This window comes from Puma concolor, chromosome C2 (assembly GCF_028749965.1).
Source record: "Puma concolor isolate L17-30 chromosome C2, mPumCon1.1.hap2, whole genome shotgun sequence".
NCBI lineage: Eukaryota > Metazoa > Chordata > Mammalia > Carnivora > Felidae > Puma > Puma concolor.
Window position 1 is genome coordinate 61,245,467 of NC_141675.1, and position 144,179 is coordinate 61,389,645.

General features: G+C 37.6%; 2 protein-coding genes and 2 pseudogenes across 6 annotated transcripts; 1 reads left to right on the forward strand and 3 right to left on the reverse strand.

Moving 5' to 3' along the window:
• Nucleotides 1-323: 323 nt before the first annotated feature.
• PDCD10 (programmed cell death 10) lies at nt 324-47,276 on the reverse strand. Its single transcript, XM_025913594.2, has 8 exons — nt 47,126-47,276; nt 27,077-27,284; nt 17,595-17,648; nt 11,988-12,105; nt 11,216-11,342; nt 3,793-3,871; nt 3,405-3,487; nt 324-805 (listed from the first exon to the last, which is right to left on the reverse strand). Exons 2-8 carry the CDS (start codon nt 27,170-27,172, stop codon nt 724-726), a joined length of 639 nt encoding a protein of 212 aa, XP_025769379.2. The 5' UTR covers nt 27,173-27,284; nt 47,126-47,276; the 3' UTR covers nt 324-723.
• Nucleotides 47,277-47,708: 432 nt separating this feature from the next.
• SERPINI1 (serpin family I member 1) lies at nt 47,709-120,089 on the forward strand. Of its 5 annotated transcripts, XM_025914036.2 has the most exons (11): nt 47,710-48,150; nt 91,281-91,348; nt 92,862-92,967; nt 93,950-94,216; nt 95,250-95,480; nt 97,695-97,889; nt 99,572-99,776; nt 105,310-105,407; nt 117,973-118,059; nt 119,446-119,535; nt 119,771-120,089. In XM_025914036.2, exons 4-11 carry the CDS (start codon nt 93,967-93,969, stop codon nt 119,845-119,847), a joined length of 1,233 nt encoding a protein of 410 aa, XP_025769821.2. In that variant the 5' UTR covers nt 47,710-48,150; nt 91,281-91,348; nt 92,862-92,967; nt 93,950-93,966; the 3' UTR covers nt 119,848-120,089. The 5 variants fall into 5 exon arrangements, with proteins under 5 accessions (XP_086530793.1, XP_025769821.2, XP_025769822.2 ...); XM_025914037.2 differs by lacking the exons at nt 91,281-91,348; nt 92,862-92,967 and adding an exon at nt 64,826-65,034; XM_025914035.2 differs by lacking the exon at nt 92,862-92,967.
• Nucleotides 85,448-85,599, reverse strand: LOC112850629 (U2 spliceosomal RNA; annotated as a pseudogene).
• Nucleotides 120,090-137,763: 17,674 nt separating the features above from the next.
• On the reverse strand, nt 137,764-138,006 carry LOC112850459 (protein CEBPZOS pseudogene; annotated as a pseudogene).
• Nucleotides 138,007-144,179: the final 6,173 nt, after the last annotated feature.

Genomic DNA, 144,179 nt, shown 5'->3' on the forward strand with positions numbered 1-144,179 from the left:
AAGAAGTGACATTACAGTGTGAAGACACTATAAACTGCCATTTCTTTCTCATAAGTTTCTTAAAACAGGTTGCAAAAATATTCAGTACCTCATATATAATAACTAACAAAAATATTTCCATTGGCTACCGTTTGCCCAGAGTGACTAAGGACCAAAAAATAGAATTCTTGTTGCTTTATTATCTGATAAACTGCTAGTAAGCTCCCGTTAGAAGTTCTTTAGACATTACACCAAGTTGTCTTGGTCTTCTGATCATATATATATATATTCATATATATATATATACACATATATATATATGTATTTTTTCAAGTAAAGAAATGTTTAACAGATGTAAACTATTTATTGAATATTTGCCACCAAATATTGTTAAATACATTATCTTGCAGCATATCGCTTTCAAGTTAAAATGTCAAACAAACACCAATATTTACAATTCTTTTAAGGAATGTTATATAATGACACATTAAGGCGTAAATTCTTTTGGCTTATAATTCTTAAAAGAATGATAATAGCAAAAGTGATGCAAAATCTTCAGTGTGAGATTATGATTAAGCTACATTTTACAAAAATATGGTGTAAGATGGCAATAATCCCATTCAACATCCTGGATTAAATCCCTTCAGGAGGGACTGATAATTTATACAGTCAAACTTTAAAATTTACAGATAAAGGCAGTTCAATACTGCCACTGAGAAGTACATCTCTTAACATATACAACTTTCAGGCCACAGTTTTGAAGGTCTGAAGTATCAAGTTGGTTTGATGAATTAGTCGGTTGGCACTTATGAACACATTTATTGCCCTGTTTAAAAAAAAAAAAAAAAAGCATTAATTTTACCAAAAAAAAAAAAAATCATCCTTTAAAAATATTTATACTTGACACCATCTGCTAACAGTAGCACTGAAATCAATTTAGGGGGGAAAAAAAGAAAGGCAAGTTAGTACTGAGGATCTTATCCTTCATACCAGTTGGTACTGAATGCTCCTGCATCATTTGAAACTATCCTAGGAATTACTGCCCCCTAGTGGTTCTGGCTGGCAATAAGGTGTTGGGCTGCTAATGATAGGTGGCACCTCAAAACCCAGATCTCATGGCTAGGTTGAACAAACTGGCCAAACAGGATTCAATGTAGTTTCCAGCTCCGATTTCACGTAAGTTACCAAAATAGAATCTTCTCCTCAAAATCTCTGTATCAATGGACATGATACTTAAGAAAAAAAGTTAATTACTCGAAATCTGAATTATCCCAATCTCTCTTACCTTCTTTCAAAAACAAAAAACAAAACAAAAAACCAGGAGAATTCTAAACTACTTTTGGAATAAATCTACTTTTAAAATAATCATGTGGCTTCAATATTGAAAGCTGATGATATATAAATATATGTTCTTAGAAATTACTTTGTGCTACACACATTTCTTCTATCAGCCCATCTTTGGGACAAAGAACTGATGCCCTAGTCCCATAGTGTGGTCTTATCAGTTTCTAAGTATCATAGCTAAAACTTGTATCTTTATCCTAGACATTTCTCAAAAAAGATGGACCAGAAAGAATTAGTGGAATTAATGCAAATACATCCCTCTATTGAAAGATGGCTCAAAGATCAGGTTCTGGTAACAGTTTCCAATTTTGAGAAAGAAGGTACAAAACTCGTGGCACGTTATTCATACGCAAATAATTATAATTTAAAGAAGCTACTGAATGGAGAAAAAGTAGTGGCAGGGAGACTGAATAATCCATATGCAGAGTACGTATCTTCAGATTAATGAAAATTAGGCTCTAAAGGAATTTCAACCTTTCAATGTGTTTATTTCATGATAGTTCTTAATTAGAATCAGAAATAATGATCCCATCAAGTAAATTATTCTTTTAATGTGTTTTGGTTATTTGGGCTTAGCAGTGGAGACCAAGGAAAAACAGATGTAAGGTTATTTTCAGAACACACCTGCAAGCTTATTAAGCTAAGTCGTCAAGGAACATTTCCCCTAGACTATCTGAACAGTAGTAGGGAATAACACAAAACCATTAATAAAATGTAGCTCAGTATCTTTAATTTATAATATAAGTGTAAATATTTCAACTTACTTGAACTGTTAAAAAATAACTGAAAATTAACAGACCATTCTAATGTATTTTATTTTTTTAAATATTATTATAATACTGTAATGGTTTGACATGGATTTAAGGATCTTTAAATTTCAAATGGTAGGATAAAATGTTAGAGGCCCCTGCCAGTTATAAATGCAATAATCACTATTTAGATGATTTTTCTGACTTTAAAAACAACGCCCAATTTACCTTTTTAGTATACTACTCGTAGAAGGACCCTGAAAGCTTCCCTCCTTCCACAAGTTAGTCACAACCTTTGCAGCACTTTTAAATCACCTGGAATACTTTTTTTTTTTTTTAAGTTTAATTATTTTGAGAGCAAGAGAGAATGGGGTAGGGGTACAGAGAGAGAGGGAGAAAGAGAGAATCCCAAGTAGGCTCCATGCTGTCAGCACGGAGTCCGACACGGGGCTCGATCTCACAAACTGTGAGATGGCAACCTGAGCTGAAATACAGGCGGAATGCCTGACTGAGCCACGCAGGCACCCCCTGGAATACTTTTTAAAAAGACTTAAACCCTAATTCCAAGCTAACTGAATCAGAACCTCCGAAATTGAGACCACGGCACTGGAATTTTTAAAAACTGAACCCAAGTGATTCTAATATGCAAAGTGCATTAAGAACCACTGCTTTAACTTTAGTTCTCAACAGACCTGGCAGCATCAGTATCATCTGGAAACTTCTTAGAAATGCAGATTCTTGGGTGCACTCTAGACCTACAGAATGGACAATTTGTTCTTTAATAAGCCCTCCCGGTGATTCTGAGGCTACTAAAATTTAAGAACCACAGCCTCAGGGGCTGGTAAAGTAGGGTAGTAAGCCAATCTCACTCCCCATGTTTCTGCATGGCTTGCAAGCTAAGAATGCTTTTGTATTTTTAAATGGTTAAAAAAGAAGAAGAAAAATATTATGTTACAGGTGCAAATTATACAAAATTCAAATCTCAGTGTCTGTAAATAAAGTGTTGTTAGGACATGGCCATAATGCCACTTGCTCCCATACTATGACTGCTTTTGTACCACAACAGTGGAGGTAAAGTACATAGTTCTGACAAGCCCAAGTCAAAATACTTGCCACGTGGCCTATTTCAGAAAAAGTCTGTCACCTTCTGCTCTCAACTAGTTATGGCTGGATTATCAACCACATGCTATTTTTATAAACAGTCTATCTTTGTTACTAGTTAACTCGAGTATTAACAATATAGTAAAAGGGCGTAATTTACATGGTTTTAGTATTATATAAAACTACATAATTTAACTTTAAAAGACAAGGATGATAAATGACACTACTTACTTGCCATCTTTAAAATAGGTTTTCAAAGTATCACTGAAACTTTTGGAGTATTTTACAAATTCTTTCTTTTGGTGTTCAAGTGCCTATAGGCATTAAACATAGTAAGAAAAAAAATATTAAATAAGAAAAGAGAAATAACACAAAAGCCAAAATCAAAGACGGGAAGATTACACAGAATACAGAATGGACTTTATATTACGGATTAGAATTTTCAGAAGTATTTACTTAAATATATGTAACAGCATATTTTAATTCAATGACAAAACCAGTGGTTAACGATACAAAACTATTTCCCATAATCAAACCATCTTAGTATTTAATTCAATAAAGCAACTAAGTGTAAAGCAATGTCTAAGGTGGTAGCTTATAAAGCTTCTACTAAACTTACCCTGCGGTTCTGGTATTGGTACTTCTTGAAGACATTATTCACTGTATCAAGAAGTTCTTTTATTGCACTAGCTATATCCCTGTTGGGTAAGGAAAAAAGAATCTCCTTTAAATCAGTTACATTTGGAAGAGGTTTGTCTGTGTGCATGTTTATTGTATATAATATATATAAATATACGCACATATTTTAAGGATTACTAATCACGCAGTTAATGACCACACTAATCCCGCATCATGTGCAAACATCTGACTAGTAGTTTGAGTGGAGCTTTTAGCCCATACCCTTCTGTGACCCTGACCTCTCTTGCACTGCTGACAGTTTGGTCTAGGTTTATTCTGCAACTTCAACCTTCCCAAATCAGTAACATTTTATTCAGCATTACTTACTCAAATTTTTAAGAATTATCTCTGCTTCTCATCTTTTCCAGTTATGATTTTTCCTTTCTCTGGCTAACGTAGCTAAATTCAAGCTACTATCTTCTTCACTTTTGCTATCTCATGAACAATTATATAAAATTTTTACGCTACATGCAACTCCCTCCTATATTTACCAGCACTTCAAGTTACATATACCTCATACTCTGAATGTTTAAAATGAAATATTTCCTTCTCAGACTCTTTTTTAATTTTTTTTAATGTTTATTTATTTTTAAGAGACAGAGACAGAGTGTGAGCAGGGGAGGGGTAGAGAGAGGGGGAGACACAGAATCCGAAGCAGGCTCCAGGCTCTGAGCTGTCAGCACAGCTGAGAGGGCTCGAACTCACGAATGTGAGATCATGACCTGAGCAGAAGTCGGACGCTTAACCGACTGAGCCACCCAGGTGCCCCATACATCTCTTAAGATATATTTACCTTCTAACAACTGCCTATCCTCCTCTTCCAAACCTTTGTTGTAATTATTTCCCTTGGAAAATACATTTAAATTTCTGAGAAGGGCAGTATCAGAATATTTTTTCTACTTTAACCCTTTTCAGCTATCATCCCTGGACTATATATGCATCAACACCTTCCTCTCCTTTTAAGGAGATAAAGAAATCAGTAATTCTCATGAGTTGAATGTTATTCTTATCCGTAAACCACTTTTTTTTCTAAACTCTGGTCTTTTATATCTATGCCCTTTTCAATTTTCATCTTCTAACTTCATAGCAATATTTTTGGTCAAACTGAACTTAAACTTCTGCTATGCAAATGTAAGTGTGAAGATATGAATTAGTAAGACATGAATCTAGACCATCCCAAAGATAATCTTTTATTACTGACTTTTTAATCACAACTGTCAGATTTCAGGTATTTCACACCTAAGACATTTCAGCTTTACTAAAGAAAAAAACCAAAAAAGCTCTGTGTCCAGATTTCTGTATGTGTTTCATAGATTTCCCATAAATAAGCAAGTGGGAAGACTAAGAATTACAAGTATGCAGGATTTTGGTATAAAGGAAGTATTTTAGCCTACTCTGAAATAGTAAAATATTTTAATAAATATTTACTTATTACCTCCTGTATGTCAAACATTGATATCAGGCTGATACATTAGAATATGAAATATGCAAGTAGGACAATGAATTTTACATAGAAATGGTATCTATCCACTCATTTTCTCCTCCTCTTTGCCTCTAGTTTAGGAACAGCAGTTTTAACTCATACAACAGTTCCTTTCATCTATGGTTTCAAGTAAGTTGACTCCTTCTGTATTGCTATGATGTGCATAAATTCATTACTGCTTAATAAAGTGATGTCACGTGACTATGACATGAGAAAAATTATGATTTCAGAAAATAAATATTTGGAATGTACTTCAAATCCATAATGAGCCCATTTAAAACAGAACATAATGGAGCAAATTAGAGTGATCAAACAGGTGTTTATACAGAAGAACTTTGTAAATACTTTAATATTCTACTTTAAAGAAAGGATTAGGGGTGCCTGGGTGGCTCAGTCGGTTAAGTGACTTTGGCTCAGGTCATGATCTCAAGGTTTGTGAGTTCAAGCCCCGTGTTGGACTCTGTGCTGAGCATGAAGCCTGCCTGGGATTTTCTCTCTCCTTCTCTCTCTGCCCCTCCCCTGTCATGTGATTTCTCTCTCTCTCTCAAAATAAATAAAAAATTTTAAAAATAAAAATAAAAAAGGACAATAAGAATGTGCTTTCTGGGCTAATCAACAAGATGAATATATGCTCCATATATTATGACAATGGCTGGATTCTATAGGTCAAAAGAGCAGTGAGTTCTCACCCACTCACCTCTTAGATAAAGCAAGGGTTTATTGAATAGTAGTGCCCCAGGCTCACTAATGAATATTGGGAAGCTATGTATATTTTAAAAGAAAACTTAGAAAATAAGCCCCCAGGTGATTTTGCTGATGAACCAAATTTGGAATCCAGTGTTTGGGAACCTTAGAGCCTAGAACTAGGCCATAGAGTTTCATAAAGAATTCTATGGAATGATCAAGGCTGTTTATCCCTAGGCCTGCCCTCCTCTACAAACAACCTGTGGTTGGGGCACCTGGGTGGCTCAGTCAGTTAAGCATCTGACTTCGGCTCAAGTCATGGTCTCACGGTTCATGGGTTCAACCTCTGTGAGCCCAGAGCCTGCTTTGGATTCTGTGTCTCCCTCTCTCTCTCTCTTCCTCCTCCACTCACACTGTCTCATTCTCAAAAATAATAAACATTAAAAAAATTTAAAAACAATCTGGGCAATTTATGTCAAATATTACATCATCTGTATGTACACAGAAGAGTTTTTTCAGTTAAGGCACTAAGGTTTGCACCAGGGAAGCTAAACTGTATTAGTAGTTAAGGGTCCATTTCCAACAAGAGAAAATAATCAGCCCTAAAAAATACTTCAGACAATGTAACAGATCAAGAAATGGAGAAAACCTGAGGATAAAATAACTCCAGTGTAATTACAAACAGTCTGGAGTTAAGTGATTCTGTGAAAAGGGACATATAATACAGTTATAATAGGAAGGAATTTTAGCAATTTGTAGCTTTTAGTAGGGCAATTTTGGGGAAACATACACTTGAAAGAGAGGACAACAAGCATCAGACGAAATGTAAACAAACACCTTATCCAAAACTTGCATGGAATAGTAGAGCTTTTAATCATGTCACCCAAATTTATATAACATATGTTTATGTGAACACTTTAAAGGAAGGAAATTCCTATGCTGTATGTTTAGTTTGGTCTAGACTGGACAACTCTGGAAAAGCTATTCTGAAGCCATCTGGAAAACCAAACTCGTGAATTTTAGCATATAATTATGCAAATGAAGATTATAAAGAGTGAATAGATCAACGCATGGCTTTCTGCTTTATTAAGGTACAAGTCTCTACTAGTCATTCATTAGAATGTATCAGACTTTAAAAAACCCCTATTAATTACTTTTATTAAATATTTGTATAAGCTTAACTGTAGTCAAACAGAAACATTCATTAATCAAAAGAACTTTTAACGTATTTGTTTGCCGGATCATTTTCCTAATCATCTCCATAGAGAAAAGGGGGAAAAAAGCCCTATAATACAATGCAACATGTGTTGTAAGCATATGCGCAGTTCTGTGTGAAGCACTTTGTGTATGTCATTTCTTTCAACTCTTGCAACTGTCACCCTCATCTTCAGACAGAAGCTAGAAAGACAGAAGCTAATAAGCAATTTAACTGAGGCCACACTGCTAAATACTGGAATAGAAATTCAAACCCAGGTCTGCTAACATACACAAAAATACCTGGATATTTGTTAGTGGACAGGAGTCTTATTTCTACTTTAATATAACCCATGAAATCACATGTAGTACTTGGTAAAGCATTTGATACAGATTTATTGAAAAATATTGTTAAAATAAATGAGGATAAAACTACCTTAAATATACAAAAGTAAAATATTTTAAAGAAAAAAACAGTAACTACATAATATGTTGTACCTGAAGGATAAGACTTAATTTTGGTGTGATTTTATCCACTAATTTGTTAAACAATTAACCATGGGGACAATATGTACCAAAATGTATCAATCTATATCAGTGATACAAATAATTACACCTTACCTATCTATATTAATTCATACATGGTTGAATTTTAGTCTCAGAAATAATACATATTATCAACACAAACTTTCCATGGCCAATTATACCTCCTCAAACGGTTAAGAAATAAATGTGAATTGCCAATATTCTTAATTCAGTCATGCTGGGCACACTCCAGAAAACAGAACTGAAATATTAATACTGCCCGATAAATGAAAGACAAGCCCCTGATTCGGCCTCTGTCAAGGATCATGGACAAGACTCTTAGGCTCCTGACCTCGATTTCCTTACAATTAAAATGTGGTTGTTTATAAAGTGTTTTTCAAACCTCTCTCTCCACAGCCACAATGGGTTTAGCAGGGATGCTTTGGGGACTCCACAGAGGGGAAAGATGGTGTCAAAGTAGCAGGATGAGGGTTCTGGGCCTATCATATCTACCCCAGTTTCAACCACAACACTGTTCTCTCTCTTACCTACCGCAATTCTATATTAAGATGTCCTTTATCACACCTCTTCCAAATGGTAGAAACTTTTTTTTCAATCACCAGATTAGATTAGCATTATGCATCTCGGATTGGGAAGCAGCAGAGAAGACCATGGAGCGAGTTTGTCTGGGTTCAAAGCCAGATCTACCAACTTACCAGCTCTGTGACCTTGGAAAAATTACTTAATTTCTTCACTTGTTATGGCAGTGTTATAATAAGTTAATACACACAAAGCACTTAAGAAAGCACTGAATACATTATTCTAAGTGACTGCTATTACTATGAAGATGACATTGATTCTATAAACTTCTCCTTCAATGACCTGAGGCAAAATCTGCCAAAAATATTATTTTTAAAATGTCATATTATCATAGAAACGTAGCAGAGATTATAAGCAAATATATGATCAAAACACATTAAAATCTTATAAATTTTTTTGAAAATGCCAAAATAAGTTGTTTAAACAACTGTGCTTCAGATCACTGGCAATTTACCCTTTTATGAGATAAAACATGTTTACTTTTTATTAGACTAAAAATAAAATTTCATGCACAGTTGACTGTCTTCCTTTTTTACATATTAAAAATAGTTAAAGGAAGTTGAGGCTTTCCTATAAGGGTAAAATATCTACCTTGGTATTTGTTCCTGTGACATGAAATTTGGCTACCCAATGAAAAATCTTTCTCACACTTTCAGGTTCTCAATTAGAAGACCTACAAGAGGGGCACCTGGGTGGCTCAGTCCACTGAGCATCTGACTTAGGCTCAGGTCATGATCTCACAGTTGGTGGGTTTAAGCCCTGTGTGAAGCTCTATGCTGACAGCTCAGAGCTTGGAGCCTGCTTCCAGATTCTGTCTCCCTCTCTCTCTGTCCCTCCCCATTTGTGTTCTAGATCTCAGTCTCTCAAAAATAAAAAAAAAAACATTTAAAAAAAAAGGGGGAGGGGGAAAGAAGACCTAAAAGAGGAGGGGTGCTCCTTGATAGCTGGGTTGGGTGCCCAACATGAACCATTATTTTCTAAAATGGGATATTCCTCGCCCCATACCACTCAATAGGTGCCCAAACCAGCTAAAATAGCATTTTGTAATGTGAATTACAAAGAATACTATTTCTAAGAGATGAATGTTATTATTTACTTCCAGTGAACCTCTTTATATTCTTCAACGATACGATGTATGTGAACAGACACCTTTCCAAAGAAGATACCCAGATGGCCGACACATGAAAAAATGCTCAACATCACTCATCATCAGGGAATTACAAATCAAAACCACAATGAGATACCACCTCACACCTGTCAGAATGGCTAACGTTAACAACTGAGGCAACGACAGATGTTAGCAAGGATGAGGAGAAAGAGGATCTCTTTGCGTTGTTGGTGGGAATGCAAGCTGGTGCAGCCACTCTGGAAAACAGTATGGAGGTTCCTCAAAAAACTAAAAATAGAACTACCCTATGACCCAGCAATTGCACTACTAGGCATTTATCCAAGGGATACAGGTGTGCTGTTTCAAAGGGGCACATCATGCACCCCCATATTTAGAGCAGCACTATCAACAATAGCCAAAGTATGGAAAGAGCCCAAATGTCCATCGATGGATGAATGGATGAAGAAGATGTGGTGTGTGTGTGTGTGTGTGTGTGTGTGTGTGTATATATGTGTGTGTGTGTGTGTATATATATATATATATATATATATATATATATATATATATATATATATATATTGGAGTATTACTCGGCAATCAAAAAGAATGAAATCTTGCCACTTGCAACTATGTGGATGGAACTGGAGGGTATTATGCTAAGTGAAATTGGTCAGTCAGATAAGACAAAAATCATATGACTTCACTCATATGAGGACTTTAAGAGACAAAACAGATGAACATAAGAGAAGGGAAGCAAAAAGAATATAAAAACAGGGAGGGGGACAAAACATAAGAGACTCTTAAATATGGAGAACAAACAGAGTTACTGGAGGGGTTGTAGGAGCGGGGATGGGCTAAGTGGGTAAGGGGCATTAAGGAATCCACTACTGAAATCACTGTTGCACTACATGCTAACTTGGGTGTAAATTAAAAAAAATAAATTAAATAAAGATAGGATGTATGATGATGCAGCCTCTTCCAGAAAAACAAAAAAACAAAAAACAAAAACCTGAAAATCTTTCCTTGTCAGCATTTTCTACTTGTGGTTTCACTAAAAGGTTGCACTAATAATGCCATTCTAGTTATTCCCAATTTTCTTCATTTTATATCCAGTCAGGCTGAAGAAAATTATGAGACTCTTTACTCATCCGGAAATCATGTTTGGAGTTTCCCCCTCATTCTCCCACCCTTTCACCCCTGAGGAGAGTGCCCTTGGTTTGAGAACCACTACTCAAGGATGATCCTTCTTGCTGCTGCTCACCAGTCAGCCTCCTGGCCCCACGCATATTCTCAGTCTAATTTAACCTGTATCCCAAAGGTAAGGATTTGGAGGTTTACGATTTGGCAAATATTAAAAAATGCTATTCAAGCCTAAGAGTACATTACTTATCTTAATGACTTATGCCATTTCTGAAACAAAAATAATACTGGTATCCTCTGTTACCGATAGTATAATTTATCCAACTTCTCTATTCACTTTAATCTGACATTTACATTTTTCAATTATTTTTTATAGTTCAAACTGCATTCCAGTTTATGTACATTTCATTCACTTTTTATATTAACATTCTAAAAAACATTACATTCTAATGCCAAATACCACAGCTTAAAAGTTAATAATCAAAAATACAGCATTTAAAAATTTCAAGTTTGATTTCAAATTAGCATTTCAATTTAGTATTAATGTCATACCAAAATAAAACACCTAGAATTAGTGGTTCTTTTGAAGTATTTTCAAGAAAAGAAGAACCAAAGCCAAAAGTTGCTTACTTGATTGTCTGCAGAAACCTCACTCGGTCATTGATCTCATCTGGGATCTTACTGAGAATTTGTTTAAGTGCTCGTGCCTTTTCGTTTAGGTCCTGGAATTCTGGCTCTGGTCGTTCAATCATATACTCTGACAAAATACATAATAAAAAGCATCATGCAATTCCCTGCCAAATTCAAGTACAAGAATTCCCAGTATTGGTTAAAGAGGTGTAGCAGAGTGGGGAGAGAAAGGCCAGATGATTAGGAAAGACAAGGCTGCAAAAGCAAAATTCATTAAAATTCAACTTAGTTCGGAAATAGTATTAGGGCCTTCACTCTACAAGTGAAGTATCAGAAGATGAAAGACCAAACATTTTCCATTTTGGGATAAACGGAAATCCTGTGAATCTTAAATAACTAAACAAACGTCTCAGTCAAGTTTATCAGGCCTCTGAAGCTATACTTGACACAGAAACCTTAAACCTTATGACATTCATAACAAATATAATGGCAACAGATATCTGTCAATGGGGTAGATGAGTTTAATAAAAACCTTTATATTTAATATATCAAAACCCAAACAACCTACTAATATCTTCAGCACATTCTTGAAATCTCACTTAAAACACAAACATAATTTACATTGATTTTTTTCCCCACTATCATCACAATAATAATAATAGTAAGGAAGGGAAGGAGAAGGGAAGGGGCGGGAGGCCCTTTTGTCAAATAAAGATCTGGAGGAAATGCTTTTCAACAAATGTAGGAAAAGTAAACAAGACTCTCTGACTACCTTCTACATCATCAGCTGCCATTCGAAGAAGGGACTCTGTGAAGTTAACTTCTACACTTTTTTTCTCTAAAATTTTCATAATGATGTCTTGCGTGAGTCCTGGATTTTCTTTTTCAGCCTATAAAGAAGAGAAAGCTAGTTTTAAAATACAGAAGCTCAGTCAGCATTTTAAAGCCAAAACTTAATCGTTTAGAACCTGCTGAGAATTTCTTTCAGTGATCAACTTATGAGGGCAGAAACCTTTGTAAAGTAGGTGTCCTGATGGCATTCACTTATGTTTCCTCAGAGCTTATGCACGAGGCTTCTTGTTACAGCCAGGGTCTCTTATGCCATTTGAACGTAAAGTACTTAACACTTCCTACTTCTCCTCTACACTCACTTGCAATCAAACTAGTAACAAAAATAGAAATAAAGGTTATATATATTTTGATAATCCATCAATTACTCTTTTCAGTAGCTTAAATATACTAAGGATATTTAGATTTTTTTCTCATTAGCTAATATTCCAACTTGAGAATCAAGTAATACTTATGTTACCAGTACTTTGCAGATCCTTGGCATTTAAATGAACAGTAAGTCAAGAAAAACAAAAATGAAACAAAAAAGCAGGGTTCCCTTTGCAGGTTTTATTTAAGCTATATAATCCCTTAACTACTTTCCCACATAATGATTTTCATTTCCTATTTTATTTTTGTAGCAAGAATATTTCCTTTTGTAGCAAGAATATTTGTAGCAAGGATAATTTACAGAACATCATTTCATTTCATCCTTTTGCTATCTCCTGAGCTTGTCTCACTAATGAGTGTATTGGTTCTATGTTACTTACATTCACCAGGGCACTAAAATCTTCCAGCCATTTCAGGACTGAACATAGGAGTTCTGAGCTTATCAAAGTTAACTTTCTGATTTGGGTCTTTCCCAGTGATTTTTGTCCCATTTTACTATTTTTAAAAATTTTGTAATGACATTCTAAGTTTGTTTTAAGATGCCTGTCAATTTGAATCATTGTGCTGATGATTTATCATTTTTGCCCAATATTAAATGGCAAATAGAAACACCATTTATGATCATAATCGGACAGCGATCTATTTACTTCCTTGTGTGTCAAGCACATTTAACCTCTGCCTTTACAATTCCTTTCTGGTATCACTGCAGATCTAGCTTTCTTCTGTTCCTATGCTCTTTCCATTATAACATCTTGTTTTTCAAGTACCAAACACTGAAAGGTTTTCGGATGGAATGAGAAAAGAAAATATGCACATTTATCTCAATCCTGGGACCATTTTAACTGCTGTCGTATGCTACTTAAGGAAGTCATTTTCATAGATGATTAATAACAATAAAGTGTATCCTATGAATTCATTCCCTTTATAACCTGTTTTGGTTTTTCCTTCCATGAGTATATGTAAGATAGAATCTATTTTTAAAATACAAGGCTACCTTTTGAAGAAAAAATGTATAAATATGGGTTAAGATGGAATCAACATTAATTTGGTGAATTGTCACAAAATCATATATACTATGTAAATAAACCAGTATTTGATAACAGTGGTTTATCTTCCTTCTCTGAGTAGCATTAAATTGCCTATATAATGCATTGTTTTAGGAGGCAGGAGCGCATTCCCCATCTGCTCACAAAAAGTTTCAGCAGGAAGACAATCTCTGATTAAGTTATAATACGGTGCCAAAAGAACTAAATGCTGACAGTCTGAGAATAAAGTTTCCAACATCAAGTTGGTCTGGAAACTGCCCAAACTGGAGCATTACAGAAATCTTGCAGAAGTATCGAGCATTCTCAGTTCACAAGTGTTCTTAGTGCTAAGAAATATACTTTAATAGTGCTATGTATTAAGTAGTTAGGTTCAAACAACTTAATAAGTACTTGCGTTCTTCTAACAATGTAGTTGTCTTTAAGAAATACATAAATTGAAAGAAGAATATTTTCTTTAATTCTTAAATAACCAAGATTACTTGCTACTGAGATATATGCACCTGTTGGGCACTGCACAATTCTCAAATGTTGGAATCAGATTGGACCCTGCCCTCATTTCCTGTTGTATATTGATTTTCTTGTGGTACCTGCTTTTTCTCACAGCAATGGCCAAAATTGCAACCTCATAAAGATATGACATCATTGAAAGGAATAGGGCTTAATCTAGTGTGTTGGAATTGCAAACTACTTCAAGCTAGCATAGTTCACAGGGTCTAACAGATGTTTAGCATCACTATGTTCCTTTAGATGTTTAACATAACTCATGGCACCCATCTGAGTTTGCTGTGGGGACGCAGGGTGCCTAGGCACATAGCTTAGGAATTACAGTCTTAGTATCTTCTGGCTGAAATCCTAATTAAGCTACTTACTTTTAATTTTAAATGCCTTAAATCTACCCAATTCTTCTGACTGACAAAATAAACAGATCTATGCTTAAACTGGTGACTTTATCTATCTATATCTTCAGGTCTGCCACAGAATACAACCTTGCATTCTATGGTTGTCCAATTTTTATAAAGAACCCAACTATGACAGGAAACTATCCTCAAAGGCAGTAACATCCACTCCTGTGATTCAGTGATTCTCAACAGCAAAACCTATCAGAACTTTCCAAGAGGAAAAAGAACCAAGGAGAACAGGTATCTTAAAAGATAGTATTTATTAGTATTTCATCTTGGGAGAAACTATTTTAATCCTTTTTCTTGTGATAATAATAAAAATAAATATTAAACCTTGATAGATGACACTGTGTTGTGGTCAAAGAACTGGAAACATAGGCATATATATTATGGATATTAATAGGGATATATGGGTGAGTGAGGCTTTTAAAATCTTTTTCAGGGGCGCCTGGGTGGCTCAGTCGGTTAAGCATCCGACTCTTGATTTGGGCTCAGGTTGTAATCTTGCAGTTTGTAAGTATGAGCTCTGCATGGGGCTCTGCACTGTCAGTGTGGAGCTTGCTCGGGATTCTCTCTCCCTCTCTCTCTCTGCCTCTCTCGCTCTCTCAAAATTAATAAACTTAAAAAAAATTGTCAAATAAGTTCTAGTTTTAAAAACACAAAATCTTCATCTTTTTAATGCATGCCCTTTTAATTCCATTTGAAATTTAACAAATTAAATTTGCTCAGTTGATTAAGCATCTGACTTTGACTCAGGTCATGATCTCAAAGTTCTTGAGTTCAAGCCCCTCCTCGGGCTCTGTGCTGACAGCTCAGAGCGTGGAGCCTGCTTTGGATTCTTTGTCTCCCTCTCTCTGCTCCTTCCCCCACCCCTCCCCACTCACAATGATGGTCTTTCTCTCTCTCTCAAAAATAAATAAACATTTAAAAAATTAACAAATTAAATATATAATGATAAAATCAAGGCAAACTAATTTGTTTTCCTCTCAAAATAACTTCCACTTTCCCCAATTAAGAATCAGTGCCAAGGCTAATAAAATTTATCCATATGGTAAACCAGATCTATCATAACCACATACTTTAAACACAGTTTAAATTGTACTTTAGTGTTAAAACATCAGATTATATAGAAGTATATTAAAAGAAAAAGCTTAACGAAATTATTTTGTCTCTTTTAGAAATAACATTGAGGACATCATCTACTACTTCAGACAGAGTCCTCTTTATGATGAGCAGGAGAAATTTCTCTCTGTTCTTGCTATCAGAAAAGCTGAAAAACGGACTTTTGCCTTATCAATACTATATTGGTTTTTTTTTTAATTTTTTTTTTTACATTTATTTATTTTTGAGAGATAGAGTGAGACAAAGTGAGAGTGGGGGAGGGGTAGAGAGAGGGGGAGACACAGAATCTGAAGCGGGCTCCAGGCTCTGAGCTGTCAGCACAGACCCCGAGGAGGGGCTCGAACCCACAGACTGTGAGATCATGACCTGAGCTGAAGTCAGACACTCAACCGACTGAGCCACCCAGGCGCCCCTCAATACTAAATTGTGAAATAAGTTGCCTTTCCTTCCCTTCTTTGGCCACATTGAAAATAGTTAGAAAGTCAGCTTAAAACAGTTTCCATCATGCCTCCCTAATGACTAAATATGCCATTCCAAAACCACACCAAACTCAAAGAAAAAAAGAAACACAACACTGATGGTGTTACTTGATTCATTTTCTTCATTAACCCAATGATTTGTCAGAACATATTTTAATTAAGCTACTACGTATACATATACAGGCAGTGCATTTTAGAGTATTAATCACATCAAAATAGCTCTAATCTAATACATACAATGTAAATTCTTATGGTGAGGTAGGAGAGATGTCTAGTGACATAGTCTATGCTACCAGTTAAGAGTGGTATCGATAAACTAATCTTTGCCATGAAAAGAAATCAAGCTGGATGGCATTATGGTTTTATTCAAATAAAACTTAACTATACATTTTTTTCTAGATTTAAACATTAAAATACTTTACCTGAAATATAAGTTATCTTAGCTACAGACAGAAACAAATACACACAAAGTAAATAAAAATGAAAGATTTGGGCACCCTGATATATACCGGGAAAGGAAGGGGGATGAATAAAGTTTTATATGAAAGACTGCACCCAATATGTAGAATAGGGATGTCCAACAGAAATATAACTCAAGCAACAAATGTCATTCATTGTAATTTTAAATTTCCTAGTGGCCACATTAGAAAAGTAAAAAGAAATACATGAAATCATTTTAGGAGTACAACCAAAATGTTACCATTTCAGTATGTAATTACTATAAAATACTTATTGCTGAGTTATTTTACATTCTTTTTCTTGTACTAAGTCTTCAAAATCTGGTGTATATTTTATACTTGGAGTACAACTCAATTTGAACCAACCATATTTTAAGTATTCAACAGCAACACGTGGCTAGTAATTATTAAATAGTACGTGGCTAGTAATTATTTGTCTCCAAATCTGGAGACAATGAAAAAGTTGACTCTAAGTGACTCGACCGTATAAGGAAAAGGTATCCTTAATCTGACCTACACACAGTTCTTATTTTCCCATCAAAAATACTGTTTTATACTTAGGTTCTGTAAGTAAGCAATATGAAAAACATATTTTCAAATTATAATTTTACAAAAAGCTTTTTTTTTTTTTTTTTATATTTTTGAGAGAGAGAGAGAGAGAGAGGGAGAGAGAGAGGGAGAGAAAGGGAGAGAACACGACCGAGCAGGGGAGGGGCAGAGAGTGAGGGAGACCGAGAAACTGAAGCAGGCTCCGGGTTCCAAGTTGTCAGTGCAGAGCCCGATGCAGGGCTTGAACCCGCGAACTGTGAGATCATGACCTGAGCCAGTCTGTCGCCCAACTAACTGAGTCACCAAAAGATTTTTATCAAGTCAAATAACAGGAAAAGAAATTGAAAATATACTCTAAAGCTAAAGAGAAGAGACTCCAAAGAACTTAGTTTCAAAAGCATAAAAGTGATAAAAAGATGAATGCTAAGGAAACAGCATTTGTGTCAATTCACTTTTTGGAAGTGTTTTAAGCTTTAAAGAGTACACTAAAACAGACCTGAGATAGCCTAGAGGTTTTCAGTAGAAGGAAATAAAGTGGCAATTATCACATGATATTCAGATTTATACGTAACATACATTTTAATCATAATAAATTATGTGCACCTCACCTTAATGAAAGCTGCTCTCAGTGTCTGAGCTGCAGACAGGTTTACTCGTTCTAGCTGTAATAAAAATTTTAAATCACTGTTAATATCAATTTTCTTAGAAAAGCACATTTCTGATATTCCACTCTATAGTAATCACACTGATACATCCATCATTTGATTAACAAAAACACTTGCTAATTATTCTAAATCACCATAATTCTTCAAATACACAGGCTATCTAAAATTTTCATTAGAGACCATGAGAAATTAAGGAATATATAGGAGTTTTTCACTGAGAAGAGAAGAGAAGAGAAGAGAAGAGAAGAGAAGAGAAGAGAAGAGAAGAGAAGAGAAGAAAAACACACTGGGGGCACCTGAGTGGCTCAGTTGGTTGAACTTCTGACTCTTGATTTTGAGTCAGGTCATGAACTCAGGGTCGTGAGATCAAGTCCAGCATAGGGCTCCCTGCTGGGCATGGAGCCTGCTTAGGATTCTTTCTCCCTCTCCCTGCTCTCTCTCAAAATAACAAAAAAAAAAAACGAAAAAAACGAAGACAAGCTCTACTTTAAGAGTAGATTTAAAATAAGCATAGAATGGGGCGCCTGGGTGGCGCAGTGGGTTAAGCGTCCGACTTCAGCCAGGTCACGATCTCGCGGTCCGTGAGTTCGAGCCCCGCGTCAGGCTCTGGGCTGATGGCTCAGAGCCTGGAGCCTGTTTCCGATTCTGTGTCTCCCTCTCTCTCTGCCCCTCCCCCGTTCATGCTCTGTCTCTCTCTGTCCCAAAAATAAATAAATGTTGAAAAAAAAAATTAAAAAAAAAAATAAAATAAAATAAGCATAGAATACAAAATAATATTAAGTCTCTACAGAAAGAATAAACATATTTACTTCAATTATTGAAAATGGGATTCAAGATCAATTCTCAATAGTCTATTGCAAGTACATGGTAAGTTGGGTGTGCACCGAACATAAAATGATCAATACCAAGAAAACATTTATTTAAGATTCTTTGCATTTTACTCCTTTTTAATTATTTTACAATTCCTCAGCCAGGAATTAAGCTGACGTTAGTATATTTTATTAATTAGAAAATAGCACTGATAAAAGGTTTCATACTAAATAAAGACTGTGGATCATCTGTCTTCTATGTTACCGGGATTAAAAAAAAAGTTACCTAAAATACTGTCTCAAAAGTTGAATTCCAAAGCTTTTTAGTATCAAAATGTGAGGTTTACAATTATGGAAAATAAGTGTCCTTATTATATACTTTATAGAATTCATTTTTCAGTGAGCCAAAAATAAATAAATAAATAAAATTTCATTAAAAACAAAACAAAACAAAAAAAAAATGCCATTTGCTGGGGCACCTGGGTGGCTCAGTCGGTTAAGCATCTGACTTTGGCTCAGGTCATGATCTTGTAGTCTGTCAGTTCAAGCCCCGCATCGAGCTCTGTGCTGACAGCTCAGAGCCTGGAGCCTGCTTCGGATTCTGTGTCTCCTCTCTCTCTGCCCCTTCCATGCTCATGCTCTCTCAATAATAAATAAATGTTAAAAAAAAAAAAAAAAAAAAAAAGCCATTTGTTGAAGAGTTAGCTGCTAGGCTTAAAGTAACTACCTTCGGTTAAATTCATATTCCTTTGGTCTCTAAGGATTGGGCCAATTAACTCAGTAAAACTCAATGTGTGTATATATGTGTGTGTGTGTATATTTTTAAGCTTTATATTAAAAAAAATTATTAATGTCCATATCTGAGAGAGAGTACAAGTGGGGGAGGGGCAGAGAGAGGGGGACAGAGGAACTAAAGCAGCTTCGCCCCACAGCAAGCAGCCCAATATGCAGCTCGAACTCACTAACTAAGACCATGACTTGAGCTGAAGTTGGACACTCAACTGACCAAGCCACCTAAGTATCCTAAAGTATATATTTTTTTACTGGGGACAATATTAAATGTTCAAAAACAATGTAACTTTTATAGATTTTTATGCAAGTGGGATATTTTTACAAAAACCTTATGAACATAGCATATTTTGCAGTAAACATTCCTTTCAATCCTTGGAGGCAATAAAATGTAACTTTGCCTTTATAAACAATATAAACATACATACATGTATTTAAGGAATGGCCTACACTTTATTTTCTAAACAAGACAGAAATGCCAAGAACCTTATCTCCCTACAAGTTATGCACCTGAAACATAAGGCAAAAACAACAAAATCTGCCAAGATAAATACTTTATCTCCAAAAATAAATAACAGACCATTTAATTCAGTATTTAGCTTGGCTTCTACAAATCCTGTAAAACTAACATCGCCGGGAAGATACAAGGGAACCACATAGGCAAATACAACAAAGAAACAACTTTGTAAGTTTATAAAATTAAAGAAAGTATGCTTCCAAAAATGAAAACTTCTTCCATGGAATTCATTTAATTATAATGAATACTACTTAAGATTAAAATAACAATACAGCTCTTCTCATCTCAAGTTCTTGTGCAAGGGAGGGAGAGGCAGGCAGACAGGATGAATGTTTTCCACTCTGATAGGAACCATTTCCTTATTTGGGTTTACACCACACTCTGACCTCTTTCAGCAAGTCAAAGGTCTGAGTCAGATGTGTACCTTCAAGTGTCAGCATTATTATCTCTTTCTGTACTGGTTGTTATGTGAAAGGGTCAAGGCAAGTAAAAGAGGCCCAGAAAATTCTGTGAAGAAGTAATAAAAGTACCAAGATAGACATCAGCATCTCTGGATTTCTAGATTAAGTTTACATAAGTGTATCTTAGAAAAGAAAAGGAAAAGTCAGGTATATACTAAATCAAATCTGTGAGCTGTGAAGCACCTCACCAGAACTCTGCTGGGAGTCATTTTGGGATACATTATATACCCACACAACTTATAATAAATCCACTAGGCTTTATTACTCATATGATATCCACATTGCCCAGGGAATAGCAGGCATGCAGGCACATATATATTTTTTGAATTGAACTTAATCTCTCATCCATAAATTTATCTAAATTGTTCTTGAATCTATTTATAATTTCAGCCTGTAATACTCAGGCAGCAAGATATGTTTTTATCTTCCCAAATAAAAAGTGCTTCCTTTTTAGATCTTTCACTTGTGATAGATGATTTGATTATAAAATCATGTTCATCCTACCTTTCATGACAATGTAAGGTTCTGTTGTATCCTAATGACAATTATCATTTACTTAGCACCTGTAATGAACTTTGTTATATACAGTATTTTTATAGAGTATCTCATCCTCACAATCTGTAACTAGCGATCATCATCTCTATTTTAAAAGGCAGAAATTCAGTTGGCATAAATTTACCCAATGTTCAGTAGCTGTAAGTACAGAGGCAGAATTCATAACAGTTCTGTCTGGTTCCAAAACCTATGCACAAGCCACTAATGCCACCCAGCCTCCCTGAATTCACCCTTTGCAGACTGGCAGTCCCCCTATCATTGAACCTCTTCAACTACTTAAGAACTAACAAATTCCTGAGTTTCTACCATGTGTAAGGAGGTCAGTGTAACAGATACAAAGAAATAGATTATAGTCCTGGAACCCCAGAAGATCAATTTAAGTAAGCCACTACACGGACAGTGATGGGATCACTCACTATCAGTTGAAGTAGGAAAAAAGTCTTTATGAAAGAGAGATCTGAATGGTCCTAAAGAGGGTATCCTCTTCAAATCTTCTTCCTTGGCTATTCTCCCACTTATGTATTTCTTCAGGTTGGTAACACATGGGGGTGTAAACACTGTATGTAAGTTCAGAACAGAAAAGAATTTCCATTTTGTTTCCAATGCTTTCATTAATTAGCCCAGTTGCTTTTTCTAGCTTTTGAGATAACAGTTGTTGGCTAGGGTATCTTTAATGAGCCAACATCCATCATTTCTTAGCTGTAATTGATAGTGCACACACCACATTTTGAATTCTAAGGAGGAGGAAAATATGATTACACCTTGATTAATGGATATCTATCTGGACAAGGAGGGACTTTCCTTGGGGCTCAGCCATCTAGGATTTCCATGTCACCAGTAAAAGGGTAAAGGAAAAAAAAGAGCACGAGAGAAAGGGGCACATAATATCTCATTTCACCAAAAACATAAGGACAAGTGCCTCAAGTCCTACCTAGAGGGTTATGATAGGCTGGGTGAAGCTAACAGCAAGGCTCACCTCACATCCTGCCTACTCTCAGTTTTGTGAGCTCCTCCTGGAACTTATTTTTGATAGCTTCTGAGAGCACTTAGTACTAACTGCAAACTTTGCTTTAGAATGTTCATGAAAATACTTCAAAAGGTTACACATAATTTTGATTCCATAGAGAGCTCATTTATTACATTGGTCCCTCCAAAAGTTATTAGTTCTTTCCTATACTTCCTTTTCTACATATCAACCCAGTCTCTTACACCCATAATTAAAAAAAAAAAAAGAAAAAAATCCATTTAACCCTTTGGTTGCTCAAGTTTTACAGGTCTTGCATAAGACTTTTTTTCTGTTTTTAAATTTTGCTTCCTCAAAATCAAGCATGATTTCCCCCATGCTGACATCTTTCTCCCTTCCCCACAAAGACTACTGATCCTATTCTTTAAGGAACCAAACAGGGCCAGGACACCAGTATAAAAGGTACACTTCTTATGACTCAAATGAAAATGAGGTGAACCAGGTCAAAAAAAGAAAACAAACAAACAAACAAACAAAAAAACCAAACCCTAGGACAAAAGTAGATAGAATCAAGAGGCCACCTACTAACTTCTGTGCTGCCACACAGAAGACAAATGCAGTCATGTGTTTTACACATAATAAATGCAGTTAACTGTTTCTAAATTGATCCATTCCTGGGGTTGCCAAATTGTCCAGCAAAAAAGGTAAGCAAAGCCACCTAACTTTTACAAAAATGTCTCCTTAAGAATGGTCTACAGAAAATTACATGAAAGATTCCTGAATAACAGCTAATACTTCACTACATGCTTGGTACTATTCTTAGCACTACAATGTTTGAGGTCATTTACTTCACAGAGTTATGAAAAATAAACATGTTACTGGTTATCATTATCTTATAAATAATAAAAGAAGATAAGATTATACAGCCTAAGTAAGAGGCAGAACGGTAATTCTTATGCACGATATCAAGTATGGTCACCTCTGGATGGTGGGATTTCAGGTAAAACCCAGGTCTTCACTGTCAAGATGTTTACCATGTTCAAATTTTGGAGTTTGATTTTTTTCTTCCAATTAAAAAAAATTATACTTCACGTTAAAACAATTCCTCTACAAAGTCATATGAAGGGGTGCCTAGGTGGCTCAATCGGTTAAGCAACCAACTTAATGCTCAGGTCATCATCTCGCGGTTCGTGAGTTCGAGCCCCATGTCGGGCTCTGTGCTGACAGCTCGGAGCCTGGGGATTGCTTCAGATTCTGTGTCTCCCTCTCTCTCTGTCCCTCCCCTGCTAGCACTTTGACTCTCTGTCTCTCTGTCTCTCAAAAATAAATAAACATTAAAAAAATTAAAAAAAAAATAATAAAAAGTCAAAGGAAAAAATGATACATGGTGTATCTTTTCCTGGAATGAAAAACTGAACTATACCTCTCGCCTCCTCCATACACAAAAATCAGTAGACAGTGATACAGTACCTGAGAATCCGATCTAAGACTTGTCATGAGGCTTCTATAAACTCATTATTTCATAATGCAACCAGGAGACCGATTACACAGTACATTTACAACACATGCAATATACTTGGGACTCTGAACTCTGCAGCAGCTGATTAAATAAGAAGCCTACTCCTTTCTCAGCGATCTTGGCATAGCTTCATTAAGTTTAGCAAGCATCAAACTCCCAGAATACCATAAATAACTTTGCTTTGTGAGCTGGAGTAACAGTATTAAAATTTCCCAGGTGTAAGGATGTCCTACTATCTAAAACTCTGTTCTACAAGATGACTTCCAGATTACCACTGTCACTACTACGGATGTAATGTCAAGGTGAGAATGCATCAGCTTTTAAACTTACAATACACTGTGGACAAAATTAAGTGCAGCTTTTAGCTTCAGAGGAAAACATTCATCTCTACTCTGATACTATTTTCTATAAGATTAACTCGACAACCATTTTATCTTTAAATCCTCATAGCACAGAAAACAGAGCCAAACTAGATTCTAATTTTCCCATTAGTAGACTTGTGGAAAAATCTATGTTTGAACTATAGTTAAATATTAATGTTTAACTGATTAGGTATCTTATTTAGGATGTTACGTTAATATACTGGAATGTCAGAGAACAATGCCAGTATTGTATTCTTTCCAACCAAACACTGCACATTTAAAGGCACAATTATTTTATGCCATTCCTAAATCAAGCCCCAGATTTCATTCATATCTCTATCAGAGAGGAGACCTACTACCACTATTTCTAAAAGACTTTATTTCTGAATACGTGTTTATTTTTTAATTTTTTAATGTTTATTTTTGAGAGAGACAGAGATGGAGTGTGAGCAGGGGAGGGGCAGAGAGAAAGGGAGACAGAATCCGGAACAGGCTCCAGGCTCCGAGCTGTCAGCACAGAGCCCGACGCGGGGATCGAACTCACAAACCGTAAGATCATGACCCGAGTTGCAGTCGGACGCTCAACCGACTGAGCCACCCAGGTGCCCCTCTGAATACTTGTGTTTAAATAACATGACAAATAATTTTTATACAAAGCTTGATACCATAGTGTTAGATCATAAATTCGAGAACTAGACCCTGACAATTTGATATAGTATCTCTCAGTCGGCTACCTCTTGCCATTTCATTTTCAAATTCAGTTCTAACAACTAATTCTTGAACCAACTATGAATCATTTGGCAACATGTTCTAATCCTGGGCCCATTAACCCACATATTTTTTCAGATATCATCTGGCAAGAATCATTGCCTTTATTTCTGGAAAAGATTTACCAGTCCATTCATAGCCATTTCTTTTTCTTTCAAATTAATTTTTCTTACACATGAATAAATTAGAAAAGATGGATCAGTATCAATCCCAATAGTGCATTTTACCAGAATCTCATATCCTATGTAACTATTTTCCAAAGTGAAGATTCAAATAAAATCCATTTTCCATATGTAGGAAAAGATCACTCTAATTGTTAGAAAAAAAAAGCTTCTCGAATTCCTCTTCACTAACTAGAGAGTCAAACAGAAGCTCTACAATACACATTGCCCTTCCTTCAAGTAAAGACTCAAAATACTGGATGAATATAGAAATGCCCCAAAACAACTTGGGCCAAAAGCCAACAGGGGTAGCTATATAGACCAGGAAAGAGAGAGCACCTCTGGGTAGAACTGCCATACTGCTTCTCGAAGTACCTGAGAAATTAAACACTAATCATCAACAAAGGTTACTCAACAGCTCTCAGTGACTATCTTCTTACCTCCTACATGGTACAAGGATAATTAAATGATGTATCTGCTTAAACATCTGTGCTCCCCACAATTCCTGAGGACAGGTATATTGCCTTTTTCTTCTCTACATCTCTAGGCCCTAGCAGGCTACTCAGCAAATAAATGGTTGACATTTAGTAAATATGTACTAAACAGAACTGAAGCATTTGCTTCTAACAATAACTGTAGTCTTGTAATAAATGGTAGGTATTAGAACAAATTGGTGGACTTACTGGAGTGTCGGTTATACTTGCAGAGATGGGTATATAACCAGACCTAAAAGAGTACCTCCATTGCTACCATGGTACCAGTGTAATAGGGACACGTTTTTCAAAAGATGCCTCCTATTGCTTCCTCTTTAGTAACAAAACTTCTAAATTTCCCAACATCCTTTGCAGGTAGGTGTGGCCATAAGACTAAGTCCTTGCCAATGAGATGTAAATGGAAGTCTTGTACAGGAATTCCAAAAAGGTTACTTCAAGGAAGCTGAATCAGCTAGAAAAAACACCTCACCCCCTGCTCCATTTTTTTTGTACCTTCCAGACAACTTAGAACACGATGAATGGAGAATCAGCAGCCCAAACACTATGATACTGAGTCATAATAATACTAGCACTGGACCACTTATTGCCACAGTTTTTTCTGCAAGAGAAATAACTTGTATCCAAGCCACTGTTTTTGAGTTTTCTTTTATCCTCACTGAACATAACACTATTTGACAAATGGCATTTGGAATTCCAAAGTGTGTGTCTGAAATGGCAACTATGTCTGTGGTTTCCATGTTGAAGAGGATGAATCGTTCTCTATTGTCCCTAAGACTTAAGACCATAAATGCATCAAATACATGATCAATAAAACTAATAATATGGGAGACATGGCTTTGAAACCCAGAATCTTACTCTAATATAAATACTTTACAAAAAGGAATAAAAAGTCCATGGAAATGGTGAGGGTTTCCAGGTTACAGTAGCAACAATAAGGTTAATGCTGTTGACAGCTTTATAATTAATTAAGTGCAAAAAACCCCACAACAACCCAAAACAAACAACAACAAAAAAACGCCTTAATTAAATGGACAGAAAGGCTGAAGCCACTAAATTTAGAGTCCTAGCTCTTAGTCCTAAGTAATTTCAGGAACGTAATTTTATGTAATAGGAACTTGGCTCACGATTAAAAGGAAGGGTGATTAAATTATCTGTAAGGAACTTCCAGCTCTGTAATTCTCTACAAATCTTAGCATATTAATATTAAATTAAAAGAAAAAGTGCAAATGTACTATTATTAACTCCTAGAAAATTCCTCAAATAAAAAAGCAACTACATCTGCTTTAGATACTAAAGCAATGATATCTTCCCTTTATCAGTAGAAATGTTTTAACACTACTAACTAGAATTCATCAGGATATTTTTGTGCCTGTTCTTCTGCTACCTAAAATGTGCTTATCCCCAACTCTTCAACTGTCTAACCCTTTTATTTATCTCTTTTCTATCATAGTGTATAGGTCTCATCTTCACTGAGGCTGGTCCTGACCCCTAAAGCAGGTCCCACCTGCTAGGTAACAACAGGGTTTTTTTTTGTTGTTTACCACAACTTCCATTTATATAATTACTTGCATTGTTTTGTTCACTATTTGTCTTTCCCTCTATAGTGAAACTTCCAGATGGGAAGCAATATGTCTAGGTTTTTTCTTCCCCCACTTTTTTTTTTTTTTTTTTAATTTCTTTTAAACGTTTATTTCTGAGAGAGACAGAGCATGAGCAAGGGAGGGGCAGAGAGAGAGGGGGAGACACAGAATCTGAAGCAGGCTCCAGGCTCCGAGCTGTCAGCACAGAGCCCTATGCGGGGCCCGAACTCACAGATCGTGAGATCATGACCTAAGCCAAAGTCGGATGCTTAACCAACTGAGCTATCCAGGTGCCCCATTCCCTCTATTTTATGTCCAGTCCTGGTACAATGTCTAACACATAGATGAAACTAATTTATGCACTTGTTACATGAAGGAATAAATGAATAAATGAAGCAGGCATCAAGAATTGCAGAGACCATATGAGGAAATGTTGACCGACTTACCTCATTAAACACAGGATACATGACTGCATAGAGGGGCATAGAAACCATGGAAGTGGTCTCAGCTTCATTCTTCATCTCTTCCATTGTCATCCTCATTCAAAAGCCAACTACAGTAGAAAAGGCAGTGCTAAAATGCAGAGGAATCTTCATTCACTGCAGTATTTCTTCTCTTTTTTGTGATAAAATAGGGCACAAAACATATACTGACCTGTTTAAAAGGGAAGAATGAACACAGATTTACTATACAAACACCAGTAACTTTCTTTCCCAGTCCCTATCTTATGAACAACTGATTTGTTAATATATCTTACTTATGAAGGTATCCCAGATCTGTGAGACATCTCTTCCTCCTCAGACTCAAGAATTTGCCCTTTCTTACAACAAATTTCCCTTATTAGGTACTAATTCACAAAGCTGTGATTCAGGAACCCACTCATCTTCAACTGAGACAGTGCTTTCTGAAGCACCATGGAATAATCATGCATCTAATTCCACTACATACAATCAAAAAATACAAGGAAGTACCAACAAAATACATAATTGTAACATTTATATGTAATATAAAGCTGTAACTATAGAGAACCACATTAACGGACTAAGAACAAGGAATTAAGGTGTTTAGATTAAAATATTTTTTTGCTAGTAGTTCATTGATTTTGTCACCTAAACACAGCCAAGCACCAGAGATTTAAGACAAATCTTAAAACTGGGAAAATTCTATCAAATGTGGTCTATTTGGGGGGAAAATGTTTATTTAATTTTGCTAGTGGTACTTTTCATATCTTGGTCCCCAAATCTGGCACAAAAACTTAAGTACAGAGATCCACAGACCCTGATAGCTTGGAATTAAAATACTGAGGAGCACCTGGGTGGCTCAGGTGGTTAAGCATCTGAATTCAGCTCAGGTCCTGATCTCACAGCTTATGAGTTTGAGCCCAGAGACAGGCCTTGTGCTGACAGCTCAGAGCCTGGAGCTTGCTTCAGATTCTCTGTCTCCCTCTCTCTCTGCCCCTCCCCTGCTCACACTCTGTCTCTGTCTCTCAAAAATGGATAAACATTGAAAAAATAAAAAATAAACAAAATAAAATACTGAGAATTTGGGGTGCCTGGGTAGCTCAGTTGGTTGGGCATCCAACTCTTGGTTTCGGTCATGATCCCATGGTTTCATGAGCGCAAGCCCTGCATTGATCTCCATGCTGACAGTGCGGAGCCTGCTTGGGATTCTCTGTCTCTCTCAAAATAAATAAAAACTTTAAGAATTTAACAATCTAAGAGGGAAATTTTGCCTTGAAGAGCTGAGGAAATATATTGGTTTTTAAGAGAAAGCAACTGTATTTATTTTCTTTGCTAGGCTAAAAAATGAGCCTAAGTGTAAAGTGAAAGAGTAATATTAGTGACATATTTTAAACAATATATATTAATATATATTTAAAAGCCATCAGTTTTGAATAATTTCTACCATTTACAAAGCATTTTCAGATTAGAAAACATTTTTCACATGCTTTTAGTCTTCACAATGTAACTATCTTACCTGACAGCAACTGCCATTCTAATTTTACAGATGGAAAATTAGCTTCTGAGATGGTAAATGACTTGACCAAGAACACACATGCAGGGGCACAAGACTTAATCATAATACTTTCAATCCAGATCTGATAATTCCACATAAAAGAACTAAGTTTGAGCAGGAAACAAAGAACCTCAGCTCATCTACCCAGGAAAATACCCAGAAGTTATTCATTCACTGAAAAATGTATGTTTAGCACCTACTGTGTATAAGATGCAGTAGGGAGTGATCAGGATGTGACCCTAATCATTAAAAACTCATCTGGGCCAGCCTGTGGAAGACCTAAGCAGTTTGGAAAATAAAATCAAAGGCCCGGAGTATGTATAGCTTCAAAAAGCTCTAATAACTTGTCCAATTTGAGAAATGCTTACTATCTATCCTTCCATATCCCTACAAGTGAAGCAGAACGCAACCCCTACTGAAACAGTTTAGTCCCATTTCTGGTAGTTCTAAACACAGGAAGTTTTTCGTTTTTGAGCTAAAAGCTGCTCCCTGACTTCACAGAACCAAATAACTAAATAAAAATAAAAAGGCTAATTCCTAAGTTTTATCTCCTAGGGTAACAGAAAAACATTACCTGATGAGATCATTTATTTAAGCAGACTGCTTTGGTCATACCATTAAAGATAGAACAGAGGAACACAAACTGAAGGGAAAACTTAAAACATCTAGTATATTTATATAAAAGACCAACCAGATCTGAGCAAGTAACAAGAGGAAGTAGGTAAATATCAACTGTGGCCCTGTTGTTTCTATTTAACTACATAAATTTGGTATTCTACTTTTCCACTTTAGAAGTAAATTGTGGGGGCACCTGGGTGGCTCAGTCAGTTACGCATCCAACTCTTGATGTTGACTCAGGTCATGATCTCACAGTTCTTGAGTTCGAACCCTGCAGTTGGGCTCTGCGCTGACAGTGTGGAGCCTGCTTGGGATTCTCTCTCTTTCCGTCTCTCCCTGCCCCTCCCCCACTTTCAGGCAGGCTCTCTCAAAATAAATAACATTATAAAAATAAATTGTGAATACTATTTCATATTAAACTTGGAACAAAAAAAGAGGGGCTGAAATGCAAGGATAGTCAAAATGAAAATGATGGACAGTGGATGCACTGTATAAACAGTAATTGAAGGCATCAGTATCAATGAAAAAACAAGTGAGAAATAGCAGAACAGGGCCAACACTTGAAGAGTTATCTCATTACCTATACAGTATTAGACCTGGGACTAAATACAGAGCAGTGAACAAGACAAGACAGTCTCTGACCTCATGGAGCTTATCCAGTGAAAGGAAAGCCAGAAAACAAACAATTAGTATTACAAGGGAGAAGTCAGGATACTATATTGCAATGGGAGAATTGGGAGAGAGAACCAGTATCACAGAAACAAGGTGTTTCAAAGAGAAGGTGGTCAAAAGTTTTAAATGTCCTGAGCATGGACAATAACTTAAAAAAAAAATTCTTTGATTTCTTAAAAAAAATTTAATGTTTATCTTTGAGAGAGAAAGCCAGAGTGCAAGTGGGGAGGGGCAGAGAGAGAGGGAGACACAGAATCTGAAGCAGGCTCTAGGCTCTGAGCTGTCTCGGGACTCACAAGCTGTGAGACCATGACCTGAGCCGAACTCAGTAGCTTAACTGACTGAGCCACCCAGACTCCCCAAAATCATTCGATTTCTTGATGAGCTCACGAGTAACAAAGAGTAGTGTCACTTGTATACTTGGGGGGGGGGGGGACTACCTGTAGGAGCTGACAGCTGGTAAGTCTAATGATCTCAGTAAAAAGGAAGTGAAAAATTAAAGTAGGCTCAATTGGATCATTTTTGTATTTTTCTCTTTTGAACATATGTGTATCCCTGCATATATAAAGGCAGATGGAAGTGATCAGTAAAAGTGGCTAGAGTCACTTTCAGGATTCTTGCTGGCATCCACCCATCTACCCCAATAAATCTGTTCAAACACTTAATTTTTTACCTTTTGTAAACAGCTGTATTGGATTTTTTTCCATTGTGTTTCATCAGTAGTATTGTCCCATGTCAGGAAATTTTCACTTGAGATATTTATGATTCAAACTGAAGAAAACACATGTATGTATTTCTCACCTCTAAAACTAACTATGCGGTACGATAGCTACTATTTATCATCACAAAGAAAGTATTATAGCAATATTATGAGTTAAAGAGGTGGCTAAAGAGGAGGCACACATTCACAAACTGGGGCCACTCATGGTTTCATCAGTGTTTACATGAGATTAAAAATCAACAATTTCAGGGGCGCCTGGGTGGCGCAGTCGGTTGGGCGTCCGACTTCAGCCAGGTCACGATCTCGCGGTCCGTGAGTTCGAGCCCCGCGTCGGGCTCTGGGCTGATGGCTCAGAGCCTGGAGCCTGTTTCCGATTCTGTGTCTCCCTCTCTCTCTGCCCCTCCCCCGTTCATGCTCTGTCTCTCTCTGTCCCAAAAATAAATAAACGTTGAAAAAAAAAATTTAAAAAATAAAAATCAACAATTTCAATTAGGTTTCTTAAATATTAAATTGTTCTGTCATTTTTAGTACAAGTTAAAAAATGCTGTCATTCCTTCTACAGGCTTATTTGAAAAGGTTCAATGAACAACCTGCAATTACTCCCATCAACAAAGAGCCTGTTACCCAAAGAGCAAAGGTACTAAGCTGATCAAGGGCTGAGGGCTGAGACCCTGCCCCTTTGAGAAGGATGTTCCTTTCACAGTGGGTGTGGTCAGGCCCTGAGCAGATGGGCAGCACCTTAACAGTTTCAGTTCTCTAGTGGCTACTGGTTTCTGAGGTGAGTGCGGATCATGTATGCATAGCCAACTGAAGATTAATAACTCCAAATCCCAAACCTGGAAAAGTCTTAAGAAGGCACCACATCCACCATCTAGTACAGTAGAAACCACAGTTCAAAAAAATGACTTGCCATGGTAGTAACTGCTAACTAACAATAAATAAAAATTTATTGTGGGTATGGTGGCAACATAACAACTACTTTGTTTCCCATTTCAAATGTGTTACACTGGGGGAAAAGTTTTGATTTCAAAGTAAGCTTTGTTTCACAAGGAATTAGTCACACACACACACACACACACACACACAAAACAAAAAACAAACAAAAAAACCAAGAACCAGAACTACAAGACCAGTAACACAAAGGTATATTTTTTTAAAAAGTATATTTATTTATTTTTAGAGAGAGGGAAGAAAACGCATAGGCGGGGGGCAGAGAGAGAGGAAGAGAGAGATCCGAAGCAGACTCCATGCTGTCAGCACCGAGCCCAACTGGGGGCCTGATAATAACGAACAGGAGATTATGACCTGAGCTGAGATCAAGAGTGGGACACTTAACTGAGCCACCCAGGAGCCCCAAAAAGGTATAACTTCTAAGCAAATTCTTCAAAAACACCCTCTGTGATATGGGGCTACGAATACAAATAGAATATAAGCAACCTATTCATTTATATTTTCTCATTTCCTTGAGTGATCAAAATAGCACTGCTAATCTCTAACACACAATGAATAAGTATTAAATATCTCTCTGCACTTAAGACCATTATTTGTTTAGAGTGAGGAGAAAACAAAAATAGGTTCTTGTCCATTCCACTGCAAAACGATTAGTCTTAGAGGATTTCTGCCCTGCCCTGCCCAAAGAACCAACAGGAGTCTGTTCATTTAAAGAACTACACTCAGAAAGATCTCAAGGTTCAGAATCAGCAGTTCCTGAAAGAGTCTCATTTTAATCCATCTGGGCATGAGATAACTCTAGAGCTAAAGTTATTTACTCACAAATATAAGGAGTGGATAAATGGAAGTCCCTGGAACTGAAATACAAAGTTCTTAGGGAGAAAAAGAAAGCTCCTAAATAAATTCTACACTTAAAAACATTTGTGAGCAGGGGGTGACTGGGTGACTCAGTCAGTTGAGCATCTGACTCTGAATTGATTTTGGTTCAGGTCATGATCCCAGGGTCGTGGGATCGATCAAGCCCCACATCCGGCTCTGTGCTAAGTGTGGAGCCTGCTTGAGATTCTCTCTCTCTGCCCCCTCTCCCTGGCTTGCACTCCTCTAAAACAAAACAAAACAAACAAACAAACAAACAAACAAAAACATTTGTAGGCAGGTCTATTTGCCTTGTTTTTCTCTATAGGCAATTCCAGAACTTAGTCCCCTCACCTGGTCTTAAATTCTTATAATTCCTTTCATTTCCTTTCTTAAAGAGGAAAGTTTTATTTATTTATTTTGCTTGGGTCTCCAGTCTCCTCACGAACACTTAGCTAAAAGAAATTTATTCATTCTAGCAAGAAGCAGATTCATGTTTATGTTACCACTTATAAATATATTTCTTTTTACCAATACAGACCTTAGTGCAGCAGATACATAGTAGACACTAATAAATGTTGAATGAACAAATTAATAAGAGATGGTCAATTTGTAAGTTAAACCAGCCTTGCTAATAGTTTTGAAATATCAAGCCTACCAAAACAAAACATACAAAGAAATCTAATTAATTCTATTAACAAAGATTTTAATTTACCGGTCACATTTACCAGTTTTCACTACTTCTCGCTATCCCAAGCTCTTCCTAGTATAGTAAGCTAAGAGAATATTAGCATCAGATGATTGCAACTAAAATCAGAATTCCAAAAGAAATTTACATGAAAACCAAATCAAACTAGAGAAACAAAACAGTTGCAGATTATAAATTCTAATGTCTCATTTTTATTAAGGGTGAGAGGATGTATTTTAGATCATAGGACTTAATTGGCATATAACTTAATAGTTCACAAAATTCTCAAAGTGCAAGAATTTCCAACATAGATTAGCCTTGCTTTACATAGGAGCAAGATCCAAAAAGTATCAGCTTTTAGCAGAAAGCAAAACTTTCTCTAAGGGCAAGGGTGCATAAGTGGTGCAGTTCCTAAATGTTGGACAACCTAAGCCATCACAGTCACTTCAGTGCTTATTAAAAACATTCCCAAGATGACTCAATCAGAATCTCCAAGAAAGGATCCAGGAAGCTGTGTTTTGAGTAGACAACCCAGATGATTTTCGTGAACAGGACAGGCTGAAAAGCACTGGTATGGAAAGAACAGTGCCTAGAGAGTCAGAAAAACTAGTTGCCAAGGCGAGACTCAGGGAAGGGGCACAGGTAAAACTAAGTACCTGAGACAGGGCTTCTTTTTGGTTCTGACTTTGTGTAAGTTTCACTTAATCACTGGTTTGTTTTCCCAGCAGAAACAAAGAGGGGATAAAACTACATAATTTTAAATGCTTTGAAACTCCAAATTTCAGTGATAATAAAATTTTATTACTGCGATCTACCAGAGGTTCAAAAGTAATATCATGGGAAGCTAAAATTCTTTTTATTTATTTTTTTTTAAATTTACATCCAAATTAGTTAGCATATAGTGCAACAATGATTTCAGGAGTAGATTTCCTTAGTGCCCCTTACCCATTTAGCCCATCCCCCCCTCCCACAATCCCTCCCATAACCCTCAGTTTGTTCTCCATATTTATGAGTCTCTTCTGTTTTGTCCCCCTCCCTGTTTGTATATTATTTTTGTTTCCCTTCTCTTATGTTCATCTGTTTTGTCTCTTGAAGTCCTCATATGAGTGAAGTCATATGATTTTTGTCTTTCTCTGCCTAATTTCACAACATAATACCCTCCAGGAAACTAATTTTTTTTTTATCAGATCATAAAAACTATTTACAAATTCTAGTAAAGAGATCCTCCCCAATAGCTGGTTGATTCAAGGTTTCAAATACCTGACAACTCTTTGCTTTCTCTTAAGCACCTGGCATCATGAATCATATCCATCAGGCTCCTGGAGAAACTCGGTTTATTTTAAGGCTGTGTAGCTCAGTCTGGCCATTTTGCACAGCTGAAAAGGTGAGTCTTTGATATCGCAACCTATCGTTTAGGGCCTTCTCATCTCAAAATGTAACCACTTTTAAATGAGAGACTAAAGGTTTAGAGAAGAAAGCTAGGAAAAGGGGAGGCAGAGGAATAGGGTTAAGTAGAAGATTCTACTTAGACCAAAATAACCTTGAAGCCTTCAAGATAAAGCTACATCTCTCTCCTTCCTTTGCAAATTATATTGTCTAGGATTCACTCTCTTCCATATATAGTTTGCTTTTTTAGTAAGGTTATGTGGAACTCAACCTCCCTGAACATGTACTACGATCAGTTCAGGTTTTTGCTGAATTTTGCAGTTAGGGACATCTATAAACAATCTCTTTTGGTTTGGTTTTTAGTGTTTACTTTGAGAGAGAGAATGTACACGTACGCGTGCACACACACGCAGGGGGAGAGGCAGAGAGAGAATCCCAAGCAGGCTCTATGTGGATAGTACACTACTAGTGCAGAGCCTGATGTGGGGCTCAATCTCATGAACCACTGTGAGATCATGACCTGAGTTGAAATTAAGAGTCGTATGCTTAGGACTCAAGTCGTACACCTGACCCACCCTAAAGCCCCCAAACAATCTCTTGTTAATGGTAAAAGTAACATATGACACTTTGCCACCATATTTGTTTACATATATCAATATTTTTTCTGGACATCTTCAAAATATCAATGGAGAATTTGTTCAGAGCTATGGAAAAAAAGACCATTAGGTATTAAGATCTGAAAACAAGGGCTCCAATTCTGGTACTATCATCATAAGTCATCTTAGCTCTGAGCAAGTCACTTTACCTCTCCATGCTTTAGTTTCTTTAAAAAGCTGAGCTGTGGGGCGCCTGGGTGGCTTAGTCGGTTAAGTGTCCGACTTGGGCTCAGGTCAGATTCTCGCGGTTTGTGAGTTCGAGCCCCGCGTGGGACTCTGTGCTGACAGCTCAGAGCCTGGAGCCTACTTCGGATTCTGTGTCTCCCTCGCTCTCTGCCCCTCCCCCACTCACGGTCTGTCTGTCTCTCAAAAATAAATGAACATTAAAAAATTAAAAAAAAAAAAGCTGAGCTGCACACTTGAAAGAGATATAGTTAGAATAAAAGATGAAGTAATTTCTAAATCAAACCATAAAGTCTCTATAATAAATACCTGTAATTTACTAAATATTATATCTTTGCACTTTTAAATAACTATTCAAAGAAAGTACGCATTCCACAATGAATTATCACTTCAATCAAATTTTTAAAGGCACCCTCTCTATCATAACACAATTTCCAGGTATCTAGTTGATACCACTATCTAGTTGAAGGACTCCAGCTACAGTTTTCTTAAAAATAAGATCAAAAAGGTAAGTGTTCATATCTCTGTAAACATGACTGACCAAACAAGCGTTTGATGAGCTATTAATTGAGAAGAGAGGTTCCCACTAAAACATCATCTGAAAGCTAAGATGTCTTTGAAAACAGGTAACACTGGCAAATTAGAATACAATCACCCATGAAGGAAAAATGCAAAATGTAAAAGTGCTCTAAATTTAACTCTATTACCTTTATCATTCTTTGTTAATTCTTATATGTCTGTCATACAGAGGTGTTCCATAACTAATAAGCAGACTTGGTTCTAAACATACACTTAAAAATCAGTCCCTTAAAGCTTACAATTTATTTTTCTATAGAGGATTGGCATTCTAAGAAACACTTCAAAATCCACAATGCTACCTAAAGGAAAACAGGATTAGGACTGTTTCCATTATTCTTAGGTAACATTAATAGCACTGTCATTAGAGAGGTGGGTAATAAGCTTAGTGACTCTAGAACCAGACTTGCTTAGATTCATTCCTGGATCTACCACTTACTAGATGGAGCGACCTGGGGCAAGTTATCTAACTAGTCTGAGCTACAGTTTTCTCATCTATGATAGGGGAATAATAGAACAGTCTCCCTCTGTTAAGGCTGATGTGAAGATTCAACAAGTTATTAGATACAGTGTTTAGAACAGTGCATGGCACATAGCAATTATTCAATATTAGCTATTACTATTACATTTTTATCTCAGATGAAATAACAGATCTCTTTCTAGAAATCAGGTCTCCTGCACAATCATCTAGCCAGGAGAATCAAGGACTCCTGAAAGCCAGATAAATAGTGAAGGATAAGTGATTCTAAGCCTCTTTAAAACGGTAGAACTGTTATTTGTTTTTCAAATAAAATATTTTATCAAGAGAGGTAAAACACACTAAACTGTTCATTCATCCAATAAACATATGAAGTAACTAGCTTCCTACCCCTCAGCCTCTCCCTCTCAGAGGAGCTCTTTAACAACTCTCCACAGTTGGAAAACCACTGCTCTAGACTATCAGGACACAAGCACGGTAAACAAGGCATTATGAAGAACCAAGGGGAATGGTCCCAGAAGTAAGGGTTAGGTGTTGGCAAAAGCCTTTCTAAGCCCACATTTTTCCATAATTCAGTTCTCAGTCTCTCACCAGTAAATTTACTCTTACTCTTGTCATATGCTTATGCATTTAAGAAACTTAAATATTAAGACCCTCAAATTTTAAAGCTATACCAGCCATTATATATTATCTAGTCCAATTTTTATATTTTACAACTTAGAAAGAAATGCCCTTAGAAATTAACATTAAGAAACAAAACAGTGACAGACATTTTAAACAAATATGCTACTGAGCTACTCCAGCTTATCATACAGGTTATGTTAGTCTGCCAAATGAACTACTTCTAGACTAACCTGCTCTGCTCCATATGTCATCCATGGGTCAATGTGCTTACAGCCAAGACCCCCAGACTCCACGCTGAGTGAAGACTGAAGCCAGCAGGAATGGGGCTCTGATTCAAAGTCGCTCCAAGTGGTACAAAGCAGCAGAAGTTTGAGATCTTCAATTTGGTGCTGCTGAGACTTCTGACTCACCTTACAAGTTAAACCGTTTCGTGTCAGTGAAAGCACTCGTAGATTTTGGAGAGTATCGTCTCTTTTGTGTGGGAAGTATTGTTTAATATAGAAATCTATATGGACAAGAATTAAGTATTTCTACACACAGATGGACAGTACAGAGCAGTAGGTAAAGCTCTCAAATTCAAAACAAAGATCTGAGTGTTATTATTTACTAATCTCTCTATATTCAGTGAGAAATTAATGAAAATATTGACTGAAGTACTCAGCTTCCTGGTTATTAAGAGTACTGAATGCATATGAAGCACTTAATACAGCAGCTGACACACAATATGCATTCAATTCATATTGTGATTGGAATCTTAGATAAAATTCACACACCTGACATGTCCTGTGGACTGGAACTAAGGTGAGGCAAACTCACACCTAAGAGCACAAAATTTACTTCTGACTTGCATGACAGAGTAAGTGCCTCAAATTTTGTACCCTAGGCCCCTCATTTACCTCAGCCTAGTCCACACCTGCATAGCACACACAATGACAACCTCATATTGATATCACAATGTTATACAGCCCACTTTACATAGCATATTTTTAAAACTTTTTCTCCCTCATTTGCCAAAATGGAGACATAAATAAATTACTTGGGCCACCAGAAAAAAAGGTTACACGTCATCCAAAGCAAGTTACAGTATTAGAACACTTAAGAGAATTTGGTCAATAAATAAATTTTAACATTACTTGTCAAGCCTACATTAAAATTACTTTTCATTCTCTTAATGTAAATAGATCAACTTAATAAAAGATAACTGTGGCCCAGAAGCGGACTGGGTAATGGAGTAAAATTAAGACGCAAAGACTTCAGGATAATTCATAAAAGGGCATACATAACCTATATGGGATAATGAATAGCTGACAACAAAATCAAAGGGCTAGTTACCTTTGAGTTACCTAATGGGAAATGGGAACAACAATACAAGTAGCAACAACTGGCTTCTAAGATATTTCTACGAAATTAATTTAGGGGGAAAAATACACATTTCTTTAGTTGTGACAATGCTCAATTTTTTTCCTATCCCAATGCCTAAGTTTCCGTTAAATCCTGGTCTGAATATAAATGAAACATTTGTCGTAGGGCAGGAAACAAAGTTGTCCCCTTGAATATGTTCATCTTTTGCTTATAAAGCTCTTAATCTAGTGGCTCATGAATCAAATAATCCCAGAGTAGCCATCAAGTGTCTGAGGGACAGCTTTCTATTTTCCTTTTTATCAGTATTTGTGATCTCCTATTTTAATTTCTTCAATATGCATTTAAAATACCTTAGAAATTCAACTAAACTCAAATGTTCATACTGTTCCTATGTTCTCTATGCTTGAAGGTATAATTTAAGGAGTCTGTACCACAGGGGCTAGGCCTATCTGCTCTGTATCACTTATAATCTTAGTTATCTAAGATTTATCTTACAGACTTAATTGCCTATGGGGCTCTACCAAATACATTGTGTATTTTCTTTACCTTACCTTACCAAATTTCTTTCCACCAAAACACTGCCACAAGGCACTCACATGTTGATAAAATTGTTAGCTGCAGATAACAAACTGAGTAGGTCATGTGCTTAAAACTAGGAGCTAATAAAGACAAGGTTCTATCTTTATAACAGTTAACTTCACTTTTAGCTCCTAACTGATCTCCAATACAAATGCTAGGAGTCACAAAAAGAAACGAAGATATCTGCTTGTATATATACTTCCTCTTGTACCCTTCCTTTGCCAAATTAATTAATTTTTTAAGGAGGGACACCAAAATTAAGGTAGGACGTCAGAAATCTGGTGTTTTGACAACACTGCCAAAATGCCAATTTTATTATGGATAAAGACATCCAGAAAGCATATATATTTCTGAACAAAAAGATCACAGCAAAATTCAAAGTGCTTTGGAATTAAATTAATTAAACCTTGCAACACTATGAACTAGTATAGGGAGCAGTTGCAGCCTAGAGGTCAGGTCTGACTCATTTATCCCTCCCAACTGGCTTTTGTTGTAGCAACCTTATATAAGTCTAAGGAGGCAGCAGGGGTGTGACATCTTAGGGTTTGGTCATTCCTTAACTCCCATCGCCTCTGGAGTTCCGGTTCATCCTGAACACAGGGTGGTTGAATAAGGTAGTAAGGCATGTTTCAGTACCAGGGACCACATGGCTAAGTTAGAGAAGGTGTAATTGTTTCTCCTTTGTATCAGCTCTGGCCCAAAATTACCAAACGAATTAATGCATGCAAAAAGTACATAAGAAAAGGGGTAAGAAAGGGTGAAAGATAAAAAGGAAAAATTAGAAAAAATATATATATTAGAAAGGCTAAATGCCCACGTAACAGTTTTTCCATCCCTTTCCCCTAAAGAGAAGATTTATTACTTTCTCTATCTCCTAGCAGCTAGTACAGTACTTTGGCATAGTCAGGCTAAGTCAGCAAGTGCTAGTTGGAGATGTGGTGATGAAGTCAGAAAAAGTCTGTGCCCTTGAGGGTGGTGTCTGGCAGGGAAGAGGAACAATAAAGAAATACGTCATGTAGAGATGCCGCTCTGCAAACCTCCGTGAGTATACCTGCCTCATGTTATACACATACTCACCGAGCAAGTTCAACACCACGTGCATGCTTAACATTTTTTGAAGAAGACAATAGAGAAAAACAACTATTGAAATACATAGATGTTCATAATTCCATTCCATACACATAAGCCCCAGAATGAAAGACAGAAAAGACATGGATCTGCTATTCCCCCTGCCAGACTCCCAGCTGCAGTACCTCTCACAATGAGCAGCTCACCACACTGTGATGCCCATATTATACATACTACTTTTCCAACATGGCTCTGAATAACTAGTCAAATACTTCACCTACTACTCAAAGGAAAAAGTAAATCTATTCCATGGCTAAAGAAAACTGGCTCCGTTAAAGTTATGTTAGTCTCCAAGGTGTAACTCCCTAAGAGATTTTTTTTAGAGTAAGTTTGAATATAAGTAATTTTTGCCTGCCATACTGACCTTACCATGTAATATAAAAATTCTCTGTAACTGCAACTCTAAATCTAACTGCCTTCCAAAAGAGCTCAATCATTGACATAATTTTTATGGCAATGATTTAAAATATGGTCTCTTGAGTGAGGCAGCTTGGATTCAAATCCTAATTCTAAGCAGTTACTGATTATATAACCTTGGGCAAGTTGCTTAACCTCTCTGTACTTTAGTTTTCCCATTTATATTGGGGATAATAGTGCATCTACTTCTACTGTTGCAAGGATTATATGATATCATGTGAAATGCTTAGTCTGATGCCTGGCACTGAGTTACTGCTCAATAAATGCTGCTATCAGATTATATTCCATCTTATTCTAAACACTTAGAGCAATTTCACATGCAATATATACTCAATAAATATTTGATCAATGAATGAACCAAAGTATTATTATGTAATCCATACTTACTTCTGGTAAACTTATTTCCAAGGCACTGGCCTCAGCAAACAATAGTGACTACCATTCAATATGTTCTAGTGTTGTTTCCCAATAATTCATAAGCTTGCTGATAAAATCACCCTTTTTCCTTTTAAATAGTAACACTTGATTCTAAACAACTATAGTAAAGAATGAGATTGAGACTGAATAGATTCAACTCGCTCTTTGGGTAGTAAAGTTACTCAAACCAAAAATATGAATGATCTTGTAAGATTGTAATGCTATATTACATTGAAGATGAAATTAATTTTGTAGCTAAAATTATAAAACTAAATTTTCCCATCTTCCCACAAAAAAAATGGACCATCAACTACATTGTTTACCTTTCTGCAAATAAATTATTTCTACTTGCTGCAATAAAAGTGCTTTCATTGGTTACACTGTGATGTGCCCTAAAAATTCAGTACCTAAGCCTGTAACTTTCTATTAACATTTCAAATGCAGTCATATACACTAACAATTGCACTCTTTAACTTCTAAATCCCGTTTACAGCTTATTTACTGTGAAATTAGCTTAATATTCTTTGTTTTTAAAATTTTTCATTTATTTTGAGAGAAACAGAGACAATAGGAGTGGGAGAAGGGCAGAGAGAGGGAGAGAGAATCCCAAGCAGGCTCTATGCTGCCAGTGCAGAGACCGACATGGCCCCTGAACTCACCAAACTGAGCCAGAACCAAGAGGCGAATGCTTAACCAGCTGAGTCACCCAAGTACCCCTAGCTTAATATTCTTCATAACATTACCTATTATCATGACCTTAACAATCTAAAAACATGTAAGAAGCAGTACTTCAGATTTATCCTCCACATATTGGTTATGCTAGGTAAATATGATTTAAAAAAATTTTTTTTTAATGTTATTTATTTTTGAGACAATGCAAGAGACAGAGTGCAAGCAGTGGAGGGGCAGACAGAGGGAAACACAGAATCTGAAGTGGGCTCCAGGCTCTGAGCTGTCAGCCCAGAGCCTGATGTGGGGCTCAAACTCCCCAACCATGAGATCATGACCTGAGCCGAAGTGGGACGCTTAACTAACTGAGCCACTCAGGCACCCCATTATGATTGTTTTTAAATCCAAGATTCAAATAACATAAAAACTGACTTTTTTAAAAAAGTCAGTTCAGGACTTATCAAAGACTTATATTTATTAATAAAAACTGAGAGCATCATCAAATTTTAAAGCCAAATACCAGCAATCATTTTTTTTTTTTTTTAATTTTTTTTTTTCAACGTTTATTTATTTTTGGGACAGAGAGAGACAGAGCATGAACGGGGGAGGGGCAGAGAGAGAGGGAGACACAGAATCGGAAACAGGCTCCAGGCTCTGAGCCATCAGCCCAGAGCCTGACGCGGGGCTCGAACTCATGGACCGCGAGATCGTGACCTGGCTGAAGTCGGACGCTTAACCGACTGCGCCACCCAGGCGCCCCCCAGCAATCATTTTTTGACAATATCTTGTGGGACAGGGAATTGGCAAATTCATAAAAGCATATAAGGTTACAGCAACTCAGAGCTGTTTAATTTATTCTGAGATTATTATAGTATTGAAAGGATTAGGAAATTTGTTTTCATGACCAAAACCTAACACAAATTTATCCCTGAAATTTAGTTTGCATGTTTTTAAAATAATGATCTTTTTACTCTCATAAGTATATAGGTTTAAAGTAAATAAGGTATTACCTTAAGACCCAGGGAAATATGAAAATTTTCAAGAAGCCCAAAATATATAAACTTCTTTGAAACAAGCACTACTCAGTTTTACAAAGTCACCATGTCTAAAGCAGGTGGTATTAAAAGTAAAATTCAAAAGAAAATGCCATGGTTAAAAAACAAAATGAAACAACAAAGGAAAAAGCAGCATGGATTCTGCTGAGGACAAAATGAGATCACATTAGGGAAGCATAGAATCCATTAAAAGTCAGTTAGTTTCCTCCACGTCTGTATTTTGTTATAATGAATGTTGCCTGCAAAAAGCAGGACAGTGATAAGGTCTCCAAAATGCTCTGTTGTACAGAAAGTTTGCTGTAACAGAATATGACTCCTTTGTCATTTTGCTATAGAAAACGATCTATTCTGATTTTAGAGATCTCCAAAAAAACCAAACATCTTTCTACAATTTATTTTTTTAATGTTTATTTTTGAGAGAGAAAGACACAGAGCATGAGTGGGGGTGGGGCAGAAAGAGAGGGAGTCACAGAATCTGAAGCAGGCTCCAGGTTCTGAGCTGTGAGCACAGAGCCTGACGCGGGGCTCAGCTCAAACTCACGAACCGAACCGGGAGACATGACCTGAGCAGAAGTCTGACACTTAACTGACTGAGCCATCCAGGTGCCCCTTTCTATAATTTGTATTATAAAACTTCTGTCATAAGTCCTTTCATCTAAAGGTAGAAAGCAAGTCTGTTTTACTTATTTCTGTATTTTTGTCCCCAGCAGAGTGCTGGAGGCACTGTCCATGGATGCACTCGTTCATTCAATCATTTATGCATTCATTCAGTGAGTATTTACTGAGAACTTACTTTGTGCCAGATACTGTGTAAGTAGTGAGGTAAGGCACGTGACAAATGACAGGACCCTACCCAGGTAGCTTATAGTCTAATGAGGGAGACAGACATGTATCACATGAATTACAGAAATGATGGGAGTTCCTACTGTGATGATGCTACAAAGGGGAAGTATGGAGTATGATGAAGATACAGTGGGAACTTACTATAGTTAAGTTCTAATTTTAGGAAGGAGGAGTCAAAGAAGGTTGGGAAAGGTTCCCCAGAGAAATGACATTTAAACTGAGATCTGCAAATGAACTAGGAGTTGGCCAGATCTGGGAAGGGGAGGAAGAGCAGTCCAGCAGGGAGATGGCATATGTATAAAGGCTCCCAAGTCAGGAAAGAACTTACATATGTAAAAACTGAAAGGTGCAATAAGTAAGAAAGGCTGGATACAAGGATGGAGAGTTAGGAAGGAGGCAAAGGATAAACTGCAGCATTAAACAGAGTAAGAGAATAAGGGTATTTGAATATTTAAGTAATTTTAAGTCCCTTTATCACGTAAAATAAATAATTTCAGGCACTGAGTCTTTATTCTATAATATAAAGGACTACAATCAGAAGACCTGGATTATGCCTAGTCCCACCAGTCACTAGTTAAATGACCTTACACGTAACCAATCTGAAACTCTTCATTCTCTGTATAAACAGGTACTTAATTATTTTACCTACTGGGGATAGAATAATACAGAGTCCTGTTCTCATGACTTTCTATACTTAAAAATAGATGCATATGGAGACATCCTAAGTCCTGTAAGAGATGATGTCCAAAAGCTGACACCAAGGCTCCTGAAAACAAAAATAAGAACAAATGTGGACACTGGTGAACTACAAACTACGATAAAAACATAAGTGAACGCATAACTCTGTGAACCCTAACTACTTCAATGTGCAGAGATCCAAAAGGACCACAGTACTTTAGCATGTGACTGAAAGAGGATAAATGCAATAAAAACATTATTCCATCACTGCAATATAGATGAAATATCAAAACTGTAATGGACGTCAGAGACGACGAGTAATGACAGAACTGAAACAAGGAGAAAAATTAACACATACTGAACAAGTGCATTAAATTAATTTTACTTATTTCCAAATTTTTCTGACTTTTGGGTCAAAAGCTCATTCCACAACCTCATAGCTGCATGCCAAAAGTTAGAGAACTCACTTCACACTTCCCCCAACAAAAAACAAACATCTACACTGCCATCTAGAAAATATATTAACACTCTTGCTTTACTATCACTAACTCATGTTCAGTTTACAGTCTATGTAAACTACCACCATATCCTTCCAATATAGCATAGTTATCCCCACATAAATTTTCTACTTGTTTAGTTGATCTTCCTTTCCTTGTGTCCTGCATTACTCACGTTATTCCTATACTTCCAACTTCATTCTATAGTATCAAACCTCCACTTTATTTTAAATGTTAACTTCTAGACCATCTTAACTTCAGTCATACGGGGAACAATATACCTCTAATCCTATAAAATGTTTCTGCATTCAAAAGTCAAACACTGTTGATAATATTTTCAGAGTACATTAAAAAATCAGCAGTTTCAATGGTTAACATATACAGTAGTAAACCATGATTAACTATTAGCTAGATACCTAAGTATTGTATATAAACTTATCACAAAGAAATTCTGATGTCAAAAAACATACACCTAAAAGTCCATTAAGGAACTATCCAATAGGAACATTCATACATGGTCACACTAACAATTATAAAGAAGACTGTTAACAAGCATACTGCTTTCTGCTTAATACAAAATATAAACGTCCGATTTTCCCATTCTTTAACATAAAATAGAATGAATTAAAAGTCGTAAGTAATGCTAAGAAAAATAAAATAAGTGCCTGACGTTTTTACACACATGCACGTGCACATACACACACCAGGGTCAAGAAAATCAAGGGGAAAGTAGAGATCAACAAAAATGTGATGTTACTTCCAAAAAAATGCAACGTATATTCTTTTCTAATAATGTGCACACTATACTCTCTTGTTGCTGTTATTATTTGAAAAAAAGTGTAAAATAAGTTTTTTGAAAGAATTCCTACACTACTGTTGTCAGTTTTACAAAATGAGAGTAAAAACAGTCGGTCCTACAGTAGGAAGGGAAAGGAATGCCTTGTAACTATAAGGATGGGATATATATTTTCGACATTCTCCTATCTCATTATCTGTTTAAAATGGTGGTACTTGGGGCGCCTGGGTGGCGCAGTCGGTCAAGCGTCCGACTTCAGCCAGGTCATGATCTCGCGGTCCGTGAGTTCGAGCCCCGCGTCAGGCTGCCTGCGCTGATGGCTCAGAACCTGGAGCCTGTTTCCGATTCTGTGTCTCCCTCTCTCTCTGCCCCTCCCCCGTTCATGCTCTGTCTCTCTCTGTCCCAAAAATAAATTAAAAACGTTGAAAAAAAAAATTAAAAAAAAAATGGTGGTACAGGGGCACCTGGGTGGCTCAGTGGGTTAAGTGACAGACTCTTGGTTTCAGCTAAGGTCATGATCTCAGGGTTCGTAGGTTCAAGCCTCCAGTTGGGCTCTGTGTTCACAGCTCAGAGCTTGCTTGGGATTCTGTCCCCCTCTCTCTGCACCTCCCCCACTCGCTCTCTCTTAAAAATAAGTAAACATTAAAAAAATAAAATGGCGGTACAGTCCATCACTTAATATACTTCTAATAAGTAAGTTGAAACTCAACATTATTTTTCCAAAAAGTTAGAATGTGTCCTTCTTTTATTGAGGAATTTCTCCAACTCAAAAAACTCTTCACTTCACAAAGGGCTTCTTAAAAATGCACAAAATGCATTACTTTGCGATTTTCCCCACTCACTTCAAAAGACCACCAACCTCTCTACCCCTTTTCTTTCTGGTGCGGCAGCTCTATTCAGAAGCGGGATTACAACTGGATTAGATCAGATCTGTCCCTACGTGTGTGACCTTGGGCACGTCATTTATCCCTTCAGTTTCTCATTTGCATCTTTGAAACGGTATCTTTGAAAACAGAACGGGTGTAAAGATACCTTGGGACTTATATCTAGGAGGGTTAAGGTTTTCTGCTCAGAGGCAAAACTGCCTCCTTAGAGGGGCCACATCATGAAACTAGAACTGAATCCGTAGGTCTCTGTCAACATTTGACTCTTCCTTCTACAGTTCTCTTCTTTCAAAGGGCATAACCTGAGTCACCTCAAGAGCAGACTCCCAAGCGCCCCTTCCCTCCTCCACTCCTTCCCTATCCTACTTCTAAAGCAGGGGGAAAACAGCAGCCACATCTCCCCGCCCCAAGCCACACCTTCAGAGGACCCCACCCCAGACACATCCGCCTTCTCCCTTCTCCGGGGGCACCAAAGGCCAACCTCGCCCTTCCCCTCCCGCCCCCACCTAGAGGAGACTTCCTGGAGGCGTTCAAGGCCCGAGCAGGGCAGGCAGCATTTACAAACCCGCTTTACGCCACTCGCGTAGGGTAACCTCGCTTACGCCCATAGGGCCCCGTTCCCAGCCCCGTCCGCTCCGCCTGCCAGAACCAAGCCCAAGTGCCTCAGCCACGGCCCCTGTGTGACCCCAGACCTCTTCTGCTCCGCTCGGGGCTACAGAGACTGGGAAAGAACAGCCACACCTTACCGGCAACTGAGGCACTGACTTCACTTCCCACCTTTGGAGCCCTCTTCAACTCCCGGATCAATTCACTCCGGCGACGCCGGAAGGACCCGAGAGGAACCAGGCGTTGTCCGGAATCCTGCCCAGCCGGAGTCGCGCAGGGGCCTATGGGGATTCGTAGTCCCACTCGCCGGCGTCGCTTGCAATTCCTGCACAAGCAAGACTACAACTCCCGGCAGGCCGTGCGGTAGAGCCTAAGGCGATGGGTGGGGACACTTCTACCCAATAAAAGGACAGTTCCCTGCTTTTGCGGGAGGAGGTGAGACGGCTAGAGAGGGTGCTTGAAAAGCGGGGGGAAGGGAGGGGTCAGCTCTCACCTGCGCCAATCAGGGTGCTGGGTCGGCCCTGCCAGCGACTCACCCATTGTGGGGGCGGGCTAGCGGAGCAGAGGAAGGAAGGGGGTTGGGGAGAGAGCTTGAGGTGGGGAACGAGGGGTGGCTGAGCTGTGGGCGCTGCATCGGGGGGAGAGGAAGCAACGCGGGAATCGCCGGCAGAGAGGGAGGGAGCTCTGTGGGGATGCGCTCAGGCCGGAGGGGCAGCTTCCCCGAAAGCGGTAGAGCCCCAAAGACACCAGGCGGCCAGACCTGCGGGTCGCGGAGGGGTAGAGTGAGCCTGGGCTCCTCGAGGAGGCTTCCGGGCCAGGGAGGCAGCTCCAGGTGTGAGGCCACTGACTGAGGAGAGAGGGGTCCCCAGGGAAAGGGAAGGGGCAGAACAGCTGCAGAAGTGCAGGGAGCGGGAAGGTACTAGGGCAGCAGCTTCCCGCCGCCACCAGCCGGGGCAGCAGCAGGAACAGCAGGGGGAGGAGCAACAGCTGCCGAATTCACCAACTAGAGGAGGGGGAGGCGGAGCTTAGTTCACTGTAGCAGCCGGAGGCGCAGTCTGGACGGTAGTTTCCCGGGAGAGACGAGAGCAGGAACACGAGCAGAGCGGAGCGCAGTCCTCCGAGCATCAGCTCCAGCATCCCACCAGGGGTTGCAGGTGTGTGGGAGGTAAGCGTGGGTGCCTCTTCTGGGCGTCCTCATACTGCCCAGGAGAAAGCGTCTTCCAATAGGAATTCTGTCAAGGCACAGGTAGTCTCTGACTCGGGTTAGGGAAGGGGTGCGAACCCTTTTAGAAGAAATACGTACATTTTGGACTTTGAAGGGGGGAAAAAGCAAAAGGTGGCTTGATTGTGGGTATAAAGGGCGTGGTTAAGTGTTTTTGGCGTGAGTTACACCATTAAAACTGTTTTGGGAGATCTTAGGATTTAGGGAAACCCGGATAATTGAAGATGAGGTTGATGGTATCTGGGTAGGTGCGTAGCTGGTTAAAAAAAAAAATGTCATTGATACAGAATTACTTCAGAACTCTTTCACCAGGAAAATAACTTTGCATTCTTCTTCAGTGTCTACCCCTTACGTTTTATCAGATTGTCCTACTACCGACCTGTTTTCCAGGGTGGTTTACTGCAGGTTCCTAAAATTGAGAGAGATCTGTATTAAGGAAGCAAATGCAGGCAGAATAATCAAGATGACTAAACCTATCAGAAGTATAACTTTGCCAGCGATAATGTAAAAATGTTTTAATGGATGGATACTTAGCTTTCCTTCCAGTGGCTCTAGAATATTGGAACAAAGACCAGGACTCAGCCTACAGTGGGAACATATGGTGTATTTCGTTGCTGCTTCTTATTCTCTCATTTGGGTCTGGTAATATTTATGCATTTGAAAAAAAAAAAACTACAAGAAAAGCTGTGCGAGGATCTTTTCTGTTAAGGGGGTATGTGCTAAATGGTTACCCTTAGTGTGTGTCGTGATGGGTTCAGGCTTAAAACACATGTAATAGTATCATAAAAAAAATAGTTTATTCTTGGTATTAAACCATGTACAATTTCTCTGATTGTTATTAAATACCTGTGGATGAAAATATGTTTTAATACTAGGTAAAGGTGAAAGTCATACCTACCTTTGTGCAACTATGATAAAATTGCAGGCTTTCTTTTTAGAAAGTATGTAAATAGCTATTTTCCTAGTCATTTTCTTTTTGTTTCCAAGGTTCTCCAGATTACACGGCTTTTAATCATAGTAGCATATTGCAGCACGTTTTCCTTTGAAATGCTTTCATTGTGACAGTTGTGTATTCCAGGGTCTGGGTGAATAATTTGGATTTTTTTTTTTTTTTAACTAGGGCCAATACAGTGGGGTAATTATCTTCTGTTTTCTGGTTTTGATGCTTTCCTCATTTACTTAGTATTTCAGGATTTTATTTTTGTAAAGCACACACAGTTCCTTTTTCAAAAAAAAAAAAAAAAAAAAAAATGGCCAGAAGGAATTCTCTTTATAGATTAAAGTTCTATCCTACTGAGTGCTACTACTGATAAGCCTAAATGACTTATCAGTATATTTACTCCTCACCTCCAGCACCCCCTGCCACATTCTTATACACCAGAGAAATATATACACGGACAGATCTTAGAAAAACAGCCGCTTTTAGATTGTCCCCAAGCAAATCAGGTATTAGAAGCAGCAGAGAGCTTAGAAAAAAGAAAAAGCAACAGTAGCCACTAAACTTAGCAGTCGTGGTTAAGGATCTGAGTTTATCTTTGCTATATATCACAGGCGAGTTTATTAATCCACGTAGCTGAAAAGACACTACGTAACTGATTTTAGGAGAAAAAAATGAGTACTAGAATATAGTGAGGCTTTGAAAAGATTGTTTTTACCCTTGTTATTTGTCATTCTGTGGATTGTTCTGAATTAGTCTTAGAATCTTTCTTAGTCTCTGCTACCAATTGATTTTGTGAAACTGAACACCCGCTGTCACTGATTTATTTACTCCATGTAATAATAACAATTAATAGTAATATTGGCAATGAAGTTCTTTCAAAGCCTATGTTAAAAGATCTTTTGAAAGAGTTTGGTTGGGAATCAGTTAATAATCAAGTAAATGGGATAGAAAAAAAAATATCAAAACAGTTGGAATTCAGATATACTCTGAATCCCAACTATTTCTAGGTCTTCTGCTGTGAGGTATCATAAAGGATAGAGTCTCATTAGGAATGACTGAGTTTGTAGTATTAAAGTACTGGATTTTTCTCCTGCTTCCAAGATTTGGATCCTTTTTATTATGTCAGTGAAAGAGATTGGGTTCCTGTATCATTTGGGAGTAAGACCATGTTTTTATAAGGGAGAAATCTTTAGCAATATATAGTACTTAGGTATTTGTTACCTTGAACTTGTGTCAAGAGATTTTAAATTGGTGTTCACATTAAATCTCATATAATATGAAGTCTTCTTGACTGTATGTTACTGGTGTTGAGATGATTGTTCATGTCACAGTTTATAATTTTATGTAAAGTACTACCTAGGTAAAAAGCATATTATTTGTTCTGCTCTTGATTTTTACTATTTGTATATGGCTATTAGTGAGCATATGATGAGAAAGAAAAACCAACAGAGTGCAGAATGTCTCTCTGGAATGGATAGTGCTCTGGAAATCACTATTTGTTTTTTAGCCAAAAGACTTGATTAATTTAGAATTGCAATATATTTTGAACTGTTTTTAAATACAGGATTCTGACTCTAAGTTTATTGAGTGAAAATAATTGAGTAGCATAGATTTCTGTAACAGGAGGATTCACTGATGCATGCAGCACAAAAGAGCGAGACTTAAAGGTTCAAGATCAAATGGTTTTGGTGTGTTGGGAGGCTGATTTATAGAAGGAGGTAGATATGAAAAATGCTGTTTGATAAACAGCTTGAGAAACTGCCCTTAGCAAGAGAGAAAAGAGATTTGATCTGTATTGTTAAATGCCTAGAAGTGATTTCATGGCCTTTTCTCCCCCCAATCATTGCTGGAAGCCTATACCCATTGTGGGAGACAATACTTTCCTATACTGCATTTTACAAGACCAGTGCTCTAACCCCTGAGATACGGAGCCTTGTTTCCTATATTGCATTTTAAACTGGAGTCAGACTGGCAATAATTCATTAGATAGTGAGTGATCGTGGGTTATTAACGCAGAGCAAAAAAAGATCCACTGTGTATATATTCACTTCAAAGTGAATGAATTATTTGGACATAAAAAGAAGTAAAAACCCAAAAGGTGTTTTTCCCCTTAGTAACAGAGATACTTGAACCAGATACTAAAGGTGAGCAAGAGCATCCCCCTCCCCCTTCTTCCATCAAACTTCAAAGGTTAATTACTGCTTTGGGGGATCAGGATTAATTATACAATGGTAACAATTTGTTTTTGTTTTGTTTTCAATCTAACGTCTTCAAAATTTAGTCCTTAAATTTTGGTAAGTGTGTTTGAACCAAGTAGGTTATTAGCTTCTAGAGACCACATACTTCTTTTCTATCTCCTGCTCATTCTGAGCATCTTGTGTCATGCTCAACATAAAGTAGTGGCCCTATAATCGCTTACTGAATTAGAACTACTGGCTAAGACTTTTTAATGTACACATTGAGACATTTTGCGTTTTGATAGACAAGGGTTAAGTTGACCTCGCAGAGTAATTACTATACATTAGCCTTTCTAAGAATGTCTTTGTGCTGGTTGGCCTTTGCAGAAGTGTCCATTGAGCCCAATTTCATTCAGACAGTGTGGGCTGCAAAGACTGATGTACAACTTTGTGTGGTACCATTTCTAAATTCATCCCAGAGATAGGGAATGTGGATGAGGGGAAAGGGCTCTCCCACTGGTGACAACCAAGTTTGCATTTCCAGCCGGGTCAGTCTATGGATCAACACAATTTGACCTAAGTAAAATGCCTTTGCTGAAGCTTACCCATGAAACACACATTTCATTCCATAAAACCTGAATTTATTCTTCCATTTTTATAATCACTTGTTAAAAAACAAGAAAAGGAGCAAGAAGAAAGGAAGTCAGACTGTGTTTAAGTACATGTGGAATTGGGCATTTATTGTCTTTTGCATTTAAGCTTCCAGAAACAGATTAATCTGATTAGTGTAAGAATGAAGAATTCAAATGTGATTTTTCTTCTATTACTCCAAAACCTGGAGAATTTGAGTTAGTTGTCAATAGTTCTTTAGTAGTAAATTTAATAGTAACATATTTAACTGCCTTTTCTTTGCTTTTTAAAATTTTTTTTTTCAACGTTTATTTATTTTTTGGGACAGAGAGAGACAGAGCATGAACGGGGGAGGGGCAGAGAGAGAGGGAGACACAGAATCGGAAACAGGCTCCAGGCTCTGAGCCATCAGCCCAGAGCCCGACGCGGGGCTCGAACTCACGGACCGCGAGATCGTGACCTGGCTGAAGTCGGACGCCCAACCGACTGCGCCACCCAGGCGCCCCTCTTTGCTTTTTAACATAGCTTTGCTAGCATGCAAATAGATACAAATTGCTTAGAACTGATGATTGATTAACCTTCCTTCTTCATGTTCCTTTGGCATGACTCTTCATGCTTAGCATTGTGCCTTGTGTAGAATTAGCTGAGTTCGTAACTGTCTTCCTCACCAGATGCTGAGTAACTTCAGAACTGTTTCATTTACCTTTCTATTTAAGAGCCTTATATAAAGTCTATCCTTGGTAACAATTTATTTAAATGTTTGATTACCTATAGAGAAACATAATTTTACATTTTTCACAAACAAATACAACTAAAAAAGGGATTGTTTCTTGGACCTCTCTTTTAGCTCCAAATGCAGCCCTTTGCCCACAACTGTTGCTTATATAGAGTTAAATATAAATACTGATGTCTATTGTGACGTTGTGAATGAACAGAGCAAACATTGCTATTAATTGCAACATTGCATAGGCGTGTACTTCAAATATAAATTTATTAATTGGATGCCTTTTGGCATTGTCTCTCTTTGCCTCTAAAATTTTGCTGACTTAGGGGCACCTGGGTGGCGCAGTCGGTTGGGCGTCCGACTTCAGCCAGGTCACGATCTTGCGGTCCGTGGGTTCAAGCCCCGCGTCGGGCTCTGGGCTGATGGCTCAGAGCCTGGAGCCTGTTTCTGATTCTGTGTCTCCCTCTCTCTCTGCCCCTCCCCCGTTCATGCTCTGTCTCTCTCTGTCCCAAAAATAAATAAACGTTGAAAAAAAAATTAAAAAAAAAATAAAATTTTGCTGACTTAAAGATGTACTTTTAAGTAACATTCCCCACACATTCATACACACACGGTCTATGGCTTTTCTTCTTGATACATAAAAACAGAGACTTAGAGAAAAACAGATAAATGTTACATGAAGCTTTGTCGTAACAAATTTAACTGGTCTTGAATGTTCAATTTTTAGTGAAATGGTTGCATTGGGAGGCCTAATTTATATAGATATTTGTCATTTTGAGCCAGCAAGGGGAAGGGTTGAATTTGGCATTCACAGGGCTCTGTGCTAACCTTCTGTACATCATAGCTACTGAAATGTGCATGGTACCTCCAACTCCAGCCACTGCTTCAAGACCCCCTTCTGGTTCAGCCTAGGAAAGGAGCCTTCTGAGCTCCTCCCAGCTTCTAATTTAGTGTGGGAAGGAAGGCAGTTAGAATTTACTTTGATTTAATAATCTCATTTTCCTAAGTGTACTGTTTTTCCCCGATAAATCTCATACCAGAGTTCTCAATAACAGTAACTGAAGGGTCACAAAGTGATTTCTATAGCACAATCTAGCAATTCAGTGAGTACCTAACAACTTGAAGTCCATTTCCCTCCCACCGTCTTGGCTTCTTTTGAGTGGGCCCACAACAGTTCACTGGAATAGTTTTGATATGTTACCCACATTGGATTGCTTCTGTCATTTTCTTGATAAATTTGCTTTGAAAAACTAACTAGTATGGAAACCAATTTGACAATAAATTTCATATATTGAAAAAAAAGAAAAACTAACTAGTTTTATTTGAGGTCTTTAACCCTATGTAACTTGAAGTGTTAGTTAACTTTACTTTTTCCATCTTTTAATAGTGTGCTGTAAACACTTTATTATAATGCATAATTTTAATTGTTGGGTACTTCAAAAAGCCATCAAAAATCATTGAAGCAATCAATGTTTTTTTTTTTTTTATTTTTTTTCAACGTTTTTTATTTATTTTTGGGACAGAGAGAGACAGAGCATGAACGGGGGAGGGGCAGAGAGAGAGGGAGACACAGAATTGGAAACAGGCTCCAGGCTCCAAGCCATCAGCCCAGAGCCCGACGCGGGGCTCGAACTCACGGACCGCGAGATCGTGACCTGGCTGAAGTCGGACGCTTAACCGACTGCGCCACCCAGGCGCCCCGCAATCAGTGTTTTTTAAGATACAGTCAGCCTTCCAGTTAAACCTGTACAAAGCATCTTAAGTTGCTTACAGATATCAAATCACTTTTTCTATGGTCAAACTAAGTTAAACTGTATTTTATAAGTCACTTGACATCTAATACTGGATAAAATTTTAATAATACCAGTATCCTGACAGCCACATAACAATGGTATAATTTTTGTTTTTGCTAAGTCAAGGCACTTTTTACAAATTGTATTAAAAATAAAATGCTGGAGAGCCTGGGTGGCTCAGTTGGTTAAGCGTCTGACTTCAGCTCAAGTCATGATCTCGCGGTTTGTGGGTTCGAGCCCCACATAGGGCTCTGTGCTGACAGCTCAGAGCCTTGGAGCCTGCTTTGGATTCTGTGTCTCCCTGTCTCTCTGCCCCTCCCCCACTCATGCTCTGTCTCTCTCTCTCTCTCTCTCTCTCAAAAATAAACATTAAATAATAAAATAAAATGCCAATAATCCAAAATTATAAAAGCCTAATCATAATTATTTGTTTTTTAATTATAAGAACAGATTTAGTTAATAATTACTAATATAAAGTTAAGTATTTTGAAGGAGAAAGAAATCTTGTCAAGATTATTAAAAAGCAAATTCTTACTCATATGGCCCAAAAGTAATTGATAATTTAAAAAATAGTTTTACAGTACGTATCAACTAGAAATGCTTTCAGCTTCAAGTTTTATGTACAATTAATATAAAACAATAGGGATTTATTATTCTAGAACAAGAGGTCTAGAAGTAGTTGTTCACTTTTTTGTTTAGAAACTCGGTGTCGTCAAAATTTTGTGCTCATGCTTTTTCTCGTACTTGCTGCACGTAGGGTGTTCCTCCTCATCCAGATGTCATCTTCTACTTCAAGGCAGGAAGAATAAGGAATGGCTGTACCTATCGAGTGTTTCTCTTTTAGTCAGGAAATAAAAGCTTTCCCAACAACCTGTTCCTGCAAATGTCCAATGTGGACCTACTGGCATATGGCATGTGGATGCCTCTAGCTTTTTTTTTTTTTAAGTTTATTTATTTTTGAGACAGAGAGAGACAGACCATGAACAGGGGAGGGGCAGAGAGAGGGAGACACAGAATCCGAAGCAGGCTCCAGGCTCTGAGCTGTCAGCACAGAGCCCGACGCGGGGCTCCATCTCACGGACCGTGAAATCATGACCTGAGCCAAAGTCGGATGCCTAACCGACCGAGCCACTCAGGAGCCCCTGGATGCCTCTAGCTTTAAGAGAAGCTTGGGTATCAAGGACTTTTGGCCTTTGCGGTGGATAAAGCAGGGAAACAGTAGCTTGAGAATAATTTGGGGGTAATGAGTCAATAGTTTCAGCTGTAGCCTCATAATTAAGACCATGTTAACTTTAAATTGTATTTCTTCTCATTCTAACTCTGACGACTGTTTATTTGTTGTTTCACCCGGGTTAGAAAAAGCTAACCATCTTATACCACGTTTTCACTTCTGTAGCTACCAAACTTCACGTCTCTGGGCCAAGGCATTCCTCACAGACTGATGGTATCTCTGGTTAAAAGGTCATCTGGCCCATACAACATTTAATACTTGTCCTATACTTGTTATCACAGATGTAATAACACCTGAAAGGATGATTCTCTTATAAATCTACTTTAAATTTCAAGGTAACAATGAACCTCCATATAGACTGTATTTGAGAATATAGATATAATACAAATGAAAGAACAATTAAATATTAGATTATTTTTTAAGATTTGTTTAGCTGCCTGAAAAAGTAAAATAAGCCAGTTTCATAGAGAGGAACTCATTCTAAAAGATTTTAATCCTGGAGGCATCTGGGTGGCTCAGTTGGTTAAGCGTTCAACTATGGCCTAGGTCATGATCTTGCCGTTCCCGAGTTCGAGGCCCGCATCAGGCTCTGTGCTGACAGCTCAGAGCCTGCAGCCTGTTTCAGATTCTGTCTCCCTCTCTCTCTGCCCCTCATGGGCTTGCGCACTCTCTCTCTCTCTTTCTCAAAAAAATAAACATTAAAAAAAATAGATTTTAATCCTGGGAATGATGTTATTGCTAAAATGTGAAACATATCATCAACATCCATACAGTAATTATTATCTAAATTTTGACTAATTCTTACAGTGACGCATCTTTGATTTATGGTTTTCATAAACTGTGATTCCTTGAGGTTAGGAAAGTCTGAGGAAAGAACTGAAACTGAGAAAATGGAAACAAATATATAGTTTTTCTACATTAAAAAAACTCATAAGGAAAGATGTTAACTGTAGAGTTTTATATAGCAGTTGTCTGAATTTCTCTATCAATATCTTTATTTTTCAATTTTTACATTTCTGTCATTTGATTTCAGGTGAGTGGCTTTATTGTGTCAAAATTCTCCACATAGGGGCACCTGGTGGCTGTGTCGGTTAAGCATCTGATTCTTGATTTTGGCTCAGGTCATGATCTCACGGTTCGGTTCGTGGGATTGAGCCCTGCACATCAGGCTCTGCTCTGAGGCGGAACCAACTTGGGATTCTCCCTCCCTTTCTCTCTGCCCTTCCCCACTACTCGTGCTCACTCTTTCTCTCAAAATAAATAAATAAACATTAAAAAAAATCTCTTCAGATACAGTCATATGTAAATTTCTAAGCTACTTTCACAATCTGTGGCATGGGGTTGGTGCCTCACAGAGCTAAAACAAAATGTATAAAGTCACTTTTTCCTTGGCATGATCTTTTGTCAATAAAGTTAACAAAAGAAGACATGTGAGACACATTTACATAAAAACAAAGATATGGGACTTAGGGCTGATACTACAACAGCTACTATGGTAGAAGTCCAGAAGAAGAGGAAATTGAGCTAATGTGGCAGTCAAGGAAGGCTTTGAGAAAGACGTAGGGTAGTGTGGTGTGTTGGTTAAGAGCACAGTGTGGCACACTACGGCCTATAGGCACACTACCTTTTTGGTAAATGAAATTTTGGTAAATGAAACACAGCTATGCCCATCATTTACATATTATGAAGATTGCTTTCTTGCTACACCAGCAGAGTTGAGTCATTGTGATAAAGACCATATGGCCCAAAGCCTAAACTATATCCTATCAGGCCCTTTTTAAAAAAAAAAAAAAAAAAAAAGTCTGTCAACCACTGGTTAAGAATGTGGGCTCTGCAGGGGCACCTGGGTAGCTTAGTCTGAGTGTCTGACTCCTGATTTCAGCTCAGGTCATGGTCCCAGGATTGTGGGATTGAGCCACACATCTGGCTCCACACTAAGTGTAAAGCCTGCTTAAGATTCTCTCTCTCCCTCTGCCCTTCTCCCCTGCTCTCTCTTTCTAAAATTAAAAAAAAAAAAAAAAAGAATGTGGACTCTGCAGTCAAAACTGAGTTCAAATTTGGTTTTGTAATCTGTAACTTGACTCAAGTGCTGTTTATGTTGCTATAATGAGATTTCACACAAAGTGCATCGCAGAATACCTGGCATGCTCATAAATGTTATTTTATTAAATGTTAGATTTATATTGTTATGATTTATTAAGTGAACAATAACTTGTAATTCAAATAGGAACTTTAAACTCTAAGTACTCCTTAATGCTAAAACAAATATTCAGGAAACTGGGGAGGATGTCATCTAATTGTAAACAAATTTTCAAGTGTTGCACAAAATATTGTATAGGGATAATAAGATTGATATAGAACTGAAACAACCTCAATGTATGGAAAAGTAAAGCCCAGACTTCAAAATACAATTAAGACTGAACAGCATATTGGATATTGTAGGAAGCCATGCCAGTCAATTAAGAAAGAAATTAAGATACTTAATTGAAATTTAGAAGAAAATGAGATTTAAAAGGGAATATACTACAGAAGAGACATCACTACCAATCTTATAGAAATAAAAGATTATTAAGGAATACTATGAACAATTATATGGTACAATTAGATGAAATGGGCAAATTGCTACCAAAAGACAAACTATCAAAGCAGAAGAAATAGAGAATGTGAATATATACTCAGAAATCCCCCCAACAAAATACTAGCAAATCAAATCTGGCAACAAATAAAAATTATACACCATGATCAAGTGGGATTTATTCTAGGAATTCATTCTAGGTTAGTTTAACATGAAAATCAACCAGTATAATACACCATATCAATAGAATAAAAGGGACATGATCATCCCAATAGACACAGAAAAACATTTCACAAAATCCAACACATTTTCATGTTGAAAACATTCAACAAATGAGGAATAGAAAAGAATCTCCTGGGGTGCCTGGGTGGCTCAGTCGGTTAGGCGTCTGACTTTGGCTCAAGTCATGATCTCACGGTTTGTGAGTTCAAGCCCCACGTCAGGCTCTGTGCTGAGGGCTTGGAGCCTGGAGCCTGCTTCAGGTTCTGTGTCTCCTCCTTTCTCTGCCCCTCCCCCACTTGTGCTCTGTCTCTCTCTGTCTCTCAAAAATAAATAAATGTAAAAAAAGAAAAGAATCTCCTAACCTGATAAAAGACATACAAAAACCCAACAGCTAACATCATTCTTAATGGCGAAAGACTCAATATTACTTCAAGATCAGGAATAATAAGGATGTTTGCCCTCACCTTCTATTCAACATTGTGTAGAGGTTCTAGCTTGGGTAGTTAGGCAAGAAAGAGAAATAAAAATTAAAAAAAAAAACCCAGATTGGAAAGGAAGAAGTCAATCTATCTATTCACAGATGAAATGATCTTGTATATAGACAACCCTAAGAAATACATACACACACACACACATACACACACACACAAAACTATTAGAACTAAAAAATAAGTTCAGCAAGGTTGCATGATATAAGACCAAGATAAATTGTATGTTTGTATACTAGCAATGAACATCCAAAAACAAAATTAAGAAAAATAATACAATTAAAATAGCACCAAAAAAATTTAATACTTAGGAAGTACAAGACTTGTACACCAAGAACATAAAATGATGTACAAAATATCCCTAAAAGAGAGTAAAGAAGACCTAAATAAATTGAAAGATATCTCATGTTTATGGATTGAAACATTCATTGTTAAGATGGTGCTTATTTCCTAAATTTATCTGCCAATCCAGTGCATCAAAATAGATCTTTCTTGGAAAAATTGACAAGGTGATCTTAAAACTTAATGTGAAAATGCAGTGTACCTAAACATACATTTATTAGTGGAGTAGCATTGAGAGTTCAGAAACAAACCTTACATATATGGCCGATTGATTTTTAGCAAGAGAAAGGACAGGCTTCAACAAATGGTACTGAAACAAGTGGATATCCATATGCAAAAGAATGAAATTGGACCCTACCTCACACCATATACAAAATGTGACACAAAATGGATCACAGACCTAAACAAATGAGCTAAAATTATAAAATGCTTACAAGAAAATATAGAAGTAAATTGTCACCACCTTGTATTAGTTTTCTTAGATATGACACCAACAGTACAAGTGACAAAAGAAAATATAGACTTCATTAAATTTAAAACTTTTGTGTTTCAAAGGACACAGTCAAGAAAATGAGAACACAAATCATAGAAGGGGATTAAATATTTGCAAATCAAATACTTGGGAAGAGACATCTAGCCAAAGGGCATAAAGTGCTTTTTTATAATTCAAAAATAAAACACAACCCAAATAAAATAAGCAAAGGAATTGAGTAGACATTTCTTTCTCCAAACAAGATATACAAATGCCCAATAAGCACAGGAAAAGATACAGAATAGTGGTCACTAGAAAAAGGCAAATCAAAACCACAATGAGATATCACTTCACATCCATTAGACAGCTAAAATAAAAAAGACACAATAACAAGTATTAGGGTGTGGAGAAAATTGAACCTTTATAATGTTGGCATTATAAAATAGTGCAGCCACATTGGAAAACAATTTGGCTAGTACTCAAAATGTTAACCATATAGCTAGCCTATGACCTAGCAATTCTACTCTAGGCATATGCCTAATAAAATTGAACAACAAAAAAAAATATATCCACACAAAAACTTGTACACAAATGTTCATAGCAGTGTTATTAATAGTCAAAAAGCAGGGGCAGCTGGCTGGCTTAATAGAGCATGGGGACTCTTTATCTCAGGGTCATAAGTTCAAGCCCCACATTGGGTGTGGAGCCTACTTTAGAAAAAAAAAAATGTCAAAAAGCAGAAACAGCCCACTCACTGTCCCTCAATGAATGGATAAACAAAATGTATAGCCATACATAGAATATTATTTGACCATAAAACAAACAAATGCTACAACATGAATGTCTCTTAAAAACAGTAGGCTATACAGAAAAAGCAAGACAAAACAAGGTATGTTTTGTATAAAACATTCAGAATAGGCAAATCGATAAAGACAGAGAATAGGTTAGTGCCAAGAGACATGGGAAATGTAGAGTGACTTCTAATGGTTATGGGGTTTCTTCCTGGGATAATGAAATGTTCTAAAATTAAATAGTGGTGATGGTACAGCTTAATGAATACATTAAAAACCACTAAATTGTATACTTTAAAAGCGTACATATAAAAGTGTACGTGAATACAGTTGAGCCTTGAACAACACAGGTTTGAACTGCATAGGTCCACTTATGTGCCAATTTTTTGGTATAGTACCATAAATCTATTTTCCTTATGATTTTCTTAATAGTTTCTCTAGCTTACTTTATGGAAAGAATATAGTGTAATACACACACACACACACACACACACACACAGTATGTATTAATTGACCTTACTTCCCTCTGTGTTTTTGAGTATTTGATGCAGAATATTATTAACTTTTTTCTACCATAGGTAGAATCTTAGAAAAATTTTAACATCTGGTTTTAAGACAATAGCAGCAACTATATACATGCCATTTATTCCATGATTTCATAGTCCTGGTCTTGAAATCTTGATTCTCATTATGTTGCAAGGAAATATGCACTTTTTTGTTGTTGGAGGTGATGGTGGTGGTGGTACGTATGACTGAGAAGGTTGCTGTTTTTTCTTCTGCACGCTGAATCGTACCTTAGCTGGATAAGCAGTTTTGAGTCATGAACATATACAATTCTGTATACATTCATCTATTACCTTCTATTATTAATTATGAAGTGCTGCAAAAAAGCAGCAAGGCTTTATCAGTAAGGCTTTCAGTCAACAGTGGACTATTAGTAGGTGAGTTTTGGAGGAATCAAAAGTTATACACAGATTTTCAACTGCACCAAGGTCAGAGCCCCTAACTCTCGATTTTTCAAAGGTGAACTGTATATTATAAAATTGAAAAAAAAAAATAGGGAAGAGTTACAGAAGATTGAACTGTAAGGAACCCAGACTAGCAGATGAAATCGAAGGAAATATCCTCATTTTATATAATTTCGTCTCAGAACACCAGGTGAAATTAATGAACAGAGACCAAGATCTGGCCACACTTTGTTCAAGTTGTTTGTTTTTATTTTAAAATGAAGGGGAGAGGGAACCTAAGGAACAACAAACAAAAACGAAGGGAGTGGCAGTCAGCTTGTCGTCAGACTTTTCTGCAACACTTAGTAATGGAAGGTAATAGACTTCTACAGAATTATATATAAATTTATGACTCAAAACTGCTTATCCAGCTACAGTACGATTCAGCATGCAGAAGAAAAAAACAGCAACCTTCTCAGTCATACGTACCACCACCACCATCACCTCCAACAACAAAAAAGTGCATATTTCCTTGCAACATAATGAGAATCAAGATTTCAAGACCAGGACTATGAAATCATGGAATAAATGACATGTATATAGTTGCTGCTATTGTCTTAAAACCAGATGTTAAAATTTTTCTAAGATTCTACCTATGGTAGAAAAAAGTTAATAATATTCTGCATCAAATACTCAAATCAAAAACACAGAGGAAGCTGTATAAGAAAGCATAGGTAAATGTTTTATTCTTCACACTCCTAGAAAATATATATTTCAGAACATAGGAAAGAAATGTGATCAATGCAAAAAAAAAAAAAAAAAGATAAGCATGACAAAATGTTAAACAAATATATTACAATTACCAATAGATTTAGACTTTTGTTGAAAGGTAGAAATTACCATGCTGGGTGAAAAACAAAATCAAACCATTTAGTTTTTTAAAAAGACAAAGCTAAACAAAATGATACCAGTTTAAAGTAAAAATATGGTAAAGCAATAATAAACAAAAATTAGTTTAAAAATATAGGGTGGCCATATTTTTAAAACAAGACCAAATTCAAGGCAAAGGCTTTAATCTGGTGAAAAAGGGTAATTTATATTGCTAAAGGTGCAATCCGCCCTGAACATTTAACAGCCATGAGCCTATTTGTATTGATTGTGTAGAATTAAATTACATAAAACAATCTGGAAAAGAAAATATGGCCTTGGTATCAAATGTGGATTCAAGGGAAACAAGTAAATAAACATACAAAGTGAAGAATAAGGAAAGAAAAATGGACTTGGGAAGAGGCAGAGGCGGAGGCAATATGCTGGCTCAGAGTGGCAGTAATGATGATCTACATCAAATTTTCAGGGAAAATTTGGGGTACACCATCAACAGTTTTTGTCCCTGTGTTAGCTAAGGTGCAGAGTTGATGAAACAAGTCAGAGGTCAGCCCACAGGTAAGTTGTGTGTGTGTCTGTTTACTGTATTTGAACACCAGTTTTCCACAATCCCCACCATCTCTTTTGTCTTCTGTGGAGCTACTTGGGGTCCTTTACATTGTGCCCCTGGCCTCTGTAGACATTTCAATTTGTGACCCTGGCATGAGGTTAGGGAAATGGCTAAGGTTAGGGAAATGAGGTTAAGGAAGAGTGACTGTGAAGGTTGTGAGTCCAAGCAATAAGAGAATAATTGTAGTTCAAAAAGTAATAATTGTATATACTTAAAAAAGGTTACAACGGAAAATTCTTAATATGTTTTTTTACCACGTTAAAATATGAGTTTAGAAACCTAAAAGAAAGAGTAACAACTGGGGCGCCTGGGTGGCTTATTCAGTTGAGCGACCGACTTTGGCTCCAGTCGTGATCTCGCTGTGGGTTCGAGCCCCGTGTCGGGCTTTGTGCTGACAGCTTGGAGCCTGGAGCCTGCTTCGGATTCTGTGTCTCCCTGTCTCTCTGCCCCTCCCCCACTCATGCTGTGTCTCTCTCTGCCTCAGAAATAAATAAACATTAAAAAAAATTTAAAAAAGGAAATAGCAACAATTATGAATCTATGGAAGCATTTAAATGTGTTTGTCTTAAAGGGATTGTATTTATTCGTCTGCGTTCAGGTTGGTTCATATTATAAGTAATGGCTTACTGAGACATTGATACATCACTATGTAAAAATTTCCTTTAGTTTTTAGAGTGAGGAAGTCAACTTTAATTAAAATACTGTCTCATTTCCTCTCTTTTCGGTCTTGAAATTTTTGTTGTTGCTCTAGTTTATGCTCATATCACCTTCATTTTGTCACCCTAATTGGAAAATTTTAGTTTTTGGTTTGCTATCTGATTCTTAAGTGCCACAAAACATAATAATTACGTATTTTACCCTCATAGAAACATAACGTTCAGCTAGCTAACTAGCATGAATAATCCATCGCTGAGAATCAGTAACCATATTTGACAAACCAGAGTAATTGCTGTCTTGACACAAGTGAAGACAAGCACTTGATTGTAAGGCTGACAGCTTAAAACCACAAGTTTATTTCACTGTATGTATTGTTTAATAGTACACCAGCTGATATTTTAAGAAACGTTTTCTTCTCTTTCCCCTTTAGAATAACTTGAAAATGAAAACCTTTAACAGGAAGATCTCATTTATCAAATGGATCCAGAATTCCTACCAAAACAGCAAACCTTAGAACCCAGGAAGTAAGCTTCACAACTCAGCCAAATTTGTTGCTCTGAAAGTCACTTTATTTGTTAGGCCCTTATGCCCTACTCAGAGCCTGTTTACTTTTAATAAACTGTTTAATTGTTGACTATTTAATTTGTATGTATAGACAAATTAAAAAGAATTCAATGACGTAAGCCGTCTCAGTGATACAAATGGGAGGAAAAATATAAAACTAAAAAAAAAAAAAAAGCGTCGTTGTGAGAAGGGCACATGTCTTGACAACTCAGTGAAGAGATTTTGCTTAAGCCAGACAGAAAATTGGAGATGTGTGAAATTGCAAGTGCTTTTCCTGCTGAATGTGCTTACCAGGAAATGGTATTACTGGGGTTATCAACAGTCAGAATATGGTGATAGGTTGTCAATGGCATTTTCAGGCTGTCAGCTTGATTGTCAGGGTAGAACTAATTGGTAAAGGGTATGTAGCATTAGTGTGTGTGATTTATTTTAATACCTTTAGCATATATAAGGTAATAGAGGAGCCTCTAATGTTAACAAAAGATTACTTTTCATATGTGAAAGGGCAACATTTTAGTACCGTATACTGTCCCATGATTTAAATTTTGTTCTAAATTGTGTTTGTACTAGGCTGAACTTCATGAAATTGCCAAGATTTGACTCTTTTTGACCTACCAGAAAAAAAAAAAGAGAGAGAGACAGAGAGAGAGACAGAGAGAGACAGAGGCACTTCACATGATTCAAATGAATTCAGCGGCTCTGCCAGCCTACCTACATAGTATTGTTCCAAACTGGGAAAGTGTTTTTCAACAGAAACTGAAATATAATTTTGTTTCTAGGTGAGTAATAAACGTGCCTTGTGTCCCTTTTTTTCTGCCAGGCCCACAAGGATGATCATTTTCTCCCTTTATCCTCCCACGCCTTACATGTATTAGAATTTCCTAGAGCTTGGCCGTAGGCCATCTCCCCCACACTCCTCAGGAAATCTCATCCGTTTTGATAGTCTTAACTATGCTGACAATTCCCAAATATATCTCTGTCCCTGACCTGTACTCTGAACTCTAACCTTATTTATTTAACAGCTTCCTTAACTCCCAAAGTGGATGTCATGAGGGTATTTCAGTTTTATCTATCCAAAGCAAAATTCCTGATGACCTTCTCTTACCCCTCTCTGTTTTTGATCCAAACTTCTCCATCTGGAGAAGGGCACCTTCACCCACCCAGTTGGTCTAGGAGAACCTGATAGTCATTCTTCCTTTCTGTTACCTATGTCCTATCCAGTCTCCCTCTTGATAAGAATGTCCAGAATCTGTCTGCTCCTTTTCTACCTACATCAATGCAGCTACTATCTCCTTTCACCCAGATTCACCTATTCATTGTTGTAGTAGCCACTCAATTTGTCCTTAGGCTTCTACTCTGTGCTCCCTATAATCCATTCTGTAAATATGAGCTTCTTAAATGGTTCTACATTGAGGAGAAAATACAGCTTCCTTGCTGCCAACAGGGCCCTATATGATCTGGCCCCTGCCTACTAAGGCCGGCCCCCTCTTTCCCTTTTGTTCACAATTTCTTTTAATTCTTCACAGTCACAAAGCTCTTTCCTGCCCTCAGGCTTTCATATTTTCCCTCTGTCTGTAATACTGCTTCTCTCTTTAACTCTTACTTATCCTTCAGTCCTCAGCCTAAGTGATCCTTGCCCAGAGAGGCCTCCCCTGATTCCCTCTCCAATATGAAGTGGGCCCCATGAATCTTTCATATAGCACATTATGTTTTATTCATTGCACTTAAGACAGTTTGCAATTAGATATTTGCACAAATATTTGTTTGGTGTAAACTCCGTGACACAGGGCCCTTGTCTGCTCTGCTTACCATTGTGAGGGCCCAGAACATAGTAGATGCTACCTGCTTAAAGTGAAAAACGGTCTTTTTTGGATGTTTGTGCTTGAAGAAAACCAGATTGTTCAGACGAGGTTGTGATAGGAGAGTCCTCTGGAAATACGGTATACGACATGGGTTGTTCCCAGATCTCATCGTCATTTGGTGTGAGTTTACACAACTATTCTGAGCTCCTAAATTGTAAGTTTCTGAAAGCAGATACTTTGTCTATTTTGTTCACTATTGTATCCCCAACACCTAGAAAAGTGCTTGGTAAAAATTAATAAATATTGATTCAATGAATGAACTGTTTCCTCTTTTGCAAAGTTCTTTTCTCATGACATGAAGATTGAGAATGAGGGACAGTGAGGTGGGTGCATTAAAATACCCTCCGAGGCTTTTTTCAAACTACCTAAACTTCACTCTCCTCACCTCCATTGCCTAATACAGACTGGCTGTACTTGAATATATTCCATTCCTCAGATGTGCTGAAGCAAAGATTAAGAAACACCTGCCTAGAACCAACGTCACTGGAATAATATCTGATAAATGAGGGCTGTATGTCAGAAGACTGTTTACGTTGTTAGTCAAAAATGTGTGTGTGTGCGCGCGTGCGCGCGTGTGCGTGTATAACTGCATATGTGTGGAACCACATATATATGGAATGGCAATGATTATATAGTGGTGCTACTGTCTTTCTGTTGGAGAGAAATACCAGAATGTGTGCTTGATAGAGCATGCCTCTGGGTCTATTACCTTGGATTTAATTCTAAAGACAGTTGCTAACCCATAACTTTTTTTAAAAAGGGAGGGAGGGTAGGAGGGCAGGAGAGTAGATTTCTTTCTCTCGGAAATCATGTATTAACCTTAAAGCTCCTTTTTCAAGGGAACTATTTATACTTTCAATGACAGTGATCGGAAGAGACTCCGTTATGCCACATTTACCTTTGTTTTATGTCAGTTTAAGCATTTGTGAGCTCTGCAATCATTTTTATATCAGTTAATTAGGCATGAAATCCAGGCAAGAGAGAGGGATGAAGGTTAGAATCACCACAGGATGTCCACAAATCCCAGAAATTGGGACAGTGGGAATTCATCAACCAACGAACCACACATCCCGGCCGGACTCCCGGCTACGGAGACACAACTTCAGCAATTGGAATAGATAGAAGTGCCTCTTAAAGCCCTCTACTGGTCTGTAATTGTAAAATGTTTACAAGCATTTGGATTATTTATGCGATTGAAATATTTAACCAATTCAAAGTGCCCTACTTCTGTGAAGCATATATTTTCATAAGTCATAAGTTGCAGTTTCTAGCATAAATCTGTTCTCTCCTTACTATATGGAGGCTGTTCAAATTGGAATATTTTAAATGTCAACATAGAATAACATTAAGGTTTATGACCTGGCTTTAAGAAGATCCGCAGTTCAGGGACGCCTGGGTGGCTCAGTTGGTTACGCATCCGACTTCGGCTCAGGTCATGATTTCACGGTTTGTGGGTTCAAGCCCCGTGTTGGGCTGTGTGCTGACAGCGCAGAGCCTGGAGCCTGCTTTGGATTCTGTGTCTCCCTCTCTCTCTGCCCCTCCCCCACCCATGCTCTGTCTCTCTGTGTCTCTCAAAACTAAATAAACATTAAAAAATAAAAAGTAAAACAAAGAAAATCCACAGTGCAAAACTGAATTTACACATCTTTGGGACACACTGGGAGTGTCCCTAACCAGATTAACCCATTAGAAGTCAAACTATTTCTGGTAAGCTATCCTCTATATAGAGAAGCAAAGTTAATTGAACATACCCTCATGATTTGGCTTAGTTGGAACAAGCTGTAGCATCTGTCATTTTCCTGCTGCTGCTTTATAGTGCTCCCAGATTTGAAGAGCTAAATCCTTTCATTTCCTTCCACTTTAGGATTTCTCAGTCTTTCATTGCTTGTGTGCATGCCCACCCATGGACTTCAAGGTTAAACTGACCTTGTCCTGTCCCCAGCCTCCACCCCCAGGCCCCAGTAGTTGTGTGCTTCCTAGATGCCCCCTAGCATGTTTTCTTTCCCTGTGACTGACCACTTGACTTAGTTGGCCTTCCTGAGTTACTTCTTTTCTTCCTTTCCTGCGGTCCACAAACATCTTTGATAACTTCCCTGTAGCCTCAGGCTGCACAATGAGCCATTCTGTTGTCTGAGCTGATATTTTCAAAATACATTCCATCAGCAAATCTAATCCTCCATCCACTTTTACTTTAATCTTCCAAGTCTAGCAGGTTACTAGGTCATACCTCTCACTATGAGCATTACACATATAGCCCCCCCCCCCCCCCGCCACACACACATCCACATGTCGTAAGTGTATCTGTAAAGGGGAACATGATACATTCTAATCCGTGGTATATTTCAGGACAGTAGTTTGGAAGCACTTCCTAATTAAGACACTGAAAGAAAGAATGTGGCATTGTGAGGATGTCTCTAAGCTGAACTCCTTTTAGAGGCAGTTAAGATTTTTTTTATCTACAGCACATCTTCACCTCTGTCTTGGAGTAGGCAAGTAACCAAGGACTCTGGTAGATTCAATATTTTAAAATGAATTTACATGTGAACATAAGTTCTTGTTTTAAAAAAATTAGATGACAGCCTTAGATTCCTTCAAATGCGCTCGTTGTGATATTGCTATGCTTTGTAGAAAGAGCTGTTATTTTAGTTTAAGATGTTGGCAGAGAGGGACTATGAGAAGCCTGTGGTTAGCACTGGAACCTTGTACAATGCACACCAATATCACTGTTCATATTTGAAATTGTAAATACAAAATGTGAATTCGAGATGGCATAAGTGACTTTTTAGAAAATATCTTGGTCTTTATCTGTTTTTTTACTTTTCTCTTCTGTAACCTCTGAGATTATAGTACCAGCTATTATTAGCTATTAAAGGAAGTAGGTGTTGCTGTTTTTCTAATTTTTTTTCATGTTTATTTATTTTTATGAGAGTGAGAGACAGAGCCTGAGCAGGGGAGGGGCAGCGAGAAAGGCACAGAATCCAAAGCAGGCTCCAGGCTCTGAGCTGTCAGCACAGAGTCCGATGTGGGGCTTGAACCCATGAACTGTGAGATCAATGACCTGAGCCAAAGTCGGATGCTTAACCAACTGAGCCACCCAGATGCCCTTCTAATGTTTTTTAAATTAAACATCCAAATAAGTGTATCTGGTCATCAGTCATAAGATAAGGCGTCTTTCTGATTTGGGAAGAGATAGATAAGCAAATGCCCCAAATTAATATGGCAGTCATAGCCATGGAAGCAATTTCTAGCCTTCCACTATAATTATTTAGATTAGCTATTTGATTTCCATTAATCAAAAGAAGAAAACTAAGTAACCACAATATGCAACTAACTGTCTGCCTCTGACTTTAAAAATAATGTATTCTGAGTCTCCGCTGACTCTTCATTATATCACAAGTCTAAGCCTGTGTGTGAAAAATAGAGTCGGGGACTGTAATGTAAATGAGGTTTTCCACCCATAGGGGATCAGCTCTGTGAGATTCAGTAAGTATTTAAACAGCTACAAAGGATTTATTAAATAGAAAAGTGCATCCAATACTGATTAGGATATTTTGAGAGAAAGGCACATTAAACCGCAATTTTTAAATAATCAAGTTAGTGAATCACAGTATCAAATGAATTTAATGCTGAAAAGAACCTTAAAGATCAAAGACCAGCCCTCCCATTTTACTAATGAAGCCAAAAGCTTTTTCTATGACCACCTGAAACATTTCAGCTTTTTGAAAGGACCTCAGTTCCACTGAACTCAAGGTCACTGAAGACAGTATTTAATTGTTGCTTATATCCATGGTGTTTGCACAGTGTTAGGAAGTTATTAAACATTCAAAGTATAAGTCTGTGTGATGAATTAGTAATTGATTTTATGAACAAACAATCACCTGTCTGTTGCACAGCGATTTATGTTATATAAATCATACTCAAGGTTGGCTTTAGCTGTTTTCAAAAAGTTCTCATTAGAGTAGTCTAAATAGGTTATAATCAATCTCTCTCTCTCTCTCTCTCTCTCTCTCTCTCTTTCTCACACACACACACCATAAGATATAGCTATTGAACTTTTAATTAATTTTTTTTTAAGTTTATTTATTTTTGAGAGAGAGACAGCATGAGTGGGGAGGGGCAGAGAGAGAGGAGAGAGAGAATCCCAAGCAGGCTCTGCACTGTCAGCACGGAGCCCTATGCAGGGCTTCAACTCATGAAACCATGAGATCGTGACCTGAGCTGAAACCGAGTCAGATGCCTAACCGACTGAACCACCCAAACACTCCTAAGTAATACTTCTTTCCAGCCTCTGTATATTCAGATGAACGAGGGATATAAATGTCCCTAAACACCCTTACCAATTGCCAGATGGGTAAATCTCCAGCCAGAGTATAAATGTAAAGGGTATTCAGTACCCTGAACTTCTTATATCCTTATAGGTCTTTTGTCTTCATTTTTGGAACTGCTGGTGTCTGGGTCACTGTGTCCTTGATACTCCAGACATTTTTTTACAGCTATACATTTTAATTTTTTCTCATATGCCACGTCTCCAAACAGGCGTTTCTTGGGGTAGATTGATTTTCGGCAAGGCATTGATTTGTGTGAGTTGAACCATCAAAAAAGGCCATAGCACATCTAGGACAATTTGAAAAGCAAATCAGTACTGATAGTAATGGACTGTATAACCCATGGAATAAAATAAATACCTATGGATCCATACTGATACAAATAAATAATTTGGATAAATAAGTAAATGAGAGAAAAGGGATACCTCTTTCTTGCAGTAGAATTCCTATTAAGGAATGAATGTACAAACAATAATGGAAGTAGAAAAACCACCATTTGGCAAACACTGTGTTAATTGTAGCAGATAAGGATAATCAGTGGATATTAAAATTAGTGGCCAAAAACATGATGAGAAATAGGATATTTTCATTCTTACTATATCTACCCATAAGATACGTTTGAAAAAATTGAAGGAGACAAAGGAGACATGACAGCTAAATGCAGTGTGAAACCCTGGATAGAATCCAGGACTGGGAAGATTAGTGGAATAATTGGAAAAAAGTTTGAATAAGGTCTATACATCAGCTAAAAGTAACATATCAAAGTTATTTTCCTGGTTTTGGTGATCGTGCATCAGTTATAAGTAAGATGGTAACATCCGGGGAAAGTAGGTAAAGGGTACATGGGAACTCTTTTTTTCCAATGTCTTTGGTAAGTCTAAAATTATTTCAAAATTAAAAAATATTTTTAAACATAAATTTTAAAGAGGCATCTGGGTGGCTCAGTCAGCTGAGTCCGACTTCAGCTCAGGTCATGATCTCACGGTCAGTGAGTTTGAGCCCCATATCAGGCTCTGTGCTGACTGACAGCTCAGAGCCTGGAGCCTGCTTCATATTCTGTGTCTCCCTCTCTCTCTGCTTCTCCCCTGCTTGTGTTCTCTCTCTGTCTCTCAAAAATGAGTAAACATTTTAAAAAATACATTAAAAAAATAAATTTTAAAAAGGCCACAACACTTTCTGGTATTTGAATGTCCCTTTATAAAAGAAGCCTAAGATAGGGAAGTTTTTTGATCCACACTTGACATAGGAAATACATGCCACCCATTTCAGTGATTTGCCCAAGGCTACCCATTATGGAGCTGGGTGTTCTGTTAGATCCGGTTTTTCTCACTATAGCCCCTTTGTTCTCATAACTGCTTAACAAAGAAGATGGAGAAGGCATTAGTATTCCCACTTAATAGACTTGGAAACAGCAAGAGTAAAAGATTTGCTGCTTAGTGAGTGGTGGAGTTAGAACTCAAGTTCAAGTCTTCTCACGCTCCATCCAGTTTCTTTTTATTCATATTCCATAAATGTAGCTATTTCTCTATTACCGTCTTTCATTCGACAAACATTTGTTTAGAATCTTCCAGTCAAAACACTGCACTGAGAACCGTACATACAAATGTGTAAATAACTTTTGGGGGCTGACTTCATTGCAGTGAGTTATGAAAGAGAAATGGAAGTTAACCAGGTGAAAAGGGCTAGGAATAGCATCCTAAGCAGGAACGGTAGTAACTCAGCCGCCAAAGATTGCAGCAAGGACAACAGAATTGGCCTTGAAGTCCAGCATCCTTGAGGTCCTGTTTATTATTTCTCTGCAAACATTCAGTGCACATCCACCAGTGAAGGGCCACTTACAGACTGTTTAAAAGTAAACTTTATTTTCTTCATATTAACTGTGCTCTGGGAATTGTTTTAGAATCTACTTACATCCTGCTTCAACTGGCAAGCTTAAATTAATCTTGCTGCCCGAATATCTCTGTGGTCCAGCTGGCTAGCCTCATCATTTCCTCTTTGTGGTGCCATCAATCATGTCTTACTAAAGTCATAATGGTTCTGGTAGGAGAAGGGCCAGCCACCAGCTAGATAACTGAAGTCAAGAGAAGATGCTCCAACCTGGCTTCAGAACTCATCACAACTTGTCCTGGCACCAGGGCGGTGGAAGGCAACCGGCCAGAGAAGAAGCCAGCCTCCAATCCTCCCACACTGTGCCCCTGGGTTGAACATACTGCCTCAGCTCAAATTCATAAGCTGGCAGCAGGAGATTCTTCAGTTCTGGTAGCCTTGCTCCAAATGGTGCAGGTGTGGTGTGTGTGTGCGTGTGCACACGTGTGTGTGTGTGTGTATGCTTATATGCTCAGGTGTGATCTTGACTACTTCATAATCCTTAATCTTCTTAAAGTCTATGGATTATTGAAATGGAACATCTCTTCTGAATTTATCTAATCTGACCAAAGATTACACAGTTCAAAGGATCTGAATTTGCCTTTCCTTTGTTGGTTTCACACATGTGTTTTTATCAGCCTGTGCAGGGGACGAGTTCAACATCAGGATGATTTAAGGTGTTAACTCTTAAGTTTTATTCATAACAATTCTGCGAATAACAGTGGCCAAGTCCAGGGAGAATAAGACCAGATGATTATTCTCTGAATGTGGGTAGTCTTGAATCCTTAGCTTTGGAATGCCATTGTTTTGGTAGCATATGGGATATACGCATCTGTATTTGAGCAAGATTTAATGCTAGTACAATAGTTACTCCTGATACACAATTAGTGCAGATGAACTCTTTGGTTGTACAAGAGCCCTCTTCAGCCTAACCTGGAGGGGGAGAAAACAATGCTGCCTAAATGGTTTACTCAGGCGTGATATTTTTGTTCTAAGCCTGCCTTCAGATATGCGAACAATAGACTTTCGGGATCACAGTTTTGTTATAAGTTTATTCATTGCACGATTAGCCACTGAGTTGCAACACCTTTTTTTTTTCTTTTAATGTTTATTTCATTTTTGAGAGAGAGAATGAAAGCCAGGGAGGGGCAGGGAGAAAGGCACGGAGGGACAGGGAGGGTCTGGAGCAGGTTGTGTGCTGACGGCAGAGAGCCCTGCCTGGGGATCAAACTCAACGAACATGAGATCATGACCTGAGCCAAAGTCAGACGCTCAACCAACTCAGCCGCCCAGGTGCCCCAAGGGTTGCAACACCTTTAAGTCTTGAAGAGTCTAAATAATAAGCTACAAGTTCAGTGGTGGCACTTTCAGTTTGTTAAACCATATCTTGGCCCCAGATTAAAATCTTTGTGGGCCTCTACTTAATGGGGAGGAATTTGCCCAGATTCTCCATTAAAAAAAAAAAAAAAAATTAAGTTCCCAGCTGAATCAGCTTCCACCTGTATCATCATTTGTATTAGTATAAAGACTTTAGGCCATGCTAGCCTTATAAATTAGTTGACTTGGTAGATTGGAGGAGTGGTGAGTAGAACCTGTATTATCCGACTTGTGTCTGTCTTTAAATAGTGTGCTTTCAGCCAAAATTACTTGATCTACATTAACCCTCTAACAGTTATGCATTCTCCTGATGCCCTAATTTCATAAGACATTAGAGTGATTTCTGTTGCATAAATGATAGCTTTCATTGCTTATAAAATGTGCTTAGACACACTCAATAATGTTTTCTTCAAACTTATATTGCATTGATTACATCTGGCAGTCCCATATGGTGAAAGTTAGTTACAACCCTTCCAATTAAATTACGGTTGGAAACCCACTTCTGGGGTGCAGCTCAGCAATCTACTAAATTCCTCAATGACATTCAGAACACGAAATAATTTTGAGAGAATAAATTTACAGTACAAGTGGGAGCAGAGAAGAAGGTTTTCAATCTGTATTAATTTATTTTTCAAAATTCATTACTTGCACGGTTTACTTTCCAAGCTAATTCTAACCAAAGATGAGTAACACTGCTTTGGCAAGAGTATGTGCGTAAGATATTTCCATATGTTTAAGCAGATCTACCAAGTACAGTGCTTACACACGAGTAAATGCAGTGAAAAATGTACTGAAGGCAGGTTCTCTGGCACCTGCTCCCTGGCTTGTTCTTAGCTAATGACCTTGCATCCTATTTCGTGGAGAAAAGGGAACCCATTAAAAAAACTTTCACAGTCTGGGCACCTGGGTGGCTCAGTCCGTTATGCATCTCACTCTTGATCTCTGCGCAGGTCTTGAACTCAGGGTTTGTGGGATCTCATCCTGCGTCAGGCTCTGTGCTGACATTGTAGCATCTGCTTGGGATTCTCTCTCCCTCTCTCTCTGCATTCCCCCTCTTTCTCTCTCATGTGCTCTCTCTCTCTCTGTCTCTCTAAGTAAATAAACTTAAAAAAAAAAATTCACATTCTCCTGCTACCACAGCTCCGCACCTGAAAGCATCTGTACTCACATACTTTGCCTTTTCTCCTGTAACTATAGATGAATTATCTGTGCTTCGATGTAAGGCCACCCCCTTCCTGTGCACAGGTTCTCATCCTCTCTCCTCACAATACCTAACTCCTGAAATGCCCTCTCCTGAATCATCAATCCCCCTTCTCTCAGTGCATGTCTACTAGGAGACAAGCGTCCTGTTTGGTACTTCAAACAGGCAAATAAAGAAGACCCTCTTCCAACTGTGGTCTCCATCCAGCTACTGCCAGATTCCTCTGTTCTTCAAAGGGGCTGTCTTTTTGCATTCCTCCCCACTCTGATTAGGCTTTCACCCACTCCCCGCTTCGCTCTCTCTATTCCATCGGGGTTGGCTGATCTTGGAACTAAAGACACACTCCTTCTTCAGGCTCTTGCTAATAATCCCTGGCCTCGGACTCCAGTTATCAGGGGCATGGCTCTTCCTTAAAGCCCATGTCCAGAAATCACCTACTCAGGGAAACCTGCCTAATCTTTTTCCTTCAAACTGCAATACTCCTTGTCACCCTCTCTCTCTCTTATTCCCTTTTGCTGAGTGGTCCCCACCCCCCCATGCCCAGGATATTTACGAATGCCTTATGACAAGGCGCACTGTCTAGGGAAAGCAGCCTGGGCTCTGGTACCAGCCCTGAGTCTCTGCTCACTACCAACTGGGTGGTCTTAGGCTACCTACCGTCTCCAAGTCTCAATTTGTTCATCCGTGAATGCAGGTAATATACGTAAATCATTCATTCAGCATATATGGAGGTCAGACAGGCCAAGCCATGCTCTAGGCCCAGATAGTCCTGAGGGAGACAGATGTGATTGTGTCCTCATCAAGCTTACAATCTGGGGAACAGGTCAACGTTCAGCCATCATCCTAGAAACAAATGTAAACATCACTGCCCACCACACTGTAAAGGAATAAATGAGCTGGTTTGTGAAGTGCCTCGTTTTAATTAGCACTCGCTATTTCCTCCTCCCCTGTTCTCTCACACCACCATTGCATTGTTTTTACCTCAGTTCTACCTACAGGTATATCCTAGTTGGTATCTACCCTTGAGTACATCAAACAATCCCCTGACAGATCTCTTAAAAATACTAGGGCCCGGGTCTAGAATTTCTGATTCAAGAGGTTGGTGATGTGGCCCCTACCCTGTGTTTTCATCATGTCCTAGGAAATTATGATGGTAGAAGTCCCCGGACCACACACTGAGAAGTGCTGATTTAGAGAAATAGTTTAATTATCCTTTTTTTAAATATTGGGTTATAAAAACATTTTAAAGTCATGTCATTCTGAATAAATTACACTTCCCAAGAAGCCATTTAGTCTGGGACTTTTGCCTCACATTAATGATATTAATGATCCTTAGAGGCTACGCACACACTATCTAATCATACTAGATTCTCAATCTTAAAGTAACTCACCCCTCTGAGGACACCTTTTGTTGCCTAGTAACTTCATCGTCAAAAAATTGAGTTTTAAAATGCCACCCGTGTTCATTGCTAAAAAGTGAAGAACATCAAAGAAAACCACAACCAAAAAGAAAATTGACCAGAGAGCCTCCCTGCCTCAGACACTGAGCTGTCAACAGATGATGCTGACTGCTGCCATTATGAAGCCATGCAGATTCAAATATGAACATAATCTCACTTCATTAACATAATTACATTAAGGCAAGTAATTTTGAAATATGACATGTTCTGCAGTAAGGGCATAAACCCACAAAACTATTCCTTAAGTAATTACAAGGTAAGTTAGGTATTATTCAATTCAGAATTATGGAAGCTTGGAAAAGCTGACTTGTGGGTAAAAAACAAAAGCACAAAAGCATACCAGTGACAATTTATTATTTGTCTTTTAAACTAGAGTGATCACACTTAGCTGTGTCCAAGGAGGATTTGCACAATTGAGTTTTCTAGACAAATGAAACATATCTTGGTAAATATCCCAATATTTTGTTTCCAATGGCTTATGGGTAGTTTATCTAACATGTATTATATGCATCCTTCCATATGTCCTGAACAGAGTAAGAATTATTTTTGAGACGGCTGAAGGGCATCCTCATGAATATCTAACACTGGATGCTGCAGTAATACCATGATTCTCATAGGAAATGTGCCTATAGTAAGTCGTCCTAGGCTTTAAGTCTTTATATCAGATCTACATAGTTTTTCATTTGCTGTAGACCAACATTTTTTGTGGCTTCTTCCTAAAGTCAGTATGCCTGTCTCCAGCAACCTTTCTCTCTCCCTCTTTTTTTTTTTCTTTCTTGTAATTGCTAAAGATGGGAAACCAAATCAAAACAAAAATTTATGTTGGGACTGTATATAAAATAAAAGTAAATATTCTGAAGTAGGGTCCATGGCATGCCCCTCTGAGTCAAGTGTACAAGTTTTAATACAAAATGTGTATCTTTATGGATTTTTATTTTTGACTATTTTTTAAAACTTAAAGATTTTATTTGTTCTAGTTTTTCCATTACATTCTGGATTAGAGAGATCATCTGATGTTGTGACCTTTGCATAAGTTAGAACCATAACACAAGCCTAAAGATTACAGGAATGTTCTATAACTTCTAAGACGTTATTGCTTTTTTGCCCCAGTCATTTTTTTTCTACAAGTCAGATGGCCTTAGAGTCATTCTTAAATAATTAAGAATTTAGGCCTTAATATTACTTTCATCATTCTGATATGTAACTAATGGTACCTCAGTGTAGTTTTAATAATTATCAAAAAGTTTGACCATATTATTATGTGGTTAAGAGCTTTTTAAGTATCATTTTAGTGAAAGATCTATTCATGTCCTTTGCCTAATTTTCTATAGGATTTTTGTTGATTTTCTAGATTTATAGAGGTCTTGTGTAAGGTAGGAAAATTATCTTTTTATCTGTAATTTAAGATTTTTCAGTTTGTCACTTCCCTTTGACTTCACTCTGTGGTTTTTGCTGTACAGATTTTTTAATTTTCCCTACAGTCATATTAATCATTTCTTTAATGGCTCCTGGGTCATTTCTGTGTTCCCAGGATTTCTCCCTGGAATTTTAAAGCTTCAATTTTCACTTTTAAAGTTTGACCCATCTGAAATTTATTTTAATTTAAAGTACAAAGTACTCATCTTCTTTATTTTTTAATATATGGATATTCTGTTCTTAGCATGTACTCAATAATCTCCTACCCCACCGATTGGACATGCCAAGTTTTATCATATACCAAATTATATTTCTCACCACCCTCTTCTAATTATTATAGTTTTTAAATGCATTTTAGTATTTCATCGGTATTATTTTTTCCCCAGAATTTTTTTTCTTTTGCTATTCTTGCTTAGTTTTTTCTACGTGAACTTTAGAATGGCTTGTCTAATTTTTAAAGGTTGCTATTTTTACTGAAATTACACTAAATGCATACAGTAGTGTAGGGAGAACTGAAATCTTTATGGTATTGAATATTCCTATCTATGGAGAAGATGTCCATTTCCATTGATCCTAGTCATTTCCCACATTGTCTCATAATACCATACGTGATTTTTAAAGTTTGCTTGTTTCACCCAGCATCCACATAAAGGTCAGGCATAGCAACCTGTGGCTATGTCTCTCGAGACTCTTTGAAGCCACTGGCTTCCTGCCTCCCCAGCTCTCACTGGCCTTTATTCCTGCATTTTATTTGTTGAAACTGAAGTTGTCCTGTGGAGTTTCCTACCACCTGGATCTTGTTGACTGTACCCCTATGGTGTCATTCAACATGTTCATCTGTCCTTAGTTTAGGAAGATTACATAGGAGATGAAACATTATAGTCTTTTTTGTGTCTAGTTTTTAGCAATATTTCAATTTTTCTTCTGTATAGGTCTTCCTTATTTCTTTCTAGGGCTTTTAGTGGTGTAATTTCAATGTAGGGTCAGTAGGCAATATTTATCAAAATTGCAAGTGCTTGTGTTTTTTGACCTAGCAGCTTCACTTCGAGGAATTTACCCTGCAGAGATCATTGCACACCTGTGAAATGATATATTTCTGAAATTACTCATTATCTCATTATTTGTAATAGCAAAAGATTACAATAATCTAAATTCCCATTGGTAGGAGACTAATTAAGTATTTTATGGCAATCCATACAGTAAAATGCTGTGAAGCTGCTAAAAAACAAAACAAAACAAAAACAACGAGGAAGCCTTTTATGTAATGATAGCAAATAGTTTCCAAAACGTGTTGCTAAATGAAAAAATGAGGTTGTACACCACTGTGTATATGATGCATATTATGTTATTACTTCTATAACAAAAGATGAAATGTATATACTGTACATATATAAGATACTCTGGATGATGACATTGGTTGGTTCCACCAAGAGAAATTGGCAAACGAGGGGATAGGAGATAGAAGATCTTCACTATAAGCCTTTTCATAACTTTTGAATTTTGTTGTCTGTGAAGGTTTTACCAATTTAACTTTCTCTAGTTAAAAAAGTTAAAGTATTATAATGTACTCTATAGCAGGGTAAGACCCTAATTAATATATTTTTTACTTAAAGCCTGTTGTAGCATTATAGGCAAACATAGGATCTGTATGTTAAAGGCGGTGAGATTTCATCTAAACTACAAGATACCTTGCTAGCATGGAATCCAATAAAAAACTCAGAGGTCCCTCCTCCCCCCTCCACACCCATACACACACAAACACAAAGCTGACACACACACAAGGAATTTAAGCAGAGTTGGTTTTGTGGAATTCCTGCATTCAATATGAGAAGTGGACCAAGTGACCTCTAAGTCCTATCCACCTGGGGCAGCGTGGCACAGTAAAAATAGCATGAGATTTGAAGCCTTCAGATGAAAGCTCAGATCCCCTTTTCACTCCTTAGTAAGCCATGTGAACATGGTAAAATATCTTAAACTCACTGAATTTGAGCTTTTTAATCTGTAAAATGGGGTTACCTTCCAGCTTATTATGAGGATTAGCCATGATTTGTTTATTATGTATAGATGACTAGCCCGTTACATTATTTCAGCTCTAGAATTCCATGAAGTAATTGGTCTCTGGGGAGAAAACTGATGTCAGATGATCTGTTTTATAGGAAGAATTTCTCTTTTAATTTGAAACTGAGATATTCCTAACATATTCTTAAAGCGTATTAACAATTCCCTAGCCTTCAAGATCCCAGACACTCACATGTAGACTCTCAAGCAACACTAGAAATGAGAAAATATGACAGCATATCCCTCCTATCTGAGTAGACTCTCTTGAGCTTAACTCAAGTTGAGCTTTGACTCTCATTGTTTTTCTTACTGGGACTATAACTGTATATTTAAAATATAGATCTGTAGATCTATTCCACTGTAAAATCTGTGAGGCTCAAACTAACCTGATGCCCATCATTCAGTCATTCTCTGCAGGGCCAATTATCTGTATGTATTTTTTAAAAAGTTAACTTAAGAGAACAATTTCATTTTATTCTAATTTATGTATTGGCAAGTTGTCTGCAAGATAGACCCTGACACATATCTTGGAGTCCTAAAAATATTCTCTGAAATTTCTCTGACACAACTAGCTTTAACTTTCAATAATGTTTAGGATATGTAAGAAGCAGTTCCCTAGTTAGGAAAATGAAAAGTAGACATCCCTGCCTGCATTTCACCATGACTCTTGTGCGATCTTTCTTTCAGTGGTTGACTGAGGAGAGGAACATGCTCTCACGGTGTGCCAGGGCAGTGGGCACTGGTGACCAATAAAAGATCCATAAAATATCCCTCCCATTTGACCTGCCCAACCATGGGGAAAGCCTTGAGCTGCTGTATAAGGAAGGAGTTTGATAAAAAGGACCATTTCCAGTCAGTGAGAACCGTGAAACTTAGAAGATGCAATTAAGAAATTAAGAAAACAATTAAATCCATGTCTGTCCAGATCTCTGAAAATGATAAGGGTTGATTTTTATTTAGATTGCTTTAAACTCTGCTTTGTGGAGGAGAAGTACACTGTCACCCCAAACTTCTCCTCTCTCTCTCATTTGCTTATCTTTTTTTTTTTTTTTTTTTTTGCCTATTCAACATTAACATTGGCTGATTTCCTTAATCATCTTTCTACACACTTCCTACAGCTATTACTATATTGTAAATGTGGTTCTGAAATTTACAGGGAGATGTAACCAGAATACTTTCATGGAGCCTTTTTATATCTACTTAATGTTTCCCTTGTTGGCCCAGGCAACGAAAATTACAAGTTGCTTTTTCAGACACTGACAGTGATGAACAGGAAGAGGAAACCAAACTTTCTTTTAGAAATCCCCCACACACAGTGTGTGTGGCAGGTTTATAAATAGAGTTAACAGGTGGATATTTTCAGGCAGCATTAATACATTCATCAATATCAGAGTAATTTTGTATTTTTAGTTTATAGGAGTATTAAAAAACAAAGCAGTAAAATTAGTTTTTGACACATTCTCACTTTCATTTTCCCCATGCTCTGTAGTCCTGCAAAAGACTGTCTAGAAAACAATGCCTGTAACTTAATTTCCCCAGGGTACAGTAAGTAAGCCACAAGTATTTTTTGTTTGTTTGTTTTTTCTTTTCAAGAAAGAGTCACCTAATTTAGGTTGGTGTTTGTGTCAGTTTCTAGCATTTCTAACACAAGGTGAAAGAATTCTAAGAGAAAAATTATAATAAATATTTTCCAGCTTCTCAACTAGTATGCATTTTAAAAGTGTGAGATATTGTAACTTTTCAAAATACTGAAATAACTGCATGAAATAAAAAGTAGTGAAACAGCAAATGGGAGTTCTAACCTTCAGCCTGCGGCACAGCAAATTCTCACTAGATAGTAGGTTGAAGCATATGGAGGTGCCATTATTTGACCACGTTGACTTATAAAAATGGCAATTTCACAAAATTCAACCTAATATTAATATCCTTCTGCAATCATCTTGGTGTCAGAAACCCATGAGCTTATGCCATTTTACTACCAGAGCACTCGGGTCTTGAGAATATTATACTTATTAGCCAAGATAAGAAAACAGCTTTGTGTGGTCTCAACAGACCTGAGGCAAAGTGAACCTAAGCATTTCACCTCAGAAGAATTTAGGGATGTCCTCAAACCCTCACACATGATCTTATAAATTTTTTTTTTTCCAACGTTTTTATTTATTTATGGGACAGACAGAGACAGAGCATGAACGGGGGAGGGGCAGAGAGAGAGGGAGACACAGAATCGGAAACAGGCTCCAGGCTCCGAGCCATCAGCCCAGAGCCCGACGCGGGGCTCGAACTCACGGACCGTGAGATCGTGACCTGGCTGAAGTCGGACGCTTAACCGACTGCGCCACCCAGGCGCCCCTTCACATATGATCTTATGAAATAAGGCAAGAGGTAAAAGCCAAAGGTGAAACCCAACACCAGCTGTGAGGGCTCTTCAAGCTAAAATAGTAAAATAAAGGGGAGAGACAGAGAATGTGTAAAAGAAAGACAAGACAGGGGGCGCCTGGGTGGCGCAGTCGGTTAAGCGACCGACTTCAACCAGGTCACGATCTCGCGGTCCGTGAGTTCGAGCCCGGCGTCGGGCTCTGGGTTGATGGCTCAGAGCCTGGAGCCTGTTTCCGATTCTGTGTCTCCCTCTCTCTCTGCCCCTCCCCCGTTCATGCTCTGTCTCTCTCTGTCCCAAAAATAAATAAACGTTGAAAAAAAAAAAAATTTAAAGAAAGACAAGACAGGAACGCTAAATATAACCCAAATATAATTTGGTATAAATACAAATGTAAATACCTTGTATCTGGGATACTGTGGTGGGTGTGGCTAACAGCCCTAACTACTGTCCTCTATTAGGGTGTCATCGCATTACCATACTGTATTTATAGTTCTGACTGTGCATTATCCAGACCAGTTTAAAACTGGCTTTAAACACTCTGAAACTCTTTCTGTGAGAATTTTTTCTTGACATAATTTCTCCGGATGTTTTACCTCATTTCCCAGCCCTTCAGGATACACTCAAGCATTAGTGAATGATTGGAGGGTGAGTGAGGCTCATACTCCCTCCATTAGCAAAACAATTGAGAAGCACCCTTACAGCTGAGTATTTTCAGATTTCCAGGGGCATAGCCCGCTTGTAAAAACTTTATTACACAAGCAACATTTTCATATCGGGAATTAGAAAATCCAATATTTTTAAAGCTCTGAATTAAAAGCTGGAGATCTCTTTAAAGAATGTATACCTAATACATGAAGGGAAATACCACAAAAGCATATATTTTGTATCCTCCTGTTATCTTCTGTATCCCTAGCATTTTGCACAGGACCTGGCATGCAGTTATCAAGAATAAGTATTTTTTGAACCACTGACTGAATGAATGAGTGAATTGAATTCTAGAGATTGCATTCACATTTCAAATTTGTATGTTTTTTAGCCTCTCTCATAGCTCATTAAACATCCTTTGTATGTAAGAAGTTGTTCAGTACAAATGACTCCATTTCCTCACCTATAAAATGAGGGTCTGGTCAAGGTGTTTCCAGCAGGAACATTCTGCAGTCTTTTAAACAGCTAAGCCCATAGGCTGGGGGAGAGCAATCAGTAGGGATTTCTTAAAGTATTAATGGGTAAGCTAAGACCATTAATGCCTGGCTTAGTTTCAAAATGGCCTTGAGCCACACATGACCTTGATTGATGATGACGTTTTAACCCATCTCTCTGAAACGACTGCCTGAATCTTGCCTTAGGGCTTGTGTGTCACTTGTCTAGCTCTCCTGACAATATTCCAAAGGAAGTCATTCACTGGCAAGGACAAAGTCTCCCTGCTTGTGCCAAACAGAATTATTCATTACCACTTTATGGAAAGCCCAAGTCACATTTCCAGGAGGGCTGGGATCTGCCAGCTCACTGGTGCTTGTTGGCATTGACTTTACTTTTCCCAGTAGTCACCCACTTTAATCAAAAGCCTTTGGAATTCTCAATGGAGCCTCTTTATTAATTGAGATCTCTTGAAGAAAAGGAGTATGTTTATAAACAAAATATCTTATGTAAGGAGACATGGTTTTTGGAGTTCATTCTACTAATTTTTCTGTTTGTTTTAAGCGCTTGTGTTATAGGCTATTTGGTCAAGAACCAATGTTATGAAGAGTAAATCTATTTGGCCTACCTCTAGCTCTGCGTTGTCAAATATGATACCCACTAGCCGTATGTGGCTATTGAAATTAATTAAAATTAAAATTAAAATACTTGCTTTTCAGTTGTATTGGCCACACTACAAGTACCCAATAGCCACAGGTAGCAAATGGCTACCTCATTGAACAAGTACACATATGTAACATTTATGTCATTGCAGAAAGTTCTGCTGGACTGCATTTTTCTAACTTTCTGAAGGACACAGAGTAATTGAGTATTTTGGTTTTTGGATTTTAGAAATTTCTTATGGCTTAACATGGGAAAATATGTGACCAGAGTCTCATTTATTCATCATTGATTTATGGAGCTAAACAATTTCCCAAGAGGTTATCTTTGTTGTGAAGTGTTCTTGAAAGTTTATAACCCTTACCTCCTACTAGTTAGAGGATGTTTGGCACCAAAAAACTCCAAAACTCTTTGGAAGCCTTGGGCATCCGCAAAGAAAGGAATTTTTTTTTTTTTCCTCAAAATACCTGCTCGCTATTTATTTATTTATTTTTAAAGTTTTTGTGTGGACGCTTTTTCTTTTTCTTTTGTTTTGTTTTGTTTTAATTTATTTATTTTTTAATTTACATCCAAGTTAGTTAGTACGTGGTGCAACAATGATTTCAGGAATAGATTCCTTAATACCCCTTACCCATTTAGCCCATCCCCCCTCCCGCAACCCCTCCAGCAACCCTCTATTTGTTCTCTATATTTAAGAGTCTCTTATGTTTTGTCCCCTCCCTGTTTTTATATTATTTTTGCTTCCCTTCCCTTATTTTCATCTGTTTTGTATCTTAAATTCCTCATATGCGTAAATAAAGTCATATGATATTTGTCTTTGACTGACCAATTTCACTTAACATAATACCCTCCAGTTCCATCCACATAGTTGCAAATGGCAAGATTTCATTCTTTTTGATTGCCACGTAATACTCCAATATATATGTATATACCACATCTTCTTTAAGGAAAGGAAATCTTCTAAGTCACAGTTCATCTTCATTCCAGTTAGCCTCCTCCTGATGCTGAGGAATTCAGACTTAATATGTTCATATATACCAAAGCACTTTACAAATTCTGGGGAGTTTTAGCACATTTTCCCTTGGTTGTTTCTCAACATTTCCAGGGTTAGTTAGTCCCTAAATGAGCAGGCCATCATAGACTCTTCCAGGCCTAACCTTCTATTTGGATGCATGCAAAATACCCAAGAACTTTAGGCCTGTTGCACAGCCGCTCAGTGCCAGCTGCTATGTGATCAGTAATTCCAAGCCACAGAGTTCTACTAAATCATTCTGGGGTACCACTGATATAGTACTAATTCAACCAATAATTATGGAATATTCAATAATAAAAGACTAATGTTCCAGTTCCTTCCCACTTTGATTGTTGGAGTATCCCATGAAAATAAATATTTTTGGAAAGAAAAATTTCCAACTGCAAGATTTTTAAAATTAGTAAAATTATCATTATTTTTTAAGGGTTATAATCTTGACTCTCAAACAAATGTAAAATGAAAAAATATCAAAGATTTTCTGTAGCTCATTAACTAATGAGAGACTCAGGAAGCTATTAAACTGATAAGAACAGATACTACACTTGATCTTAGCCAAAAGGCCGAGAAGCGATGACTCAGGAGGCTATTATAACCAATTCATTAGAGAATCCAAAAGGCAGATGAATATATAAACTCATGAGGAATACTGAAACACATTTGCATTGTAGATACAAAACTAGTCAATATCCACAGGGCAATAATCAATTGCATTCAATCATACATGTACACTAAGTATTTTTTATAGATAAGAATTATTTGCATCCCTATCAATGATCTTTATCTTAGAGAGCTGTAACATTGTTCAAAGAAGATGAAGGGTTCCAAACTCATAGTCAGATACCCTGGAAGGTATGTTCTAGATAATCCATAGTTTTTCACTGAAGACATCCAGTAATCATGTTGGTCCATTTTCAAGTCTTTCATAATTTTTTTCTGGTAAATTATGTATCTGTAGCTTACTCTCTCCATAGTTCTGCCCCTTTGATTTTACCTGGCCATTTTCTCCTTATTTCTGAGATACCTGATAAGCTTTCCTTTTTGCTTGATTCAGTAGAACAGGAAAAAAACATAAAGATGTGATTTTTTTTTTTGGCAAAATGTAAGAGAGTATGGAAAGAATCACAGTGGGCTAGATAGCTGGGGTGAGAAGCAAAAGAAAGAAAAAGATGGAAGGATCATAATTTCATAAATGTTGTGATTAAAGAATTAAACCTCCTGCATTCCTTTATTTCCTTGGTTCTGATCTCTTGGTTTTAAAATACATCTTTAATAACATCTTTCTTGGGAGAAAGAACATTTTAAGGAGAAAATTATACAGTTCTTTTTTAAAAATAGCACAATGAAGTATGTTTATTTATACCCTAGCATATTATGCCCTTAATAAGCAAGATTTTTCAGTCAGAGCCTTCTTTTCATTGTTTTGAATCACTTCTGGCCATCATTTATGAGGCACATGAGATGATACTCTTCATAATGCATTTTCTGATCAAAACTTATAGACCTTTGTGATTGAAAATATAATCTTAAGGCATTTCAAAAATTGCTGGTGTGCTCTCTCCATTTCCTTTTGATTATTTGACTAGTCTACCCCACACCCCTCCACACATCTATACAACTAATTTGAAAGTTATCAGGAAGCTATTGACAGCCTAGCACTTGAGCAACAGTCCTCCACAAAGCATGCATGTGTCATTCACCTTTCCTGGCTTTGAAAATACTATGATTTATATTGAGAGATTTGGCACATTCTTCTGCCTCTAATTGTGCTGCTTGGCATCCGACAGACCGTTCTTTTGTACATATCCCGAGGACAAGAGATATATCCACTTGCACAAATCATTTACTTACATGGGTCTTATATTCGTGAATCCTTTGTAAAACGTTTGGCTGCTGTTTCAAAGAAAATCAGTCAGTTCATTTCTCGAGTGGTAAATGCTTGCATCACTTATAGTAAATCTACATCCTCTTTTCTGTTCTCTGCCTCCGTGGCTCCTTTTCTGCCATACAGCACAGTGCTATTGAAGATAATTCTGCCTCCAAGTTTAAGCAAAAACTCAACTGTGGGAGGCACCACCCAAGAAAACAAGTCGACTGAGAAAACAAGGATAAAAAAGTAGCTGAAAGTTTACACTTATTCAGGCGATGACACTTAGGCAGGAAATGACCACAGTGGCACAGCTTTGCATCTGAGGACTGGCTGGTTTCTTTGGACATTGATTATAAGATTTATTCTAATTTCAGAAGAGTTAACATTGGGGGTGGAGACGAACATTACGCATGTTACAGTTGAGGAAATTTGCTACATTATAGGTTGGTAAAATATGGATTGTTTCACAAGGTAATGACTCCTTTTTTTGTGTGTGACAAATTCTTTGACAAATTTTCCAGCTTCATTGCTGCTGATCTAGGTCAGCCCTTTCTCTTAGTGAATCAGAGAACAATTCCAAATTTCCGTTCCAAATTCCACCAAGTGAACTAGAACTAACCAAACTTAGAGCAGTGGTTTCCAAACACCCAGTGCTAACCCTGCTGGGGGGGATGGTGGGAGGGGGGAGAAAAGAAAAAAAAAATTAGTGAAACCATGAATTCAAACATATCCACTTTGAAGAACGGTCTTCTTTTCATGATGGAATATTTATTCTTATATGTGACTGATACATTCATTCTTTTATGTAATTGTAAGAGGCATTATTTTTATAAAACTGTTTTGCCCCTATCCCAGTGTAATATAACTACATGTGGGGTGCCTGGATGGCTCATTGGTTAAGCATCCTACTCTTGATTTCTGCTCAGGTCATGATCTCATGGTTGTAGGATCAATCTCCACACATCCAGCGCCAACTCTGGGCATGGAGCCTGCTTGGGATTCTCTCTCTCCCTCTCTCTCTGCCCCTCCCCTGCTCATGCGCGCGCTCTCTCTCTCTCTCTCTCTCAAAATAAATAAATAAAAACATTTAAAAAATAACTACATGCAAAAATATGAGAATTAATAGGCCAGAGTGCTTCAAGATAGTGTTCTTTGCTTTAGATATTTTTTCCTTAGTTCTTTTCTTCCTTTCTTCCTTTCTTTCTTTCTTCCTTTCTTTCTTTCTTTCTATCTTCTTCCTTTTTTTAAAATGTTTATTTTGGAGAGAGAGAGATAGAGTGTGAGTGGGGGAGGGTCAGAGAGAGGAAGACACAGGATCTGAAGCAGGCTCCAGGCTCTGAGCTGTCAGCACAGAGCCAACGTGGGGCTCAAACCCACAAACCGTGAAATCATGACCTAAGCCTAAGTCGGACACTTAACCAACTGAGCCACCCAGGCACCCCTTCCTTAGTTATTTTCTGTGGCTGTTTTTTTGTTGGAGAAAGGATCTTCCTCAGCAATTCTTTTCACCATCTAAAGAATACTTTCAGTTTTTCACAGTTCGCAATTATGAAACCATTTTTTTAATTTCAAATAATTGGGTTATCCAAAAAAGGCAACAAGTTGTATTTATGAATAATCCATCTTTCTATAAATACCATTAACTACTAAGAAAGTTTTTTTTTAAGTCTTTCTTACTGTGCTAGCTTTCAGCTCTGTGATCACTCATCCCTCAATTAAAAGATTTAATTCCCTGACCTGTTCGAACGCAGTGTTTTCTAAAGCAAAATGCACACATGCACGGGCCACAACCTATCCGGCCACTAGTACCATAAAGGAGAGATGCAAGAGTTAATGGTAACTTATTCATAGCTCAACTACTTCTGCCTTTTCTAGCAACAGCACAATCAACTACTATTCCGGCCCTGCAGCCCCTTGTTTTAATGTAAAGGCATTTTATTCAGTAGCTTGAAAATAATGAATCTATGAAGTAATGCTCCATGTAAGAGTAATTTGTTTTAGAATGTGTTGATTATTATGATTAATGGTGGGGCCCCGGCATTTTGTAGACTAATGTTAATACAGTAACATTTGGGTAGCACCTTTGGTGATTTTTCAAGGTGGTGCGCTTGTTTGTTAATGCATCCCGTGTCCAGCCATTGCATTATGCCAGCATTGGTGACAGTGCCACTTTGTCAGTCTGGAAAGACCGTCTCCGACTCAATAAGGAAACACTTTATCAAAGGGAATAAAAAATGGAAATGAGCTACTACCTGTGGACTAAGATTAAATTAGCTTTGAGAATTTAGAAGCAGCAGCTACTCCTGCTTTTCCTTCTCGTGCAGCATTTGTGAGCCTTTACAACTCAAGCTATGTTAGTTCAACAAATATTTGGTACCTACTATGTGTAAATCATTAAGTACTTATTCTGATTCTTTTAAGATATACAAAGATGAATGCACTGACATCTGTGCCTTCAGAAAACCCAGGAAAAGAGATGGCTTGTGTACAGAATTATCTGTAATGGAAGGAAGCAGTGGTATGTGCTATTGGAGAGGTAGAGATGAAATGTGCCAACATTTCAGAGGAGGGGGAAATTGTCGTTGTAACTGAAGAATCAGGAGGGTGTTCATGAAGGAAATGGAAGTAGAGCAGAACCTTGAGGAGTGCTTAGGATATGAACATATGGAACCAGGTTGAAGTAGTTCCAGAAAGAACTACACAAGCCAGCAACAGGAGGGAGAAATTCTGGGATATGTATTGCAAAAGGGAGTCTGGCAAGAATTTCAGGATCCCTGAAAGGGGAATAGTGGGTAGAAACATGTTGGATCACACTACAGTGAGACTAAAGATTTTGGGCTTTACTCTAATGGGCGTGAGGAAGAGCGTAAGATTTTGTAAGATTTTGTAAGTATACCTGTTCGTAATGGTACAATCAAAACAATTCATCTGGAGGCAATGCATACATTGGATTAAAGAGGGCAGTAACCTAGACTTCAGAGAATGGCTGAAAATGGTGGGTCCTTGAGAATGCATTAAGAGGAACTGCCACCATGGCCATAGGAATGCTTATGGGATAATGGATAGAAGTGTCGGGAATGCAGTATGGAGTAAGTATTGACAGCTCATTGAACATAAGGAAAAGGGAGATTGAAAGGAGTCAAAGACTTTGATGTAGAAAGAGAGAAAGAAAGAAAGAAAGAAAGAAAGAAAGAAAGAAAGAAAGAAAGAAAGGGAGGGAGGGAGGGAGGGAGGGAAGGAGGGAGGAAGGAAGGAAGGAAGGAAGGAAGGAAGGAAGGAAGGAAGGAAGGAAAGAAGGAAGAAAGGGACCTGGGTGACTCGGTTAAGCAGCCGACTTTGGCTCAGGTATGATCTCATGGTTCTTGGGTTTGACCTGCACTGGGCTCTGTGCTGACAGCTCCGGGCCTGGAGCCTGCTTCAGATTCTGTGTCTCCCTCTCTCTATCTCTGCCCCTCCTCCGTTCATGCTCTATCTCTCTCTCAAAAGTAAATAAACATTAAAATTTTTTTAAAAAATTAAAAAAAGGAAGGAAGAAAGAAAGAAAGAAAAGAAAAGAATGGTTTTGGTTGATAAGACAGAGTCCTGTTTGAGCCACCTTGAATTAGAAGGGCCTGCCAGAGTCAAAGGCTAAGACAATCCCAAGATAATTTGCAATGCACATCACAAATTAAGATTAAAAATAAAGCCAGGGCTAGACTTTTACTTACTTGGGAATAATATGAATAGGGATAATAGTTGAAATATCTTTGCTTTGAGAGAAGTTCACCAGCAGACAGGAGAAGAACGTTACACGGAAGAGAAGAGAGCCAAGAATAGATCCATGGAGAACACTCCCCACTGAGAAGGTAGAAGAAGGGAAGAAAATCTTCCCTTCTCCCCAGAAAAAAAAAAAAAAAATCCTCAGAAAGAGTAGTTCAGAGGCACCAGACAGGAAAGGGCCAGTGACCAGGGGTAGGGTAAGTAGGATCAGAAAGACTGGGCCAGTCTAACAGAAGTCATTTTTCTTGCACCCTGGAAATTTTGCCTTTAAAAGAAGGAAAGATCACTTAACTATAGATAAAATGTGTGTTTCCAGAACAGAGTTCTTTAAATATTTACTAAAGAGTTTCCTGATTTAAGCCGCATGTAAATCAGTGGCTGCCGCTCACTGCCCTGGGAAGAGCTCTCTCTCACAGACATATGGCTGTTCTTTCCAGGACACCTCCAGAAGCCTAGAGATACATTAGTGGTTTTGACATCTCTTTCCCCCCATAAGGATACACCGCAGAGCCATAGATCCACCAAACACTGCTTCTTTCTGCATCTGGCCCATCTGCCATGTAGACCAGGGGTTCCTGAGGCCAGTGAGTATCCTGGTCAGTGAAAATAATGTTCTGTTATCCACAGGTGTGCATTTTCTGAAGAGGTTATTTACCCTTCTCCTGATTCTTAAAAGAATCTCTTTCATTAAAAAGGTAAGGACTATAACTGATTATATGCTTTTGTACAATGATGGGAGTTCCTTGAGGACAAGATCCCGTGCTTATAAATTTTGGTAACTTCATGGTGCTCTTTTGATCTTGGCTGAATGAATGGCTAATTGTGCTGCATTAGATGGGCGAGCAGGAATGATAAAATACTCATTTTGGCTCTAAAGCCTCTTCCTTGACTTAGCAAATATACAAACCTAGGAAACATATTCTCTAATGATAATGCTATTATTAATATAACTTGTAGCTTAAAATGAGTGCTTCAAACACACACTATCTCATTTATTTCTTCAATACTAGTGTGGAGTAGGGATTGGCATCTTAATTTCATGAAAGAGGAAGCTAAGACTGAGAGAAGGCATGTGATTTGCCAAAGATCATACATCATGTGTTAGCTTATTTATCTCATGATACATTCACTTGGAAATAAAAATGCTTGTGAACATAATAGACGTGGCCTTGTTTGCTGGAATGCTTGTTGGTTGGCAATAGGTTGGTTTTGTTTTATATGAAGGAAAAATGTTTATTAACCTAAAATTTGATACTCATGTTAAATGCATTGGTTTCCAAATAGCTGTGCTATTGGATGACAGATACCACTACCGTATAGTGACTTCAACTTCTTGGCCTTATACTCGATAACATTCAATGAGAGTAATGAGGCCCAGGTTTGTGTCTTTGCAGGGTATATCAGACAGCAGTATAGTGTTAGGTTTAAGAGCAGACCTTTGAGTCTGACTTATATTTCCAAGTTCTACTGAATGGTAATACCTCCCACGTATTAAATACCATATATGTCTTAAGGTCTCTTTCAACTAAGAGAGGTACCTGCTAAATTTCCATCCAGATCTAGAGCTTCAAGCTCCCCTATTCTACTTCCACCTTTTCTTTGAGTTCCCTAGAGTACAGAAGGAAGAAAGGATGCCACAGCAGCCTGCCCTTGATGGCCCAAGTTCGTAGGCTAGCAGGGGAGCTGCGTTCTCTGCCCCTGGCTTCAGTCCCTGCACCACACGCACCCCTGGCCGCTGTTCTACAGCAGTGCACTTGATCTCCCACGGGCAGCCATCGTGTCTCCCACAGCGTGGGTTTTGAGAGTCCATATTTACATACAGGCTGAACCTTACCTTCCTAAGCAAAGGAGAGTGATCTAAACCTTCACACAAAAGTGGAGGGGTGGCGGCAGTGCTCGGGATTTCTCAGACGAAAAACTGATACCTAAAACTGAGCCCTGAAACGTGAAGGACTTACAAACTAAGTAGGCAGTTCTCTGAAGTTGGAATTCAAACACCGCAGGAGGGATGAGGTCGTTGTGACTCGGAAGCTTGGCAGAAGCACACCAGTCTTAGGTGAATGTGTGTGCATCCGTTAACTGAGTAAAGGGGACTGTTAATGCTCCATGCGAACTGAAACACAATTTTCTAAATGTGTTTGCTCAGTATCACTTTACATGCTGTTTTAGTGATTTTTGACTTTTTTTTTTTTTTTTTTTTTTTTTAAGATCGTGAAGAAGGAAGCTACTTGATTGTCCGAGTAGGCAGTTCGGCTTTTAGATGCCTGCAGTGACAAAGCGGGAGAACACAAGGAAGGAGGAAATTCTGTCCCCAGTGTGTGCTTGTCACTGTGTGCTGTTTGTGGGGAGACAGGGCTGCTGGAATACTGGAGTGCCAAGGGGCAGAAATATTATCTAGAGCTGTCTGGGCACTGACACTCTCTCTTCCAGAGAGAATATGGTTCAAGAACCAGAGAAGCCTCATATTTAGAAATACTCATTTAAATAGAAGCATCAGTTTGTATAAGTTGAAATGGTAATATCAACCTGAGTACAAAAGGACAGTATTGTAGAAGGCTCCTCTGCCCCAAGATTGTCACTGGGTGCAGCCGCCTCATAGAAGCCAATGTACAAAGGGAAAGTGCATAAGGATGTGCTGACCCTGCTTTTTCTCTGGGTTACCACTTCCTGTGGGCTCTGCAGCCTGGGCTGAATAAACTGGGGCCCGTGGCAGGTGTGTGTCTGATCTTTTCCTGCCGGTTGACAACCCAGTTGCATGGTACATTAATTTTATAAATTGTAGTAAGTAAATGGGTAAAGCGTTATTTTCAAATACCTGACTTCACTAGTTCATCTTAAACCTTGTACATATCTTTTGGTTTTCATTAGTTTTTTTCTGGACCTGTGTAGTTTAGTGTAAGCTAGAGTAAACTGTTTCAAAATCATGACCAAAATATATATGGTGAAGATATGAAAAATTGATAAATCAGCCTCATCAAACATGGTCTATAATACCTCGTTATATATGCATCTGTATACACTCTTGTACACAGTGGGGACCAGGAAATACCTTGTTCCTAGAAAATCCTCAGAATTTAGCAATATTATTTATTCATTTGACTATGAATTGCCTTTTTAAAAATAGCATCTTCCAGCATATCCTTTAAGGGGGTTTTGTTATGAGATATTAATACTGTGTACATTTAAAAACCTGGTTTGCTTTATAGCTTTGCCAAGAAATAATTATTACTTATTTTACCTTTCACTCCATTTCTCAGAGATAATTAATGATTAATACACAAACTACTGTTTTTCAGGTTTGAACTCTCCCATCATGGCTTTCCTTGGACTCTTGTCTTTGCTGGTTCTGCAAAGTTTGGCTTTAGGGGCCACTTTCCCTGATGAAACCATTGCCGAGTTGTCAGTGAAAATGTATAACCATCTTCGAGCCACTGGGGAGGATGAAAATATTCTTTTCTCTCCATTGAGTGTTACCTTCGCTATGGGAATGATGGAACTTGGGGCCCAAGGATCTACCCTGAAAGAAATCCGTCATTCGATGGGATATGACAGCCTGAAAGATGGTGAGTGTGCTTAGGTTTACATTTTCAAGGTGGTTTGACTTTAACTGTCAACTCAGTTATGCTGTCTTATGCTACAGGCTGCAGTATTTACATGATGTGAGAAAGTGATGTCACTGAGACGGTATGGCTAGGAGAACCATTAGGAAACCCAAGAAAAGTATTAATTCCTGGCTCCACCTTTAGCTGAGTTAATCTAAGGAAATTGTATATTTTATTAGTATTATTTCAATAAGCCTCATTGTGATAAATAAAAGCACACGATTCTTAATGAGTTTCCAGTCCAGAGGGAGAGACGTGTATTAATCAATTATCACCTGAATAAGTGAAAATTTATAACTATGAGAACTGCTATAAAGAAAAGCAACATCATTCTCTAAGAATATCAGAAATTTTTGCTTAAAACCAATTGCGTCTTCATTTTTAAAGGAGCATCGAGAATTCCTTGAAATGTTTTATTGTTATGAAAATGTTATGTATTGGGGAAAGTTTTTAGCCAAAAGCTGTTTTGAAATCACTTTGACAGGATGTATGATTTTTATTTTAATGTTTTTAATATGCATGAGAACTGACTCATTAAAAAGTTGAGAACTCAATAATTTCGAATAGATTTTTCTCGTTATTAGGTAAAAAAAAGTCTAGTGAAAGTAAAGTTTCAAGGACTATTTTAATTTTTAAACTAGGTAATTAAACTTAATCCTTTTTCCTGATAATTATAAAACGAAGACCAATGTAATGAAAATAAACCTAAGTACCCTGAAAGGAAATAACCCCCAAAAATCTATAGATTCTACCAAGGTATCAATGAAAGTGAAAACTCATGCCAGTTGATAATACTAAAAGTTAATTTGAAAATCCGGAAGTAGAACAAATACCGGAGCCTCCTAATCATGTCTGTGTAGGGAACAAGTTAGTGCTCTTCCCTTGGGCTCCGAGTTCCATCAATCTCCCTTGCTGTGTTTCAGTGCTTCTCCACTCCCCGTGATCGTTCACTGTGTTTGTTCCACTAATAAACTTATCCTTTGTCATTTTTCAGGTGACGAATTTTCCTTCTTGAAGGATTTTTCTAACATGGTAACTGCTAAAGAGAGCCAGTATGTGATGAAAATTGCCAATTCCCTCTTTGTGCAAAATGGATTTCATGTCAATGAGGAATTTTTGCAAATGCTGAAAAAGTATTTTCATGCAGAAGTAAATCATGTGGACTTCAGTCAAAATATAGCTGTGGCCAACCATATCAATAAGTGGGTGGAGAATAACACAAATAGTATGTCATTTGGTTCCTTTCTTTCTCTAATAGTTTAGTTTTAACTCTTTTTCTTCTGAAATTACTTGCCCCCTCACGCCATTTGAATTTTTGAAAGATAGCATTTAGTTGAGCATCTGATAATTATTTTGTATAGATTATAGTCTTTTTAGAAGCATTACATATGAATAAGCGTTTATGAAAGAACTTAAATCTTTTGGCATGTAAAGAATTTTGGCACTATTGATATATCAGTCTGAAATCTGTGTTCTCCAATAACGGGTTTCCTCTGTATGATAATCTTAACCACTGTGTGGAACTTTGTTTGAGCTAACTTATTTAATAAGTTAGATAGCAGTTAGGATGACAGTTGGTGGCCCTCTTAACAATATATTTAAAATAGAAGATAAGAGAGAGCTAAAAATCAGGGTTTGGCTTTTAAATGACAGAACTATAGGATTTCTTTTTAAAAGAGCAGCCCATTTTAAACCCAAATAAATGGAGAAGTAGAAAGCGCTAAGTTTATTTTAATATCTGTTTCTAATCTTAGAGCATCTGGCTGGCTCAGCTGGTAGAGCATGTGACTCTTGATCTTGGGGTTGTGAGTTTGAGCCCCACGTTGGGTGTACAGATTACTTGAAAAATAATCTTCAAAATAATAACATAATATTTCTAATCTATACTTTATTTTTTTTTTCAATTTTTTTTTCAGCGTTTATTTATTTATTTTTTTTGGGACAGAGAGAGACAGAGCATGAACGGGGGAGGGGCAGAGAGAGAGGGAGACACAGAATCGGAAACAGGCTCCAGGTTCTGAGCCATCAGCCCAGAGCCCGACGCGGGGCTCGAACTCACGGACCGCGAGATCGTGACCTGGCTGAAGTCGGACGCTTAACCGACTGCACCACCCAGGCGCCCCGCTAATCTATACTTTAAAAATCTATTTAAGCTTTCCAAATGTTTCATATTTTATCATTTTATTTTCTAATTTTACCACCAACATAATTGAAATTAGAATTTAAAAAAATGAGACCAAACTGAAAAGAGATTACAGATGTTCATTAGGTTAATTCCTATTGTCAAACCCCCCCAAATAATATCAATCTAATAAATTTTATGTGGGAACAACAAAAACCCTGACCATGTGCCATATGTGCTATTATGCCCAAAATTCTGAGGCACCTTTGTAAGGACCTAAAGAAGTTCTATGATTAATAAAATGAGAGAATATAAATTTTGGTCCTATCTTTTTCAACTATGACATTAAAATGTAGGATAAAAGAAACTTATGTTTGTATTTTAACATTCAAAGAATAAGTCAAGAATAATAATACATTTGGAATAGATTGGATTATTAAAAGCTATTTCCAAACTCTTTTTAAACATTTTCAGCTATCAACAAAAACCCAATGTTTTTGCAAATAGATTTCTAAAGGAACATTTCAAATGATAGAAATGATAGGTTTTCACTCATCTGTTTTCACCTAGTTGAATACAGTTGTTATATTTGGTAGAAAGATATCCAGTGTTTATGGGGGGAAATTTTGAATTGGATGACATTTTAATCGTGTATGTTCTTTAAGAATGAACTCTGAAATGATCATTGAGTGCTTACTCTATGTTAAGAGTTTTACATGCATCACTGCAACTAGAAAGTGGTAAAACCTGAGATTCTGTTGTATGTGGTTCCGTAGTTTCTTCAAGTGTCAGGATCCTACCAGTTTTATTTTAGGTGGTGTGAATGTTTTAGATCCCTTAATCTGTAACTGTGTGTGTGTGTGTGTGTGTGTGTGTGTGTGTGTGTGTGTTGTGTGTGCGCGCGCACACACGCGCACTCGCCTGCTTGCTTAACATTTTTCCTTTGAAAGCAAGATACTTCCTTCTTTTTTTAATGTTTATTTATTTATTTTGAGAAAGAGAGAGAGAGAGAGCAGGGGAGGGGCAGAGAGAGACAGAAAGAGTCCCAGGCTCTGCTGGCAGTGCAGATTCTGATGAAGGGCTCAAACTCATGAACCATGAGATCATCACCTGAGCGGAAATCAAGAGTCAGATGCTTAACTGACTGAGCCACCCACGCATCCCAAATGCAAGATACTTGCAATTTTTATTATAAATTTGGTAATGGTATACAGTTTTTCTGGATTACTCTATCAGACGGTAGTTTGGTAATCTTTTGGTCTCCTTTCACCTTCAGATTTAATATGAATTTTCATCTCTCCACTTTTTCCTGCACAGATCTCTTGAAAGATTTGGTATCCCCAAGGGATTTTGATGCTGGCACTCATTTGACACTCATCAATGCTGTCTATTTCAAGGGGAACTGGAAGTCACAATTTAGACCTGAAAATACTAGAACCTTTTCCTTCACTAAAGATGATGAAAGTGAAGTCCAAATTCCAATGATGTATCAACAAGGAGAATTTTATTATGGTAAGATCTTTTGGCTTTTATTTTTCTTGTCTTGCTGTATATTAACAGCTTTTTAAGAAAGAACATGAAATATTTATTACACAAATGTCAATCTTATTTGGACTACAATTCAATTTCCTTGGCTCCATTTTCAAAGGCCTCTCTAATTAGATCCTGAGTGAATATTATATGCACTGACAGTTTTCCAATATGTTTCTTTAACTTATAAAGTTGATTACACCCACAGAGTGGCTTTATTCATCTGCAAACACCTGACCTGTGTAAGAACATTCTGAGTTACTCCAAAAAGCCATTGGCTTTGGGGTGGTTGTCAGTGACTCATATGTTCCACTCTGCTCTTGCTTTGGATTCCTCACCACTATTTGAATTATAAGCATTTCTTTAAAATTTTGCTTTCAGACTTGTGTATGACATAATTATTCATTTATAGTTTCATTTATTGTGAGTCTATGAAATGTGATACAACTCAATATCCTTGGCATTATTTTCAAAGATATTTCATTGGACCGGAGCACCTGGGTGGCTCAGTCAGTTGGGCATCTGACTTCGGCTCAGGTCATGATCTCATGGTTTATGAGTTTGAGCCCCACATTGGGCTCTGTGCTGATGGCTCAGAGCCTAGAGCCTGCTTAGGATTCTGTGTCTCCCTCTCTCTCTGCCCCTCCCCCGCTCATGCTCTCTGTCTCTGTCTCAAATAAATAAATGTTAAGAAAATAAGTTAGAAAAAAAAGATATTTCATTGGACTTTTCAGAAGGTTAGGATGTTAATCCTTCTTACACACTATATTGAACTGTAATAATTTGTTATCATAGCAGAAATGTAATTGTAAGCCAAGTACATATTGGAACTAATAGTTCATGCTATTTAAAAGTATGATGTAAAATTAAAAGACTATAATCATAGTTAATCAAATTAACAGTCAAAATAAGAACCAAACATTTAACCAAAGTGTTTAACGGGATGTCTAAAGGACCTAGATCAGTTATAGGAAAATATTTATAACAAAAGCATTACATTTTCTTTTTGAAAATGAGGGAAATTTTAAGGTGGTGGTGGGACTATTTGTTTTAAAGATTTCTTTATTTTTGTATGGAAGCCTGGTGAATTTAGCTGAGTTATTAGAACACAAAGCCAATTACCTAATTAACCTAATTACCTAGTTTGGAGGTCTTAAGCACTACAAATACACTAGATAACTACTGTAGAATGTAATCGATTTCATTTGGACTATGCTACTCTGGCCCCAAGACTTTTAGCTGTGGTGATAATACAGTCCCAGGTATTATGTGGTTAATTTTTCCCTTCTTAGAAATCAGGTGGATTTCATCTAACTTGGATCCTGGGCTTCATTTTTTTACCCAGGACTTATTGTTGTTTCTAAAAATATCCCTTAAGTATATATTCATTTGAAGTATCTCATTTAAAAATAAAAAGTAAGTCTAGAGAACATATTATGACAAATGTGATGAAATTCTGGGGATTCTAAAATAAAATAATTTCTTCAAGGCCAAAGAGTCACTTGAACTTCAGGGCCTATTTTTTTCTTTTTTTTAAACCCTCTTTTCCTCAGATGCCTGCGTTTCTTATATTCTATATACTATTTTGGAAGAAAGTTATTACAAATTAAAACTTTTATTTGAACTTTGATATGGGCCTTTAATCACCTTTCTTTTCCTTTTAGGAGAATTTAGTGATGGCTCCAATGAAGCTGGTGGTATCTACCAAGTCCTAGAAATACCATATGAGGGAGAGGAGATCAGTATGATGTTGGTGTTGTCCAGACAGGAAGTTCCACTGGCCACTCTGGAGCCATTGGTCAAAGCACAGCTGATTGAAGAATGGGCAAACTCTGTGAAGAAGCAGAAAGTGGAAGTGTACCTGCCCAGGTGAGAGGCTTCTGTGTGACCCCCTCTGATACATCTCAGAGGGAGAGAGAGCAATGGAGGTTCTGATTCAGAAAAAACCCTTGCCACTGCTTTTGAATTTTAAGTCTTAGCTACTCTCTTCAACACCCCTTCACTCTTCCCTCCTCTTCCCCTCCTCACCTGCGCTTCCTTCTCCTTTTTTTCTTTAAACTATTCTTTTGTATTCAGGAGGTCCTGCCCCCAGACACAAGCTCACTTAGTGATTCATTCAGTGCTGTTTACCAAGACCTAGTTGCAGATCCTGGTCAATATTCTTAGCTTCATTTTAGAAGATTTCTCAATAGATTGTCTCTGAATATCATTTGCATTGGCAGTCTTCTGTATTCCATTAATATTTAAAGTTGATTATAGCTGGAGAGAAAATAATCTCCGACACTGTTGGGAGAAGCGCAAGCACGTTACCGTGCTGGGTGCCAAGATGCAACCATAAATAAGCAAGAAGAGGCTTAAAATTCTCCCTGTGGCTTAAATAATAAAATCTATGCAGGGCCCCGATGTTCTTCTCAATGCTGCCTCTGGCCACACACCACAACAAACGTTTTGTGGCATGTACTATCCACGTGGTTGTCGTTAGGCTACAGATAACCTGCTCTTGACCTGCCTCTGGGTCTCCATGCATGTTTTTGCATTGGCCTAAAATGCCCTTCCCATGCCTCTTCGCCTGATATTGATGTGTATTTTTCCTTATATTTTTAAAGAACTTCTTCCTGATAATATGAGAAATTCAGGACAGTGTTAATGCTTCCCTTATTAAATTCCATGAATTAAGTGCAGCATCTCCAAATGCTTCAATTCTGTGAGGATGCAAAGTTATTTAGGGGTATTTTAACAGAATTCTAAATGAATGCTTAATAACTATCACAAATCCTAATTCAACCATATTCACTAGAAAATGTGGCCTCCAGGTCCTGTCCACTGAGAAATTGAACGTGGCAGAAGAAAATTAAATTTTCATTTTCTAAGAGATACTCTTCAATTATGGAATACTTTAGCTTGCTTGCTCATATTAATGCCTGATACTAAACTAGGCACAGTTAATTACCATGCATCCATTTCTCCAGAAGTTCTATGAACTCTTCCTCTGCATGGTTAATGCATAGAGAGAGAGGTTAAATCGCTAGATAAGATGAATGTGGTTTCCTTTTTTAAGAAATTGACGGTTTTCAAATACTTATATGTAGGTAATAATCAATGGGAAACGATCCATCAAATGTTCAATGAAGGTGATGATTTTTGTGCCCTCATTTTAGCAAACGTAAAAATTTTCTGGTAGCCATTTTCTAGGTTTACTCAAGTGTCTGTTTTAAATGGTTTGTATAGTTTTATTCACGTGGAGATGTTACTTTGAAAACACAACTTTGCATTTCTGTAATTTGACCACATTCTTGTCCTGCTTGACAGGTACTTTTATTTTCCATTATATTAGATTGTATACTTACAGGTTTTAAATGCTTTTCTTAAAGGCTATAAAGGTGTATGGGGTATTTTAAAGAGGAGAATGGGCAACTACTTTTGCATTTTTATTATTTTCCCCCCTTAACAATAAGTCCTACAGGAATCAAATGCTGAATTGAAATTGTGTTTTTATCGAAAATACAAAACCCTATTCAGGAGAGGGTAAAAATTTTCCACCTATATGATATAACCAAATCTAGTGAAATACCAAAAGATTTATGCACGGTCATACATTTCTAAGATTTAAATGAGATTACCAGATATTCTTGCAATTTATTCATGCTAGCAAAAATAGTTTGGCTAATATATATATATATATATATATATATATATATATATATATATATTAATATATGTAAGATACCTAATAAGCACTTGAGAATAATGCCTGGCACAGATGCTTATATTATAAGCATCATATAATTATTATCTATTATCACTATTATTATTTATTTTTCAGTGTACATTTTAACTCCTAGTATTCACCTTGTGTTAATCTATAGGTAGCTTTATATATACTTTTCTTTCAGTAGGATTTTTTAAAAACCTTGCTCTGATGAACATTACCTTCTTCATTATATAAGGTACAAAAGATTTTTCTAAAATGAAAATCAAATATCTTGGAATACTTGGAATGCAGATGTACCTGGCTGTCGTATCTTTCCACTCTTTTGTAGTCTCAGATTTGTCATTTTTTAAAAGTTTATTTATTTATTTTGAGAGAGAGAAAGGGAGAGAGAGAGAGTGCGTGCGTGAGTGGACGAGGGGTAAGGAGACAGGGAGAGAGAGAATCCCAAGCAGGCTGCACGCTGTCAGCACAGGGCCCAGCGTGGGGCTTGATCCCCCAAACTATGAGATCGGGACCTGAGTCAAAGCCAAGAGTCTGAGGCTCAACTGACTGAGCCATCCCGGCGCCCCTCAGATTTGTCATTTTTGATCAGAGTGCTTGAAATCAATGGACATGAAGTGGTTTTCTATTTTGTCAACAGAGACCATCCTGTTATTTTGAAATGATTGCCTTAGAAATACAGCACTTTAGTTTGATGTTTGTAGAAGAAAACTCATATATAACCCATCTGATTTTGTTCTTTAATGTGAGTGCTTTTTATAGGTTTTTCTACAGAAGTTTTCTTGATTAGTTTCTTAATGGCCTATAAATTTTCTAAATCTCGTTATATGTAACATATATTTATTCCTTTCCTAACACTAGCTCTACACAGCTGTCTCCAATGCTTCTGCCTCCTACATACCTCTTCAACTTACTCAGAAATTTGCAAATGCATGATTACGTTATTAAAATGCGCATGCCTTTTGGGTTTAAAAGAGCAATGATGTGGCTTTTTCTTTTTAAATTCAGTGGGTGAAATATAAAAATCTGTCTGTAGGTTGATTGTTTTTAAATAGCCATTGTTGGAATTCTAGTTATTAGTGGTAGGGGGCCTTGCGGTCAAACAGAATTTAGCTCATGTCCTCATTCTACCACCTACTAGCTGTGTGATTAGGGCTAAACTTCAGTTTGTTCTTCTGTAGAAAAGAGACAACAATGCATAATCTCATGGGATTCTGTGAGATTATCATTAGGATGATTAAATGAGATACCATAAATAACAGGATTTGCATAGTGTCTGGGAGCCCTCAGTGTATGGGAGATGACAATGATTATTTATATGAATATTGGTCTATATTAAGAAGAAAGGGATAGTAAATGGATAATAGCTATGTTTCAATAGCTTGATAAGGAAACAAAGATGAGAAATGGCTAAGTGGAAATTGTTTACATCCTGTCTTCAACTTGGAACACTCAATGCACCTAAACTTTTTCCACTTCACCCTGTGTGTATTGCCTTATGCCAGATACTACAGATATTAAAATAAAAAAGACGCTAGATACACTAGACTTGACTAATTTACAGTTAAAGCAGCATGGATTCAACAGCTATTTGATGAAATTACTCCACCACTACTGAAGTGCAAATATAAACACCTTAACGTCTATAATAATGTGAATGTTATACATAATGGCATTATCACAAGTGCTATCAACACTATCTGCCCTTTATTGCATGCCTCCTACGTGCCAGCACCATGCTAAGACTTCCAGAGACCTCATTCAGTCCCCTCAACAATACTATGATGCAGGAATTACTAAGGCCATTTCCTACACTGCAAAACCGAGGCTCAGAAATTAAGGAGCTTGCCCGAATTCAATCTGGCTGAATTACCATCCTCACCCGAAACAGCAAACCTCAGAAATGTGACACAAACCAGGTTGCTCTTAAGAAGTACAAAGAATCCTCTCCTGATCTCTTCCTTCACTTTCCTATTTTAGGTGGATCAGGACACACAGAGTACCGCCCGGATCCCTGCTCTGCCATTTGTTAGCTGGATGACCCTGGTCACATTATCTCATCTTTCTGCTCCTCAGTTTCTTCTTCTATTAGCTGAGGATGCTAATAATACCTGCCTCCAAGGGCTTTGGTGATATTTAAATTAATCTGTTATAATCTTGGAATAGTTCTTGGTAATAATCTTCATATAAGCGATCAATCAATCAATGAATAATAAAAGTAAAGCAGACACACAAAACATCTTAATCAGGCGATTGAATGTATTCTTTGAGACATTTCGTATTTCCCAACTCATCCCCCTTCTCTACTTTCACAACCAACACCTGCTCTTTGAAGGAAACAAAAGGAACAATGTTAAGTCCAAGTTAGAGTATAGGATACAGATAAAATTCAGTACTTGGTTTAATATGTTTGCTATACATTTATTTGTCTATTTGTCATATTTTCCCCATAAACATGAACCCGCTAAAACTATTTTCCCCTGATGATACCTCTTGATGTCTGAGTCTTGTTGACAGCAGTCATTCCCTTGTCACCAGACATCAGAAGTGATGCTAATGTAACGTTTGGTGACTGTCACAGACTTGGCTTTTTAAAGGACAAAAACTGACATTTATGATCTTTACTGATCAAGAGCCAACACCTTAGAAAAAAAAGAAACGTTTGGTTCTAACTAGTCGTTTTCACTTGTTCTAAAAAAGTAATAAAAACCTTTGCTTTCCAAGAACTGCATTCATGTGTTAATGCAGCCTTGTTTTATGCTAGAAAGATGGGTGACACATTTCATCGTTTGGGGAGAGACTCCACATTAGGACCAATCAAGCTTTCTATGGAAACCATTTTTTAAATTAATATTCTATTCATGACCACTGAACCCATTTTTATTTCAGTTTTAAGAGATGTTTTATTTCTTCTCGCAAATGTGACGCACTTCTACATATAAGAATTCATAAAGTCCATCAGGACAAAAAAATTAAGATTAAAATTCTTTTGCTTAAAAAAATCTCTAATATAATTTTAGAAGTGTATAGTTTTTAAAATGTAATATTTAGCTTACTTTCATTGATGAACGTCTTTCTGTGATGCTACCAGGAAAAACAGGCTTATGTCCTAGAGGTTAATATAACCATGAATATATATATTTTTAACACAATAGCTTTTATATTTCCTTTCTCTGAATGTATGGAGTTGAAATGCTAAATGTATCCATTGTACTGCGATTGGCTGTCTCCACACACAGGGAATTGAGCAGGACGCTAAAAAGAGAATCAAATGCCTTGGGCAAATGTTTGGTTAGCCATTGACAGCTTAAAAAAGTCAAATATATTACTAGGTCAAAGGATTTTGAAAGCTACTCATTTACAAGTTTTACATTCTTGATCTCAAAACATTTATTGCACCATATCTATTACCATCCTCATCAAATAGTTTTCCTACTTAATAATTTAATACTATCCTGATATATTATTCTTTTTGCCATCTCCTCTTTTTATAAGCACAGTCAAATACTAAAAGTATTTTGACTGAAGCACAGTCAATACTTGCAGTCAAAAGCCAGTTTTAGCATAATTTGCTGTTCAAATCAACATATCTAACATTTTGCTCTTGTGCCAGATTAACAGGATACTGTAACTAAATACTTTAAAAATGCTGTAACTAAATGCTTTTCCCGCTATGTGTTTGTTCTCCAGGTTCACAGTGGAACAGGAAATTGACTTAAAAGATGTTTTGAAGGCCCTTGGAATAACTGAGGTTTTCATCAAAAATGCAAATTTGACAGCTCTGTCTGGTAGGAAATAAACACCAATTTTTTTTTAAATGTCATTATTTCAGAAAAGCTTTGAAAAGTGATGATGTTGAACCCTCTATTTACTATGGAGTTCTGAAGTAAAATAAAGTTATCGTTTGCCAAATAAATGTAACGAATACATTTACCTTCGATACCCCAAACTATAAATCATGGTCATAACATTGTTTATATTATTCTGGTCCACGTCTTATCTTCAATAATGGATATTCTCCAGAAGACCTGTCTTATATATCTTTAAATTCCCCATCCTACCTGTCACAATGCCCTGTAGAGTAGATAATCAATAAACATGGTGATTTAGTATCTCAATATGTTCGGTTACAGTAAATTATATAGAAAAGAAAGAAGGAAGAAAGGACAAATCCATGCCTGCTGTAAGAACTAAACAAGAACTAAACACTTTAAAAAAATTGTTTTTAGTATTTATTTATTTATTTATTTATTTATTTATTTTGAGAGACAGAGCATGAATGGGGGAGGAACAGAGAGAGAGGGAGACGCAGAATCTGAAGCTGGCTGCAGGCTCTGAGCTGTCGGCACAGAGCCCGATGTGGGGCTCAAACCCACAAACCGTGAGAACGTGACCTGAGCTGAAGTCAGATGCTTAACCAGCTGAGCCACCCAGGCGCCCCAATGCTTTTTGAAAGAATACCTAGTGGGATGATGTAAAGATTATCTTTAGTCTTCAATAAGAAACCAGTGGTTTTGTAGTAGCTTCAAAATATACCTGGCATATGGGTAATTTATTTTAAATATCCCAAGGTGGGGGAAAACCCAGTTGAATTATTTGATTCAGATGCCCTAATTTGTTCAAGGTAAAAATCATTAACATATTAGCAACATTAAGTACTTAGAACATGTAAAATCCTTTTGGAAGTATTTTAAGCAGCTAACCCCAAGACACTTATCATTGAAATAAGGTACCTGTGAGTTTAAGACTTAGCTTGTATAACGTTGTTCTATCATTTCTGTGGAATATGGAAACTATCATAGATAGAGAGAGATAGAGAGATAGATAGATAGATAGATAGATAGATAGATAGAGGGACATAATCAAGATTAAAAAAAAAAAAAAACCTCAGTGTGTAAGTCCTCTTTATATGTAATCTATTGGACCCAATTCTCCAACCAGAGAGAGCTGAGGCAATAGAAGTTTCCTTAGCAGTTTATGTGTTCAGGAGAGAATTTAGTTTTCCTCTCCTGAAGTAGCATCCTATAGAAAATCAAGCCGACCAAATAAGAGCTTCTATGAGGAGTATGAGGATCCATGGATTGAATTCAATGAAGTGGATGCCTCTACCCCTGAAATTGCATATAAGTGTGTACACACACACGCACACACACACACACACACGCAGAAAAAGAGAGAGTGGAGATAGGTTCATAGATTTCAGGAAATTCTCAAAGAGTTTATAGTCAAAAAGGCCTTGCCTCCCAGATTTAGAATTGGACGGATTGTTTTCTAAGCAGCACTCAGCAATGAGATGATGTTGACGTATCTGATACCACAACTTCTACCCGATTAGAGAGCCTACATCTCAAAACACCAGTAGAGCTTTTCTAGCTGTCTACTATATAAATGTTCCTGTCCACATCGGAGAAATGTGAATTTTGCCCGAGTAAAGGTTTTCTTGGCTTACATTCACGCTCCTAGGGCTCTGAACTCTTCAGTGGGATTGTGAATGAGGTAGGACTGGGGGAGACTCACAAGCTAATGGACACTTTTGTGCTTGAGTCAGAAATATATCTGTGGCTCAAGCATAGTATCATTTAAACCTTCTTATGCTCCCTTCCTTAGGAATTGAGAGAATCTGTATAACACACTGGCCAAATTCCAGCTGGATAATTACATTCCGCTTTCCTACCGTGGCTCTATTTTCTGTTTTATTAGAGATTCCTCACTGTCTCACCCAAACATCGAGGCAGTTCCTTCACACACATAAGAGTATCTGCTCCTTCTCGGTCCTGAGGGAGTAGCACTGCAGTGGCAAATCAATTATTGTGGTCAGTGTAGCTTAAAATGTTGGCAAATCTGGGAGGTTTATGATGTAATATTTAATTGCCTTTAGTATGTACAGAGACAATAGAGAATAAATATGTATTATGAATGCAGATGGTTCAGAAATTTGAAATCACACTCGGATCTCTCGGAGTTCACATAGTTTCTATGTGAAGTCTCTGTTCATTTGACCAAACCTCAGTCAGAATTTAACAGAGGCTGCATTCCCACTACCTGGCACATGGCTGACACACAGTTGGCACACAGCAGATGTCCACTAAAGGATAAAACAATGGAGGGAAGGAGAGAAGAGGTTTCTTCAGGGCCACCTTACATATTACATTTCTCAGAACATTTAACTCCTTAAAACATCAGTAGGAAATCCAGGATTGGCCATCCTCAAACACTACCCAGTTTGAGTCTTCAGGATAACGTGATGAAAGGTCTAAAGTGAACTTCTCAAGCTTTCAGTGGGAACTCTTTATTCTTAACTCCTTAGTTTTGCCAGAACCTTGGTAGACTCAGCATGTCAACCCACCCCAACCAATATATCCTTTCTCTTTCTCTCCCTCTCCCTCTCTCTCATTCTCTTTCTCACACAATCCACATCCACATTAATTTATGAATCATTCTTTCAAAAACTATTTACTGACACAACTATAAACCTTGTCCCTCTGCTTTTACTGAATTTGATAGTGTTTATTCCCTGCTTTGTTCACTTGGGCGCCATATGCTCTGCCCTACATGGTTGGTGTCCTTTTCAGGTGTCCAGTTTTTTTCCTCTCCAAATGACATGAAAACCCTGATGATTAAAGTGTCTATGACAGGGCACCTGGGTGGCTCAGTTGGTTGAGCGTCTGACACTTGGTTTTGGCTCAGGTTATGATCTTGTGATTGGTGAAATGGAGCCCCATGTCAGGCTCCCTGCTGGGCATGGAGTCGGCTTGAGATTTTCTTTCCTTCTCCCTCTGCCCCTTCCCCACTATCGCGCATGTGCACATGCTCTCTCTCTCTCTCTCTCTCAAATTAATAAAAAATAAAAATAAAAATTAAAGTGTCTGTGACAGTAACCCCTGCACATACCCAGGAAAATTATTAACGTGTATTTGATTATTACTTCCTGCCTTAATGAATTTCATGGTGAGAATTTCATGGTATTTAAGATATACAACATTAATTACATTCAATGCCATGTCTATTCATTTAATTTAATAACTCTTTGTGAGGTAGATGGTGTGAGCACGGTACTATGTCATAAAAATGAAGCAATGATTAAGATATACCTACTCTGAAAACAGATGCAGACTTATGGGGAGAAAGACATAAAGAGTGGATTTAATAAAAGGAAGAGTGGTAGAAATGCTTTATTGGAGCACTGGTTCTCAGCCAGGACAATTCTGTCCCCCAGGGAACATTTGGCGATAACCGGAGACCTTGTGGATTGTTACACCTGGGGAGTGCTATTGGCATCTATCCAACAGATGGCCAGGGATGCATCTACATCCCAGTGATCTATGCTGCACAGGACAGACCCACAACAAAGAATAATCCAGTCCCAAATGTCAAGAAACCCCATAGCAGAGAAAGCATTGGGAAAGCAGAGAGGGAAAAGAAAGTCAGTGGGCAGACTGGGAGCATATTGGTTCAAAAGATGGAGGAGGATGGGGTGCCTGGGTGGCTCAGATGGTTGAGTGACCATCTCTTGATTTTTGGCTCAGGTCAAGGTGCTGGGGTCATGGGATCAAGCCCTGCATCAGGCTCTCTCTCCCTCGGCCCCTCTCTCCTGCTCTCACTCTTATGTGTGTGCATTCCCTCTAAAATAATAATTAAAAAAAAAAAATGGAGGAGGAGAATATAGGTATGTATTTCAGTTTTTAAATGCGTTGAACATTTTTTAATAATGTCTTAGAAGATGATAGCAATGGTTACCTCTGGAATACAGGACAGAGGCTCTTAGATGAAAAAGGAGATGTTGTTTCATGTACCACTGTATACCGTTTAGGATTTTGCCTTGTGTATGCACAACATCTTCAATTAAAATGCTATATTGAAAACTGGGAAAAACTTCTAAAAATAGCATTATTAGTAGAATTCGTAAGTTCAAAAGCACCCAGAAAACACTTCAGTACTATTGTGATACTACCAGTTCTTAAATTCTGCAATGAAATTGTATCTTTCTTTAAAGATAGCAAATATGATTTAGCAGTGGAAAAAAAAACAAAGACAAAAACAAAACAAAAACCCCTGCTCCACATTCTCTTGCTTCTGGAAAGATGTAGTGACTTGAGAGTCCTTTGCTAAGACCTCTTGAATCCACTCTTTCATTTTCTATTCCATGGCATCCACCTTTATTTCAGACTCTCATGACCACTGCCCCAGACTATTTCAATAGCCTCCTAAACGGTTTGCAATCTCTCTTCCCTCTAATCTGTCTTATCTACCACTGCCAGGATTAATCACCTTAAAGCCCGCTCTCAGATCATCTCAGCTCCTGTTCGGAGCCTTCCTTGTTCAGTCTGCAGTGCACTGTCCGCTGCTTGGCAGGGCATTCAGACCTCAGCTCCCTCCAACCTTAACTCCGACGGAGTCCTTACATACAGCTTTCACCAGCCAAACTGACCGCTGGCTCTGCACCTCACATCTCCCTAGGGCCCCATCATTGTAACGTCTCTCCCACCTGAAATAGATCTCGAACGGATCTTCAGCTTCGATATCGCCAACTTCATCAAGCCACGTGATTGCACCAACCAGAAGTAATTGCTCCTTCATAAATTCTACAGTATTCTGCACTTTTCCTTATGCTGCATAACATACCCGATCTCAGATTATCATTACTTATGCATTGGATATCCTCTGCTAGAATTTAAACCTCTCCAAATTGATCCTTGTGTGTGTTTAGGAAGCACGCAGTTCTGTGCTTTCTGGCTAGTACTCACTGAAAGAAGAAATGAATAAGATGAAATGCCGTGTATTTACTGTGCTTATTTTTTTTTTAATCTCAATTTGATGTCCATTGCTTTTGACGCTAAACTCCATTAACATAAAACACAGTAAAGACTCATACAATAAACATGGAATCTAGAGAGTGCTGAGAATCATTTTCTTCTCAGGCTCGATTTAAAATGCTCATCTAGTGGCAGTGAGGATCCTGTTATAGAGTAGGGCTATTTTTGTAATGGAAATGAATGACTGTCAGCATTTGGATTAATAGATAATCCTCTTGGAAGGTGGAAGGGGAAGGAGAAAGAGAGTACTAAATCCTTCAGCACAAAGTACGAGCTTTAATAAAGGAGCCAATAAAGTAAAGGAATTAAGAAGACACAGCAAAAGCCACATTCCGGTCAGACTGAAGTGCTGAGATTTATGCGGGACTGACTCTTACATCCTGCCCTTGTTTGTTCTTCTTCTCCTTGCACCTGTAAGCCAGAGGGCTGCAACTGTCTTCCGGTGCCCTACCTCCACTCTGCCTCCTACTTTTTTGCCTGAACTGTTGTAACAGCTAGCTAACTTGAACTTCTGCCCGTAGCTGTTTGCTCATCTGATTCACGCTTTACAGCTCCTGCCGCAGATTATCTCCTAAAATCAAAGCAGTAGTGCCCTGTTACTTCTGGATGAAGCCCAGTCTCTCCAGACTCGTGGTTCAAGCTCTTAAAATCAGGCGCATCCCCTGCCATGCCCCGCCTCCTCATTGCCCAGGATCCAATTGGACTTCAAGTCTTTGCCGAGGCTTGTCTCATTTGCGATATAATCCTCTGCTAGGGATGTCCTTGCCCCATTCTCTGGCTCTTTTCTGCTTACCTTCAAGAACCAGCCCAAATGGCACCGCCTCCAAGAAGCTTTCCCTGACGTCTCTCCCTTCCAAATGGTTCACTTTCCCTCATCTGGCCTGTCATCATGCAATGTGCTATCACAGGTTCTACCTTTTCCTTAGATTGTCTGTTCACATACCTGTCTCTGTCCTCGGAGCTCCTCAGAAGCAAGGACTGTGGCATAGATGACTTTCTGTCCTCAGAGCCCAGCATGGTGTGGAGAGCAGGACAGATGCTGGCTGGGTAGGAAGTGGTGATGGGCCCGCCTCACTCCAGGTGTAGAGGCTTCTCTCAAACGTCCGGCCCTCTTCACTCTCTGTGCTCTAGCCACACAGGCCTTCTTTTGGGTCCTTGAACACACCTGGCTCCTATCTGCCTCTGCACTAGCTTTTCCCTCGGCCGAAAACTGCCTTCAGGTGTTCCTGTGGCAGGCTCCTTTGTATACTTTAGGTCTCAGTCAAATCCACCTTCTCAGATGGCCTTTCCCAACACCTTGAGTCAAGTAGCTCCCCTTGCCTGCCCCCGTCACCAGCCAACACTTCACCTCATCTTGTTTCTTAGGAACACTCACCACACCCTGAAATTGTGGCCATTTATTGATTTGCTTTTTTATTGTCATTGTTATTTCATGTCTGCTTTCCTCCCATTAGGAAGGAACTTTTTAGTTTACTATAGTATATCCAGCGTATCCACAATGGCACATGGGAGGTGCTTAGTACCTGAATGAACGCACGAATGGACAGATGAATGAATATTTGCTGGTCTATAACAAAACTTCTCCAGAAAAACAAACACTCTTCCTACCTTGGAGGAACTCAAATTCTACGAACCTTTCTAAAGTTCATAGGTGGGGCTGAAGCTAAAAATATTTTAGCGACTCAAGTACAGAGACGCTTTTGATATTCTCGGGTTCTGTTATGGAACGCTCTTCATTTTGTTATTTTAAGCATGTCCTTGGTGACGCAGAAAGCTATTTAAATTGGCTGTGTTTAGGAACAGTGCCACAAGGGAGCTAGTGGCATCCACTCGCATGATGGCCATCCTGCCAACATTATGTTAATCACAGATACTTAGAGCTTTGGTTTCCTGCACAATATCTCCTATGAACAGAGTACTTGATAAATATTTGCTCAGTGACTGAATGAATGCCTTAGTATTTTGCCCTGCTTTCTGCAGAAGAGCTTGAATTATTGCCCAGCTTTTCTCTGGTAAACCTAGGGCTTGCTGGCCCCTTTCCCATCTTCTCCTTTGTGAAAAGCCCGGCTCCACGCTGCCCAGAGGAAAGCAGGACTAGTTATTTGGCAGCAATGTCTGCTGCGGCCAGAAGGGGAGGACTGCTTGGGGCCAGCATACGCAGTTTTTTTTTTGCGTGTAGCTTTGTTTGCCTTTGACTTATTTATTTTCCTTTTCTGGAGAACAGTGAACTTTTCTCTAGTCAGTAAGACGGGCTCATCAGTGTAAATCTCCTTAATTCCCCCTCACATTTTGATTCACCAAATAGCCGAGTGCCTACTTGGTGCCTGGCAGTGTGCAAAGCATGGCAAGTAGGAGATAAATTGGACAGCGAGGTCTAGGCCCTGAAGGAATAGGTGTATGGCGTATGGCCTAGCGAGAAAGACGGCCTTGATTGACACCTAATTACATGAGGATGAGCAATATTGGAGGCAAGCATAAGAAGCCATGAACTTGCCTAGTAGGTGCCTGCATGACCAGACTGGGTGGTGGCAAGTCCCATTCTTGTTGAAACCACTTTCGGCTTATATTTTAAGGTGACTGCTTGCAGTGTGTCCCGAGAGAAGAAAGTTTCATTTTATTTTTTCCCTCCGCTATTTGTGCTGTGATTTATCTGTTACTTTTTCTCCCACTGGTATATCTCATGGGGCAGTGTGTTTCTGAAAGTTAAGTGTCCTGAGGTCTCATGTACATCTGCAGACATTTGCTGTCCGTTGGAGTTGGAACATTGGATTCAATCTTTATTTTGCTGTCTTTGAAATATATATGAGGCCACCGGCCTGTTGGATCCCGTTCCCTTAGCTCCTTCTCCACGACTGGATTTTTTTTTTTTTAATTTTTTTTTTTTTTCAACGTTTATTCATTCTTGGGACAGAGAGAGACAGAGCATGAACGGGGGAGGGGCAGAGAGAGAGGGAGACACAGAATCGGAAACAGGCTCCAGGTTCTGAGCCATCAGCCCAGAGCCTGACGCGGGGCTCGAACTCACGGACCGCGAGATCGTGACCTGGCTGAAGTCGGACGCTCAACCGACTGCGCCACCCAGGCGCCCCTCCACGACTGGATTTTTAAGTTTTTAGTCTGCGTGTGGTCCTTGCATTCTCTCCCTGTCTAGTGCTGTTGTCCGTCAATTTTCCTAGAGCATCCACTTTGGATGAATGTCATATGTTTTATCTATTACAAGAATAAACTTTATAGCCATGCTTGTGAACAGAATTGTGGCCATGACGGCCATAGAGTGACGTATCCAAAGTCTTATTATAGTAGGAAATAGCGAGTCCCTTTCATTCAACGATTACTAAATTCCTGTTCGTGCTAGGTTAAGTACTGGAAACTCACACATTACCAGGAAACTCTCTTTTCTTAACGTTAGTTCAGTCACTAGGCCCACGAAACGTCAGAAGCCAGGGACATCAAGAGCAATGACACAATCCTTGCCTTAAGGGATTTGACAGTTCAGGAAGAGAGAAATATTGCAAATATAAAGGCTTCAGTAGAATAAGACGCTGGGTTCAGTGGGAAAGAGTGGTTAGTTCTACCTTAGTGATGAATAGCAGTCAGAGGAGAGCAGAAAAGCCCAACAGGGCTCAAAGCTGAGCTTCAGAAGTAGATTAGGTATCTGACTATACAGGGGTAAGGGAGTTTCTGGGGAAACAAAGACACAGAAGGGATCAAGTATGGTATGTTTAGATTATTGCTATGCAAATAATCTGGAGCACAGAGCATGGCGAGAAGCATACTAAATGAACGGCACAAAGGCAATCTCCTGGAGACCCCCATACTGCACCCCGAGGTTCGTGGGTACACAGTATGCCAAAGGCAAGGCGGGAGGCAGAGCCAGCAGGAGTGGGGAGAAAGGGTTTTCAGTCGGGTAGTAGTGGCATAAACTGGTTTCTATTCGATAAGATCATCCTGGAGGAAGCCCTAATGTGAAATGGGGTCAGTTAGGGCAGTTCTCAACCACTGTGTCATTACACACTAGGACATCCCTTGAAACCTCATTTGAAAAAAGTATTTGCATATGTTGCTGGGTTTAATGTTCTGATTAAAAAAACAAACAAGCAAAAAAACGTTTACCTCTATGTTAACAGGTGAGTTTGGCCTATGATTTTCTTTCCTTAGACTGCCCTGGGTCAATTTTTATATCAAGGTAAAAGTATCCATAGATGACTTAGATTGCTTTTATTCTCTTTCTAGAGTTTCAAATGGTTTTATAACAGAGAAGCCTATCTGTTCTTTGGGGGATTGGTTAAATCACTTAGGAAACCATCCAGGCTTGGAGTCTTTAATTTTGAGGAGGGAGAAATTTTTGTCTACTTATTCAACTATCTTAATGGTTACTGGATTATTCAGATATTCTATTTTTTTCTTTGTTCAGTTTTATAATTTATATATTCCTATAAAATTGTCCAGTTGCTGACAAGTCTCTTTATTTTCAAAACTATCTGCATAAAGAAGCACAAGAATCTTTTAGGGGAGATAGAAATATTCTGTATCTTATTTGTGGAGAGGGGTTCAAAGATATATCAAAACTTAACAAATGTGGTGTTGTTTTGTAAAATATATTTTTGTTTTCCTGTATTGTAATTATTGTGTTGTTAATATATATAGTGCATGGTAAATAAATTACACCTCATAAAGTTGATTCACATTTATCTGCAGAAAATTGTACAAAGTATTTTTTGTGATTTTTAAAAATTCTCTTCTCTATCTTAGGACACATGTTCTTTTTTGCCTTAATATTGTTCATTTGGGTAATTTCTCTTCTTTGTGAATCCTGTTAAAGGTCTGTCCACTTCATTATCTTTTAAGTGACTCACTCTGTAGGACGAACCCTCAGCATCCTTGCCTTCTTGATCTTTCTGCCATGGTGCCTTGTAGTATCCCTCTTCTCCATCTCCCTACCATTCTGTGTGGGTAAATGAGGGCATATAAGAGGTTAGGTGACTGGAGGAGAAGACCCTTGTGGCAGAAACCAGAGTGAAAGGGATGAAATTCCTTCTTTCAAGGTGTCTAGTGTAGTCAAAAGATCAGACTCAAGAGCTAGGAGGCAGTTTCCTCTGTGCAAATTGATGCGGCTACCGTATCATTTGCTGTCGTTGAAAATGCCCCTCCGAATATGTAAAGAGGGCTTAGCCGGCAGTGTGAACACCCATCACCCTTTAGGAACTACGTTGTCTCACTTTTACATCCAGGGCCATCATACCGCCTCTTGACGCATGACCCTACCTTAACTGGCAAACTGAAGAAAATGGACAGCAGAATCTGAAAATAATACAGCATCAGTTAACTAGTAAATAGTTAATATGTTTTACTCTCTTGGAATTCATGTATTTGTTTTGTCAGCTAAATATATCTGACTAGTTGCTTAATGCAGTTTGTATTGTTCTTTCTATTTGTTGTGGAAAAAAATGAGTCTTCTGGATTTGAGGGAGCTAATTATACTTAATTGTTTAATGTAAAAGTCTATTGCGTTTTATTTTTCTTCTAGTTACCAAGTGCATTCTAGGAGAAAATACCATAATATGTGAGACTATTTCATAATGCAGTGTTTATATCTTAATACTAAATATGAGCTGAGGAAGTAATATCCCTATTAAAAATATATTCAGAGTTGGCACTCAGTTGTCTTGGGGCTGATTCAAAATAAGCAGGTGCTGCGTGAAAGATGTACCAAAAATATTGTTGAACATTATTCCCTATCAGTGTAAGATAATTATGGGTTTTTGAAAACTAGAAAGGAAAATGTCTGTTGTAGGTAGGACTTGGTCACTTACAAAGTCTTACTAAACAGCCTAATGGGAAATCCCCTGTGCTTTTACTGCATCAGCAACAAGGTTATCTTAAATTTGAATTAGACCTCCCAGAATGGAAAAAGGGGGTGAGGGGGGTGGCAGAAACTTGAGTAATCTTTTATCTTGCTTCCTTATGCTACTTTCCTTTTTATGTATTTGAGCTATGTTTCGTTCATTTTGTTTTAACTTTGGGGACAAAAGTTGGAAACCCAAGTCTGAAAGCTGGGACTGCCATAACAAAGTCCCACAGACTGCGTGGGTTCACAGACCTTTGTGTTCTCACAGTTCTGGAGGCTGGACATCTGAGATCAAGATGTCTTCAGGGTTGGTTTCTTCTCAGGCCTCTCTCCTTGGCTTATAGGTGGCTGTCTTCCCATATTGTATTAATGTTCTCCAGATAAATAGGACCAACAGGATGTGTGTGTGTGTGTGTGTGTGTGTGTGTGTGTGTGTGTGTGTATGTGTGTGTGTTTGGAGAGAGAGAACTATCTGTATCTATACAGAGAAAGAGACAGAAACTGAGAGATTTACTAAGGAATTGGCTTGTATACTTGTGGTGACTTTGGAAATTTAAAATCTTCAGGGTGGACTGGCAGGCTAGAGATTCAGCGAAAAGTCCCAAGACTTCGTCTTTGTTCTTCTAAAGCCTTCAGCTGATTGGAAGAGGCCACCCACATCACAAGGACAATCTGCTTTACTCAAAGTCCACCAATTCAAATGTTAATCTCATCCACAAAAAACAAAACAAAACAAAACCCCACATCTGTACAGAAACATCCAGAATAATGTTTGACCCAATACCTTGGCCCAGCTGAGTTGACACATAAAATTAGCCATCATGCATGGTCTTCTCTATCTGTGTCCAAATTTCCTCTTCTTACAAGGACATAAGTCATATTGGATTAGGGCCAACCCTAATAAACTCATTTTCATTTAAGACTCCATCTCTAAATACACTCATAGTCTGAAGTCTCAGGGGCTAGAACTTCAACAGATGAATTTTGAGAGAACACAACTGGGCGCATAACAGCCATTAATTTAAAAGTAAGCATAACTAGAAATACAACCTAAAGGGAAAAACAGCCCTCTTAATGCTGAAAATGTGTTGTTTCCTCTGACTTTAGGATAAAGCATGTTTGTGAACCCTCAGATAAACCAATTAACTGGAATGGGAAGTAACTTTTTTACATATTCATGTTTGTACAACCTAGAAGTCAATTTTGCTTTTCTTTGCCAAGGATATTTCTATTATCACCATAATTAGAGATCAGATTTTTAAACATTTCTTATTCTGGCTATATCTGGATTTCTACCTGTTTTCATTTTGTGCTTTAAAATTTCAGATTGGAGTGTAATGTGTGAGATGTTTTATCTTGAATTATGAACTAATTTGAAGTTGCTATTAAAAACAGAGCCACATTCCTGCTTCCTCTGGCAATATAAGACATAAACATTGGGAAAATTACCAATACAAATAAATGAAGGGAAGCACGAACAAGAGAATATAAAATAAGGGCAAATCTGAAAAGGCTTCTCTGAAATCATAATATAATCTTACAACATGATCTCTTATGTTTTACATCAGTATCTTAAGTCACTTATATTTCCCAAATCTGTTTAAATAAAGGGTAAGATGCTTCCTTCTTTCTGACACTGAAGAAATGCTTCTCTTCTCTCTTTTTTTTTTTTTTTGTTTTTTTGTTTTGCAGATAACAAAGAGATTTTTCTTTCCAAAGCAATTCACAAGTCCTTCATAGAGGTTAATGAAGAAGGCTCAGAAGCTGCTGCTGCCTCAGGTGCCAAGATAGAGTTTTCTAAAATCTTCTTGTCTTTTTTAGATGTGTATTTTTAAAATCATCTTGGGTAGGGGGTGGGGGTCATTTTTAGACCCAAGCTAAAAAAAACTGACTCTGCTCTAACTCAGAAGTCAAGCTAATGCTGAGTTTTCTAAACAGAGTATGAAGTACACACGTCCTCCATTGCCCTGATACTGGAGAACTCCCACCTCTAAGGAGAGGCAGGGGGACATTGACAGCTCTGTAGAAGACATTTCCCTGCTGTGCTGCCTCTTTCGATATTTTAAATATTTTCTTGCTGCCCATTTAAACACTTTTCTTCCTACCTAAACATTTGTGGAAACTAGTTCTTCATTTTGTCAACAGTCTTGATTTTTTAAAAGCACATCCATAAACAAGGTGTAATAAATTATTTTAAATAACTGTAACTCAATGATGTTCATAAAATACTTCTATATAAATAATTTGAAAATGTAGACCTACATCATGTGTTCCCAGCGAAATGTTAAATGTCCTTGATTGTTTTCAATGTTCTGATTTCCCTAAAGGAGAATGATTTCTCCATTGAATTTTTTCCCATTTGTTTTTGTTTTTGTTTTTTTGTTTTTGGATTTGTTTCAATCTCATGTTCAATAGCTATGTTCAAATTTTAGTAGGATTTTGCCTTCCTTTGGCAAAATGTAATATATCATTTTTTAACTTTCCGTAAATTTGTCCACTAAAAGGATATCACCAGTTAAAACTGTTTTCAGGAAGAAATAGAAACACGGTAGTCTTAGGCATCAAGAAAGCTTAAGATCTTACACAGTTTGATCTTGACCTTTTCCTGACAACCAATCACCCTGTAGCAAGTATAACGCGATTACCCCATAATAAGGATCTCAGGGGAATTCGGTTTCCCAGCTGTAGGAAACATCATGCCTCCCTTCCTGCTGTATATTCCATTTAATCACTGCCGTTCTAGCCACTTACTAAAAGCCTGATGACTTCCCACGTGAAAATCCCCATTTTAGACAAAAGAAATAATGATTCGAGGATATAAAGAAACTTGGTTTTTTTGTCTGGGGTGTTTGTTAATTCTCCCCCTTTCCTTAATTCAAAGGTCGTTTTAATAAAGCTATGTGTCTTCATCTGAAACAGAATAACAGGCAGAATAACTTTTTCTGGTATTTTGGTGGAGTGGAGATAGGAAACTGTATGTGTGTGTATGGTATGTTTAAAGATCGAATAGAAATGTTAGCACCTTTACAATTTTTCCTCTAAGTCTTTAAAATCTTGTTTTCCTGGAAATTGTTGCCTTTGCATTAAACATAGATGGTTTGGAGAAATTACTCATTAGTCTCTGCACATCCACAGACATGTAATTACTTTCTCCCTGCACTGTAGGAATGATTGCAATTAGTAGGATGGCTGTGCTGTATCCTCAAGTTATTGTCGACCATCCATTTTTCTTTCTTATCAGGAACAGGAGAACAGGTAAGTCTGTTATGAGCACCGAATTGTATCTATAGGCCAAAGAGAGATAATTTTTAAAAAATTGAGAGCATTTTTACCACATTATGTATCAGATAATTTCTCATGTTCAATTTTTTTTTAAAGAGAATTATTTATATTTTTATTTTGAGAACACTGCTAATTATAAGCAAGAAGGAAAGTAAATATCCCACTCTTTTGTTCACACCCTGTTCTGTTCACTTCCAACCCAATGCAGGTACAGTCCTATTCATGGGCCGGGTCATGCATCCTGAAACAATGAACACCAGTGGACATGATTTTGAGGAACTTTGAATCATTTCATATGTAAAATAGTAACCAAACACATTATGTGTGCAACTGGTACAGTTAAGATTTGTGTTTTACAGTATATCTTATGATACTATTTAAAAATAGCTCCAGATAAAAACAATGTATGTAAATTATAAGCCAACTTGTCAAGGAATGTTATCAGTCTCATTGAGGTGATGGTCCTGTGGTGTCACTGTGTTTGTTGTGCTGTTATTTAAAATAAAAGTACATATTGATCATGTGAACAGCTCTGTTTTCATTTTATAAATTGTAGTATAAGGATACTTCTAGGTAAAACTTGGGAACTGATTTTGTGGACCTCTGAAATCTTTCATAATCAGGCAAAAGCAAAGAGCCAAAGTAAATTAGCACCACCATAATAAGCAATAACAAGTCAGCTGAAGACAGGTTCTCCACAGAAATTCTAATTGTTATTTCTCTGAAGATGGTGCATAGTGTAGTATAAAAGAGTATAAACTGAATATCTTCTGTAGGCTCTATGACAAAACTTGGTGGAAAAAAATGGGACTATGCAAACCCCCAGATTATAGCTATAGTGTATTGACTACGTCAGAAACCTGGTATATCACCATGTTTTGCTGCTGCAAGTCACATCCAAATTTCAACAAAGTTCCCACAATAAACCACATGAGCACATTAATAATAAAAATGTTCCCTTTGGTAGGTCACCAGAAAATTAACTAGAAAAACCATGCTAGTACAGATACTGGAAACTGGTAGGTCAAGGGCTGAATGCTGCCCACAGAGATGTTCTTGTTTATTCTATGTGGAAGGATTTTATGTTTTGAACTTGAATGTCTATAATTGGGGTATCACATTCTGGGTTTCTCTCATGGCTCTTGGATGCATTGGTATTTGGGACCTCTGGAGAGTCATGGTAAGTGCTTAGCAGAATATATTGGCCTTATTTTAGCAGAATATATTAGCAGAATATATTGGTCTTATTTTCTAGTACAAGGAGATTCCAGTGGGGGCTATGCCCACTTCTTATGTCTCCAGTAAATTACTTAGTTATCCTTTGACTGAGATAATGGTATTCCTTGGATGGGTGGGGGAAGGAGCTGGGGGAGATGATTTCATCACGTTCCATGAATGGAACACCAAATTTTTGATTCTGTGATTAATGGTTGTAGAAAAAGTTTTAAACAGTTTCCAAACTTCACAGAAACAATTGGCATGTGACTTACTTGTGTGTTAGGTATTTTGCTATGATTTGGAGCCGTCAACAAGAATTGATATTATCATTAACTTTAATTCTGTTCAAGGAAGTAATGGTTTGGGGAAACCAGGCTTGACCCTAGACCTACTGAGTTCTAAACTCTGGGGAAAAACTTGAAAATCTGTTTTTAACAGATTCCCCGTGGTGATTTTCTTATACACCAGATCTTAAATATTGCGCCCCCCCCAAAAAAAAAAAAAAAAAGGATACACATGGAATACTTACATAGTAATTGTTTAGAGACAGTCTATTTATAGAAAATTAGATCAATCAATTAAGTATCCTAAAGTATTAGTGCTTTTCAAACTTTATGTGTAAGGGAGTAACCTGGGGATCTTATTCAAAATGCAGATTCTCATTTAGAAGGTCTGGGGTGTGACCTGACATTCTGCATTTCTGACAAGCTCCCAGGTGATGTGACTGCTTTTGGTACATGGACTCAGATTAGTATCAAAACTCCACTTAACATAAGGTTTGCACGTTTCATACTTTTATATATGGAAACACAAAAACTGTGTAATATTCATACAGCTTGGAGAGATTCAGGGGGTGGGATAGTAGTCTCCGTTAAAAATGCAATGCACTTACACAAAAAGAGAAAACAATGGTTTTACTCTAAAGCTTCTTTTTTCATGTACATACAATGGAAAAATGCAGGCCTCCTCTGCATATTAGAACACTTGAAATACATTCTTTAACAATATGGAGACATTTATAGGCAGTGCCCACAAAAAATTTATGAATACCCAAGGATACAATGCTTAACACTGAATCTTTTACAGCTTATGTTTTCAGAAGACTTATAGTTTATTCATAAAGCTGAGGTTATTGTAAAACAGTGCTCTTGTTTTCATTTATAATGTACACAGATTGGGCTAACTGATGTTGATTCAGTGTTGATATTCTAGGTTTGTGATATTCTTTATTACCGTATCACTCCTTGTTAAGCATTACATCTATTGCTATATCTGTAAGTCCATCAGTCAACTAAATGAGTTATCTATAAGGAAGAGTAAATATCATTAGACAAGCATGAGAATGTTATAAAGCCCCAAATGCAATTTTTATTAGCTGGTATATGATTAAACTCTACCATTCAGAATGTTGACCTTAAACTATTTCATTACAATTTAGATGTCCCTTAAATGAAAATGGATTCTGCTTTGGTATTAGCATGTCTGTGGAGTTCTTTAAAAATACAATACTTGATAGTACCAAGTTTTTCCTATTGTTTGACTTTGTTTATAATTTCTTCAATATCTTCATTTCTGTTGAAAAGGTAACATCTCATAGTTCAGTTCCATTTCCTTTAAAATGTATAATTTATCTCTCTCTGTCTCCTCTCTCTCTCTCTCTCTCTCTCTCTCTCTCTCTCTCTCTCTCTCACACACACACACACACACACACACACACACACACACACACACTGTGCACAGCTTATTGGAAACTTCTTTCTCTTTGACTATATATTTTGGGAAGAAATCAACAATTATATATCTTTTGCTTTTATTTTAAATCTTTCCAGCTTTATTGAGGTATAATTGACAAATAAAATTGTGTCTATTTAAAGAGTACAATGAAATTTCACATACATATACATTGTGAAATGATTAACACAATCAAATTGATTAACACATCCATTATCTCACATAGCTACCTTTGTGTGTGTGTGGTGAGGTTTACTCTCTTAGCAAATTTCAAGCATACAATATAGTATTCTTTTTATTTTTAAAGTTTATTTATTTATTTTGAGAGAGCACACACACAACTGGGGTAGGGGCAGAGAGAGAGGGAGACAGAGAGAGAATCCCAAGCAGGCTCCACACTGTCAGCACAGAGCCTATATGTGGCTTGATTTCATGAACTGTGAGATTATGACCTGAGCTAAAATCAAGAATCAGATGCTTAACCAACTGGGGTACCCAGGTACCCCCAATGTAGTATTCTAAACTATAGACACCATGTTGTAGCTCAGAATCCCAGAACTTGTTCACATTACAACTTGTGCTTTTTTGACCAACGTCTATTTCTCCCACCACCACCCCGCAGCCCCTGACAACAATGAGTCTACTTTATTTCTATGAGTTCCACTTTTCCTTTGTTTTTTTTTTTTTTTTAAGATTCCATATTATGAATGAAATCATACAATCTTTGTCTTTGTTTGGCTTATTTCACTTAGCACAATGTCCTGCAGATTTATCCATGTTGTTGCAAATGGCAGGATTTCCTGCTTTTTTATGGCTGAACAATATTCTTGTGTGTGTGTGTGTGTGTGTGTGTGTGTATACATATATATATAAACACATTTGATATATATACATATATTTGTATGTATATACATAATTACAAAGGTAAATATATATTACATTTTCTTTATTCATACATCAATGGACGCAGGTCATTTCCATAATTTGGCTATTATGAATAATACTGCAATAAACATGGGAGTACAGGTGTCTCTTCAAGATACTGATTCTGTTTCCTTCGGATATATATTTTAGAGATTAACATTTTATCATATATGTGATTTGCATATATTTCCTCCCATTCTGTAGGTTGTCTTTTCATTTTGTTGATGATTTCTTTTGCTGTGCTAAAGCTTTTTAAATTGATGGAGTGCCACATGTCACTTTTGCCTTTGCCGCCTGTGCCTTTGGTGTCACAACCAAAAAATTATTGCCAAGACCAATGTCAAGAGCTCTTTCTGTGTGCTTTCTTCTAAGAGTGCACACATGGAGAATATGAGGCTTAGCCCAGCCGCTTTGTTTCGTGTCTGCCAACAAAGTTATTCTTGAGGGAATGTTGAAGCCTCTATATGCACATAAAAATAGCTCATGGAAAAAAGATCTGTGTCTTATGAAGAAAAGGAGAGAAATTTCCACAGAAGAATCAGTTTATTTGTTTTTTATTAATTACTTTGGCTTAAAGTATCATCTTGTTCGTATCAGGTTCTGATTTTGGTGAGACAAAGATCCACGTATTTGTGAAAAGGATGTTTAATTAATGAAAATCAAACCAGTGCAGATAATACATGTACTGTCCTTTGTCCAAATACACTTTTTATTATACATTAAGTATAGATGAACTTTTCCTCTATTTGAAAATTGCAGGGTTTTTTTCTTTAACTGGGGAGAAATAAAGTGGTTATGTGTGACATATGGCATGTTCCAGAAAATGTTTCTTCAGCAGTCATCACAGCTTCTAGCTGATATAGCAGTTTTTTGCTCTTCCTCAAATAGGAGACAGTGTTTCATCTCTCTCCTTTTTTGAAAGTTTTGTGATAATTCATGGATACATAAATCTGACATTTGTCCACACAATGGCTCTGTGCTCTGTCTGTTATTCAAAGAAAATTACTGACGGAGAGATTATCTTTTTTCCATATGATTGAGTGACCCCCTCTTCTGGTATTTTCTGCTTAAATATTTATAACCAAACTGCTGTGGAAAAAAACACAGGCTGTGATATGGGAGAGAACCAAGTTTAAACACGAGATCTGCCACTTACTAGATGCCTGTCCCTGGAACAAGTTGTGTAATCTATATATTCAAATAATAACATTTACTTCATAGGATTATGTTAAATATTAAATAGTAGTCACTCATCAAAGGCTAGCTATTAGCATTAATATCATCATATTGCAGACCGTCTAAGGCACATCATTTCTCACGTTTGCACATTTATGAAAATGGAGTGATTCATAGGGTCTCACACTTGCCAGTAGAGGTGGCAGCTATGACATGACATTGCTTGTGCATGCAGTAATCTTGTTGATGATGACCGTCTGTCAACAAACTATTTGAGAACAAGTCATAATGACTATTTGAGGAAGCATTGCAAATCCTGATTATCACCTAAAAACCTTGCACTGATTTTTTTTTTTTTTTTCTGTAAGATACGGTGCCAGTTTCAAAGTTTACAGAATAGTTGTCAACAGCTTAGAAGAAAGTTCTAGAGACAAAAATGGCAGTCTGGGCAGGACTGTGTGTCACCAATGATCTCAGGGGCACAAAGGACAGCAGTGTGGGCAAACATGGACATCAAGCGCTGCACAGAAAGTGACTTGGATCTGGACTCTATTTTTTTACAGTTTTTATTTATTTAAAAAAAATTTTTTAACGTTTATTATTGAGAGAGAGAGAGAGACAGAGAGACAGAGCATGAGCAGGGGAGGGGCAAAGAGAGGGGGAGGCACAGAATCCGAAGCAGGCTCCAGGCTCTGAGCTGTCAGCACAGAGCCCCACGCGGGGCTCGAACTCACAAACCACGAGATCATGACCTGAGCCGAAGTCAGTCGCTCAACCAACTGAGCCACCCAGGCTCCCCTGGACTCTGTTTTAGAAACGTTGTATTTTGCATATTTTCATTTAAAAATGTACATAATGATGACATATGAGAAAACTCATTTAAATAAGTCCACAAAGCATACTTACTGTTTTGAATGAGTTGAAAATAAATGTTTATGCTATTCAATGTGTCACAGTTTAACTGAGTGATTTTTCTTTCTTAGTACCTAAAACAAAGGAGTGTCTTACAGCTTATGTCTCGAATTGGATAAAACTGCATATTATTCACATCAAGACTTGTGAAGGAATCACATTTATTAAAGTACGTAAAGTACATGTCACCTACAATTTTCAGGAGTTTGCCTTCACTGGCTGTTAGGGATTGCTTAGCAGTTCAAATTCAAAAGGAGATGGAGGAGAAGTTCAAATTCAAAAGGAGGGGAGGGGGAAAGCAAGAGGGGAGTAAAAAAGCAAATGTTCCCAAACTACCTGCACACAGTAACTACTTTCAGCAAAATGATTCTACAGTACCTGAAGTGGACTAAACTTGGTCATTAAAAAAATATCTGAAAGAAGTTTGTTTCTGGCATTCATCACAGGGAGGTGAACATTAATGACTGAAATGTATCTGTGTGATGAGGGCAGGGGAAGGGCTGGGGTTATTGAATCCACTTTGTCTTTTTAAAAAATTGCATCTCAGTATAGCTTAATAACATTCTCACTTTACATACTGCACCTGCTAATTAGAGGCAGTCCATGAGGAGGCTACTAATGATCAGATTTAAAGTGCAGAGGCTGGGGCGCCTGGGTGGCTCAGTCGGTTGAGCATCCGACTTCGGATCAGGTCACGATCTCGCGGTCCGTGAGTTCGAGCCCCGCGTCAGGCTCTGGGCTGACGGCTCGGAGCCTGGAGCCTGCTTCCGATTCTGTGTCTCTCTCTCTCTCTGCCCCTCCCTTGTTCATGCTCTGTCTCTCTCTGTCTCAAAAATAAATAAATGTTAAAAAAAACAAAAAATTAAAGTGCAGAGGCTGCATTTTGCCCTGAAATTTCTTTTTCTTTCAATAACATCCTTTTCTCCAATAAGATTGTTTTAATTACCTGGTCTAACAATTCACAGAAGTTATGAACACACACCACTTCCTTAACAGCAGACTTCTAATTTCTAATTTCATTGTCTTTACAAGGATTAAATGGAAGCCAATTTCTAGAGCATTTCCTATGTCAAAATGACGCCAGGGGAAGAAAGTTTAAAAAGAAATGCTAGCTTTTGATTTTTGAAATAAAATATCTTTCCAATTGAAACTATTCAAAAATATTTATTTGAACCAAATGAAGTTCATCTGGTTTCTACTTCAAGTAGTTGCTTCTGAATTTTTTCACCAATGTAAATTACATTCATAAAGCTAAAATTTTTCAGCAAGAACTGAAGTGTCATTTACCTGAGCAAGTTTTAAAAGGGAAAATGATATGCCACAAGATGTCACTGTAATCCTAATAAATGGGTAAGGGTAATCGCTTTTATTTCTACGTTTAAAGAAATTAGGTGAAAAATCCGCACAATAGGCACAACACAGTTGCTAATATTACAGTCTATTTTCCAGATCTATATCTATAAAAAGCACATCAGAATAAACCCCTGGCATTAAATGGCAACTCTCATAAAATAAGAATCTTCTGCTCTTTTGAAAAAAAATCATCTTCATTTTCACGACACAATTCCATCTAGCCTATTTCTGATTCAGATTTGAAGTACAATAATACACTGGACTCATTGGAAATAAAAACTCCAGGTTAAAGATCCAGTAGAAGCTCTTTATACTCATCCTATGATGTCTTTGATATCTATGAAAGATTCAATTGCCTGCCAGAATGGAGATAAAATTGTGGAAAAGAACACAGTTTGGATCGAGAAAGAAAGAAAGAAAGAAAGAAAGAAAGAAAGAAAGAAAGAAAGAAAGAAAGAAAGAAAGAAAGAAAAAAGAAAGAAAAGAAAATTCCTGCTTGATAATGTACTTGAGACACAAATTGTAAATGAAATACCCATTCTTGTTAATTTCCCCTCTGAAAATCTTTTTCTGATTCACATCCTATAGTCAAAGCACACAGATGAAAGGGACATCTATAAACCTATTTCAACTATACTGACAAAATCAGGGGAAAAGTGAGTTTAGTGGTCTTGAAAGTGGTTCTTTCAAGATTGCTTTTACCATTACTGGTGGACAGAATAATATATCATTTCTGAAAGGAGGCACTTCCATGTCTCTGAATGTGCAAAATAATGTTATATTCAGAGTCCTTAGGTGATATGTACAAGGGTTGATTGGCTGGCATACATGGATGTGGAGGCAATTTTTTTAAGCTGTCCCTTACTTTTTAAAAAAGAATGTCTCAGTGAAAAAAACTTTTGAAAAGCAAATCCTTATAGCTAAGCATATGAAAGCCTTTGCTACCTGTAACTTTGGTGGTCAGTTTTCATTTGACTGAAGTTTTTTTCCATATTTATTCACTTAAATATTGCTAATTTATCATGCACTAAAGATACTAAAATGAATCCGACACAGAGCCAATGGACTGTTAAAGCTCTTGAAAACTAGCTGAAGATGGGAACTGTATTAGCAGATGCTGTTAGGATAGAAGCTCATATTATGTGCAGCTGGGGCATAGAGGAAATGAGTTCCTCAGGAGTTGGGGTAAAGAGGTCTAGTTCTCTATAAATCCCAAAGAGAGGGCAACAAAGATCTTCAGGTGATTGTTTTTTCACTTGATATGCTGATTTATTTTCTCTGTCCTAAAAGAAAACCTGACAAAATGCATGGTTTCAGTTTTCTTTTCAGCTTGATAAATGTATTTAACTAATCAAACCATCCATTTTCTAATTTGCATGATGTTGTTAACACGACAGAACTGTAAGAAATTGCTCACTTGAAGATAGAAAACTTTTCTAAAGAGATGTTCTCTAATGCTCCTGTGGGTGCATAGTCTTATTGAATTCTATACTTTTTTGTCTCTGCACATAACTTATTGTAAAAAAAGGGGGGGGGGTTATCCAGTGCTTATACACTGTTCTGTAAAAAAGGAAAAGCTTTTTAAAAATCATTTTAATGGCTAATAAAGATACAGCAAAGTCTATACATTTATCTTATCAGCTAGAAGTTCTCCCCCCCCATTAGTAAAGCATTTTACATCCCCCGTATCTATTTTCTAGAGCTGTGACAGGAAAATGGATTCTCACCTGTGATAGGGCACAGCTAGAACGATCTGTGGGAAGCCCCAGCACAGGCACGAATGGCTTCAAGGTTCAGTTCCAGGTAAGGAAAAGGACTCAAGTGCTGGCAAAGAAAGAACTTTTATGGCAAAAACTTGGATATTATCACCAGTGACAGTGCTGTAAATCTGAGCACGAGATTTATAGCTGTAGACAGACATGTAAGCTTTTTCTGGGCAATGACTTGGCTAGGAGTGGACAGGAACAGGTTCATATCCTAATGCTCCTCCAGCTCTGGGCAGATCTCTGTCCATGAATGTCACCAGGACCAATGCCTCTTGGGCCACCTCTATAAGGGATGTATGGAATACTGTGCCTAACCACCCACATCTGATGTTGTTTATGTCCTTTGCACAGCTTCATTGTCTTTCGGAGCAGAAACTTACATACCGGCAACCTAAACTAGGTGCAAATCATTCTCACTGACTCTGCAACCCCAACCAGCTTCTTTGGTCTGGCCCAGAATCTGCTATGGTTGTTATTAAAGTAAAAGTTCCAGCAAATACAAATTAAAACCACAGTGAGATACCACCTCACACCAGTCAGAATGGCTAATATTAGCAACCCAGGCAACAACAGATATTGGCGAGGATGTGGAGAAAGAGGATCTCTTCTGCACTGCTGGTGGGGAATGCAAACTGGTGCAGCCACTCTGGAAAACAGCATGGGGTTCCTCAAAAAATTAAAACTAGAACTACCCTATGACCCAGCAACTGCACTACTAGGTATTTATCCAAGGGATACAGGAGTGCTGTTTCAAAAGGGCACATGCACCCCATTGTTTATAGCAGCACTATTGACAATAGCCAAAGTATGGAAAGAGCCCAAATGTCCATCAATGGATGAATGGATAAAGAAGATGTGGTGTATATATATATATGTATGTATGTGTGTATATATATATATATGTGTGTGTGTATACACACACACACACACACAATGGAGTATTACTCAGCAATCAAAAAGAATGAAATCTTGCCATTTGCAACTACGTGGATGGAACTAGAGGGTATTATGCTAAGTGATTTTAGTCAGAGAAAGCAAATATATGATTTCACTCATCTGAGGATTTCAAGATACAAAACAGATGAACATAAGGGAAGGGAAGCAAAAATAATATAAGAACAAGGAAGGAGAACAAAACATAGGAGACCTTTAAATACAGAGAACAAACTGAGGGTTGCTGCGGGGTGGGGGGGGGGAGGTTGTGGGTGGAGGGATGGGCTAAATGGGTAAGGGGCATTAAGGAAGACACTTGTTGGGATGAGCACTGGGTTTTATACATAGGGGATAGATCACTGGAATCTAATCCTGAAATCATTACTGCACTATATGCTAACTAACTTGGATGTAAGTTAATGAATAAATTTTTAAAAATCATAAAAAAAAGAATGGGAGAGCTGCCTGGCAAGATTGAGATGTATCATTTCTGGGCTGCTGTCTAAGTAAAAGATATGTGTCTATTTATATTTATTTAAACATTAAAATTTGAGGATACTGTTAAAGTGGATTCTAAAAAAAGAGCTTATGGGGCGCCTGGGTGGCTTGGTTGGTTAAGTGTCCGACTTCGGCTCAGGTCATGATATCACGGTCCATGAGTTCGAGCCCCGCGTCGGGCTCTGTGCTGACAGCTCAGAGCCTGGAGCCTGTTTCAGATTCTGTGTCTCCCTCTCTCTCTCTGCCCCTCCCTTGTTCATGCTCTGTCTCTCTCTGTCTCAAAAATAAATAAATGTTAAAAAAAAAATTAAAAAAAATAAAATAAAATAAAATAAGAGCTTAAATACTCAAGTTAAATTATTTGTAAAAAATTGTTAAGTCATTGCCTCATACTAAAGCACAAATAAATGTTGTAAGAGTTAGGGGCTTAAAAATAAAACCATAAATTGAAACATAAAACAAAAAAAAAGTTAAAGTTCCAGCTGCTTTCAAACAGGAGACATTTTCTTCAGAGAATTGGATTTTTTTTAATTAAAAATAATCATTAAAAGAAGACTTAATAACAAAAAAACAAAACCAAAAACAAAAAAACCCAAAAAACCCCCAAAGAATCCAATTACAAAATAGGCAGAGGAACTGAATAGAGATTTTTCCAAAGAAGACATACACATGGCCAATAGGTCATGAAAAAGTACTCAACATCACAAATCATCAGGGAAATGCAAATCAAATCCACAATGAGCTATCACCTCACGTCTGTTAGAATGACTATCATAAAAAAGACAAGTAATAGAAGTGTTGGCAAGGATGCAGAGGAAAGTGAACCCTTGTGCACTGTTGGCGGGAATGCAAAGTGGTACAGCCACTATGGAAAACAGTATGGAGGCTACTAAAAAAAATTAAAAATAGAAATACCATACGAGCCAGCAATTCCACTTCTGGGTGTATATCCAAAAGAAATAAAATCACTATCTCAAAGTGACACCTGCACCCCCATGTTCAATGCAGCATTTATTAACAATGGCCAAGACACAGAAAAACAAACTAAGGGTCCACAACGGATGAATGGATAAAGAAAATGTGGTGTACATATACAATGGAATATTATTCTGCCGAAAAGAAGGAACTTTTGTCATTTATAATAACACGCATGGGCCTTGAAGACATCATACCAAGTGAGGTAAGTCAGATAAACACTAATAATACTGTGTGATCTCATGTGTGGAATCTAGAAAAGTTGAACTTACAGAAGCAGAGAACGGATTGGTGGTTGCCAGAGACCAGGGGTTGAAGGTGGGGAAGATGGGTGAAGGTGGTCCAAATGTACAAACAAACAAACTAAAACAAACCTAACAGTTCATAGGAAGGGAAAAGACAGACCCAGCCAGTCCTATGGCAAAAACACTTGGCTATCTTTTGCCACCCGTTCCTTTTTCTCCTGGACACATAACATATCCCAGCCTGCCTTGCAGATGCATGCAGCCAAGCAACTAAATTCTGGCCAAACGGTCGTGAGTGGACATATGTATGTCATTTTCCTATCTTCTACCTCTTTTTCTCCTGTCACCTGTTGGCCGGATATAGAATGTCTGGAGATGTTCTCAGGCCCTAGGGGCTAGCACTACAAGAGGGAAGGAGGCTGGTTCCCTGAATGGCCACTTGCAGAAAAGATATCCAAAGGAGCCATGGGACCAAGAACTCACTCATTTGACCAGTGCATCAGCAAAAAACTACAACTTGTATAGTTACGTCACTGAATTCAAGTCTGTTAGGGCAGTTACCCTGCTATGACTTCTCTACGCAAAGGTATGACGGATTTATTCTCATAAGTATGCTGTATGCCTTTTCGCTCTTTTTTCCATTTTTCTTTTCCTTGACATTTTACCAAAATAATACACTGGAAGATACTTATCCTAGATACCAGTGTGGTCCCCAGTTAGCCAGACAGATTTGTTTTGAATTAATGCTTGATCTTTGTGAGGTTGCTCTCACTGAACACTGCTAAGTAATGGAGGATATTACTTTCAGGAGGGATTTTCAAATGCTGGCACCTTAAATAGCCCCCTTGCACGAGCCTAGTGTGTCAACGAACAGGTATTGATTAGATTTTTGCCACTTCTCTGCTTCCGGCTCCAAGAACCAAATACTTGAAACAGACTTTGGTTTCCTGGGTCAGTCTGCCCCGAGACGCAGCATCTCCACCCCCGCCCTGATTGCCTCTTTCTGAGGAGCTCAGAACTGTACTTAAAGAGAGACCTGACTGATGGATTGCCTCCAACACCCTCAGGCTGAGGCTGCTACAGGTACTGTCTACTTGTAACCTCATCATCTCTTCCCAGGTCTGATTCACTAAGAAAAGCAGCCAGGCAGTATAATAGGATATCCTACTAATGAGTGCTCATTTATTAATTCATCCATTATTGATTAAGTACCTATCAGGCTCTATGGGGGCACAAAGAAGCAAGTGAATTTAGCTCAGCCCCTACCCTCAAGAGAGCTTACACTGTTGTCGAAGGAGCTGGGAGAGAGACAGACGGTACACAGGAAGTTATGATCCTGTGCAAGGTGTGTGGTACAGGGGAACTCCAGGTAGGTATTTGTCAGAATTAACTCAGCTGTGCAAATGTAAGATTTGTGCACTTTGCTGTATGTAATATAATACACTTTTAAAAGTACTGTTAAAAAGGAACCTATTAAAGCATTTTTTAAAAAAATAACATTTGTTTGTAGCCCCCCCACCCCCTTCTCTGCTGCAAGGAACACTTCCTTCAGATTTGTTTTCATATTGCATTTATTTAAATATATTTACCTGTTATTTCTGATGTTTAGTTTGGGCCTTTATTTTCCCTTGGAAATGAAGATGTTTACTGATCCTTTATAAAGTAACCTACTTTGGGGGTATTTATGGCATTCGCATTTCACAGGCATAACACAAATTAAAACAGTGTTAAAATACTTTGAAAATGTTAACAGGCTATGGAAGCTCTAAATGATAATACAGCAGATGAGGGAAAACTTGCAAGTAATTTAGCAGTTTTGTGTGCACTTTCCCCCAGAGAGACAAAACTGAGTTCAAGCTATAAATATAAGAAATCAGCTCTGAGAGGGGCACCTGGATGGCTCAGTCGGTTGAGCGTCCGACCTCAGCTCAGGTCATGATCTTGTGATTCACAAGTTCGAGTCCCGCATCAGGCTCTGTGCTGACAGCTCGGAGCCTGGAACCTGCTTCAGATTCTCCCTCTCTCTCTCTCTCTCTCTCTCTCTCTCTCTCCTTGCCCCTCCCCACTCGCACTCTATCTCTCTCTCTCACACACACACAAATAAATACAAAAATTAAAAAACATTAGAAAAAAAGAAATCAGCACTGAGAATACATTTCAAAATCAAAACAGAACAGAGAAAACCCCAAAACCCAAAATGTCAAGCAAAAACAAATAAAAGAAATAGTCTAAAACAAAACTATGTGCCCCAAAGAGACATACTATAATAAAAAGGGACATAAATAGAACAATTTTTAAAAATTTTTTCTTAATGTTTATTTCTGAGAGAGAGGCAGAGTGCAAGCGGGGAAGGGGCAGAGAGAGAGAGAGGGAGACACAGAATCTGAAGCAGGCTCTAGGCTCTGAGCCGTCAGCACAGAGCCCGACACGGGGCACGAACCCACGAACGGCAAGATCATGACCTGAACTGAAGTCGGCGCTCAACCAACTGAGCCACCCAGGCAGCCCAAAATAGAACAATTTTTAATGACAGTATAGAAAATAACAGATCATCAAATATGATCTTTGAAACAGATATTAAAGATAGTTTTCAAAAATAAACAGTTCTATTTTTTAAGTGTTAAAATCCTGACACACTCAGTGAATCCCATGAGTAATGTATCAAGTAGTAATGTATTTGGTGTTATGAATGTGTAAGTTTACAAGGCAGACCTTAAAAGTTTTGAAAGTGGGAAGAAGTATAATCAGTCATTCCTTCAGTGGTGACTTTGCAGTTTCAACTCTAACTAAGATCACTTTTTAGTTCACTGTGTTAAAGAAAGTATGACGTTGGCTAGAATTTGGCAGAAGTCACATATGGGGCTGCAAACACTATGGAAAATTAACCTAGGCACATCTCAGGAACAGGATTGATTTTTGTGGATTTGCACTTCCCACTAGCCCTCAACGACCGCCCAGGATGCAGAGTTTACCCTAAGGCAATGGAGGTACAAAAGTTTTCTGCTAGTAGTGACCCACAGGCACCAAATAATCCTTAATTTGCTCTTAAAGAGAACTTGGTTCAATCTTGCATTTTACAGCTGAGGAAACAGAGACCCTAAGAGTATGTAGCTCTTGCCGAACATAACCATCATTATCAGCTTTGTCATCATCTTGAACTTACCGTGCCCTCTCCATGTGCTGGCCACTGAGATGTATGCACATCATACCATATCATCCTCTTACAATCCTCGGTGCTATTTTCACCCTTATTTATCAATGAGGAAATGAATGCTCAAAGCAATGGTATACCATGCTCAGGGTCACACAGGTGAAAGAAAAGTCTTGGGTTCCTCCTTCAGAGCCAGAATTCTTTTTTAAATTTTTTAAATTTATTTTATTTTTAACATGTGTTTATTTCTGAGAGACAGAGAGAGGCAGAGCACAAGCAGGGGAGGGGCAAGAGAGAGAAGGAGACACAGAATCCGAAGCAGGCTCCAGGCTCTGAGCGGTCAGCACAGAGCCGGACCTGGGGCTCGAACCCACAGACCACGAGATCATGACCTGCTCAGAAGTGTGACACCTAACCGAAGGAGGCACCCAGGTGCCCCAGAGCCAGCATCATTAATCACTGTATCAAACTGCCTATTGATTGTGCTGTCATAGTTACAGCTTAGGGCTCAGGACTACCAAACAGTCGGTACAGCTGATACACAATTTATCACATTTTAGGCATTCAAAGATACTGTGGAGCAAATGAATAAATGAAAACTATAAGCACAAAACATAATGTTACGTCTTCACAAATTTATCCGCAACAAATTTTCACCAATACATTTGAAAGAGTGGCTCCATCAATACAGTTACTTAGACATGCTTTATTTTCTTTCAAAATTACTTCTACATTTAATCACTATTTTAACAGAAAATAAAAGATACTTGAGAGAGGGAGAGTGTGCATTAACTGCCAGAAGTTGTGTCCTGAGAATATGGCTAACATGTATGAGGATACATTGAAGAAAATAAGAATAAATATAAACAACAAAGAAATAATAAAATTGAAACTAGTAGTTTTTTAAAGAATTAATATAACGTCAACTTTTTGAAGTTTCTAAAAAAGATGGCCTATGTAGTATATAGTGATATGTATATACACATACCTATATTTCCCTAAATGAGCATTGACTTATATGTCAATATACTGTCTTCTGATACCCTTTATTGGTGCTTTAATGTCATCTAGCAGGTATTGAATAAAAATGTCAGTAAGGTAGACAAGAATTTGTTTTAATCTACCATAATCATATGTTACAGATTTTCTAAAAATTACAAATTTTATTATTTTTTAACATTTTTTAATGTTTATTTTTGAGAGAGAGAGAGAGAGAGAGAGAGTCAAAGTATGAGCAGGGGAGGGGCAGAAAGAAAGGGAGACACAGAATCTGAAGCAGGCTCCAGGCTCCAAGCTGTCAGCACAGAGCCGGATGCAGGGCTTGAACTCATGGATTGTGAGATCATGACCTGAGCTGAAGTCGGATGCTTATCCAACTGAGCCACCCGCGCACCCCAGAAAATACACATTTAAAGTATATGTTCTACCCACACATTGTATTGCAAAACACACTCTTTATTTCTCCATTTTGATACCAACATGCTCAGTCCCAGACTTTCTTTTCAAGCCAAAAATATATCAATATGTTCAATATCAGTTTATTCAACAAATATTTCCTGGCTACCCATTATGTGCCAGGACCCTAGGGTAAAGAAGGGGGCATTAGTCCTATTTTTGCATTCAAAAAAATAAGTAGCTCTGTCAACTTGGTGGTGAATTATACGTTAAAATTCAGTTGACCTTTAAAAAAGGCTAAAACTGTCTTTTTGCCAGATGTGTGATTGCCTGGGAAACTTTTATAACAAAGAGTCTAAGTAGGTTTTTGCTTTTTCTTTTAAATTCTTCTTAGTATTTCAGAAGATAAGGAGCTTTTTTTAAATTAAAGATGGAAAAATTTTAAGTTATTACGAGTTAAACAGAGTTCATCTCTACAAAAGGAGAACTTATCCATGGATATTTTCATTTCAGGGGCAAAATCATATAATTCCTATAAGATATTGCAGCCAAATGTATTTTTTGAATTCATTGTGTAATATTTTTCACCACTGCTCAGCATTCCTAATAGCTTCTGTGATTTTTGTAGAAGTAATATCCACTCATTGTATAAAATATGAGCTAAATGTCCATCAAAACAGGAATAGATATGCAGCTAAAGAAAATAAACCAGAGTTTCTGGGATTAATCTGAAAAAAATCTTAAATACAGAGTATTGAGCAAAATACATGTTTATAGTATGATTACATTTCTTTCTTTCTTTTTTTTTCCTTTCTTGTCCTAGTCTTTTATTTGTTAACCAGTAATCTTTAAAAATAAATGCACAGGAATGCAAATTGGTACAGCCACTCTGGAGAACAGTATGGAGGTTCCTCAAAAAATTAAAACTAGGACTACCCTATGACCCAGAAACTACACTACTAAGTATTTACTCAAAGGATACAAAAATACAGATTCAAAGGGGTACATGCACCCCGATGTTTATAGCAGCATTAACAACAATAGCCAAATGAATGGATAAACAAATTGTGGTATGTGTGTGTGTGTGTGTATATATATATATATATATATATATATATATATATATATATTTGTATTTATATATATATATATAAATATATATGTATTTATATACATATAATGTATGAATAATACATACATATAATGTATGAATAATAAATGCATGGATAAACAAATTGTGGTATGTATATATATATATGTATATATATGTATATATATATATAAATATATATATGTATATACACACACACACACACACACACAATGGAATATTATTCGGCCATAACAGAATGAAATCTTGCCATTTGCAATGATGTGGATAGAGCTGGAGAGTATTATGCCAAGCAAAGTAAGTCAGAGAAAGACAAATACCACATGATTTCACTCATATGTGGAATTTAAGAAACAACAAATGTTCATGGGGGGGGTTGGAAAAGAGAGGCAAATAAGGAAACAGACTCTTAAGTATAAAGAACAAACTGATGGTTAGTAGAGGGGAGGTCGGTTGGGGGATGTGTTAAATAGGTGATGGGGATTCAGAGGGCACTTCTTGTGATGAGCCATGGGTGTTAAATGTAAGCAATGAATCACTAAATTCTTGAAACTAATATTACACTCTGTTAACTAACTGGAATTTAAATAAAAACTAAAAAACTAAAAAAAGAAACATTATAGTTAACTAACTAACTAAATAAATAAATAAATAAATAAATGCAGAAGGAAAGCAACAAACAAAAGCGGGCGATCTGCATAGAAAATGACCGTAAGCCACGGCACAAGAGAAGTTCCTGTTTTGTTCTGTGGGGCCAGGAGGTTACAGGACTGTGTGCTCACCTTTCTTCTCCCCGATGAAGGTCTCAAACAGCTAATTTTTGCTTTTCAACCATTTTTATTCATCTTATTCTCTGACTCCATACATTCCAGAAGGCTCAACGGATTTGTAATACACTTCCAAGATGAAGGGAAATTTCTTGCTCATTGTTTGCCTGACATCTTGGCTTGTGTCCATCTTATTAAACAAAAAATATGCTCCAAAAACACCCACAAATTCAACTACTAAAACTCCTTTAAAGATCTTCTTGGCCAGTGGTTCCACAGTGTGGGCCATCATGTAACCAACAGGCAGGTGAGTGGGCAGCAAGGGAGAACTGCATTGCTGTTTATAATGCTGTACCCGAGACGCTTACATCTGATACCATTTCTATAAAACTTTGAGCCATATATAACAATACCATATAGTACTAAATGGCTGTACATAGTAAAACTATAAAAATCTCTTGTGGGTCGAAAAACAAGTTTGGAATAGTGGAGATGGAGAGAAAAGACTAGAAATGAGATCAAAGAAGGGTACCCAAGGGAGGAAGAGGTCAAATGTATTTGTACTAGACCAACAATTAACCTCTAGGCAGAACTTACAGGTGATTCGAGGGGCCCAACGCTGATGGCCTTTTGACCAATGTCAGAAAGTGGCTGTTTCCTATCATTTAATGTTTTCAGGTTGTTTAAGGTAAGAAAGTCATTCCTGACCTTATTTTCTTGTGGTTTGAAGTACAAATCTTACTTAATTCTGAAAAATAACAAAGAAAAAGGGAAAAGAAAGAAAAGTAAAAATAAAAAAAAAATAAATAAAAGAAAAGCCTCTGAAATTGGCATAGTAAAATGTTGTTAAGAGCTGGCACTTTGAATTTCCAGTTCTGAGATGTTTATTATACTATACTTTATACTTTTCTATATACTTGAGCTGTGTCACAATTTAAAAAGGTAAATTATATGAAATTAGAAATAAGAGAACACTTAAAAAAAATTCTGACAAGCCAAAAGGCCACAATTCTACCATCCAGAAATAGCCTCTACATTTTGGTGTGTTTTTATAGTCCTATGTGTGGGAAATGAGACAATACTTTTTGTTACAATTTTAAAAAATTATATAAGTATATTTTCAGAATATAAATATTCATCCTCACATTTTTCCTGAATGACATTTCATTGTATTTCTGTAAAATGCTATATTTAATCAATCCTCCCTTCCTGGAAATACAGGCTGTTTCAACTTTCATAATTTGAAATAATGTTTTAACGAATGTTCTTCTACATGTATTTTCTATACACAACCATGATAACTTCCTTAAAGTATAGTTTTGTAAGTAAAGTTTCTGGGCCAAAACTATACACAGAATTTTAGGTTTAAAGCATATTTTGAAATTGCTTTCCAAAAAGATATTAAGCTACATTAACATGAGAGACCCTATATTCTCAGAATAGCACTTATTATTTAAAAAATCTTTAATAGTTGCATAATATTGAATTTTACTTTTTTTACTATTGGAATTTTCTTTTTCACACCTTTGCCTATATCTTAGCCAGACATCTATCTTCTTTCCTATAGTTCTATAAGATTTTTATGTTAAATAAATTCACTTTTTCTTATGCATTTTGAATATTTTCTCTATGTTGTGTTTTGCCTTTCCTTTTAGTTTAGAGTGTTTTTAATGTCTTGAAATGTATAAGTTAAATCTATCAATATTTCCCTTTATGTTTTCTGCTTATATGTATAGTCATTTATGTAATCGGTAGCATTTCTGTTTCACTTTCTATTTGGATGTTCAACACATATGGAGTTTATTTTAGTATATTTGGGCATATGGTGCTAGGAATCTAATTCTATTTTATTATAGATTATTACAAATAGTCGATCAGCTGTCTCAAAGGCATTCATTGAATAATCCAGACTTAACCTGCTAACTTGAATTTTTTTCAATACTTAATTCTCATATATCCTGTTTGTGAATTTTCCATTCTTTTGCCATAGTCAAATAAGTTATTTTTTTTTCATGAAAAGATGTATTTCTAGTACATTTTTGAAAGAACTTTAAGAATTGAGTTTTCCTACAGTTAACATTGTGTTAATTTTTTTAATGCAATTGACATAACTTGAAGTTGTTCTTGGAATTCTCGTTTACTTATGCCTAGAGAAGATAAAAAATTGAGGCACAATCTATCAATTCCTGACATTTGGAATCGTTCTAATCAAAATGAAAATCCAAGGAAATGGAATTTATAATCACAACAATTACAATATATGAAGCACAAAGACTTAGGCAATACTGACCCTTCATTGGCTAAAATGATAATAACAGGAAATTGCAAAGCTGGGCTAGCTTGTTATCCTTGCTTAAGCTACTGGGTGTTATCATCCACCTGATAGAAATCTCAGGTTTATACCTCTCTATTTTATCTCTATCTCTTCTTTGGGTCAGTGGAAAGGATGAAAATTCAAAGGACATGATCCAAACCTTCTTACTCTTTTTTTCTTTTTTTAATTTTTTTTTTCAACGTTTATTTATTTTTGGGACAGAGAGAGACAGAGCATGAACGGGGGAGGGGCAGAGAGAGAGGGAGACACAGAATCGGAAACAGGCTCCAGGCTCTGAGCCATCAGCGCAGGCAGCCTGACGCGGGGCTCGAACTCACGGACCGCGAGATCATGACCTGGCTGAAGTCGGACGCTTAACCGACTGCGCCACCCAGGCGCCCCAAACCTTCTTACTCTTATCCTCGTTGTCACCTTTGGACAATGAGTATTTGAACTTCTTACATTCTCCCTTCTCAAATTACATGAAATTACAGTTATTGCCATGGATGAGGGAATGTACATAAGATATTCCTTCATTGGACAAAAACCCCTGAGCCTTAAGATCTACATCTGTTGTATTTTTTAATTAAATGAGCTATAAATGTGCACAATGTCATTGCGATAGAAATTCATGAATGACTTGGCTAAAGCATCATGTTTCAAAGTAAATGTTTCAACCCTTATCTTTCCAGGTCTCCAGGAAGCTCAATAACCATTTTGCATTATAGGGATTTTAATATATGTAAATACAGAGAAAACAGGAACAACGAACTACCATGTGTCCATCACTGAATGTAAGTAATCATCAACATTCTGCTGTTTTTGTCTCAATAGCCTTTGATATGATGGCATCTCCCTCCTTTTCTTCTGACAACACACTATCCAAGTTTGCCCCTATCCATCTGGCAGTTCCTTCTCAGGCTCTTCCTCTTTTCCTTAAACTATCTGTTTCCCCTTGAACCCAACTACTCCCATGGCCTCATTTACCATATTTAAGCAACTCCTAAATTCATACATCCTGCTCAGATATCTTTTCCGGGGAACATTAAACTCAACGTGACCAAATGTACACACATTATCTTTAAACTCTCCTTAGCACAGCTCCTCTCTGATGTCTCAAGAAATGATGTATCCATCCAATTACTCATAATGCAAACAGAGATCTGATCACTGATAATTTTCTCTTCCACAATAAATTACCAAATTAGCCAACTTAGTGTCCTAAACACTTTTCAAGTATGTCTCCTTTCCATTTGCACTGTCAACACGATGATCAGCACTGTCCGATGAAATATAATGAAATCCGTACATCCAAGCCACACATAAAATTTTAAATTTCCTGGTTGCCACATTAAAGAGGTAAATTTAAGAAGACGTATCATTTAGTTCAATTTTTATCCCAGATATTGACATTTTAAACATGTAAGCAATGTAAAATACTATCAATGAGATATTTATACTCTTTTTTTTTCTTACGAAGTCTTTGCAATCTGGTGTGTATTTTGCACTGCTCAGGACATCCTAATTTGGACAAACCACACTTCAAGCACTGAGTGGCCACATGCAGCTGGTGCTCACCACGTTGGAAGAGCAGATTTAGTCCAAGCTGTGACCATCTCTTTTTGGTGGTGTCTGTTAATGGGCTTCAAACATCACTACTTGGTTTCCTTTCAGTTCATTCTTTTGAATTTCCATTGGAAACTGGAGTTTCCATTTCCAATGGAAACGGAGTTTCCATTCAGTTCATTATTTTTCCAATGCAGATCTGTCTCATGATTGCAAACTATAATCCTTTAGTGACTTCCCATTTTTCCTTTTTGGCTAAAATCTGAGACTCCTAACATAACCTACAACACTCTCCTTGATCTGATCACATTTGATATCTCCAATTTGTGTCATGTACAAAGCCTCTTCCCATTCACAGCCTTTATACAAGCTTGAAATATTCTTGTTCCTATCATCTTTATTTATTAGCGTAAGTGTCGCTTACTTAGAGAAATCTTCCTTGACACCACGTTCCTCTTTTTCCTCCCAAGAATCCAATTACGTTGTCTTTCTACCCACAATGCTTTTACTTCATGGCAAAAATTATTTGTGTTATTATTTGTTCAAGACAGGCCTCCAATTTGGGTCTGCTAGTTATTCTGGTTCGTCTTTATATCTCCTCACCAAGAATAGTGCTTTGTACTGAATAAATATAGGCTAAATGTATAAATTTTACTTTCTTAGCATTATTCACATGAGAAAAAGCTGAGGTTACCAAGATGGGCTTAGACCAATCATGATTCACATCCCCAGTCTAGGGAAGGGACTCTTATCCTTGAGCACAAAGACACCTCATCCTTGAACAAAATTAATATTCTGTGAACAAGAAAAAAAAAGAAGAGGTGGCTATTGGGTTTGCTACCAACGCTGTCTACCAGAAATTTCCAATTTATCTTTGTGATAGACTGTTCACCTACTTCGGCTTACAGCAGCCCAAGAAAAGCAAGACTGAGCCATCTGGAGATAAATTTGTGGATGGAGGTTTTATTTTGTTTTTAAACTATAAAAATAAAGAGGAAGAAACACACTGTATTAGTCAGGTTCTGCAGAGAAACAGAACCAATAGGATATATATAGATATATATATATACATATGAAAAGATTTATTATAGAAATTGGCTCACGCGATTATGGAGGCCGAGAAGTCCCACAGTCAGCTGTCTGCAAGCTGGAGAACCAGGAAAGCTGATAATATAATTCAGTCCAAGTCCAAAGGCCTGAGAATGAGGAGCTGCTATGTCCAAGGACAAGAGAAGATGGACATCCCAGCTCAAGAACAAAGAAAGAGAATTTCTCCTTTCTCTGTCCTATTGTACTGTTAAAGCCCTCCATGATTGACGATACCCTTTTATACTAGTGAGGGGAGATTTCTTTACTCAGTCTACTGATTCAGATGCTAATTGTTTGGGGAAATACCTTCACAGACACACTCAGAAATAATGTTTTATGAGCTGTCTGAGCATCACTTGGTCCACTCAGATTGACACATGAAGTTAACCATTACACATGCACTATTAACTAACATTCACAAACATTTTCCTTCATCATCACATTTGGTCCTCCCAATAATTCTGGACAACCTCATTAAGTTAGTGTTATTACTTATCATCTTGCATAATTTACAAAGGAGAAATCTCAATCAAAAAGGTTAAGAGACTTGTCCAAGGATACTCAGAAATCACATAATGACTTGGACAAGGACATAGGTGTTCTTTTTTTTTTTAATAGACATATGCTTTTTATTATTATGATGAATTTTCAAACTTTTTTTATTGTAATATTATTTATTTATGTATTTATTTAATTATTTTTTAAATTTACATCCAAATTAGTTAGCATATAGTGCAACGATGATTTCAGGAGTAGATTCCTTAGGGCCCCTTACCCATTTAGCCCATCCCCCCTCTCCTCCAGTAACCCTCAGTTTGTTCTCCATATTTGAGTCTCTTCTGTTTTGTCCCCCTCCCTGTTTTTATATTATTTTTGTTTCCCTTTCCTTATGTTCATCTGTTTTGTCTCTTAAAGTCCTCATATGAGTGAAGTCATACGATTTTTTGTCTTTCTCTGACTGGCTAATTTCACTAAGCATAATACCCTCCAGTTTCATCCATGTAGTTGCAAATGGCAAGATTTCATTCTTTTTGATTGCCAAGTAATACCCCATTGTATATATACCCCACATCTTCTTCATCCATTCATCCATAGATGGACATTTGGGCTCTTTCCATACTTTGGCTATTGTTGATAGTGCTCCTATAAACAAGGGGGTGCATGTGTCCCTTCAAAACAGCACACCCGTATCCCTTGGATAAATGCCTACTAGTGCAATTGCTGGGTCATAGGGTAGTTCTATGTTTAGTTTTTTGAGGAACCTCCATACTATTTTCCAGAGTGGCTGCACCAGCTTGCATTGCCGCCAACAATGCAAAAGAGATCCTCTTTCTCCGCATCCTCACCAACATCTGTTGTTTCCTGAGTTGTTCATGTTAGCCATTCTGACAGGTGTAAGGTGGTATTTCATTGTGGTTTTGATTTATATTTCCCTGGTGATGAGTGATGTTGAGCATTTTTTCATGTGTCAATTGGCCATCTGGATGTCTTCT

What these genes read in the sequence shown, in the direction of transcription:
- PDCD10 (XM_025913594.2), bottom strand. Translation starts at nt 27,172, where the DNA reads ATGAGGATGACAATGGAAGAGATGAAGAATGAAGCTGAGACCACTTCC. An exon ending in TGTATCCTGTGTTTAATGAG is followed by an intron (nt 17,649 to 27,076) that starts GTAAGTCGGTCA and finishes TTTTTATTACAG; the next exon opens with CTAGAACGAGTAAACCTGTC. An exon ending in ACCAATACCAGAACCGCAGG is followed by an intron (nt 3,488 to 3,792) that starts GTAAGTTTAGTA and finishes TAATGCCTATAG; the next exon opens with GCACTTGAACACCAAAAGAA.
- SERPINI1 (XM_086674667.1), top strand. Translation starts at nt 93,967, where the DNA reads ATGGCTTTCCTTGGACTCTTGTCTTTGCTGGTTCTGCAAAGTTTGGCT. An exon ending in ATATGACAGCCTGAAAGATG is followed by an intron (nt 94,217 to 95,249) that starts GTGAGTGTGCTT and finishes GTCATTTTTCAG; the next exon opens with GTGACGAATTTTCCTTCTTG. An exon ending in AAATTTGACAGCTCTGTCTG is followed by an intron (nt 105,408 to 117,972) that starts GTAGGAAATAAA and finishes TTTGTTTTGCAG; the next exon opens with ATAACAAAGAGATTTTTCTT.